Source organism: Natrix helvetica (assembly GCF_964273705.1).
Source record: "Natrix helvetica genome assembly, chromosome: Z".
Taxonomy (NCBI): Eukaryota; Metazoa; Chordata; class Lepidosauria; order Squamata; family Natricidae; genus Natrix; species Natrix helvetica.
The window spans coordinates 32,140,804-32,284,982 of record NC_138554.1 but is presented as its reverse complement, the minus strand read 5'-3'; the positions used below and the strand labels follow the sequence as shown (position 1 = coordinate 32,284,982).

The 144,179-nt window shown below is 36.8% G+C and overlaps 12 protein-coding genes and 1 pseudogene across 13 annotated transcripts; 2 read left to right on the top strand and 11 right to left on the bottom strand.

Moving 5' to 3' along the window:
- The first annotated feature begins 13,160 nt into the window (after window positions 1-13,160).
- LOC309401420 (olfactory receptor 14C36-like) lies at window positions 13,161-14,085 on the top strand (annotated as a pseudogene). Its single transcript has one exon. The product of its transcript is annotated as an olfactory receptor 14C36-like (transcript).
- An 8,047-nt stretch (window positions 14,086-22,132) lies between these two features.
- Window positions 22,133-23,086, bottom strand: LOC309401418 (olfactory receptor 14A16-like; the record flags this gene model as incomplete). The annotated part of the gene is made up of 1 exon (XM_081970485.1): window positions 22,133-23,086. The coding sequence occupies one exon, from the start codon at window positions 23,084-23,086 to the stop codon at window positions 22,133-22,135; it is 954 nt and encodes a 317-aa protein (XP_081826611.1).
- Window positions 23,087-32,271: 9,185 nt separating this feature from the next.
- On the bottom strand, window positions 32,272-33,201 carry LOC309401417 (olfactory receptor 14A16-like; the record flags this gene model as incomplete). Its single annotated transcript, XM_081970484.1, has 1 exon — window positions 32,272-33,201. One exon carries the CDS (start codon window positions 33,199-33,201, stop codon window positions 32,272-32,274), a length of 930 nt encoding a protein of 309 aa, XP_081826610.1.
- Window positions 33,202-44,591: 11,390 nt separating this feature from the next.
- On the bottom strand, window positions 44,592-45,551 carry LOC309401416 (olfactory receptor 14A16-like; the record flags this gene model as incomplete). Its single annotated transcript, XM_081970483.1, has 1 exon — window positions 44,592-45,551. One exon carries the CDS (start codon window positions 45,549-45,551, stop codon window positions 44,592-44,594), a length of 960 nt encoding a protein of 319 aa, XP_081826609.1.
- A 3,936-nt stretch (window positions 45,552-49,487) lies between these two features.
- On the bottom strand, window positions 49,488-50,411 carry LOC309401415 (olfactory receptor 14A16-like; the record flags this gene model as incomplete). Its single annotated transcript, XM_081970482.1, has 1 exon — window positions 49,488-50,411. One exon carries the CDS (start codon window positions 50,409-50,411, stop codon window positions 49,488-49,490), a length of 924 nt encoding a protein of 307 aa, XP_081826608.1.
- A 968-nt stretch (window positions 50,412-51,379) lies between these two features.
- On the bottom strand, window positions 51,380-52,339 carry LOC309401414 (olfactory receptor 14A16-like; the record flags this gene model as incomplete). Its single annotated transcript, XM_081970481.1, has 1 exon — window positions 51,380-52,339. The coding sequence occupies one exon, from the start codon at window positions 52,337-52,339 to the stop codon at window positions 51,380-51,382; it is 960 nt and encodes a 319-aa protein (XP_081826607.1).
- A 7,600-nt stretch (window positions 52,340-59,939) lies between these two features.
- On the bottom strand, window positions 59,940-75,089 carry LOC309401413 (olfactory receptor 14C36-like; the record flags this gene model as incomplete). The annotated part of the gene is made up of 2 exons (XM_081970480.1): window positions 59,940-60,547; window positions 74,768-75,089. The coding sequence occupies 2 exons, from the start codon at window positions 75,087-75,089 to the stop codon at window positions 59,940-59,942; spliced, it is 930 nt and encodes a 309-aa protein (XP_081826606.1).
- Window positions 75,090-83,311: 8,222 nt separating this feature from the next.
- Window positions 83,312-84,262, top strand: LOC309401412 (olfactory receptor 14A16-like; the record flags this gene model as incomplete). The annotated part of the gene is made up of 1 exon (XM_081970479.1): window positions 83,312-84,262. One exon carries the CDS (start codon window positions 83,312-83,314, stop codon window positions 84,260-84,262), a length of 951 nt encoding a protein of 316 aa, XP_081826605.1.
- A 6,955-nt stretch (window positions 84,263-91,217) lies between these two features.
- LOC309401411 (olfactory receptor 14A16-like) lies at window positions 91,218-133,487 on the bottom strand (the record flags this gene model as incomplete). Its single annotated transcript, XM_081970478.1, has 2 exons — window positions 91,218-91,884; window positions 133,225-133,487. 2 exons carry the CDS (start codon window positions 133,485-133,487, stop codon window positions 91,218-91,220), a joined length of 930 nt encoding a protein of 309 aa, XP_081826604.1.
- On the bottom strand, window positions 96,985-97,920 carry LOC309381748 (olfactory receptor 14A16-like; the record flags this gene model as incomplete). The annotated part of the gene is made up of 1 exon (XM_081933033.1): window positions 96,985-97,920. The coding sequence occupies one exon, from the start codon at window positions 97,918-97,920 to the stop codon at window positions 96,985-96,987; it is 936 nt and encodes a 311-aa protein (XP_081789159.1).
- On the bottom strand, window positions 107,796-108,731 carry LOC309381747 (olfactory receptor 14J1-like; the record flags this gene model as incomplete). Its single annotated transcript, XM_081933032.1, has 1 exon — window positions 107,796-108,731. One exon carries the CDS (start codon window positions 108,729-108,731, stop codon window positions 107,796-107,798), a length of 936 nt encoding a protein of 311 aa, XP_081789158.1.
- Window positions 120,397-127,048, bottom strand: LOC309381746 (olfactory receptor 14A16-like; the record flags this gene model as incomplete). Its single annotated transcript, XM_081933031.1, has 2 exons — window positions 120,397-121,004; window positions 126,955-127,048. The coding sequence occupies 2 exons, from the start codon at window positions 127,046-127,048 to the stop codon at window positions 120,397-120,399; spliced, it is 702 nt and encodes a 233-aa protein (XP_081789157.1).
- Window positions 133,488-142,854: 9,367 nt separating the features above from the next.
- LOC309401410 (olfactory receptor 14J1-like) lies at window positions 142,855-143,820 on the bottom strand (the record flags this gene model as incomplete). Its single annotated transcript, XM_081970477.1, has 1 exon — window positions 142,855-143,820. One exon carries the CDS (start codon window positions 143,818-143,820, stop codon window positions 142,855-142,857), a length of 966 nt encoding a protein of 321 aa, XP_081826603.1.
- Window positions 143,821-144,179: the final 359 nt, after the last annotated feature.

Below are 144,179 nucleotides of genomic sequence, written 5' to 3'. Positions count from 1 at the left end.
TGGAGCACTAGATAAATTTTATGCTCACTTCAGCTTCAAAACTAAATGCACAACTCTTGATAGTTTGTTTATTTGTCTTTGTTTTCATAATTAAATCTTCACTTTCATTGCATTAGTTTGTAGTGATTATTCTTGAGCAGCAAGTATTAAATCTTCAATATCTTTTTTGATGGTTCCCATCTTAAGCCATGCCAATGTCAAGTTGTTATCACATTTTCTTTCAATATTTTCCTAGTGCTGTCCATGCAAAGATTTGGTTTTTCATCCATTTGGCCTGTCATCAAAAATGTACAAATATTTTTGCTGATTCCAAAGTTTTCCAGACAGGTGTTAATCCAGCTATTGGGTAATTAGTCAAATGCCTCCTTGTAATCAATCCACACCCTATTTAAATTTGTTTTATTTATTTTGTTTGCATTTTTAGTACCATTTTATCAATGAGCAGCTGATCTTTTGTTCCTCTTGCTTTTTTTATAATTTCCTTTTTGTTCTACTGGATACAAACTGTTTTCCATGAGATGATTGAATGCTGAATTTGCCAGTATTCTTGTAAAAAGTTTGAATGTTGCATGAACAGCACTTGAAAAACATTGAAGGAAAATGTGCTAACAACTTTATATGGGCATGACAAGATGGGAATCATCAAGAAAAGTGGAAGGTTTAATATTGGCTGTTCAAGACAAGCACTTCAAATGAATGCCATGAAAGTGAAGATACAAAAATCCACTGACTATCCAAACTGCTGATTTTGCAATGAGAAAGTCGAAACTGTTTCACATTTAATAACACGAATGCATCAAAATTGTACAAACTGATTACAAAGCTAGACACAACTGAGTTGCTAAATTAATCCACTGGTCATTATGTAAAAAATATGACTTACCTCTATCCAAAAAGTCATGGTAACATAAAGTAGAAAAAGTTATCCAAAATGAGAAAATGAAGGTATGGTGGGACTTTCTAATACAGATGGATCATTATTTGGAACACAACACATCAGATATCACAGTTGTTGAAAACAAAAACATGTAATTTATTGATATTACAGTACTAAGAGACACCAGAGTTGAAGAAAAAAAACTGGAAAGAATCATGAAATATCACAACCTGGCCATCAAAAACACATGATTTTGGATGAAATATGTAGAAGAAACTTTGGAAATAGCTCAGTTATAATGGAATATGTCTAAAAGCAAATTCCAAATAATACTCCAAATACCCATTGGTTTTTGGCTTATCTTAAAAAAGCTAAAGAGTTTTTAGTAATGGTATTATATGTTTCCTCTGCTACATAGTCAAATTTATTTTTTTATATCTTATTACTTACTAGCTGAATACCCATGGTCCACTATGAAACTATGTGATCAGGCTTCATAAATCAACACTTACAGCTTGAAAATTACTGAGTAGTTATGATCACCTTCTCCTCTCCTCAGGATTGCCCCACAGAAGCCTCTCCTCTCCCACTCTCTCCCTCAGGTTTCTCTCACAGAGGCTTCTCCTCTCTTTCAAGTTTGTAGGCTTTATGGTTTCGGAGATTTCATGAGGCTGCGTGAGTGGCATTTCACACACAGAGAGAGACACATGTGTGTGTGTGTGTGTGTGTTTGTGTATGTGATGTCAAAACACCTGGTATGCCCATATATGGGAGGGAGCATATTGCTTCCATTTTGCCTTTCAGCTTCACCCTAGGAGCCTTCCAGGCAGGAAACCATTTTTGTGTTACATTTGTTCTGAAAAATAAAGGTGCTTTGACAAAGCACTTACTTATTTCCTTGGTTCAGCTGTTAAGGGAGGAGGATTGTGGCTTAGTGGCTAATACAACTGTGTAACATGTTAAAACAGCCCAGGTTCAAATCCATACCTTATACCAGTAAGGGTATGACTAGCTGATGAGCGCTAAATAGTTTGAAATAGCTTGAAATAAGAGCTAAATAGCTTGAATGCACAATCCCATCACCACCCTGCACAGATCAACTCTGTAGCCAAGACCCTCATCTCTAGAACCAAACGCCTAGCCAACAAAGACCACCTGAAAACTGAATTACACAAACTCACAAATGTATTAATCTCCAACGGATTCCAAAGAAAAACAATCACCAACCTAATCCAAAAGGAGATTCTCCCAAAAAACCAAGACACAGAACAGGACAATGGCATCGCCCTCCTCTCTTACATCAAAAGCACAACAGATAAAATCAGCAAAATTCTCCACAAGCACAATTTCAGGACAGCCTTCACCACTGACCAAAAAATAGCCAACATCTTAAGAAACCCCAAAGACAAAATCCAGCTAGAAAACCAAGGAGTCTACGAAATAACATGCAAAATCTTCCCGGAAACATATATAGGACAAACAAACAGGAGGATAAATGCACGCATCACAGAACACAAGAACGCAGTAAGAAAAAAAGAAAAAACATCCTCCCTTTTCCAGCAATTTAAAGCTACAGGACATGAAATCAAGTTTGAAGGAGCCAGGTTAATCTCCAAAACAGAACACCTCAACAAGAGAATAATTATGGAAGCCATCGAAATAGAGAAACACCCCCACAACACAAATAAAAGTGATGATACCTCCTGCCTACCAAACATCTGGAAACCAGCCCTAGTCAACAAACGAACACCACCCAACACCCAGGCTGTTACAATACAAAACAACATACTATCTTGAATGCATTTGGGTCAACATTAAAGGTTGTGGAGAAAATGACATTGCCATAGGTCTATACTACAGGCCACCAAACCAAGCAGAGGACGTAGATGAACTTTTTGCTAGTCAGCTAACTAAGGTATGTAGGAAGCACACCACAATAGTAATGGGAGATTTTAACTACCCTGACATCAACTGGGAAACAAACTCTGCACCAAGTGGAAGATCCAACAGGTTCCTAACAAACCTAGCAGACAACTTTGTTTTCCAAAAAGTAGAGAAGGGAACAAGGGGATCAGCCATATTGGACTTAATTCTCACTAACAGAGAGGAAATGATAGAAGGTGTTGAAGCCATAGGAACCCTGGGGGCAAGTGACCATGCAATATTGGAATTCAACATTATGCAAACACAAGTAGTAGAACAAAGTCAAACTAGAGTCTTGGACTTTAAGAAAGCTAATTTCAATAAAATTAGAGAGAGCTTGGGAAAAATTCTATGGATGAGAATCCTCAAGGGGAAAACAACTCAAGAAGCTTGGGAAATTTTGAAAAATGAGATTACAAAAGCCCAGTCTAGCACAATACCAATGAAGAAGAAAAATAACAGCTCCCAAAAGAAACCAGCATAGCTGCATAAAGAACTATTTGACAAACTGAAAGACAAAAAAGATAAGTATAAAAAGTGGAAGGAGGGGGACATAACTAAGGCAGAATATCAGCAAATAGCCCAAGCCTGTAAAGATGAAGTGAGGAAAGCTAAGGCTCACAATGAAGAAAGGCTTGGCACCTAAGTAAAAATTAACAAAAAAAGCTTCTTCCAACATGTTAAAAACAAGAAAAAAGTTAAGGAAACAATTGGTCCATTGCTGGGAGAAAGTGGCAAGAAGGTGACAAGCAACAGGGAGAAAGCAGAACTATTTAACTCATGTTTTGCATCTGTCTTTACACAAAGGGATAAAACAGTCCAACCCATCAAAAGCAGCACCACAAAAATCAGATTAGCAACACACATTGAAATAGGGAAGAAAATGGTAAGTGAGCACCTGTCTACCCTAGATGAGTTCAAATCACCAGGACCGGATGGATTACACCCCAGGGTTCTGAAGGAACTAGGAGACGATATCTCAGAACCACTGAATTATATCTTTCAGAGATCCTGGAACACCGGGGAACTACCAGAGGACTGGAAAAGAGCTGATGTGGTTCCCATCTTCAAAAAAGGGAAAAAAATTAGATCCAGGAAACTACAGACCTATCAGCCTGACCTCAATAACAGGAAAGATTCTGGAAAAAATAATCAAGCAACGAATTTGCAAACACCTACAAGCAAACAAAGTAATAGCCAAAAGCCAACATGGATTTGTCAAAAACAGATCATGCCAGACTAATATTATTGCATTCTTTGATAATGTGACAAAATTAGTGGACCAGAGGAATGCCGTCGATATAGTTTACTTGGAGTTCAGTAAGGCTTTTGATAAGGTAGACCATAACCTACTACTAGATAAAGTAGAAGAATGTGGGTTAGACAGCATCACCACCAGATGGATACGTAACTGGCTGACCAACTACACTCAACGTGTAGTTCTTAATGGAACTGCATCTACATGGAGGGAAGTATGCAATGGAGTACCCCAAGGCTCTGCTTTAGGCCCAGTACTCTTCAACATCCTCATCAATGATTTGGATGAGGGAATAAATTGGGAACTCTTCAAATTTGCAGATGACACCAAGCTGGCAGGAATAGCCAACACTCCAGAAGATAGGGTAAAGATACAGAAGGATCTTGACAAACTTGAACATTGGGCACTATCTAATAAAATGAAATTCAATGGTGAAAAGAGTAAGGTTCTACATTTAGGCAATAAAAATGGAATGCATAGGTACAATATAGGTGATACCTTGCTCAGCAGTAGTAACTGTGAAAGGGATCTTGGAGTCCTAGTGGACAACCATCTAAATATGAGCCAGCAGTGTGCAGTAGCTGCCAAAAAAGCCATCACAGTCCTAGGCTGCATCAACAGGGGGATAGAATCAAGATCACGTGAAGTGTTAATACCACTTTACAATGCTTTGGTAAGGCCACACTTTGAATACTGCATTCAGTTCTGGTCGCCACGATGTAAAAAAGATGTGGAGACTCTAGAAAGAGTGCAGAGAAGAGCAACAAATATGATTAGGGGACTGGAGACTAAACATATGAAGAACGGTTGCAGGAACTGGGTATGTTCAGCTTAAGAGAAAGAAGGACTAGGGGAGACATGATAGTATTGTTCCAATATCTCAGGGGTTGCCACAAAGAAGAGGGAGTCAAACTATTCTCCAAGGCACCTGAGGGTAGAACAAGAAGCAATGGGTGGAAACTAATCAAGGAGAGAAGCAACTTAGAACTGAGGAGAAATTTCCTGACAGTGAGAACAATTAATCAGTGGAACAGCTTGCCTCCAGAAGTTGTGAATGCCCCAACACTGGAAGTCTTTAAGAAGATGTTGGATAGCTATTTGTCTGAAATGGTATAGGGTTTCCTGCCTAGGCAGGGGGTTGGACTAGAAGACCTCCAAGGTACCTTCCAACTCTACTATTGTATTGTATTGTATAAAATGTGACTCAGAAATATAAACCACCGATTCATTATCTTCCATCACTGTGATTGGTCGAATCGGAAGTGTCCAGATATCTGTGATCAAAGCATCAAACCACGTTACAGAATTACATGCATCTGAAACACAAGCATATTCCGCTTCAGTAGATGAACATAAAACAAAACTCTGTTTTCTCACTTGCCAGTAAACAGGCCATCCATTCAGGAACATAATGTAACCAGAAGTGCTTTTGTGTGATTTCTTATCACTTGCCCAATCAGAATCGGCATTACAACATAATTCTGGATAATCAGTGTGTGTTGGTTCTAGCAATAACTTCATGTGTTTAGTGTGTTTCAGGTATTTCAATAAGTTCTTAATGTATGTCCAATGAAATTGTGTTGCCTTACCTACGTGTCGTGAGAAAAGATTAACACTAAGTGCAATGTCGGGTCTGGTCCAACTACTAATGTATAACAGTGAACCAATGACTGAACGATAAAGTGTTTGGTCCTCGAACTCAGGACTTGGTTCATGTGTTAAGTTGTGAAAATCTGTTTGAATGGGTGTCTTTGTTGTGTTACCATCTTTCATGTTGCAATGATGCAAAATGTGATCACGTTTCTCCTCTTGTGAAAGACTAAACCCCTTCTGTGTCTTTTCAATCTGAACACCTAAATAGGTTCTAATGTGACCTAAATATTTCAGTGTGAAGTATCTCTGCAAACTTTTAGCAAAAATCTCACTCATTTTCTTATTTGGACCAATGTAAAAAATGTCATCAACATAAACAAGAATTATCTCATATGCATTGTTAGATCTTTTTGTGAACACGCATTCATCAGTTTCGGACTTAATAAAGCACATTGAATTTAGTTTGTCAGTAAGACATAAGTACCACATTAAACCTGACTGTTTCAGACCATATAGACTTTTGTTCAGGAACCAGGTATCCCCTTCTTGCTTTTGGAATCCTGGAGGGTTTCTCACGTAGATCTCTTCATATAGATCTGCATGTAGATAAGCTGTGTCCACATCAAATTGGAAAACTTCTAAACCAAGAATAGTTCCAGTAGTTAAAGCAATTTTTACACTTTCAGTTTTGACTGTTGGTGTGTAAGAGTTTGTGTAGTCCTCAGGATAACGTTGAGCGAAACCCTGAGCTACAAGTCTGGCTTTGTATAAAGACTCACCATTCGGTTTCTTCTTGATTCTGTAGACCCATCGAGTGCCAATGACTTTCTTGTTTGCTGGAGGTTTTGCAGGTGTGAATACATGAAGTTTCTTTAAACTGTCCATTTCATCCTGCATTGCATCATACCATTTGTCTTGTTCGGAATCAGAAAGCTGTTTGATTTGTGTGAATGTCTCAGGAGGAAGAGTAATGTTGCAAATCAAAGGTAATGGCGTTTTTGTCAGTTGCCACGAATATCGTTGTGGAAGGATTACTTTTGTGACCCTTTGGAACATCTCGGAACAACAGTCCATTCTTCTTCTTCTTCGTCCTCATCCTCATGTTCGTCGCTAGCATCAGCATCCGTGGCTTGCGAAGAGGGAACATCAGTTTGTGAAGAACTGGTAGAAGGAATATCTGCCTGTAAATTGTCATCAGGCAGCGTGGCATCTGCAACACCATCTCTAGGAAAATAAACTCCAGGATCATTAGAATGAATACTGGACCAGCCAAAATCTTCCTCAAAATTTGCAGATTGTGAAATGACAATCACATGTTTAGGATCAATGAATTTGCACCATTTTGAGTTATCATTAATACCCATAAATCTCAGTCTCTTTGCTACTGGACCTCCCTTTCTCCTTTGAGTTAAGGGAGTGTTCACCATACCGTATAAACCAAAAATGTGGAGGTTCTTGAGATCAGGCTTGTGGCCATACATCATGTAGAAAGGAGTTTGATTGATTACACTGCTCCAAGTAAGGTTGACAATGTAATTTGCATATTTGATTGCTTCACCCCAGTATATGCTACTGAGATTGGCATCTTCTAGGAGACAATGCATCATGGTTTCTAGAACTCCTTGTCTTCTTTGTACGACTCCATTATGAGCCGGTGTATATGGAGCGGATGTCTGATGAAGAATTCCATTCTTACATATCCAGTCCTGGAAACGCTGAGACATGAATTCTGCACCACGGTCACTCTGGATTCTGGCGATGCGAACTTGGTATTGTGTAGAAACAAAAGCTGCAAAGTCTTTAAAGATCTGAAAGGTCTCAGATTTCTCTCTCATAGGATATACAAATCCATATCTAGAATGATTATCTACAATTGTTAGAAAGTGCTTTCTACCACCAAATGATGGTGGGAAAGGATTCACTATGTCAGTGTGTACCAAATCAAAAATGCGTGTTGACAGGCGTGTAACATTTTTGGGAATTGCAGCTGCCTTGGATTTAGCTTTCCTGCAAACTGCATAATCCAAAAACACTTTACACCCCTTTAGATCCAAACCTTTGCGAACTCCGGCATCTTTCTAAGAACACGGAAACTGGCGTGCCAGAATCTTCTGTTCCTTTTTGGAGTTTGCCTACTTGCCTGTGCTTTTGGCTTTAAGTAATAAACACCAACAATCGGCATGGTTTCAGCAACAATATCTCCATCTTTAACTATGTAACTTGCTTTATCGAGGTGGTGAACCTGGAACTTTAAATCTCTAGACAAATGACTTTGACTAAGCAAATTACTGGTTGCTGAAGGTATGTAATAAACATCAGGGATGAATGTATTGAGCTCTTCAATGTAAACAGTTCCTTTTCCCATGACCTTGCAAGTGTGATTGGAGAAGGAGTACAGTTCTCGATATTCGGGCTCTGGCTTGCCCATCTCTGTGAAAAGTTCCTTTCTGTGGGTAACATGTACAGCTGCTCCACTATCTAAAGTCCACAAAGACCTCTGTCCTACTTTGAATCAGGTTGTGGAACGTTGGTTATGGCCAATGTTGCGAGTGGAGCTTGTGGATCACACCTTGGACCACGATGACCTTGTCTTCCGCCTCTACCTCTGCCTCTGGAGTCTGTTCCTCTGGGCTGGTATGTGATGGAAGCTAGAACTCATTGGGGACAATCCCAGGTGTCATGTCCCATTCGGTTGCAGATGTAGCATTTTGGCATCCTTGGAGCGTATCCTCTTCCTCGGAAGGGATGTCTAGCTGGAGCTTTTGATGCTGTGGGTCATTGCAGATGTGGCGTAGCTAATTTGATAGCTTCCTCCTCAACTAAAAGTCTGCAGACATGATTAACTATGCGTTGGGCAATAGGCACGTAGTTAATCTTTGCAATGGCATCTTTCCATTCATAATTCAATGAGTTAATGATGATGCTAATCATTTGGATATCAATTACATGTCCACTTTCTCTCAATTCACTTCTCATTCTTTTCAGTTTGGTCAAATGTCCACCAATTTGTTCACCAGGTTTCAACTTCGAACCATGGAACTCAGACATGAGCAAACATGAAGATTCAATTGAAATGGGCCTGTAGCAATCTTCCAAAATAGCCAAAATTTGTTGGGCTGTTGCATCAGGTGGAAAGGTAACCTGCAGTTCAGTATCCATAGACATCAGCAAAATTGTACACTCCCTAGTCTCTAGGTCTCTAATTGCAGGGGTCCATGGTTGAGCTGGATTAAAAAACATACAATGTGTACCTTCTCTGCGAAGCAAGAGTGCAATCTCACTGACCCAGGCTTTATAATTCTCTCCTGACTCCTTTAATTTTGACTCACCAGTCAAAGGAGTGACAGAAAATGCCTCCTGAGGGATATGCATTTGAACATCTTGCTGTGCAGGTTGAAAAGCTGGTTGTTGAACCAGGGGGCACTGTAATTGCACCGTTGGTCTTTGTGTGGCAACATTAAATTGGTTTGCTTGAGAGGCTGGCATTTGCCTTTGCCACATTAAGTGTTGTCTTGTTCCATCTAGGGAAAATCCAACACCACCAGGGGGAGTTGAACATTTATCCTTTGGAGGCATTTGTTGTATTGCATCTTGATCATCTGGATGACTTATAGAGAGGTCTACAGGGAAATAGGTATGTATTTGTGTTACAACCCCTGGTATGCTCAAATATGGGAGGGAGCTCACTACTCCCTCTTTCTGTCATTCGGCTCATCACAGAAAACCATCCAGACAGAAACTCATATTTTTTATTTGGGAACGGAGCTGCCATCTTTCTGTAAATCTTGGTGGGAGGGGATGGGTGCTGGCTTTGTTTCAATAAGTGGAATGATTGGTTGTGTGGTTGCATCATGATTGGTAGATTGGTGCTGATTGGTGCTGGCTGTGTGTGCATTGTTATAATACAATACAATACAATGCAATGCAATGCAATGCAATACAATACAATACAATACAATACAATACAATACAATAGTAGAGTTGGAAGGGACCTTGGAGGTCTTTTAGTCCAACCCCCTGCCTAGGCAGGAAACCCTATACCATTTCAGATAAATAGCTATCCAACATCTTTTTTACATCGCCACGATGTAAAAAAGATGTGGAGACTGAATGCAGTATTCCAAGTGTGGCCTTACCAAGTCATTATAAAGTGGTATAGGTCCTAGGTCCAGACACATTGACATTCGTTATCAAACACAAAACAATTAGTTAAGCAAGGTTTTGTTAAATTGCAAAATGTTTCTACACATGATCAGATTGCTTACATGCTCAAAAAACCACTTTCAGCAGCACAACATGAATATCTGCAAAATAAGATGTGCCTTATATGATGATTTGATGACCTCAGCCCAACTAGCAAAAGAACGGGTGTCACTGCATTAATTGTTTGCTAGCCGAACTGAATAATTACTGTGCAGTCCTTATCAGCAATGATTTACTGTGCATGCTTAACACGTTTATAATACATCACACATTCCAGAGACTTCTTCCCTTTTGATCTTCTGCTTGTCTTCCAAGAAGGTGGACAACATTTGTTCTTGCCAAAATGTAACAATTAGATAGATTTGTTTTATTTCTATTTTCTTATTTTCATATTAAAAGTTTGTTTTCATTGGAACATGTTCTTGGTTTTTTTATTTTTGTTTTTCTTGAAGATATGCTGTTTGGAAAAGTCGTCGGTCTAAGACCTCATTAGCTCAGGGTGAAATTTTTCCCCTGACAGCTAGTAATTTATAAAATATTTTTTTTTTAAAATGGGTCTGCTTTAATTAATACATTATTTTCATCAACACCATATAAAATATAATTAAGCAACATATTTCTGTATGCGTGTGTGTGAAACATAATGCATTTCTTTCTACATTTTAAATTTTAAGTACAAACCTGATGGTTGAGGAGAACTTAGAGTTTTGTTTTACTACTTTAATATCCTTTCAACTTATGCAGATCCAATTGTTTGGCAATTGTAATTAACAGGTGCATCACCCACAAAGTAAACTTTTCTCTCTGTGCTCTCATCACTGGTTTGCATTAACTTTCAGAATGAATCCCAAAGGAATATAGTTTTTAGTCTCTACTGGGAACAAATTCTGACAAACATTACACTTTTATTCATAATAGTATGTGCCCATAGTTGTCACTTGATATACAAGTGTAGGGAAATCTTTTGATTGTCTGAAGGAGAAAAAGAGAGGAAAAGATGATATGTAGCAAACATGACTGCATGAATGAGCAGAACACATTGATTTGAAGGGACTGAAAGCTAGAGAAGAAATTCCATCTGGAAATAAAATGTAAGCAAAGAAAAAGTAAGATTTATTTTTTTCATAATTTCACTGATATACTGGATATTGTTCTTAAAACAGAATGCAAGTTTCTATGTACTCAGTTGTTTATAAATCATTTAAATAATATATTTATATACCATCAACACCTAATATATGTATTTCTGTAGAGTATTTCTGTAAAGTATTTCATTATCTTCTGTTGAGCCCTTGTAGAATACCTAATCTACACAGATATATCATGCCAAATAAATGCCACCAAGCAAATAACATCTCCAGATCAATGCCTATAAAATAAAGATGTATCTATGCTGGACACTGAATAATTTTGGATAGAGAAGAATATTGCGGAATGTCATGATATATTATAGTAGAATACAATTAGTAACAAGATTTTTATCCTCAATGAATCTCAGTGTTATCTCCTTCCCTTTCCACAAATTAATCAAGAGTACAAATCAAATAACAGATAAAAACAAATGAACAAACACAAGGCCTGACGTACATTCAAAACAGAAAAAACTATGATTATGTACAGATATACATTCTAGCATTTGCACCCCTATAGGCAAGTATCTAGCTACATATATAAACATATATAGAGCTTCAAAATGATAATTCTTGTTGCTTTATAGTTTTCTTTCATATTCCTTTATATTTTAATAGTTTATTTCGTTTTCTTATTATCTCCTTTCAGAATCAAAAATGACCCCATATACTGTACAATATTTAATTATTAAAGATTACTTCCCTACATATTGTGTTAGGCCAAGGAAATAACAGATTCAAGAATTTTCAGCAGTATCTCCTTAACAACATGCAATTTCTGATTTAAAAAATATTGTTAATGATTCTATTAATTATTTGCTGAGATATTCTTTAATAACATATTCATCTTATATGTTATGGCAACCGACTAAAACTCAACCCTTCCAAGACGGAGTGGCTGTGGCTTCCGGCCTCCCGGTTCAACCAGGTGCTTCCATCTCTGGCCATCGGGGGCGTCCAACTAGCCCCCATGGAACAGGTGCGCAATTTGGGCGTCCTCCTGGATGCCCGGCTGTCCATGGATAACCATGTAACAGCCGTGGCAAGGGGGGCGTTCCATCAGGTCCGCCTGATGCGCCAATTGCGCCCCTTATTGGACCGGGATGCCCTACGCACAGTCACCCATGCGCTAGTGACGTCTCGCCTGGATTACTGCAATGCTCTCTACATGGGGCTTCCCTTGAGATGCACTCGGAGACTACAGTTGGTCCAGAACGCGGCCGCGCGGGTGATTATGGGGAGGACTAGATTCTCCCCTGTAACACCTCTCCTGCGCGAGCTGCACTGGCTTCCTGTGGTCTACCGAGTGCGTTTCAAGGTTTTGATTATGATCTTTAAAGCGCTTCATGGCACAGGGCCTAGTTATATGCAGGATCGCATCCTGCCCCACACATCCCTACGACCAATTCGCTCACACAGAGAGGGACTTCTCCGGGTGCCGTCCGCCAAACAGTGCCGGGGGGCGACACCCAGGAGCAGAGCCTTCTCTGTGATGGGCCCAGCCCTGTGGAATGACCTCCCCCGTGACATCAGGATTACTTCCGATCTCCGCTCCTTCCGTGTACAGCTGAAGACCCACCTCTTTCAATTATCTGGCCTGGCTCAAGCGCAATCGTAATTTTCTCATTCCTCCTAACTGTTTTTTAAATTGTTCTTAAATATTAATTCTTAACTGCATATTGGGTTTTTACAATTGGGGTATTTTAAAGCTGATTTTTAACTGTCTAATGATGTAATTTGTTTCCTCCTCCGTGTATGTATGTATGTGTGTTGTGTATGTATGTACGTTTTTGTGCTGTTATATATCTTTTATGTTTTATGCTCCATTGTACGCCGCCCCGAGTCCTACTCGGAAAGGGAGCGGCTAATAAATCCAAATTTTATTATTATTATTATTATTATTATTATTATTATTATTATTATTATTATTATTATTATTATTATTATTATTATTATTATTATTATTATTATTATATGTGGATAAAAGCCCAGAAAATATTCTGTGATAATCCACCTCCCAATAAACATTTTATAAGTTTTCTCATGTCTCCCCCACATCACCAGAAGTGTTCATATTCAAATGCAAATGTTATTTTATAAGAGATTGTGGTTTTAATATTTATCTTTTTGTTTTCTTGCAGCAGACATATTCCCCCTTGATCATCAATTTTAAGAAATGGCAAATCAATCATTCATCTCTGAATTTCTGCTCCTTGAATTTTCAGCAATCAGAGAAATACGAATTGCACATTTCAGTTTATTTCTGACTTTATATTTAGGAACCCTAGCAGGGAATCTTCTTATCATCTCGGCTGTAGTTTTTGATTACCATCTCCACACACCCATGTACTTCTTTCTAAGGCCATCTTAGGCCTTTGGCCATCCAGGACATTGCTTCTGTCTCAGTTTTTTTCGCTAAAATCATGATCAATGTTGTGTTGAACAACAGATACATTTCTTATTCTGGATGTGTGACTCAAGTCCTTTTCTTTATCTCCTTTGTCGGTTGTGATGTTGCCCTTCTTACTGTCATGGCCTATGATCGCTATGTTGTCATTTGCAACCCTTTGCAATATGAACTGATAATGAATAGGAGAGCATGCATACAAATGATTGGAAGTGTGTGGATTGTTGGTTTCTTCTATGGTGGGTTACATACTGGGGGCACTTTTGCATCACCATTCTGTTCCAATGTTGTCAATCAGTTCTTCTGTGAAATCCCACAGTTACTGAAGCTTGCTTGCTCTGATTTATTCCTAGCTGAAATTGGAGCCCTAATTTTTAGTGCTCTAGGTGTGGTTGGCATCTTTATCTTCATTATTGCTACCTATGTGCAAATCTTCTTTGCTGTCCTGCAAATTCCTTCTGTTCAAGGGAGAAAAAAAGCATTGTCTACTTGTCTACCCCATGTCACTGTTTTCTCTGTATTTGTAACTTTTGGGAGTTTTGCTTATCTTAGATCCCCACCTCAGAAACCTTCTCAGCTGGATTTGGCAATTGCTATAATGTACTCCATTATTCCACCCATGCTAAATCCATTAATCTATAGCTTGAGAAATAAAGAAATTAAAAATGCTCTATCAAGGCTGTTACGTTTCTGAGATTCTTCTAAGAATATCTTGTTCATTTAGGTGCAGCTATGAATGTGTCATTATGTAGCCTTTATATTAGGAGACATGTCACATTTAATAAGTTGATCAATAACTGCCAATCATGTATACAACTGTCATAAAATCTTATTAATTTTCTGGAGTGGTGTGCAAGCTGAAATAAACATCTCTCTTTATCCATGTATGTATGTATGTATGTATGTGTTTGTGTGTGTGTGTGTATGTATGTGTGTGTGTATGTATGTATGTGTGTGTGTGTGTATGTATGTGTGTATGTCTCTGTGTGTGTATGTATGTATATGTATGTACGTATGTATGAATATATGTATATATATCTATATATCTATATGTGTGTGTGTGTGTGTGTATGTATATATATGTGTGTGTATATATATATATATATATATATATATATATATATATATATATATATATATATATATATATATATATATATATATATATATATATATATATATATATATATATATATATATATATATATATATATATATATATATGAATGTATTTGTGTTACAACCCGTGGTATACCCAAATATAACACAAATACATACCTATTTCCCTGGCCTAGCTGATAAGGAAGAGAGCCTGTGGCTTAGTGGCAATTACATTGGTCTAATATGTAATACAGCCCTGGTTCGATTCCCATTAAGGATATGGCTAGCTGATAAGACCTAAATAGGTTGAAATAGATCTATACTAGTCTCCCTTTATTTATTTATCAACACAAATACAACACACACACACACACACACGTGTGTGTGTGTATGTGTCTTATGTGTATATGTGTTTGTTTTTATGTATGTTTATATATGTATATAGGCAAGGGTGAGATTCAAGTTTTTTTAACCACCAGTTCCGTGGCATGGCTTGGTGGGCATGGCTTGGTGAGCATGGCTTGGTGGGCATGGCAGGTAGTCATTTGACTCAGTGGGCATGGCCAACTCAATATGAGTGATATCAAGATCCATTGATTGATTGATGTGACTGTTAGGAAATTTCTTCTTAGTTCTGGGTTGTTTCTCTTCTTGGTTAGTTTCCATCCATTGTTTCTTATTTTATCTTTTGATGCTTTGGAAAATAGTTTGACTCCCTCATCTCTGCATGAGTTTTTTAAAAATGAGACAATTATATCATGTCACCCCTAGTCCTTCTTTCCATTAGATTAAGCAGGATTGTGAATGCCCTTGTGGGGCAGGGTTTGGCATGGCTGGGGTTCATGTGCCCTGGTGACTGGTGGGGCTGGGGAAAAATGGCCATCAGTTGCATTGACGGCCATGGTGGGTGCTGGGACCTGACCACTGGAGGATTCTTACTGACCCCCTCAGGCTGTGTGATGGCCTGTGAGGTCTGTGAGGGATCCTGGGTGGCAGGGGCTCAGCCCTTGAGCTCCTGAAGGATGGGGATGCCATTGCCTAGCCCTGCTTCTCTGAAGGGACACCCAGCTGTGCTTGCCTCCTCTTTGAGGCTGCTGCCACTGTGCTTACTCTTCTTGCGCAGGCTGGGCTTTCCAGGCTTGGGGGGGGGGGGAATGAAGGATGATGATGCTTCTGTTGGAGAGGGCTGCTGCTGGCATTGTTGTTGCCATGAGGTGAGGCAAGGTGAAGCAGAGGGTGAAGTATTGGCCTGGCTGCAGGGCCCAGAGGTGCACAGGTAGAGGGCACATGGATCAATTCTGGGGCTGGGCTGGAGGTCAGAGTGGGGAGGGGAGTCCTGACTGCCCCTCAGTGACAGGTGCTCCCCACCTTCCCATCATGAGTGGGACAGTGGGCGGGAGGCTCATCCCAGGCGGAAGTGAGCCCTGTGATCGAGACCAAGGCATTGGCACAGGGGGAGGCACATGATTCAGTTCACAGACTCATGTCAACTACCCTGTCCCAGCTGCAGTGGCTGTGGATAAATAAAAAAACCAAATGGTGGGGGAAAGGCAGTTTCCAGTTGTGAGAACAGAGGTTTAATCTCATTGGTCGAATGGTCTGACAGCTCCCTATAAAAGGACTGCTGTCAGATTCAACCTTCACTGGATTGTTCTTACTTGTTGTGTTATAATGAAGACCTATTGTTATTGTTAGCCTGTGTATGCCTATCCGTTACCCAATCTAACAGCAGAGTTGTGGGGAAGGAGGCGATTAGGGCCATCCAGTTTGCCATCCAGAACATAAACATTATACATTTCCTCTACTTCTGCAATAAAATATAACTAATAATAGATAAAGTTCTCCTTTAAAGGAACAGGTTTACTACACAATTAGTATTCAGCAGCTAAATGCTGATTTGAAACAATAATAATCTATACCTAAATTTATTGTAAGCTTTCCAATATTTTATTCAAATATTAATTTAAAGCATTTATTAAATATGCCAATGATAAAATTTGGTCAGGTATTGGAAGAAATCTTGAAGATCAGCTTCCAGAATGTTCCTTATTCTGTGGATCAGTAAATTCAACATTGGTGACACAACACAGTAAAACACAGAAATCATGATATCTTTTTTTACTTTTTTATTTTTATTAAACAAACAACACACACAAAAAATCATCATCCTACATTACATCTTGTATAAAGTGTGTCAGTTGGTTACAATTAGCTTTCGTGCAGCTCTTCCACAGTCATTATTTACATTCATATCAAATGTCAAAGTTCTTAATGAGTCTTACTTTCAACATATCATAGTTCTCATTTGACTGAAATTGTTTTAGTGTCCTTTTGCCTAGAATAATCCATAGTTAAAAACACAACCACCTAATGGCATTTCATTAATTACTACAAAGTCATACAAAAGCCTTAAACCTTTATAACATATTCTAAACAAAAATTAGTTGACAAGATTTCTAAACCCTTCCCCCCCCACCAAATCACTGTTTACAATTTGTGTCCAGGTTCCTTTTGTTATGGTAGTATACACACACACACACACACACACACGACACACACACACACGTGTGTGTGTCGTGTGTGTGTGTTGAATTTGTGCTGATAAATAAATAAAGGGAGACTAGTATAGATCTATTTCAAGCTATTTAGCTCTCATCAGCTAGCCATACCATTACTGGGAATCGAACCAGGGCTGTATTGCATATTAGGCTGATGTAATTGCCATTAAGCCACAGGCTCTCTTCCTTATCAGCTAGGCCAGGGAAATAGGTATGTATTTGTGTTACAACCCCTGGTATGCCAAAATATGGGAGGGAGCTCACTACTCCCCCTTTCTGTCATTCGGCTCATCACAAAGGACCATCCAGGCAGAAAACCATATTTTTATTGTTAATGTTACCTTTTTATATTTGTGTTGTATTTGTGCTGATAAATAAATAAAGGGAGGCTAGTATAGATCTATTTCAAGCTATTTAGCTCTCATCAGCAAGCCATACCCTTACTGGGAATAGAACCAGGGCTGTATTGCATATTAGGCCGATATAATTGCCACTAAGCCACAGGCTCTCTTCCTTATCAGCTAGGTCAGGGAAATAGGTATGTATTTGTGTTACATCCCCTGGTATGCCCAAATATGGGAGGGAGCTCACTATTCCCCCTTTCTGTCATTTGGCTCATCACAAAGGACCATCCAGGCAGAAAACCATATTTTTATTTTTAATGTTACCTTTTTATATTTGTGTTGTATTTGTGCTGATAAATAAATAAAGGGAGGCTAGTATAGATCTATTTCAAGCTATTTAGCTCTCATCAGCAAGCCATACCCTTACTGGGAATAGAACCAGGGCTGTATTGCATATTAGGCCGATATAATTGCCACTAAGCCACAGGCTCTCTTCCTTATCAGCTAGGTCAGGGAAATAGGTATGTATTTGTGTTACATCCCCTGGTATGCCCAAATATGGGAGGGAGCTCACTATTCCCCCTTTCTGTCATCCAGCTCATCACAGAGGACCATCCAGGCAGAAAACCATATTTTTATTTTTAATCTTGCCTTTTTATATTTGTGTTGCATTTGTGCTGATAAATATATATAATTAACTCTATCCCTTATCCTTAGCATTCCATTGTTAATTGTTATAATTACTATTAGTTAACAAAAAATCCTTTACTGTTATATCTACTTTCTTCCCATCAAACCAACATATATGTATAACTTATTGCCCTTATCGGTTATTTATTTAACATAACAATCTGTAAGTTACTAAATTACTACTTACTAATTATAAAACTTAGTTAATTTTTTGTTATCTACTTTCATATATCCAATAGCATTACATCTTTATAAATATTCAAAGTAAGAATTAATTAATTAAATTTCTATGCCTTTTTCCCCCAAATCATTATTTGCAATTTATATCCAAATTCCTTATATTAAACCAGTACATATATATGTCATTAACTATATCTCTTATCATTTCATTGTTATTATCATTGATATTTGTTAACAAAATCATTTATTACTTATATCAAGTTTCCTTACCTCCAGCCAACATAGAAATATACCTTGTTACCATTATCAACTATTTATTTAAGCAAGCAATCTAAAAATTACTAAATTCCTACTTGCAAATCATCAAACCTAACTCTTATTATTTTTTATTATCGATTTTCATATATCAACCTATGTCCTTCCAGAAGGCATGTAGTCTTATTTCTTTTGCCATTTGTGGAAATAATTTTCTGTTTATTTCCTTGGTAAAGTTTTTATGGACATCTTTCCGCACCTTGTTGTCTGTTGGATCTCTCAGGTAATCTCGGCGCCCTTTCGCTGCTTTAATTGATTTATCTTTGATTGTCAATCCTGTTTCTGATAATTTTTTCTCTTTAAAACCATCATTTTTTTCTCTTTTTTCTTCTTTTGTGCCTTGAAATTTGGGGTAGAGCTCCGGACCATCAAATTCCCCCCTCCAAACTCCTGTTTTTTTGCTTTCAACTACTATCGTTTCAGAAATCAGTTCATTAGTTTTCTTATCTTTGTGTTTGTTTTTCTCCTCAGTTTTTGGAGCTTCATCTCCCTCTTTTTTCCTGATATAGACTCTGTCTTCTTATCAATTCTCAAGGTTACCTCCAATAACTTTTGAATTGCATCCCAATTTTTTTGCAAAATTAAAGTTTCCTGATCTGAAAATTGCTCCATGTTCCAAATTATAAATTATTGCCACTGTAGCTTTAATCTTCACAAGGGAGAGGTTCTGGTCCCCCCCTCCCAGTGCCGATAAGGCTCTCAAGAGACAGCTGTGGTAAACAGTTTGTTCCTTTAACTCTTATCACTTTTAGTTACCAAGCTTTGAAGCACGAAGACAGTGAGATCAAAGGAGAAACAGGAACAAATGCGTAGTTTCAAAAGAAAAAAAAATCTCTAGCCTGTAGCCTTCGAGCAACAGACTTCAAGTTTTTTTCCACTTTCTTGTGCTGTCTCAGATTTAGGAGGGGCAAAGTTCTTAAATTGAGTTTAATAGTAAATAATAGATGATTTTTGTTAGAGTAGTGAGGGAGGTTTTAGTCCTTGAGTTGAAAAATAAAGCAGAAAGGAGCCGAAGAAGAAAAACCGGTCCATTCACTTTAAGAAAAGGGGAGGGAAAGAGAAAAAAAAATTGTGAAGAGCATTTCAATACAAGAAGACTAACCAAAACAAATGAAAGAAGATCAGTTCCGCTGCTAACTTCTGCTTAAGGATTTAATTTAGCATGAAAAAAGAAGGTGTTTTTTTTTAGGGCAGTCTTTTTCAAAACACCAAATGTCCTCACCAGATGGACACACTTTCTCTTTCCATTTCTTCTGTTCCTTAACCTTAGCCTTCATCAGCCTAGGCTGCCTTTAGTCGCCAGCTTGAAGTCCTTCTCTTGTATCAACCAGAGACTTGGGTTGTCCCTGATATCAGCAAGACGTGGTCTTCCTGTTCACCATCTCTTCGTTTAGGTCCAATTGGACCCCCAATTGGACCCCCCAGTGACAAAAATATTAGCTGCAGTCTCAGAGCATCGAGACCGCACATCCATACCAGAGAAACATTGGCTCCTCCTCCAGAAATCATGATATCTTATGCTGTTGGAGAGCTGGATATGTTCCTCAGGCATGCAAAGTCACTATTGACCATAAATAGACAAAAGACTAGGAGATGAGGTAAACAGGTAATGGAGGACTTTTGCTTCCCTTGGGTAGATGATATTTGCAAAACTGTTCTAAAAATCTTCACACATGAAAACACAATTACAGAAAAAAATAATGAACTCTAAACAAAAAAACAAAGATTAGTGCCCATTGTTCTGCAGCATAAGAGACAGAAAAGGACACCTTGAGGAACTGGATGGCCCTAATCACCATCCAGAAGAGCTGTTTGATCCTAGAACAGGACTTCAGTATAAATAAATTTCCTGTGAAAAGTATTGCATAGAAAAGACTGTCCCCATCCATGTACTGGTCACCATTTGGATGCAGGCTTTTTTTGTTCAGTATAATCTCATAATGCAATGGATTGAAGATCCAAAGTCATGACACCCAGGAGAAAGAAATGAGACATGCTGAAAAAAACAAGGAAGAAAACTAACTGGCACCCTAATTTTTCAGGCTTTGAGTCCCTTTTGACTTGTAGAGTCATTTCACCTTCATGCTCTTACAAACCATTTGCGATTAATAAAAGATCTTATTGTGCTTCCCAGATTTTCCAGATTTGGATTCACTCTTAAACCTGTAATCTTTTGGCCATCTTCTCTGAAACTCAACCTGGATCATTCCAGGTGACTTCAAATTCCTCAAACTAAATCTACTTAGCAGCTTAAAACTACCTGTTTCTTTTTAGAATCACCAGCCAATGTGCTTCTTTCTTTTTCTCCCTAATTTTTGTAAAAACCAAAGCTGATACAATCATTTTAGCTTGCCGACTCCTAATATCTCCATTCCTCCTCTTCACATTGTTTACCAAAATGTCTTCATATTTTCAACTCTGTGTATCTCCTTTCTTTACAAGAAAAGGAAGGTGAGGGGAAAGATAATTATTCATTGGGGTCTCAGGCTTCAACTGGAAAACTAAAAAGAACAAGAGTAGCTGTTTGGGTGTAATGCGACAAATGTTACAAAGCAATGTGTAATGGTAGGTGGCCACACATTTTTTTCTGTTGATTCATAGCTATTCTATACCGTGTATCTCCATTGCATATTTTAAAAGTTTTTTTTTTAAAAAAAATCATTCTAAGTTGTTCCCATAATTTACAGCATATTTTACACAGCTGGTCCTTACTGGAAAATAACTCCAATTAAACAACAACGTCATACATATTTCTGTAAAGTTTATTATCTCAGCTGATCCTTTAAATAAATTTTTAAGTGAAATTTTGTTGTCTATATGTCTGACTACCTACCTATAGACATGCATAGCATCAGACTGATAATTCTCATCTTTTCCTAAAAGATTCATTAGATACAAATGAACTGAAATTAAAAAGATTATCAAAGAAAGATAAAAATGATCATATGTCAATTGGTAGGAACATATATGAAAAGTAATAAAAATGAGCAAATTAAAATATTGTCGGGATCTGAATACAAACTGATGGTCTAGGCTTATAACATTCTGATTTTAATTGCTATTGAAAACCAGAAAGTGCATAATTTTTGTATCAATATCAAGAAATTAAGAAATCCAGCATTAAATTTATATGAAAGAAGTGCATCTACCTACAGCAATATAATCTTATATCTTTTCCATACATGTCTACTATGTAATATAAATAATAAGATATGGATTTATTTGGAGAAAAAGTATATGAAAATTAACAGCACAGTTAGTATTCAGCCTTATTACTTTATGTAGTATCACAACGATTTAATCCTAAATGCTGATCTGAGACAATATTTTAAATAGATTAATGCTTATAGAGTGTAAGCTGCCTAGAGTTGTAAACAAATGTTTTTAAAGCAACCAAAAACAAGACTTCATAACAACATTGTAGTTTTCTCAATTTCAAAGCCTGACATGCTAATTCAATTCCATTTAATTTAACAACTGGTAACCATAGCAAAAAGTGGATCACTTTACTTTTTGTATCTAAATGGTCAAATAATTTAAAGTATTTATTAAACTACACAAACTGAGGAATTTGTGGCAGGTTCTTCAAAGAAATATTGATGATCAACTTCCTGAATGCCATTTTGAGTTCTTTGTTCCTCATACTGTAGATCAGTGGATTCATGACTGGTGGCACTACACAGTAAAACATAGAAATCAGGATATCTGATGTCGATGGTGAGCTAGATAGGGGTCTCAGGTATGCAAAATTACCACTTATCAGAAACAGACAAATGACTATGAGGTGGGGTAAGCAAGTAGAGAAGGCCTTATTTTTTCCATGGGTAGATCGGATCCTCAACACTGCTCTGAAGATCTGAACATAAGAAAAAGTAATTACAGCAAAATAGAAAAAAGCTAAACTAGAACCAAATGTTAGAGCCCATACTACTGCAACATATGAGTCAGAGCAAGAGATCTTGAGCAGCTGAGGGATTTCACAAAAGAATTGATTAAGGATTCTGGAACAGAAGTTCACTGTAAATAAGTTTCCTGTATAAAGTATTGCATAGAAAAGGCCACCAATCCACGCACTGGTTGCCATTTGGATACAGACAGTTTTGCTCAGTACAGTCTCATAATGCAGTGGATTGCAGATGGCTACATAACGATCATAGGCCATGACACCCAGGAGAAAGAAATGAGACAGCATGAAGAAAACAAGGAAAAAAACTTGGCAGAGACATCCAGAGTAAGAAATGGCTTCCGTGTTTGTCAAGGAATTTATCATTGACTTGGGAACTGTGACAGAAATGGATCCAAGGTCTTGTAAGGATAGATTGACTAAAAAAAAATACATGGGTGAATGGAGCTGATGGCTATAAACAATGACAGTGATGATGATGAGGTTTTCAATGAAGGCTACCATATAAATTATTAAAAAGAGAACAATGTGGAATATTCGTAGCTCCTCAGTATCAGGGAATCCAAGCAGAAGGAATTCACTGATTCTTGATTTATTTTCCATTCTCCTTTTTAGACTTCAGAATTAGTAACAGGAGATCAAACATAAGAACTGTTTCTCATGTATCTATGCAGTAGTCAAGAAGGAATGAAATGCTATTCAAAGAAGTTCCTTTAATATGGGAGTGCTAATTTAAAAGCATAGGTTTATCTATAAGATATTTGTCATTATCCTCAGGAGACTGATTTCTCAAAAGCCTAGTTTATTTTAGAGCTGTAAGTCCATGTAGCTATGGGAAAATGAGTTTTACTCATGCTTCTTTTTCTTTATATATTTTATTTTCTTATTTGTATAAGGAGATTAATTACTAAGAAATGAACTGAAATAAAACAGAAAAGGTTATCAGAGAACACTGTAAAAAGATAAGAATTACTATTTTGAAGCTATATATGTATGTAGACAGGTAGATCTATGTATTTGTATAATCATAAATGTTCACTCTTTTTAAAATGTACTTAAAGACTCAGCAGAGATAGTGAAATAAATAAGTAAAATGATTTTAAAAAATTCTATTTCTCTCTTCATTCCAAATGGGATTTATTCTCAGTGTCTGGCCCTTTATTTAGACTATTTGTTAGGCTTATATGGCCTCATCTCTTTTTCTGCACGTGATGCTCAGGTCCTTTTTTTATCTTCTTTGTAGGATATGATATTCCCCTTCTTATAATCATGACTATGATTTGTTACGTCATTGTTTACAACCCTTTTTAAAATTATGAATGCATAATTAATAGAAGATCTTGCAGCCAGATGTTTGGAAGTGTTTAGATTTTTGGTTATCACTATGGAATATTATATACTAATGGCACTTTAGCAACTCCTTGCTGCCCCCAATATTGTTAATCAGTTCTTCTCCAAAATACCAGTTACTTACACTCACTTGCTCTAATTTATTCCTAGCTGAAATTGGAATGCTAATTTTTTAATGTTCCAATTCAAGTTGGCGTCCTTATCTTCATTATTGTTGCATAGAGATCTTCTCTCATTCCTAACAATCCCTTCTTTTCAAGAGACAAAAAAAATGCATAGTCCAATTGCCTATTTCATATTATGGTATTCTTTATATTTTTAATCATTAATCATTTTTATCATTGTGTAGTTTGCTTCCTCTAGGTCTCTTTCTCTGATGTGTGTGTGTGTGTGTGTGTGTGTGTGCGCGCACACACACACACACGAGTGCCTGTCTTCATATTTTTCCACAATAAGGTGGGTGTTTTCAGAGGAAACAATTGAGGGTCTCTATTTCCCTTCAGTAATCTGACCTGAAACCTGACCTAAAGGAGTCCAGATAATAATCCAAAACTCTTTGGAGCTGTATAAGAACCATTTTTCCACTGTCTTCCCTAGAAAGGAAAGGTGGAAAATTGAATAAAATTGGTCAGTCAGGTTGGTTCAAATGATGGTTTCTTGAGGAGTGGGTAGTGGACCAAGTCCTCCTTAAATGGTATCAGAAACAGCCTCTTTTGCAGCAAAATGTTAATCCCCACCTGGACCCACCTGTCTAGAAGGCTTTCATTAACCAGGAGGGAAAAATATCTAATAAGCCAGTAGTTGCCTTGACAGCCTAAGGACCCTGTCTACTTCCTCAGTTATAACAGGAATCAAACTGTTCCTAGATAATCAGGCAAGTCTACTCTCCAACCATCTCCAATGGAACTGTTCTATCCTTGGACTCAAACTGAAAACAGACCCGAGTAATTTTATCTATCACTTTTTATATCAATTTTATTCAACAGATTTATTTGCATGTCTCTGTAATCCATGGGAGTTTGAGGAGTGATGGTCCAGGAGACATTCATAGTTGCAATCCTATCCAGAGCCTCAGTTGCTTTATGATTCCAGGCTGTGACAACAAGGTTGCATAGTTGCTGAAAGCAGACCATTTACATAGGTCCTGCCTCTCTGCAGAGGGGCAGCCTTTTTTTAAATAAAGTTTTTATTTTATTTTAAAACAAGCAAAAACATACATATAACATTTAAAAAATCATCAATTACATATCTATTTAGCATGTCATTTGGTCACAAACATTTGTGCATCACTGCTTTCAGTTATATATAAAATCAATAGTTTTCAACCCAAAATACATTAGTACATTGATTATCATTACAAATCATATATTCAGTTTACTCTTATAATTTCCTCCTTTTAAACAGAATTCTAAAGATTAAATACATATGTATGCTAACTATCTGTTACATCATTGTGAATCTATTTAATAATAAGATATCGTTATGGTATCATCTATCTTATTCTGGTATTTCTTGCAGTATATATATTAAAAAGGTTCACCAACATTTTATATTTGTGTATCATTACGTTCAATTACATGTAAAATCATAAAATATCTATCAAATGTATATAAATACATCTTTATCATTCTATCTCATATATTCAAACTACAATTATTATTTCTTCATTTTAAACAAAATATTCTAATTATTCAATTCACATATATACCAATATTCCATTACTTTGTTATAAATCTATAAAAGCTATATATTCAATTCATATATATATACCAATATTCCATTACATTGTTATAAATCTATAAAATCTATATAGAAGCAATATGCATTTATAGTATCTCCTATCACATTCTATTATTGCAGTTCAAAATTATGGTAGTTGTATCCATTGATAAAACAAGTCCCAAATCTTATAAAATTGTTCATCTTCTTGTTCTCTAATTTCAAATGTCAATTTACTCATTTCAGCACATCCCATTGTTTTTTGAATAACTTCCTCCTGTGGTGGTATTTTCTCATTTTTCCATTTTTTTTTTTTTTTTTGCAAATACAATTCTGGCTGCCATTAAAATATTTACAATCAAATATTTCAAGTCTTTATTGTATGTATTTGGTATAATACCCAATAAAAGAGTCTCTGGTTTAAAATCTATGCATTTCTGTGTCATTTTTTTTCCAACCACATGTGGATTTTAGTCCAGTACCTTTTAGCTTCGGTGCAAGTCCACCACATGTGGTAGTATGATCCCGGTGTCTGTATGACATTTCCAACACTTTTCCAATTTGTTTTTGGACATTCTTGCTATTCTTGTTGGGGATAGGTGCCACTTGTAAAGCATCTTATACAAATTTTCCTTATAAGCTGTTGACTTTGTCCTTTTTTTAATTTTGGGACCACAATTTCTCCCATTTCTCTAGTTCAATCCCATGTCCAAAAATTTTCCCCCAAACTATCATAGCTTCTTTAACTTGTTCTTCTTTTAGCTTAACCTCTAATAAATGTCCATATAGGTTTTTAATTACTTTTCATCAGTACCTGTCAAATTTTTTATTTCTCAGTTTTTTTATCATACAAACCTTCCATTTTACAGTCTTTATCATATCTAGATTGTATTTGCACATATGAAAACCAATTCATTTCTATTCCTTCCTGTTTCAGCTCTTGCCTGGATTTGAGTTTACCTTCTGCATTCAATATTTCACCATACTGAAAGAGAAATTAAATGGAGGGGAAATCTACCTCAGATGGCAAGATACAGAAGAAGAGAAAAAAAATATGGATTTAAAGAGAGAAATTTTATTAGCAATATCATTGATAACACTACCGACAATCAAAGATAAGCTGATTAAAGAAACAGAAGAAGGGCATCAAAATTACATGAGAGATTTTATAAGCAAAGAGTTGCTAAGAGGAGTCCATATAAAGTTGATTAAGGAGATGATTAGAGGACTGACACCACAAATGGCAGAGCATATGAGACTGTTTTGCTACTGGAAAGATACAGGTTGATAGATGGAAGAGTATAATTTAAAACTAGTTAAACTTAGTGAAATTTAGTGACAATAGATATAGTTAAATAAATAATTGATAATGATAATAATGTATACAATGTGTAGTGTTATGATGAGTAATAATTGGATATGAATATTGAATGGTACCCATGAAAGGAAGATTAGAAATCCTTTTGGATTATATATAAATATATAAAAAAGAACTAAGTTAGATACAGTTAAGTCTTGATTATTAAGGGGGAAATGTTATGATGCAGGATATAGTTAAATAAAGGAGGGATAATGATAGCAACATATATACAGGTATGGGTACAACATAAGGAAATTGGATGTAAATTGTACACAGTGATTTGGAAAGAAGGATTAGAAAACTTTGTTATTAAATATTATGGATGTTTAGCTAGAATAGGATATAAGGATTCAGTGTTATTGGAGGAGTTTAGAAATAGTAAATGAAATGACAGTATGAGGTTATGTATTAAATCTTGGTATATGTTATGATGAAGGACGTTTAAACAATTATAGTCAAATGAAAATGGAGATATGATGATGGTAACATGTATAAATATCTGACTTAAAATAATTGAGTTAATATGAATTATGTTTGTTGACAGTGGAAGAGATGCACAAAAGCCTTTTTCTAACCAACTGATACACTTTCTACTGTATATAAAGAAGGATGTGTTGTGTTTGTTTTGAAAATAAAAAATATATATTTTTTAAAAAAATCCCTAGTTTAATTGGAATTGACTGGAACAGATATAAAATTCTAGGTAAAACATTCATTTTGATAGTTGAAATTCTCTCTATCATTGATAATTGTAAATTTTGCCATTGCAAAATTTCAGACACAATCAGACACAATCTGTTGCTTAAGTTTATAATAAGTATTCTCTTTAAGAGTGCTACATCTTGCAGTTAAATATATCCCTAAATATTTAACCTTGTTTTTAACTTGGATCTCCAATGTTTATGCCAATTCTTCCTTTTGTCTCAATGTTATATTCTTTGTCAAAATTTTCGTTTTGTCTTTATTTATTTTCAAACCAGCTACATTCCCATATTCCTCTAATCTCTCAATCAATTTAGGTGCCATTTCAAGTGGATCCCCAAGAATAAAAACCAAGTCATCTGCAAATGCTTGTAGTTTATATTCTTCTTTTTTGATTTTCATTCCTTTGATTTCTTTTTCTTCTCTGATCTTTCTATTTAATACTTCTAATGTTAGGACAAAGAGTAAAGGTGATAATGGGCAGCCCTGTCTTGTACCTTTCTTTATCTCAATGGAACCCATCAATTCTCCATTTATCATTATCTTTGCTGTTTGTTCATGATATATGGTTTGAATGGCTTGTGTGAATTTCTTGCCAAAATTCATCTGTTTCAATTGTAAGAACATAAATCACCAATTCATGTTGTCCAATGATTTCTGGGCATCTAAGAAGATCAAATCCATTTGTTTTTCAGGATGCGCCTCATAATACTCCAATGTGTTCAAAATTATTCTCATATTAATTTGTCTTTTTGGTAAAAACCCATTTTGGTCAGGGTAAATAAAATCATTTAGATATTTTTAAGTCTTTCTGCTACTATCAAAGCAAATAACTTATAGTCTGAATTCAGCAAGGAGATGGGTCTATAATTCTTAATTTGTAATAGATCAGCCTCCTCTTTGGGTAGGAGTGTAATATATACCTCTGACCATGATTTGGGTATCCTACTCTCCAATATTGCCTAGTTCATATTTTCCAGTAGTGAAATGAATAACAAATCTTGAAAAGTCCTATAGAATTCTGCAGGCAGCCCATCTGGGTCTGGAGCCTCACCGTTATTTTGTTTTATAAGAGCTTCAGTTAATTCCATCATAGTTATTCTACTTTCTAGTATTGTTTCCATTCTTTTAGGTAACTGGGGAAGATTGGTTTCTTGTTAGTATTGTTTAACTCCTCCCTCTTCTAGATTTTCTTGTTCTTACAGCTTATCATAGTAATCTTGCATAATTTTCTTCTTCTCTACCATTCCATAGCAAATTTGCCCTTGATTGTTTTTTAATTGCAATATTTTCTTTGATTCTATCTCTTTTTTCAATTTGTATGCCAACTATCTGCCTGGTTTATTAGCATTTTCAAAATAGTTCTGTTTAGCTCCTCTAATTTTTTGTGCTAATTCCTGTTTTTCCAGTAAATCCATTTTGTGCTTATTTATATCAATTTTATTTTAATATCCTTTTTTTGTGGTGAATTCTGTAGCTCTTTTTCAAGGGCCTTGTAATCATTCTCTAAGCCTTTAAGAAGTTGTCTTTTCTTTATGTTTCTCTTTCTTGTATAGTCGATTATCAAACCTCTACTATAAGCCTTCATTGTATCCCAGCGGTTCTGCATCAATGTATCTTCCTTTCTATTTTCTTTAAAGAAAAAAACCCAGTTCTTTTTCCATTTTCTGTACAAAATCCTTCTCTTTTAATATCGTATTATTTAATGTCCATCTGGATCTTTTTCTTTGTCCTTTCCTTTTAATTATGATTCAGAGGGGCAGCCTTGAGGGCATGATCTCACCATGGTTTCCCCAAGGTCTGATCTCCAAATCCCCCACCAGTTCATGTTGTCACTGCTTCAACAAGAAAATCATAGCAGGAGTGTGTCCACTTCTACATCAGATCTTAGATGATCTAGGATAGGTCTATGGCTGCCATGGCGGCCATGAATTCCCAAGCCATTTTATGGATGGCATATGGAAATCACTAAGGTACTTAAGCCTGTGGAAGTCCACCACCTCCACTGAATGGCCTCTAACAGCTTAGGCAAAGAGGCTGCTATGCAACATACAGGCTGGTACAACAGTAACACTTCCAATAAATCCCTTGAGCCCAGCTTTAAAAATAGGAATTCACACCTAGAAACCTGTGCAGCATGAAGGCCAGAAGAGATTCCCAAAAGCAGTATCCATGCCTGCTGTCCTGCCCTGAGGCCTTTGCTGGTGCCATATCCTAAGCTTGTTGAACATATTTTTGAGAGGAGAGCTTTTCCTCTCTGGCATGAGCCAGGTTATAGTGATGCAGCTTGTTCCTGTCAGATGCAAAAAATCAGGCGCTGGGACAGAGCTTAAAAGTACTGCACATTTATTCCACGTAACCTATATACAAGAATTTGAATTACTAATAGTCAGTGCAAATTGGCATCAGTCAAAGGACTACAATAGGAGCTGTACTTAAATCTCTTTCAGGGACATAGGAACTGATGATAATCACCATCCAGACTTGTGATGCATGCATTTGACCCTGCCCTCAGGCTCAGTCTGGTTACTTCCTTCAGTTCCTTCCCAATGAGGCAACTAATATGGGGATCCTTGCTGTTGACTAATAATCTGATATTCATTAACAATATCTGAAGTCCTAGGCATCAAATGATGTGTGTAATTAACTGGTATATCCACACCAGCAAAATACCACAAAGGTAAAATTGTGGTGAATTAAAAATAGTATAATGTTTACAATGTTTCAAATACAGTGGTATCTTGATACTCAAATACTTTGAAGCTCATTGAATTTGGTGCTCAATGTATTCTGACATGAAATTTTGGCCCAGTACTCATCCTTTGTATGGTACTTGATAAACAAGCTAGAACTTATGCTGCCTTGCAACTCACTACACTATTCCTTATGGGAAAAATTGCTTGATTCTCATAGCTTTTGGTACTTATCATACCTCCTGGAATCAATTAATGCTGCGTATCCAGGTACCTATAAGAGATGACTATGCAGAGAGAGGACAAGCATGGACATCAATCATGAGTCCTCTAAAACCCACAAGAGAGCTAAGTCCATCCTACCTTGAGTTCCTTAAAGTCTTTTCTACCATCAATTAGTTTGGCCCTTTATAGGTTCAGATTCTTGTAAAGAGCATAAGCTTACAATAAATCTTTATAATCATTTGAACCACCTGGACTTTCTGATTTCCCTGGTCCTTGACAATACCATTGTATTCAGTGCTAAAAATTAAGATTTACTGAGAACTGTTAATATGGAAATGAGCTACAGAAACTGTCAAATCATTTTTTACTCTGAGATACAGACATTTTATACCTGGATGAAAATATTTATCATTTCATACTAATAATCTTATTAAGGAGGAAGTAGGAAAGCCTATAGTTATGAAAATGTAAATTTATAATATGAAATTCCTAATAATCCTCTAGGTAACATTCATCAGATTTTGGCTTATTTTATAAAAACTACAAATTTGTTAAAAATGGCCAGTATATAATTAGATGTATCTCCATTATGTAATGAAAATATTTTATTTAACTTATTAACTGTGCTGTTATAGTTTTTTTATGCTTGAATGAAGTATCATCACATTATACTAAGGAGGAGGAGAGGTGGAGGAAGGGGAGGAGGAAGCAGTTTAAAATCATTTTTTAAAATATTTTTGAAATGAACTACTTGCATGCATCATATCAGAGAAATAAAATCAGAGATACTCAATGGGGACTCTGAATGGTCAAGATATTACTTTCAATAAAACAGTCTAAAAATATAAATAAAAATATAGAGTTCTTATTAAATGGCCAAATCCTCTACCTTCACATTTTGGTTCCCTATCTTGTCCCTGAAAATATAAAAGCATTACTTTTTATAAGGTTTACTTTACTTATCTTGATGTATTTAGATGATCTATATTTTTATAGAAAAAAGGAAAATTCTCAAAATATTTTTTTCACATTATTATGATATAAATTATGATGTTGATTGTTTTTAAAGGAAATGTTCTATAATACTTTGCATGAATACAGACCTTTGGCTGAACAAATATTTTTTTCAACACAAGGTTGGCCATTTACCAGTACTCCTTCATAAACATTGTTTATCCAGATCAAGTCTTTTCTATATTAAATCCACAAGCTAAGTTTCTTAAGTAATTTCAAAAAGAATGTTATACATACATGAAAGCAACTTTGATTCTTGCTTTTTTTTTGCATGCAGGTACATATATTAGTTTTTTATTTGATAGTATTCCTAGATAGATATTCAGATTTAATTGATGGGAATGGTACAGTTAAAATGCATCTGTAACATAAAAAAAGCAATTAAGCAAGCCAGTATAAAATTTATATTTAGATCAATTTATATATAGGCAGGAACATTACCATTCTATACATTTCTATTATTTTTACAATAAAATATGTAATATAAGTAATACTGAATGGAAGCATTTCTCCTTTAAAGGAATAGGAGTCTGAAATTTAACAGTACAATTAGCATTCTGCTGTATTTTTTATGTTGTTTCACTAAGATTTAATGTTAGTTCCTGGTCTGAGAAAATGAAAATCCTTACCTAAATTAAGGTTTAAGGTTATAAGCTGCCGGATGTTGCATTCATAAAATAACTTAAAACATTTATTAAAATGAACAAAACTGGAAAAAAAACAGGTCAGGTAATCGAAAAAAACTTGAAGAAAAGATTCCAGAATGCCATTTTAAGTTCCTTGTTCCTCATGCTGTAGATCAAGGGATTCAAGATTGGTGGCACGACACAGTAAAATGTTGAAATCAGGATGTCTGATGTTGATGGGAAGCTGGATGTGGGTTTCAGATATGCAAAATTGCCACTTACCAGAAACAGACAAATCACTAGGAGATGAGGTAAGCAAGTAGAGAAGGCCTTTTGTTTCCCTTGGGTAGATGGGATTTGCAAAACTGCTTTAAAAATCCTCACATATGAAAACACAATTAGAACAAAAAGAATGAATGCTAAACAAGAACCCAAGATGAGTACCCACTCTTCTGCAACATAAGAGATAGAGCACGATATCTTGAGCAGTTGAGGGATTTCACAGAAGAACTGATTGATGATTTTAGAACAGAACTTCACAGAAAACAAATTTCCTGTATGGAGCATAGAATAAGACAGCCCACCCATCCAGACACTGGTTGCCATTTGGATACAGGCTTTTTTGCTCATTATAGTCTCATAATGTAATGGGTTACAAATGGCTACATAACGATCATAGGCCATGACACACAGGAGAAAGAAGTGAGACATCATAAAGAAAACAAGGAAGAAAACCTGGCAGAGACATCCGGAGTAAGAAATGGCTTCTGTGTTCATCAAAGAATTCAGCATTGATTTGGGAACTGTGACTGAGATGGAGCCAAGATCTTGCAAGGATAGATTGATTAGAAAAAAGTACATAGGTGAATGCAGCTGATGACTATAAACAATGACAGTGATGATGATGATATTTTCAATAAGTGCTACCAAATAAATTATTGAAAAAAGAACAATATGGACTATCCATAGTTCCTTAGTATCAGGGAATCCATGCAGAAGGAATTCACTGACTCCAGATTCATTTTCCATTTGGCTTTTTAGGCTTCAGAGCTTCTAAAAGGAGAGTAATCTTCACACTCTTTTCTCATGTATCTGTGGCAATATTCAATGTTTTCAAAGAATGTATTTTGATGTTAGCGTGCTAGATAAAAATAATTTTATGTAGGGGATGTTCATAATTACCCTTGGGGGGAGTGGCATTTCTCACGAGCCTAGTTTACTTCTGAAGTCATGTAGGTGTTGGGAAATGTGATTAGAGCTCTGTTCATTCTACCTTTAATCGTGTGTGTGTGTGTGTGTGTGTGTGTCAGTAAATACTTTTCCAAAGAGGCACATGAGAAAGTCCTTCTGTAGTAGAAGGCTGCTATTCCGCCCCCTGCTGTTCTGCCACCTTCTGCTGCTATGCCATTCCCTGCTGCTCCCACCACTGCACCACCTCTCCCACCACTGCTTTGCTGCCCCACCCTGCCCCCTATTCCCTCTCCACTGTCCCCCACACCTGCCTCTGGAGTAGAAAGGGACAAGTAAAGGGCCAGATATGTTCCAATGCTCATAAAGTACATGGATGTGCTTTAAGCTATAGAGCAAATATTGTACTCATCTTCCAGACTGCTTTGACTGTATCACCAGATAATTTCTGAGCTGACTCCTGTATTAAAACTAAACTATCTTTGGCAAATGCATAATTGTTTTTTCTCCCCCCCCCCCCGCTTTCCGGCTAAGTAATTCAGAGTTGCATATAAAAAGATCTGGTATAGACAGCACAAATAGCTCAGATGTAAGATAATATATAGAGAGAAATGTGAAACAAACATCCATGTAACAGTCATCTACTCTTGGCATATCTTTAAAAAAAACCTAAGAACATGTTAAAATGTTTAATATGTGGTGAAAAGTACCAAATGTATTTTGTTTATATTATAAACATATTATTATTATATACTTTATTCATTAAACATGAAACTCAGCCAACTGAACATTCAAAAATGAATTACAAATACCAGTGACTGGTGCTGATGGTTGATACGGTTTGCTGCCAGCGTCCTAGGTATCAACCAATTACCTTCTTAAAATATAAGATGTTCCGAGTAGTGCAGTATTTTGCAGTTCCGCTGGTGTTATTGCAGGAAGCTTCAATTTGTTGATGTATCTTGTAAAATTCTTGGACATGGTGCCAAATGCCCCAGTGACAATGGGTATCACTGTTACATCCTTCATCCATAGCCATGTAGTTTCGATGGCCAGATCGTGATATTTCATTATTTTTTCTAGCTCTTTTCTTCGACTCTGGTATCTCCAGGAACAGCGATATCAATAAACTGTACACTTCAGCCCTCTACAACCATGATATCTGGTGTGTATTGTCCTCCAAATGATGATTCGTTTGTATTCAAAATTCCCCCAAGATCTTCACCTTCTCATTTTTGATATTTTTTTCCATTTTATGTTCTCATGACATTCTGGATACAGGTAAATCACATTTTTTACATAATGAGCAGTGGATTAATTTAGCAACTCGGTCATGTCTAGCTTTGTAATCAGTTTGGGTGATTTTTCTGCATTCACACATTAAATGTGAAACAGTCTCGACTTCGTTATTGCAAAGTTGGCAGTTTGGGTTGTCAGTGGATTTTTGTATCTTTTCTTTCATGGCATTAGTTTGTAGTGCTTGTTCTTGAACAGGCAGTATTAAACCTTCCGTTTCTTTTTTGATAGTTTCCATCTAAAAACCATGTCCATATCAAATTGTCATCACATTTTCCTTCAATGTTTTTCAAGTGCTGTCCATGCAAAGCTTTGGTTTTCCCTCTATTTAATCTGTCATCCAGCTGTTTTTCCTTATATTCTGCCTTTGTTTCTGCTGTTTTTATGCTGTTCTCCATTTTCACAGCCTGCAGCAATTTTTATATACTTTGGTTCATATAATCATTCAAACTTCATTTTTCTTCTTCTACAGTTTGATGGATTTGTAATAGCCCTATCAGGGCAGCTTCCATCAGTAACCAAGAAAGAAACCACTCAACTCCATTTTTCAGAATAAAGAGTACTTTTACTGGTTATGAGTAGAAAGCAGCTAGCAATGCAAGATCTGAGGCAAAAGTGCGCCTCCCCCTAGTAACCCCAACCCCCAGTCCAATCCGCACACCCCACAGGTGTCATGTGGGCTGCAGCTTCAAAACCCATCATCAGGTTGGTATGTCGGACGGTTGGCCTTGGCGGCAATTCCACTATCTGCAGCATGTGCAGTAGATGGTGAGAAAATCATTCCCTTCTTCATTCACTCCTGTGCTTAAGCTTCCCCTCCCAAATAACATATTATCTCCCCTCCTCTGCATTTCAATGGCAGCCGAAAGCAAGCAGCAAAAAGAGGCTGACATCCCCCCTACCCCCTATTTTTCTTGGCAGGTACAACCTGTCGATATCACTTCATGGATGTAAGCATGGTACATATTCAAAAGTTTGCATGTGTTCAGTTATGTCACTTTCTGGGTGTTGTTCCTTCTATAGTTGTATCATTCTTTTTTGAAATCCCCTGGGTGTTGGCTCTGCCTGGTAGTAATATTTGAGGATTTGTCAATTTTCTTCGGTTGTCCAAGTTTTGCCTTTTGGTTTCAATTGCTTTGCATTTCCATGCCCTGGTTTCCTAGCAACAACCACTGAACCCTGTAGTCCCTTTTTCTTTTTTCTTTTTTTTAAACAAAGTTTTATTGGTTTTTTTAAAAAAAATAGTAAGGAAAAGGGTATTGGAGTAGGTTACAAATTTTGACAGTTACAATGTGTGAAGGGTATTCCCACCCCCCGTACTCATAGTATTCATTTAAACAAATAATTCAATATTACATAGTGATAGTTTGTCAGCATATAAATTCATATAAAAATTCAATCAATTTATATAAAACCAATTTCCTGATTCATTTTTGTGATCTGAGTTTTCTTGGTATTGCCCCTTCTCCCCCCGGCAGCAGGGCTCCGGCCCCTCCCGTGTCTTGTATGTCGGGTGTAAGATCATCAGGTATATCTAGGAGTGCTTTATTTTTTTCCATAAAGGCCTGTGCCCCTATGGTTGTGTTGATTCTAACTCTAGTATCCTCCCAGAAAATTAACATACCTTCAGGCATCAACCATCTAAACCACACCCCTTTCTGGTAAAGCTTCTTCGCTAATTGCGAATAGTTTTTTCTTTTCTCTCTGACTTTCCTAGGGATCTGTTTCAGAATGGTTATTTCTCTATCTTGATATTTCAACACTTGCCCTCTTTGTGCACTCAGAATTTCATCTCTTGTGGTCTTTCTGAGAAATTTAACATGTACCTCCCTGGGAACATTGTGTGTTCTAGCATATGCTGAGTTTACTCTATAAACCAGATCCAGTTCCCACCCCATCTGTTGTTTTTCTTTCTGTATATATTCGGCCAAGATGTTTGTCATGATGTCCCTTAAATCTTCATCATCTGCCTCCACTACATTTTGGAACCTGAGAAAAAAGGACTTTCTTTCAAATTCTGTTTTCATTTGGTGGATTTCAATCTCCTGGTTCCCCTTCTGCATCCCTCGCACTTCCCCCATCATCTCAGCCGTCCCTCCCTCCAAAAGATCCAGTCTCTGTGTATTTTTACTGGTCTGGTCTTGGTTCGCTTTCAGCTGCTCTCTCATTTCCTTTAGTTCACTTTTTATGTCCTCCTGTCCCTTTAAAATTTGTTGGAACATCTGTTGGAAGTCCGTCTCAGCAGGTTTGGGGTGGATGAATGATGATAACGTTTGTTGTCTGCTCGGACTTGAGACTGTAGATTGTGGGGGCGTAGACAGCAAAGCCTGGCTTCCCCAGGGGTGGTCTTTTAGGTGGCATTATATTGAGCAGTAAAAGTTCAGTCAATACAGAGAGGAAGTTAAGGAGGGAAACCGCCAAGAGAGTTCAGAAGGCTAGGAGTCCAAGCAGAAAGGAAATATTCTAATTACTTCTGGCAGTAGAGTAAACAAAAAATGTCCTTTGTTCCAGAGAGATGCAATTCAACAGGAGATTTGTCTGAGTGTCACAGAGGACAAAGACAGGAAGCCTGAGTCTATAGGTGGGGTCAATTTTCAATGTTTATAAAGACAACGGAAGTGTGCCATCTTGCCCTGCCAGCTTCGGGGTTTAGAGGCATAATAAAGAGTTTCCAAAGTTTCCAAAGTTTTCAGATCATCACCTCATTTATGGAGTTAAAATCCAAAATCCGCCTTTGTTATGGGCGTGAAATCATTAGTTGGCTCTCTCCCTTCCTCCTCCTCTGGGGCCGAGAGCAAAAGAATTTAAGGCCGCCTGTCCAAGGGGGGGGAATCCCCCTCCCTCCAGTCACGTCTCTCCAGCCAAGTTGAAAACGACTTTAAAAACAGCTGACAGTTTTTTCTTTCTTTTCTTGCAAACAAGCAAGGGAACATGGGGGAAGTTTCCGCCTCACCACACTGCAACTGCGTCCTTCAAATTGTGCGTTCTTCCAGCTGCCTTCTCCCGAAGACGCTGCAGCGCCTCCCCATCATGCCTCCCGGTGCTAGGGCGATGCGGGGGGCCCCCGGCTGCCGCCGACCCAGGGGATCCCCTGCTACGCCGCCCCTTCGGCAGGAGCCTCTACGGGGTGTCCTGTGCCCCCCAAGCGATGGGGGGCCCACCAGAAGAGCGCAGGGCGAGCAGAGCCTGCCCGTCGGATCAGCAGCCGGAACCGGAAGTCCCTTTTTTGACAGATGTCCAGGAGCCATAGCATCTGACATGGTCCTTGTTGACCCAGGCGATGATCGATCCAAATTGGAATTTTGTTGGATTATCCTCATCATTAGTGATGGTAGGTACCTGGGTTGGTTCTCAGTGCTAAGCCACTACTGATCAAGGATGATAATTTCATAACTGTAGGAACTGCACCAGATAGCTGTCCAGGCCCAGCCACAGCAGGAAAGAGGCCTACCTTCCTGTTTGAGGGTAGGAAGGAAGGATCTGGAATGGGGGTGGGGTGGGAGAAGAGGCCTACTTTCCTGGTTGTGGGAAGGAAGGATCAGGGGGGAGGAAAGAGGACAACCTTTCTGTTGATTGTAGGAAGGAGGATCAGGAATGGGAGGGAGGACTACCTTCCTGTTTTATTGTAATATGTTGTTCTTGTTGTTGTTGTTGTTGTTGTTGTTGTTGTTGTTATTATTATTATTATTATTATTATTATTATTATTATTATTATTATTATTATTATTATTATATTAAATTGTATCACAGCGGCCAGTTGTTTCGCCGGATTTGGCATTGATTACTAGTCAGGCCCCACCCAGAGGCCTAGGACGTCGTAACATATTTTCATAATATACAAGCAGATCCAAGCAGTGCAGCTCTTTGCATTTGACTGAGGGTGCTTTTGTCAAGTTTTAACTGTTTTAAATGTAATTCCAGTGCTTTTCGAATAGCACCCAGTGTGCCGATTACCACTGGAATTACCACTGCTGGTTTGTGCCATTATTATTATTATTGCATCAACAGAATTGTATCACAGCGGCCAGTTGTTTCGCCAGATTTGGCATTAATTACTAGTCAGGCTCCACCCAGGGGCCTAGGACATTGTAACGTATTTTCGTAATATGTGTGCCGTTCCAACCAGTGCGGCCTTTTGCATTTGACTGATGGTGATTTTGTCAATTTTTAACTGTTTTAAATGTAATTCCAGTGCTTTTTGAATAGCACCCAGTGTGCCGATTACCACTGGAATTACCACTGCTGTTTTGTGCCATAATCGTTGGATTTTGATTTTTAAGTCCTGGTATTTTGCGATTTTTTCATATTCCTTCTCAGCAACCCTGCTATCACCTGGTATTGCGATGTCTATGATTGTAACCTTTTTACAGCAACTGAGTATGTGGTCAACAGTTTCATCAGCCTCTTTGCAAAGTCTACATTTGGCATCATCAGAGAATTTTTCGATTTTGGCCTTAATGGCATTTGTGCCGATAGCTTGTTCTTGCGCAGCCAGGATTAGTGACTCTGTTTCTTTCTTTAATGTACCTGCTGTTAACCATAACCAAGTTTTTTCACTGTCCACTTTATCTTTTATTTTTTCCAGAAATTGACCATGTAAAGCTTTGTTCTGCCAACTCTCCATTCTTGATTTTATCACATCTTTTCTGTATTCTTGTTTCATCTGTTGGGCCTTCAGTAGATTTTTGTTCTTTACTTTGATTAATAGATGTTCTTGACTTTCTTTTAAATAATCAGCCAGTGCATGTTTTTCTTCTTCAACTATTTGCTTCACTTGTAGTAATCCTCTGCCACCTGATTTTTGGGGCAGGTATAATCTTTCAGTGTCCCCGCATGGATGTAAACTGTAGTGCATTGTCATTAGTTTCCTGGTTTTTCGGTCCAAAATGTCCAAATCAGCTTGTGTCCAGTTAACTATACCAGCTGTGTATCTTATAATTGGTATTGCCCATGTATTTATGGCCTTGATTGTATTTCCACCATTTAATTTAGATTTCAAAATTTTCCTAACTCTGTTGGTGGACTCTCTCCTGACAATAGTTTTTACTTGTCCATGTTTGATGTTATCCAACTGCAAAATGCCTAAGTATTTGTAGGCTTCATTTTCGTTGCATTTAATTAGTTGGCCATTGGGCATTTCAATTCCCTCACATGTAGTGATTTTTCCCCTTTTTATGGATACAGTGGCACATTTTTTCATGCCAAACTGCATTGAAATATCAGTGCTGAATACTCGAACTGTGTTTGTCAGTGATTGGATTTCTATTTCTGACTTTCCATAGAGTTTGAAATCATCCATATATAATAAATGTGAAATTTTTTCAGCTTCTTTGGCTGTTTGGTAGCCTAATTTCATTTTTTTAAAGATTACTGATAGTGGGATCATCGCGATGATGAAGAGAAGAGGTGAAAGTGAATCACCCTCGAAAATTCCTCACTTGATATTAACCATTCTGTAGTTCTCATTCCCTACTGCCAACTTGGTTCTCCATTGTTTCATCACCTTTTCAATGACGGATGTAATATTTTTACTAATGCCAGTTGTTTCTAAGCATTTTATGATCCAACTATGTGGCAATGTCGAATGCTTTTTTATAATCAATCCAGACCATATTCACGTTCGTTTTTCTTTTCTTACAATTTTCTAATATCATTTTATCAATTAGGAGCTGATCTTTTGTGCCCCTACTCCTTCTTTTGTTGCCTTTTTGCTCTACTGGCAAGATGTTATTTGTTTCCAAATAATCCATAATGTTATCTGCAATAATGCCTGTGAGTAATTTAAAGGTTTTTGGCAAGCATGTTATTGGTCTGTAGTTTTCAGTTATTGTTCCTTTAGTTGCATCTTTCTGAATCAAGTATGTTTTTCCAGTTGTGAATCATTCATCAATTTGACCATTTTGTAAAATTTCATTCAGTTGCATGGCCAACATTGCATGTAAACTGGTCAGATATTTGAGCCAGAAACCATGTAATTGGTCCTTTCCAGGTGATGTCCAATTCTTTACTTTTTTTACTCAATTTTTGACCATCTCAGCTGTTATTTCTAATACTTGCATTTGTTTATTACCAATGCTTTCCTCAAAGTCATGTATCCACTTTGCTTCCTTATTGTAGTCCTTTGAATTCTCCCACAAACCTTTCTAGAATTCAGTTGTGGCCAGCTTTTCTGGTTTTTCACTTTTGGTGTCACCATTCACATTAAGACTTTGATAAAAACGCCGTTGGTCTGATCGAAATTGTTGATTTTGTTTGTATTGGATGATTCGTGCCTCATATCTCTCAATTTTTCTAGGTGTTGCTGTTATCTGCTGTTTTACAATCTCTACGGTTTCATTGATGTTTCTTGTATCCAATCTATATCTTCTGATTAGCTGATCTATGATTTTTTTTGTTTTTAAGCTGTTGCTCATGCATGTTCTTTAAGTTGCTAGCATCTGCCCTTAATTTTTTGACTTTTTGTTCTACTCGGATTTTCCACTTTGGCTTTGATGTTTTGTTTTGTTTTTGGGATAAATGATGGTGGTGGTGATGATGATGATGATGATGATTATTATTATAGTATTATTTGTAGTTTTGTTTATTCAAATACCATGATCATATTCTAGTTAATACCACCATGGTATACTGTGGTTATAGAGGAGGGGCAGGAGGAGGAGGAGGAGGAGAAGGAGGAGGAGGCAGAATTTAGCAATGGAAAATCACTTTTAGTAATTTTTGTAAGAAATATCTTATGCATCATGATGTCACCAGATGTTAAACTAGGGACATCTCATAGGGGACTCTGAAATGTCAAGATAATGCTTGAAACAAATGTACAAATGTATGGGATTTTGAAGTATATACTGCAGAGCATATCAATCTTTCTATCATTATTGATATAATATAAAGCTATCATGCTTTATAGATTAGCCTATAGGTCATATCAAAGCACAAGGCTCAAATACATATAGACAACAAAATCTTATACAAACAATTTAAAATGTCTATTGGTATATTCTAACTCTATGTCCTACTGAGAAAAATATAGTAGATAGTTGCACTAGCTGATACCCTAATTTGGGGGGATTGGCCCTTTCTCTCACCTTTCTCTCTTGTCAACTTTTAACAAGCTATTTCTGATTAATCAAAAGGTCTGATTTCACCTCCTGATTTTGCAAGGATTGCGATCACTCTTAAACCTGCCATCTTTTGGTAATCTTTGAATCCAACATGAAACACTCCAAATGATTTCTGGTTCTCTCAAACCCAACCTCATTAGCAGCTTAAAATTACATATTCTGATTCAGAATCACCAGCCAAAATCCCCCCCCCCCTGTAATTTCTAAATTTACAAGAACCAATGCTTTTGATCATTTCTCCTCTTTCCATTGATGTTTGAAAAATGTTTGTTTTGTTTTCTGACAACTTGACATATTCCCTTTATTTACAAGAACATACAATCTAGAGGAATATTATGGTTATCTATTATGCTCTCAGTGTCAGGCCTGCAGCCATGTTCCTTTTGGATCTTTGGCCTGCCACACTTCTATTCTACTATGCTGTTTTGATAGAAGAGGAAACACATTATGAGGTGAAAAAAATCTTAGACTCCAGGCTGTTTAGGAGTTGCTTACAATATTTAGGGCATTGGAAGGGGTACCCTTTGTCCAAAGCTACTTGGATGAAAAGATGAAATCTAAAAGCTGATAAGTTAGTAAAACAATTCCATGATAAGTTTCCCGATAAACCAAAGGGTCCCCCTGGGTGGTGGTGGTGGGGAGTTGGTTAATTCTGTTATGTTAGCCCCTACATTATTCTCTTTTCAGGAAATGTTTTTCTTCTGAAGAGAGGCCACCTGTCAGGCCTGCAGCCATGTTCCTTTTGGATCTTTGGCCTGCCATACGTCTATTCTACTATGCTGTTTCTATAGTGGGGAAATGGGAGGGGCGATATAATGGAGTAGAATGTTATGTAGCCAAAATAAAATTACTTTCTAGATGGCCAAGGTCATCCTTTGTCTTGGTACCTCTGCACCTGACTGGAACTAGATGGGTGGAACACCACCATGGCAGTGGAAGGTTGTGCCATGTGATGGACTTGTGGGTGTGGGGGCAAGATCATGAACTTGCCCCCAAGATTTATATTTTCATAATTTGATAAGCTAAACATTATTCTTTGGACAGAATGAAAATAACAGTGAGATATGTAGAAATTTATATATATGTGTGTGTGTGTGTATATGTGTGTGTAAGCACATCATAGATTTCTGTTTAGTGTTTCCTACCTCTTATGAGACTTTAAATAAATTTTAAAAAGAGTGAAATTTTATGATCACACACACACACATTTGCATTCAGATACCAATCTATCTATTTACCTACATTGGTTTCAGAGTGCTAACTCTCATCTTTTTATAAAGAGCTTCATAAGAAGAAACTCATAATAAAATAGAAAAGAATATCAAAAAATAGAAAAGAATATCAAAAAAGTATCATATGCTAATCATGGTGGGGAAACATAATTGAAAAAAAAAAGCAATTGAAAATGATCAGGTCAAAATATTGTGGACTTTACAAATATACTCTGATAGTCTTGGTGGTTAACACAACATATTTAAACCTTGACTCAAAAGAAGAAAATGTAGATAATCAATGCGCAGAACCAAGAGATATTAGAACACAAGACAGAGAACTGAAAAAGATCACAAAGTATCAAGATTTTAAAATAATAGTTGAAAACTATTGCATAAACCAATCATGGGGGTGTCAGAAAATGTACATTTTGACAAACTTTCCATCTGTCAATTGCAAAAAACCACCTTATTTAAAGCCACCTTACATATACTACACTGATACATTATGACGAGGGGTGGGTTGGGATTAAGACCAGTTCATATAAAACTGCATTATATCCACACACAAAAATAGCTTAAATATGTTCCTATGATGAATGTATAATATAAAACCCAGTACTTCAATTTCAGGGAAACACAAATAGAACTGCTATACATTAGGTAAAATATTTCATTTCTTACTGACACCAAACTTTAGCAGCAGAAACGAAAATATTTTATCAAGTTTCTGTTAACTTCATACTTTCCTGTTAGATATGTTGCATTCAACCATAAAGCATTTTTATAAAAACAGAATGTTAAACATATAAAGAAAGCAAATTTACTTCTCATTTTCTGTGCATGCTTGAGCATGTTCTCTCTTTTTATTTTATTTTTTCCTCATAATGTTTTTAGACAGGCATAAACTATTTGTTTTTTTGTTTACAAATAATTCAAGAAGATAAACATATCCAACACACCCACCATCTCCTATTTTCCCCATAATAATAATCATGGCAGGTTGACAGGAAAGAGATTTAGTGGTCCAATGTCACCCAGGTGGCTTTTATGGCCAAGCCAGGATGTGAACTCACAATCTTCTGTTTTCTAGCCTGAACAAAAAAGAATGAATGAATGAAACAGAAAATTGTATATTTCCTAAAAGAAAAACAAGTAAGAAACCCATTGTAAAATTTATAAAGCATGATGTATATTTTCATACATTTATACTAAATATTTTTTGCAAATATATATAATAATTAATAGATACATTTCATCTTTAAAGAAACAGGTATGAAAGAGTTCAACAGCACAGACAACATTCACCTGCATTTCTTTAAGTTGTACTATAGAGATCTAATCCTAGATATTGGTCTGTGACAATACATATCTTTAACTAGATAAAGTTTTATTAGTTGCAAGTTGCTCACATTTGTATACCAATGTTCTAAACAAAAATCAAGGCTTCATAAAATAATTGTAGTTTTATCAATTTCACAAGGAAAAAGCATGACATATTGAATCAGTTCCATTTAATGTATTAGTTGGATTTACTTAAGAAAAGTTTTGTTTAATATTTGTATAATAACCCACAAAATGGCCAAACAATTTACATAATTTATTAAACTACACAAAACTGAAAAATTGGGGGCAACATTTTGGAAAAAATATTGAGGATCAGTTTCCAGATTGCCATTTTGAGTTCCTTGTTCCTCATGCTGTAGATCAATGGATTCATGATTGGTGGCACCACACAGTAAAACATAGAAACCAGGATGTCTGATGTTGATGGGGAGCTGGATATGGGTTTCAGGTATGCAAAGGTACCACTTACCATAAAAATACAAATGACTAGGAGATGAGGTAAGCAAGTAGAGAAGGCTTTCTGCTTTCCTTGGATAGATGGGATTTGAAAAACTGCTTTAAGAATCCTTACATATGAAAACACAATTAGAACAAAAAGAATGAATGCTAAAGAAGAACCTAGAATGATTAGCCACTCTTCTGCAACATAAGAGGTAGAACAAGATATCTTGAGCAGATGAGGGATTTCACAGAAGAACTGATTGATAATTTTAGAACAGAACTTCACAGAAAACAAATTTCCTGTATATAGCGTAGAATAAGACAGCCCACCCATCCAGACACTGGTTGCCATTTGGATACAGGCTTTTTTGCTCATTATAGTCTCATAATGTAATGGGTTACAAATGGCTACATAACGATCATAGGCCATGACACACAGGAGAAAGAAGTGAGACATCATAAAGAAAACAAGGAAGAAAACCTGGCAGAGACATCCGGAGTAAGAAATGGCTTCTGTGTTCATCAAAGAATTCAGCATTGATTTGGGAACTGTGACTGAGATGGAGCCAAGATCTTGCAAGGATAGATTGATTAGAAAAAAGTACATAGGTGAATGCAGCTGATGACTATAAACAATGACAGTGATGATGATGATATTTTCAATAAGTGCTACCAAATAAATTATTAAAAAAAGAACAATATGGACTATCCATAGTTCCTTAGTATCAGGGAATCCATGCAGAAGGAATTCACTGACTCCAGATTCATTTTCCATTTGGCTTTTTAGGCTTCAGAGCTTCTAAAGGGAGAGCAATCTTCACACTCTTTTCTCATGTATCTGTGGCAATATTCAATGTTTTCAAAGAATGTATTTTGATTTTAGAGTGCTAGGTAAAAATAATTTTATGTAGGGGATGTTCATAATTATCCTTGGGGGTAGGAGCATTTCTCATGAGCCTAGTTTACTTCTGAAGTCATGTAGGAAATGTGATTAGAGCTTTGTTCATTCTGCTTTTAATCTGGGAGTGGGTGTCAGTAAATAATTTATCAAAGAGGCACATGGGAAAGTCAGACTGTTGTGGAAAGCTGCTATTCTGCCCCCTACTGTTCTGCCACCTTCTGCTTTTATGCCACTCCCTGCTGCTGCGACCACTGCACCGCCTCTTCCACCACTGCTTTGCTGCCCCACCCTGCCCCCTATTCCCTCTCCACTGTCCCCCACACCCACCTCTGTAGTAGACAGGGACAGGAAAAGGGGCAGATGTGGTCCAAGGGTCATAAAGTACATTGATGTGATATAAGCTATAGAGCAAATATTATACTCATCTTCCAGACTGCTTTGACTGTATCACCGGATTATTTCTGGGCTGACTCCCATATTAAAACTAAAATATCTTTGATAAAGACATTTTTTTTCCTCCCCCCCCCCCACAGGGCTAAATACTTCAGAGTTGCATATAAATAGATCTGGTATAGACTGCACAAATAGCTCAGAAATAAGAGAATATAGGGAGCAATGTCAAATAATAATCCAGGTAACAATCATCCTATCTTGCCATATCTTAAAAAAACCCTAAGAACATATTAAGAATGTTTAATATGTTTAAATGTACAATTATTAATCAAATATATTTTGTTATGTTATGTTATGTTATATTTATTGTATTGTATTGTATTGTATTGTATTGTATTGTATTGTATTGTATTGTATTATATTACATTACATTACATTACATTATATTATAAAGTATTATTTGCAGTTTTGTTCATTCAAATACCATGATGGTATTAGAGTTAATACCACCATGGTATACTGAGGTTATAGAGGAGGAGGAGGAGGAGGAGGAGGCAGATTTTAGCAATGGAAAATCACTTTTAGTAATTTTTATAGCAAATATCTTATGCATTATGATCTCACCAGATGTTAAACTAAGGACATCTCACAGGGGACTCTGAAATGTCAAGATAATGCTTGAAACAAATGTACAAAAGTAAGGAATTTTGAAGTGTATATTGCAGAGCATATGAATCTTTCTATCATTATTGATATAATATAATAGCTTTATTGACCAGCCTATAGGCCATATCAAAGCACAGGGTTCAGACACATATTAACAAATAAAATCTTATACAAACAATTTAAAATGTCTATTGGTATATTCTAACTCTATGCCCTACTGAGAAAAATATAATAGATAGTTGCACTAGCTGGCACCCTCATTTTCAGGGTGTGACCCTTTTTTGAGCATAACACTGTGAATGTGGTTTCACCTCTCTCTGGCTTCAACTTTATACAAGCTATTTCTGATTAATCAAAAGGTCTGATTTTGTCTACTGCTTTTGCAAGGATTGGGATCACTCTTAAATCTGCAATCTTTTGGCAATCTTTGAATTCAGCATGAAACACTCCAAATGATTTCTGTGTCTCTCAAACCCAACCCCATTAGCATCTTAAAATGACATATTCCATTTCAGAATCACCAGCCAAAATTCCCCTCTCCCCCCGTTAATTCCAAATGTATTAGAACCAATGTTTTTGATCCATTTCTCCTCTTTCCATTGATGTTTGAAAAATGTCTGTTTTGTTTTCTGTCAACTTGGTATATATCCTTTCTTTACAAGAACATACAAGCTAGAGGAATATTATGGTTATCTATTATGTACTCAGGCTTCCATGTTAAGTCAAACAAACAGAGTATCCCTTTCATGTACATGTGTCAAGATGCTACAGAGCAATGAGCAACAGCACAGAGTCATACATTATTTCCTGATGATTTAAAAGTATATTGCATAATTTATCTTCATTGCATATTAAAATATTAAAATTATTTTGAATATTAAACAGTTTTTCTTACTGACCCTATGACTCCAGTTTATCCAAAATTTTATAATGAAAAGAAGATATTCATTCTGAATTGCTATCAATACAGGCACTTAAAGCAAAGATGCTGAGAATAAAGATGGGAAATTAATTCAAAGGAAAACGTGAAAATGAAATGTATGAAGAGAAAAGAATAAGATTTATATTTTCATAATTTGATAAGCTAAACATTGTTCTTTGAACAGAATGGAAATAACTATGAGATTTGTAGAAATTTTGAATTATATATTTTTGTACCATAAGCACAGTATAGAGTTCTGCTCAGTGTTTCCTATCTCTTCTGAGACTTTAAATGAATTTTTAAAAAGAGTGACATTTTATGATTACACACATATACATTTGCATTCTGATATCCATCTATCTATTTACTTACATTGGTTTCAGAATGGTAACTCTCAGCTTTTTATATAGAGATTCATTAGAAGAAAATGAATTGATAATAAAATAGAAAATAATATCAAAAAATTATAACAAGGTTTCATGTGCTAATCATGGTGGGGCAACATAATTGAAAAAGCAATTGAAAATAATCAGGTTAAAATATTGTGGGATTTACAAATATACACTGATAGTCTTGGTGGTTAATACATCAGATTTAAACCTACGCTCAAAAGAAGAAATGGATATGCAGAACCAAGGGATATTAGAACACAAGACAGAGAACTGGAAAAGATCACAAAGTATCGAGATCTTAAAATAGTAGTTGAAAACTATTGCATAAACTAACCATGGGGGTCTCAGAAAATGTATATTTTCACATTTCCATCTGTCCATTGCAAAAAAAAAAAAAAAACTATCTTGTTTGGATCCACAAATATACTACACTGATAAATCGACTATCCAGGTTCTTGGTAAGAACTTGATGCAAACAAAGGGCAACACCAGCTGAAAAACTGGCAGCTATGATTTTACATTATTAGGCTTATAGAAATATAGTATCACTACCTTTTAAAGTAGTGTTCATCTTCAATAGATACAATCATGCTAAGCATGGCAAACTCTGGATATTTCATAGGAAGATGACAGAAAGGTCTGGGGATTTATCATTTATGTGTGTTCCAGATTTCCCTTCCCCTTTCTTTAGTTTAATTGCAGGAAAGGGGGGAATCTACACACACACACACACACACACACACACACACACACACTCACACACACTCTCTCTCACACACACACACAGTTAAAAAACTGAATTATATCCACCCAAAAATTTAGTGATCCAATATCACCCAACTGGCTTTTATGGCCAAGGCAGGATGTGAACTCACAATCTTCTGCTTTCTAACCTAAACCAAAAAGAATGAATGAATGAAAAAGAAAATTGTATCTTTCCTAAAAGAAAAACAAGTAAGAAACCCATTGTAAAATGTATAAAGCATGATGTATATTTTCAAACATTTATACTATATTTTTCCAAATATATATAATAATTAATAGATGCATTTCATCTTTAAAGAAACAGAGGTATGAAAGAGTTCAACAGCCAAGACAACATTCACCTGCATTTCCTTAAGTTGTACTACAGAGATCTAATCCTAGATATTGGTCTGTGACAATACATATCTTTAACTAGATAAAGTTTTATTGATTGCAAGTTGCTCACATTTGTATACCAATGTTCTAAACAAAAATCAAGGCTTCATAAAAGAATTGTAGTTTTATCAATTTCACAAGGAGAAAGCATAACATATTGAATCAGTTCCATTTAATGTATTAGTTGGATTTACTTAAGAAGAGATTTGTTTAACATTTGTATAATAACCCACAAAACGGCCAAACAATTTGCAGAATTTATTAAACTACACAAAACTGAAAAATTGGGGGCAATGTTTAGGAAAAAATATTGAGGATCAGTTTCCAGATTGCCATTTTGAGTTCCTTGTTTCTCATGCTGTAGATCAATGGATTCATGATTGGTGGCACCACACAATAAAACATAGAAACCAGGATGTCTGATGTTGATGGGGAGCTGGATATGGGTTTCAGATATGCAAAGGTACCACTTACCATAAAAATACAAATGACTAGAAGATGAGGTAAGCAGGTAGAGAAGGCTTTCTGCTTCCCTTGGATAGATGGGATTTGAAAAACTGCTTTGAAAATCCTCACATATGAAAACACAATTAGAACAAAAAGAATGAATGCTAAACAAGAACCTAGAACGAGTATCCATTCTTCTGCAGCATAAGAGTCAGAGCAAGATATTTTGAACAACTGAGGGATTTCACAAAAAAACTGATTGATGATTTTAGAACAGAACTTCACAGAAAACAAATTTCCTGTATGGAGCATAGAATAAGACAACCCACCCATCCAGACACTGGTTGCCATTTGGATACAAGCTTTTTTGTTCATTATAGTCTCATAATGCAGTGGATTACAGATGGCTACATAACGATCATAGGCCATGACACACAGGAGAAAGAAGTGAGATAGAATGAAGAAAACAAGGAAGAAAACTTGGCAGAGACAACCAGAGTAAGAAATCCCTTCTGTGTTCATCAAAGAATTAGTAATTGACTTCGGAACTGTGACAGAGATTGAGCCAAAATCTTGCAAGGATAGATTGACTAGAAAAAAATACATGGGTGAATGCAGCTGACGGCTATAAACAATGACAGTGATGATGATGAGGTTTTCAATGAGGGCTGCTAAATAAATTATTAAAAAAACAATGATATGGATTATCCTTAGCTCCTCAGTATCAGGGAATCCATGCAGAAGGAATTCATTGATTCTAGATTTATTTTCCATTCAGTTTTTTAGACACCAGAGTTTGTAATAGAAGGTAAAATCTTAGGTACTTTTCTCATGTACCTGTGGCAGTATTCAAGATGAAGTGAAATGCTCTTCAATTTCTTTGAATATAAGAATGCTAAATAAAACAATTTGTTTAATTATGTAATATTCCTCAGAGCACTCATTTCTCAGGAGCTTACTTTAGCAGTCTTATGTCTATGTAGGTGTGGGAAAATGTGGTTAGATTTGTTTGTACTTCCTTTAATCTATAGAACAAATAATGTCTTGATTGTTGCATACAAGTTATATACTTTCACTTCCAGAAGTAAAGCTACTTTAACAAATGCATAATTGTCTTTTGTTTGTTTTTCATTGGCTAAATACTTCAGTTTTGCATGTAAGATACTCTAGTAGAAACTGTGCAAACAGCTCAATATAAACAAGATATTATATTATAAGAGTTTAAAAAGAAATTCCAAGTAATATTCCAGGAAACACCTATGTAATCTTAATTTAGATTAAAAAAACTAAACAATTATTGGTGATGCGTAATAAATAGTTACCTATACCTCCACTACATAATCAAATGTATTTTCTTTAGTATGTGTCGCTTATAGTTGTAACTGTATTTGAATGAAGGACTACCTTGGTATACCATGTGTGTAGACTAGGAAGGAGGAGGAGGAGGAGAATAAAATGTATAAAATAGAGTTGAGGAGTCAAAAGTTTAAAAAAAACACTTTGCATTTCCAAAACACTGGGAATAAACAAATACATTAGAACACTATCTTTTTATAATTATTGTGTTTTATTAGGATATTTAATATTTTCCCACTTCAGAAGATTGGCAATATTTCAAGTTTCAACCTTATATTAGTTTTCAATCTTTCTGGAACATGGTTTTGCCTAAATTTTGGTGATATCCTATTTAAAATATCTTTAATCTACCTAAAATGCAGTGTATGCTTAAGTCAATGCAAAACTCACTGTGACATGGAAACATTAAAATAGGTTTCTATAGCAGAACATGCTGAAAGAAATAATTTTGTGAGGGCAACTGTTAGATCTTTGTTTCTCATGCTATAGATTACAGGATTCAGCAGAGGTGGGACAAAGGTATATATCATAGTCAGTACCAAATTCAAACTAGATGGGATATTAGAAGGTGGTTTTAAATAGGCAAACCACCCAGTGGTTATCAATATGGTAAATACAGTGAGATGTGGAAGGCAGGTTGCAAAGGCTTTTTGCCTTCCATGAACAGAAGGGATTCTTAGCACTGTTGTAAAGATCAGCACATATGTTATGATGATGAAAACAAAGCAAGCTCCCTCTATCATAATATTGATTGCCAGTATAGTAGATTCATGTTGGTATGAATCAGAGCAAGATAGCTTGAGTAATTGTGGGATTTCACAGTAGAACTGATCAACAACATTGGAGCAAAAGGGAACTTCAAATGTGCCTGTAGTATGCATTGCTCCATTGAAAATTCCCATCAGCCAAGCACAAAGCACCATTTGTGCACAAGCTTGTCTATTCATCACCATCCCATAGTGCAGCGGATGGCAAATGGCAACATAACGATCATATGCCATGACTGTGAGCAGGAAGAAATCAGATTCAACAAAGGATACAAAGCAGAAAACTTGGCCCACACATCCAGAGTAAGAAATGTTTCTAGAGTTCATAAAAGAATTGGCCATGGATTTGGGAATAATAGTAGAAACAGAGCCAAGGTCCTGAATGGCCAAGTTCATCAGGAAGAAATACATGGGAGTGTGAAGATAATGATCAAAAATAACAGCAGAAATAATCATAAGATTCCCTAAAACAATTGCCAGATACAGTATCAGGAACAGAAGAAAATGTAGAATCTGTAATTCCCAGACTGCTGAAAACTGAAGGAGCAGAAAATTGGAAGGAGATGACATATTATCCATTTTATTAAGAGGTATAGAATCTAGAAGAAAAGGAAAATTAAATTAGGCAATTCCAAGCTTCCAAGAGGATTTTTAGAGAGTTATTTGGGCACACAAGTACTGTCTAGTATGTATTAAAGTAACTTTTTGTTTGTTTCTTTATTAGCTAGAAGTGACTCTTATAACAACATCTTCTTTATTTCCTCCCAAGCCTCTCTGCACAGACCCCCAAATTATAGCCTGTTCTTATGTAAAAATATTTATTCTCAATTTCAGACAAGAAACGCAGCAGTGGATTTTGATTAGCCTTTCCATTCTGAGATAATTAAATTTTCAGGTGAATAATTTGGAAATAGACATAGAAACTCACTTATGTGAAATACGTAAAAAAGATTATTTCAATCTGTCACCAGAAAACATCAGCAATAACTCAGCAACCAGCACACAATTTACAACATTTTGCAAAGAAAATTAACATTGTCTGAAAAATTACTAAATTAAAATTCACTTAGTTAACAGATCTTAAAGACATGATCAGTTTGAAATATTTCCAGCTGACCACAGAAAATCTCTTCATAAAGAAATACACTGGTATCTTATTTCCATGTGAAATAAATATATGTTGAAGGTTCATGTGATAGAATGTGGACATAACATGTTGGTAGTGGTTAACACAATTATTTTAAAAGAAAAGAAATACAAAAAGAAAGGAAAGGAAAGGAAAGGAAAGGAAAGGAAAGGAAAGGAAAGGAAAGGAAAGGAAAGGAAAGGAAAGGAAAGGAAAGGAAAGGAAAAAAGCTCTATCCTTATGGAAAGCTTGGGGTGGCTTTTTATTATTGATGAATAAATAATATGAATGAATATGAATATTCATTCAAATTAATACATATACATGCACTTATATATGTGTGTGTACACACACAGGTGTGTGTGTGTGAATACACAATTCAGACAGAAATTTCAGCAATTTTTCAGGGGATATGGCTAGAGAACTTCTTAAAATTTCTCAGTAGGAATACAAACTTCATTTTTTTTTTCTTAATTTAAATTCTTCATGGGACAATATAAAAATGGAAAGAAATACTCATATGCAGTCTTTGTCTGTGAATCATGTCTTCATTGATATGAATTGTATCTCAAGATATATTTAATATATTATTAAAGCTACTTCAGTGCTATGGATTCCAGAATCCTGTTTTGGTCATTGGCAGGTGTCAGAAAAGGATGCAAGGTGACAAAAAAATCTCTCTTCATCTTAACATTATTGACCAAGTCGTCTTAATCTCACAAAGCCCACCATCAATATGAATTGAAGGCATGTAGATATAAAATATAGGAAGATTGTCAAAAATTCATGTATCAAACAGAGATGATTGAAAATGGTCTTGTGAAATTGTAAAATCAACTAGTGTAGCGAGAAGTATTCCACACTCACTTTAAGTACCTTCAAAGGGAAAAATTCTCCTGTTTTCCAGATGAATATCATAGAAATCATATTGGCTGGGCTAGTTAATTATAGTGAAGAAAGGTTTATTTTAAAAATGATAAATAGTATATATACATCTAACTTTCTTAATTTATTGTGGCTTGACACACGTATGAAACTAAGCCAAGTTCACACTCTCCACTTTATAGACTAGGATCATGCATGAAGGAGACCAAGGCAATAGGTCAAATTAGATCATTATGGATTTTTTAATGCAATTTTTATCACAGTAGTCCTTTAATTCTGTTTATGAGCTTGAAACTTGTAATTGAAAAAAGACTTGTAATAGTAAAAATGTAACTTTTTTATTAACAAGGTTAAAATTTTCTATTTATCTTCTGATCTAATCCACAAAAGATGAAGTCATAATAAATATACCAATGTTTATTATAGTAAACTGAGATAAACACTAACCCAAGAACAGTGAATATGAAATGTGAAATAGCTATAGTAAAACCAATGCACAAAATAAATGCATGCAGATAAAATAATTGATGATGGGTAATCAAAACTCCAATGCAAGAGATAGAACACACATAAAGCAGTTGATTACTAGAATAGAACTGATTAGCATTTTAATCTCCCCAAAGTGCTTTGTCAAATAACAGAAGTATAACTCTTGTCTCTAAAACCTTTAAAGCAGAGGTAACTTTTAAGATTCATGCTAGATTCATGCAGCAACCTTCCACAGCTACCATGTGATCATAGAAAAAATGCAATTGGTTTAAAGAATTGTAGAGAGAGGCTACATAAATCCTTCAGTGTACTCCGAAGCATATTTTAAAGACTTTATAAATAAACTCATATTGATGATATCCAATTTCATCTCATCTACTGAAAGTAATCCAAATTGTTATTGAAAAGAAAAATATGGACAAGATTTTTTAAGATTGTATCAAGTTTTCTAAATGCTTCCCCCCCCCCCCCACAGTCAATTCAACAAAATGATCATAGTAGTCTAGATTTGGATTACTGCAAACTTTTTAAGAATAGATCCCTACTAGTGAGTTCTTACATGCTGCTTCATGTTTTACACATGCTTTCAAAATTTATTGCTATTGTCAGTTTAAGTAATAGATTCTACAAGGGAAAAAAAGGGAAACTATCCTTTGCATTAACATTTTGCTTTACAAGCACTAATAAAGTGAAAATATGCTGAAAAAGATAGAGGAACAAGGAAAGAGCAAGTATGAAGCAAATAAGGGATTTCACTCTTGTATACATACTTGCTACTTGCTACTTTTTCACATGTCTTTTAATTGCAATACTTCAACAAATTCTGAATTTATATTTGAACTGGACTTATCATTTTAAGAACATAAAAATGATTTGCTGTTTGATATTGTTACATTATAAGGACAGTAGAGGTGGTGTGTATTTCCGGTTGCCTGACCTTAATAATTTAAAAATTCATGCCTATCTGCAATAATTTTGTAATTAGCATATTTTGAAATGTCCATAGATTGTATCCTGCCGTCAGATAGTCTCTTAGAAACCAATTGAATTATGATAAAATATTACCATCTTTTGATTACATATGAAAGCCCAGCTCTACTGCTGCTGTTTAATCTCTCTATGTTGATAAAATTGACAAATATATTGAAATTTCAAATGTTAAAGTTGTCTAAAAAGTTGAGAAATGGCTTTAAAATGCAAAGTATACAAAGAAGAACATACCTTATCATTTAGCAGCTTTTTGAGGAATTTACTATGAATTTTCTCTTCAGGTTTGAAATACATGATATTATGAATGACGTTTAAATAAGCTTTCTCCTTTCTTTCTTTTTTGTTGCTGTTGTGTCTACTAAGAGGAAATAAATGTTCTTCTCATCACAAGAAAAATATTCTGTTTTTATCAACATAGATTTATTGTCTGTCATTCAATGCAAACCAAGATTATAATTTGCAGAATATAGCTGCACCATGGAACTGAGTGAAGTTGGAATCCAAAAACGATCAAATGTATCTGTATCAGGACTTTATTTTCTCAAGGCAGAACAAGTCAATCCAATTAACATGTCCTAACTCAAATGCTCATTAGTCTCTTTGGCTCTACTTTCAAAAACTACTTTTTGTTGTTAAGTAAAAGATCAGCTGGTAGGAGGAACATAACAGGAAATGCTGGATTAATTAACAAACATACCTACTAATATCCACCAACTCCACAAAAAGCCTTAGCAATAAGTGCCTTCATTGTGAGTATGATAGGCTTGAGTGTAATTTATAACAGCAAAAGTATAGTTTGGTCAGGCCAAAAAACATTTATGCCCACATAAAATGACATTTTGTAGATAAGTAATCCTGACAAGTCTTAGGCAGGAATTGCAAGGAGTTAGATATTTTTGCTCCATTCTTTCATTCTTTGCTTCTGTATATAGTATACTCCAGTGACGTGTGGTGAGGTTTATGGCTGGTGAGGCAGCAATTTTTTTAGACTTGTGGACTTCAACTCCCAGAATTCCACAGCCAGGCATGCTCAGTTCTGATTTAAAGCAACAGCATTTGTTTTCCTTCTTTCTTTTTCTTTTTCTTCTCCTTCCCATCTTTCCTCCCTCTCTCCCTCCATCCCCCCTCTCTCTCTCACACACACACACACACACACACACACACACACACACACGTTGAATTGTAGTGTTTAATTCCATGTAGCTGTTTACAGTGCAAAGGAGGAGTTATTTTTGCCTTGTCTAATCAGCTTTTCTCTTGCATTTTCTTTGATAAAAGGGACGGAAAGATGGTCTTTGGGTTCCCTCTTTGAATGAGAGAATCTGTTTTAGTCAGAATGTTCAAATGTAATAAAATGATCTTCCTGTCTCGATCTGTTTCATTGGAAAAGATGCCCGCCTGAGGAAAGAGCCTTTCACGCCTCTGAAAGCCAGCCCGGGGTAGGATCCCTCCAGGATGGGCACAAGTTCAGCTTCCAGAGCAGATGGTGTGGGCACTGGGGGGGCTTCTCCGAGCTCCCACCTTACCAAAGTGTGTCCCTGTTTTTGCAGAAAGCAAAAGAATGGAGAAGAAACGGGGAAGCTTCGGGTGTGAAATGTGGCCACGTTCACCAGCAAAGGGCAAAACTCTCTTCCATGGCCTCATTTCACACCCAAAGCTTCCCCGTTTCTTCTCCATTATTTTGCTTTCCACAAAAACAGGTACACACTTTGGGAAGGCAGGAGTCCGGAGGAGCCCACCGGTGCCCGCACCGCCCGCTCTGGAAGCCAAACTGCCAGCTGGGACTCCCCAGCTCAGCTGCTTCCTGGGCTGGCGGTGCCTGCCAGACGGGGCAACAGGAGCTGTGAGGGAGTGTCGTGCTTGGCGGAAAGGCTCCCAGAGCTCTGAGCATCCACCTGCCATTCCCCCAACCATGCCCTCTGGTCAGGGTCAAGCAAGGCCGGTTCAGCTCTGGGGAGGCCAGCCACCCTGTGAAGAGTCCAGCCTGGCCTCTCTGCCACCCTCTGCCCCGGTATTCGGCAACAGCACCGCCCGCCAGAGCTGTGTGGCATCTGGGGCGCACTTGTCAGGCGAGGGCAGCGCAGGTGGGGTGTGGACGGAATGGAGGAAGCCTCTTCCCCCCCCACTTCCCCCGCCCAAAAGAACAAAGGGAACCTCTGTCACTGTCCAGGCAACCTGGCCGGTCTCTCTCACGGCGGCTCTCTGGCGCTGACCCTGGGAGGAGCTGGCAGGGGCTGCAAGTGCTGCAGGCTTGACTTGAGCTGGAGGCGATGCCCCTCCAGCCAGGTAAGGTGGGCTGCCCTCCCTGCCTCTCCTACCCCCTTCCCTCTCTCACTCAAACAAACTCTCAAACACACACTCTCACACACACACACAGCTTCTCTGAAGAAGCCCCGCCCAAAAGTGCACCCTCTACTAGGAGGCAGGAAAACTGGGTGCCTCCCCTACATCAGGAATTTTTAGGCTTTTAACCCTTGCTTAACTTAAGGGTTAAAAGCCTAAAAATTCCTGACATAGGAGCGGCACTCAGTTCTCCTGCCTCATAGTAGAGGGTGCTTTTTAGAGGCTTTTTTTAAACAGTTAAGCAGTCATCCATGGTGAGGCAGGTTCAGACAGCAACTAGTTCAGTCTGACCTCAGCTCTTGCCTTTTTCCCTTTACATTTTTTTTCTTTTCATGATGACAGTGGTGAGGCTATGCCTCCCCTGCCTCCCCTGACTGCATGTCACTGGTGTACTTTAGTCAACATTAATAGCTATGAATTGACTTATTATTAATGTCAGGCGAACTAATTAGCCCAAATCAATAATTACCTATTTAGGAGTACTGAAACTATTTTAATTGATATTGGCTCTAATAAGTTATATAGGTATCTCATTTTTGTTTCTTAATGAAGTTACCCTGAAATATACACTGTGTGACAAATGCATGCAAAAAAAAATATACAATGTCAATGACAAAAAACAGAAAACTGCATGTAAAAATAAAAGACTTCCTGATAATTTACTTATTTCTAAACATGCAGAAAACTTCTATGTTCTCTGTTATCTTTAGTTGATTGTGTCTTTCTTTGGTTGTATTTAAATCATTAACAAATTATTCTATAATTTTCGTCCAAAGGCAGCAAAATGTCTGTCTCTTCTGTTATTTTCAAGCTACTGTAAATACAGCAAAGCGGCAGAAATCTAAAAGGAATCAAAAGTTGATACCTTCCCCTTTTTTCACAATTATACTTTAGAGGAACAACTATGGCTGGTTGAAGTTAATTGATACTGTGTTTTCAATATTAATATTTTAGGTTTGTTTCTTTTTGTATTTTTTAAAATGTATCTCTATTTTTGTTGATCTGGGAATATAAATAAATAAAAAGAATACTGTATTAGATACACATTAACAACTGTTTTTTTTTCCTGCCACAAGCCTTCATTTGAGGTATGACTTCTAGATAATCACATAGATATCTCTATAATCCCTTGCCCTTTGAGCACTTGCTTTTATAAAATTAGAATACCTTGAAAAGGGAAGGAAGGCATAGAGGAATACTAAATTTAGTATTTAGTCAATAAAGCCATTCTCAAATCATAACCACTACTGGTCAAGTCCATTGTAGTGTTTTGGTCAAAGGGACCTTCAAGGACAGGGACTCTTGATTTGGTAATACAGGAAACAGACCAGGGCAAGAATGAGACAGGTAGGAACTGAATTATGTCAAATTGCACTTGTTAAACATTATGGAGCAATATTATACTATATTCAAAGCACAAAAATATAATAGCCTCTATATATTATGGGCTATGCCATATTTATTGTGAATTGGGATCTGTTTAATGAAGGGTTAACTAGACCTCTTGTCATATACATGTTGATCTTCCAAGTGCAGAATATATATTTTAATCCATTATATTTTCAAGAAATAATTCATGACTCTGATCAATAAGATTGATGGACCAACTTTAGCTTTGGACAATTGTGGAACAAACATTAGATATGAAGTTAAAGAAAACCAGAATAGGGAAAGGTCTAATGAATATACTAGATATACTCATATACTAATAGTAACAAAGTAATACATTACAGAAGTGATAAAAATAAAAATCATATGGATATATTTATTACATAAGGGTATCAATTGTCAGGGGGGGGGGGGGAGAAAATGTACAAGTAGCAGACTATTGTATATGGAAAAAGTATTAAGGCCCAGGAAGGTTCAAGTGAAGCTTCCACACAAAATTATTTTATGAAGCAATGTGATTTCCTCTCATCTAAGAGTAAAATAAGTGTTTGCATTCATAGCTTCACTGTGTTCCAAAAGTTTCAGTGCAGATAATACACATGAATAGAAACCACAATTGAAATTCCACTTATCCAACATCTAGAAGTGTTAGAACAAGTTCCTGAATGTGTGCAGTGCCTCATGCAGAAGACTCTTAAAGATTTTGCAAATGACAAAAACTGAAATGACAAGCAGAGATATCCATGATGGGGAAAAGAAAAGTTAAGACACCAATTTTGACGATATGATATATGACTATATTATGCATTTTTAATATGTATTATAAACATCATAAGCATCATTTTCACTGAGATACTTTTGATGATATAAAATGTTTTATTGAGACATATATATATCTATTTACCTTCATAAAAAGAATTATTATATCTTTATGTGATAAAATTGGAATTAAGCGAGCTAGGATAAATTCTCCAAATCTAACAGTTTCCACAAAGCAATTTTGATCTCTTTGTTTCTCACACTATAGATGAATGGATTCAATATAGGTGGAATTATGGTATAGATCACAGCAAATGCTATATCAAAATTAGAGGAAGTTTTAGTGGGAGGCCTTTCATAGGCGAGAATTAAACTAAAAATAAAAATGGAAACAACTATGAGGTGAGGAAGACAAGTGGATAATGCTTTTTTAGAAACCTGCTTAGAAGGGATTCTAAGAACTGTCATAAGGATTTCTCTGTAACTTTCAGTGATGAAAATAAAGCATATTAACCCAATGCAACAACCTAATATAAGAAATGCAACCTCAATTAGATATAAATCAGAACAGGACAGTTTCAATAATTGTGGGATTTCACAGAAGAATTGATTGATATAATTGGAATAAAAGCTTAGGCTAAATGTTCCTGAAGTGTGTAATGTTGCATACAATATGCCACTAACCCATGCACTGATTGCCATCTGAATGCAGGCTCTCTTGTGCATAATTCTTTCATACCGGAGTGGATTACAGATGGCCACATAGCGATCATATGCCATTACTGTTAGAAGGGCAAGATCTGATCCTGCAAAGAACACATAGAAGAACACTTGAGCAACACATCCAGAATAAGAAATGGATGTGTTGTTCAAGAGAGAATTTGCCATAGATTTGGGAACTGTAACAGAGATGGAACCAAGATCCAACATGGCCAAATTCATTAAGAAAAAATACATGGGTGAATGCAGATGGTAATCAAGAGTCACTGCAATAATGATTGAAAGATTCCCAGATATTGCCACCAAGTAAAAAATTAGAAACACAAAGAAATGCATGATCTGCAATTCACGGATCTCTGAGAAAGTCAAGAGGAGAAATTTATCTGTGGAGGTGCAATTAAACATGTTTTCTTGAAGCTCAGTTGTATGCTTCCTGTTGAAGTAACAGAAAAGAGAAATGTTTAATGAAGAGATTGTGATTAAAATTAATCAAGATTAATTTAATCAAAAGTATTCCAAGCACTTATTTCTATATTTAGTGAGAAGACAATGGGAATATATTTTACATCTATTCACATCTTTTTGCAGTTTTTTATTTATTAAAGTTCTGATTTATTTAGCCTACTGCTAAAATTTCAGCTATGTAAGTATATGCTGTATGCATGATGTTTCCTTTACTGAAAATGAGAATATAACAAAATTCTGGGTTTATCTATTACACTCTAAATGGAAATTTGGGGGAAAGCTTCCTTCAGGAGAAATGTAAAGATCACTATTGATAAAAAAATATAAGCCTTTATAATGTTATAAGCATATAACATGATGTTAATGTTTTAGAACAAAGAAATATAGTGAAGGGAAAACAAGAGCAAAGAAGAATAATATCTACAGGTACTACAGATTTGAAAAAAAAGAAGAAGAAAAGAAACAGTGAGGTATTCAATTATTCATATTTTTATTTCAAAATATTTTTTAAACAATTATATTACTTGGGTATGTAGCCATTTGTGTAAAATTGTATACCACACTGCCAAAATTAGTCTTCTACCATTCCATGACTCCAATTAATTACCTTATTTGTAGTGTTGTTTAGAATTTTTTATTAGTCTTTAAAGTGTTAGCAGAGACAGTTAGCATTTAAAGTTAATTTTGGAGCTGTAAATGTGAATCTGACACATTTCATCATAAAATTAAAACTCGAATTAGAATCTCGAATTATACTTTCTTGGTCATCCTGAGAGAAGCTGGAAACATTTTATTATTTAGAAGGTTATGTTGTTGAACTGTTTTCTATAATATTATCGCTTTGTATAAAGTATAAAATGGCACAATATAAAATTGTTTATGTATATATGTGTGTATATCTGTCTTAGTTTGTTCTTTGATGTTACAATCAAAGTGTACATTTTGCTAATTTTAGTTCAAACTAAATGTAATGAACGTTGACACTCATACTTTCTGACCATTTTTTAAAAATTAATATATAGTACAAAATGTGTGAGTAATCATCAAGCTACAAGCAACAAAATGGAAAATTCAAATACATGGTCATAGATGAAATACTACAATACTAAGTTATCTCCCGGGTTATTGAAAACTATTTAGATTCTATAAATAATGACTAAATTGCCAGAAACAGCTATGCACAGACTGTGTAACTCATGCTTTTTTTTGTACAAAATTATCTCATATGAAATTAAATGCACACTCTAATTTTTTTACAGAATAATAGAACATTTCTTTTTAATGTGGTTATAATCTATTTTTCCTCTGAAACTACAAGACAATGTTTGCACCTGAATGCAAAGGAATTCTAGGATTGAAAAGAGATAAAATTCAATTATCAACGTATTGATAAATTATCCTATTAGACAGATGATAGAATGATGAATGGAAAAAAAAGAATAATTATGAGTATCATCAACCTCCTTGACTCTAATAGAAAAGAACCAACTGCATTTTACATACATTATTAAACAAATGTTAAACAAATCTGTTTATGCTGAATTCCAAAACAATAGAAATAATATACTTTAAAGAGCAAAGAAATGACTTTTTAGAAGTTCTAATATGAGTAAAATATTTTAGTGTAAATCCTTAAATTGTTTATTTTACCTTTATATCCATAACAAAGATAAATGTAATAGGGGATGCATTTTACTTTAATATTTATATTCTTCTTTATCTTGAGTGTGGATAATGCTAAGGCTTTATCTATTAAAATCATGAAGATACACATAATACATATTCACACATTCCTATCTCCTAATACATTTTATAATTATGTTTTCTAAGCAGAAGTGGCATTCACTAAGATTTTCTGAATCCTTTGTAAAACTTTTTTTTTCAATAGAAAGTTCATTTTTACCTCTGGTTGCTTTTTAATTACTTGTATAATTTATCTCCATTATTTTTCTTTGAGAGAGCCAGTCTAATGTAGTGGTCAAGCTAGGAGATCTGGTTCTATCTTAGGCACAAAGCTAGCTACGTACACCCCTTTCTTTGATTGCTATTTAAAAAGTTGTATATATAAAGATAGCAATTTAAACTTTGTTATTAAGCTCCTAAGAGACCAGCACACAATAATTACAATGATATGTTTTCCCCTTGTACAGGAGAATTATCTACAGAGAGAAAAAAATCTACAGGGGTAATTTGTCATTGCTATTATATATATCAGAAGTATTTGATTATATTAAAATTTCATTGGCAAATCATTTAAGTGATATAAAGATAGGAAATACTGGTATAACAAACAATTGACTGAAATTATTTATTTTCGTTATTAGATTTATATTCTATTTATCAAATGATTTTGATGAATCTTCCTTCAGAATGACTGATCAACCATTTGATAAACTTTTGTAGTTAATGATAAACTCAATTCTGTTTTTTTTAAATGACTGACTGTAAATTGAGTTAATCAAATCACCAAATTATTTCCGATCCTCTTCAATGTCTCTAGCACAAAATTTGAAATATACTTTTGCATGCCTATGGAAAAGTCTTCCTCCAGCATCTGCTGGTACTGAAGAATTGCAAACGGAGCCTGTGAAGCAAGTACCTCCTCTTAACATTCCTCAGCCCTTTGAAACCTGCACAAACTTGATTTTTTCTGATCTTTACTATGAGAGATAATCAGGAGGATCTGAACAGAGGTAAAGTGCTTCAAATAAACAATCCAGCTTGTGCAGGATTCCTTTCCTAATGTTGTTCCCTATTTTGCTTTAATGTCAGTATCAGACACATTTTTATTAATCATTTTATCATATATTTCTTATATGGAGAGATGCATTTTCCTTTTTATACATATTTCATTACACACACACACACACACACACACACACACCAAAAAGACATCTGTTTGAAACAATTCAGACAGAAAGGGGGAAAGCAGAGAAGTGACAAATCCATTCAAATACAAACTCTAAATTTGGTTTTGGATTTGAAATAGAAACCAAACATTCCGAAGCAATTACTTCATTCAAAAGTCTTCCAACTAATATGTCTTAAGCAACTCCAATTAATGAGAGGTGGAATGCAACAATGGAGAAAGATCGAGAAAAAAGCACTATTTTCTGACTAACAACTGATAATCTTGCCTGTGCGCAAAGTTCTAATTAACCAACTGCCATAAATCAGAACTTGGAAAAGCAGGAGGCGAAAGAAACATACCAGTGTTTGGCTGTATACAAGTGTGTTCCAATTGATATATTTTGAGCAGCTGTGGCCAATGAGAGGTGGAGAGTGGCAAGGGGGAAAATAACAACAAAGTCAAGAGCTGGGAAAATACGAAGTTTTTTTTCTTTTTTTCTGCAAAAGATCAAGATGGCTCCAGCTTCTCTTCTGTTTTCATATTAGTTGAATTAGCTAAATTTAAGATGGACCAGACCTTTGAAATAAAATCTAACTGTATAACTAACTGCAATTTTGGAACTGGGCATTAAGGAAGAACAAAAGATGGCTCCCATTGTTCTTCTCCACAGCAGCTGAATTAGATAAATTTAAGTTGGACCAGAACTCTGAAATAAGAACTGTATAATTAACTGTAACTTTGGAACTAGACATTATGGAAAGGTGGGAATTTGAAGAACTACATGAAATTATAAAAAAAATATATATGCATACATCATTAAAATCAAGCCTAACTAGAATTCTGAATTCAGAGAAGCAGGTTTTTAAAGAAGAAGGGAAGGAAGAAGGGGGGAGAGATAATGAAGGGGTAGAAACGGTTGGAAATAAAAAGCAGACAAAAAAAAAACCTCCATTGGGTTTGGCAATGGGAAAATTGCGAAGAACGGATGTGTCCCAACAAAAGGAAATACAAAGCAGACAAAAGATGTTTCGGAGGTTGACAGTGACATAAGGAAAATTGAAGAAGGAGGTTATGCCCCAATGAAGGGAAATATAAACAATTTCCTTGACAGTGGTTTTGGAAAAAGTGAAGAGGGTGGATGTGTCAAAGCAAAAAAAAAGGGAGAAGACAGGATTAGAGAAGTGGGACAAAAGGCTAACTAGGAAAAAAATCAGACAACTAGAAATTGTTATATGGGAAAATACAAAGCTGAAATAAAGGGTTTTGTCAGGCCTGTAGTTATGGTTTTTTAGGATCTTTGGCCTGCCACACTTTCTATTATTTTCCTATGCTGTTTCATTAGTGTAGTAGTTGGGAGGGGGAAATAGAAAGGAGTAGATTTGTGGAATGTGTTGTTGTCATTATTTCTAGAAGCCCAAGGTCATCTTTTGTCTCTGCACCTTGACACCTGACCGGAAGCAGAGGGCTGGAGATGCCAGCGTGGAAGAAGAAGATTGGACCATGTGATGGATTTATGGGTGTGGGCATAAGATCATGAACTTTCAACTGGGTGGAATCCCAGGAAGCTGGTCAGAATTGGGATTTTTCACAGATGTGCCAACATGTCTGTTTTATTAAATTGGAACTTTAAGGATAACTCTGCCTTGGACTCTGATTTATTTCTGCATGATATTTGGAACACTGACAGGTTTATTCCTAAATATGACAATAAAATTAAGTTGCTAACTGATTGATTATGATAATGGAAAGATAATTAAATAAAAGTTAAAATACATGGAATATGGACAAATAATAAATTGATATGGTGAGATTGTAAAGCAGAGGTTTGTGATTCACTTTTATACATGATAATTAAACTGAGTTGCTAATTGATTGAATATGACAATAGAAGGACAATTAAGCATGAGTCAAAATACAAAAAAACATGGACATATATAGAACTTCTAAGTGAGATGTGTACCACTTGTTATTCTATATAGTAGATTAAGGGAATTGTAATGAACATTGAACAGTAAGGATTGCCATATATGGACAATTAAGGGTAACTTAAACCAAAATATAGAATACATACCTATTTCCCTGGCTCAGCTGATAAAGGAGGAGAGCCTGTGGCATAGTGGCTAAGACTCCTGCCTAATATGTAATACAGCCCAGGTTCAAATCCCAGTAAGGGTATGGCTAGCTGATGAGAGCTAAATAGCTCGAAATGGATCTATACCAGTCTCCCTTTTTTTATTTATCAGCACAAATACAACACAAATATAAAAAGGCAACATTAAAACTAAAAATATGGTTTTCTGCCTGGATGGTTTTCTGTGATGAGCCAAAGGACAGAAGGAGGGAGTAGTGAGCTTCCTCCCATATTTGGGCATACCAGGGGTTGTAACATACATACATACATACATACATACATACATACATACATACATACATACATTACATATATATATATATATATATATATATATATATATATATATATATATATATATATATATACATACATACATACATACATACATACATACATACATACATACATACATACATACATATATATATATATATATATATATATATATATGCTGGTTTTGTTGTATTCGGGTCTTTTCCTGTGTAAGGTTGAGATACTGATACTGACATCTCAGTATCTATATATTGAAAAGGAATTTTAAATAACATAAATATACAATGGACCTCACTCAGAATCTGTAATACGCCAAGTAAATGAGATGAAGAGTGCAAAGTAGAGGAGAGAGGTAAAGGGAGGAGAGAGGGATAGGACAGAGGACAAGGGGCAGAAGAAGAGGAGAGAAAGAAGGAGTGGAAAGGGGAGAGAGGAAACGGAGAGAGGAAGGAGAAGTAGAGAAGAGAAGGGCAACAGAGGGAAGAAAGGAGGTAGGGAGGTGGAGGAGAGAGAGAGAAGAAAGTGATGGATACAATACAAATATGGTCTATGAAGAGCAGAAGAGCCCATAATTGTTTTTGGGAGTTGAATTGATGTAAACATTTAATAATACAATACAATGTTTACTATGTAATACAGTGGTTATATGTTATGAAAATGAAAAAAATTAAAAACCTATATATATAATTTGTGGAATTTAGAATTCATTGTTATGGTATGTATTCCTGCATGTGATTCTGTTCATCCTCTTACCCCTGTCAGTGAATACAACAAACATCAAAAACATTTTAGAAAATACTTATTTTTTATATATTTGAGAAAAATATAAATGGCTTTTAAATTTTAGTTTTTATTTATACACATACAGAGAGATAAATTTTAATTAATCTGTTGGGAAAATGACATCAAAGTATAACACATATATTTTCTCATCTGTTTACTTGAGAAATGTTCAAATTTTTATAGATCAGTTTCAGTAAATATTTACAAAACATAGATGAAAGTTTTTATCTCCTTTAATTATTGTCTTTAAATATATCATTGTAAAAAAGATATCTTAAACAGAAATACAATTAATTTTTTCTAAATAGAAGTTTACTGAACAAAGTACATAAATCCTTGGAAATACATTGCTTTCCAATTATTATAATGGAAGTTAATTATCCAGTTTCCCAAGTATTTGTGAACTCTTCTTTAAAAATTAGCATAATTTATTCCTTTAGGGATAATTTTATATCTTTCAATTAATTAGATATTATACATTTCAAAGTTATGTTATGAAGATATTTTATCTTAAGTTGAGTTTATTTTCATTTATTTATTTATTTATTTATTACTTGAACTTATTAGTCGCCCCCTCTCCCCACAGGGACTCGGGGCGACGTACAAAAGTATTATATAGCGTACAGAGGAGGTAAGAATAAATAAATAAGTTACAATACCTAAAAAAGTTAAAACCCCAGTGAAATTAAGCCTTAAAAACTAAAATTACCAATTAAAAATGCCCTGGGCTGGAGAGGTTGTAGTATTATGCCAGGTCAGCTAGTCGAAACAGGTAGGTTTTCAGCTTCATACGGAAGGAGCGAAGGTCGGTTGTTGTCCTGATGTCTGGGGGGAGGTCATTCCAAAGGGTGGGGCCCACTACAGAGAAGGCCCTACTCCTGGGCGTCGCCCTCTGGCACTCTCTGGAGGACGGCACCCAGAGTAGTCCCTCTCTGTGTGAGCGGACGGGTCGCAGGGATGTATGGGGCAGGACGCGATCCCGCAGGTAACTAGGCCCTGTGCCATGGAGCGCTTTGAAGGTGGTAACCAGTACCTTGAAGCGCACCCGGTTTATTTATTCAATTAAATTCAGTTTCTATAATTGTTGCAAGTTAATGAAAGGTACGTTACAGTATATCATTCTATTCAATATGTTATTTTTATAGAATATTTTGAATTTTATGTTATTACAGCCCATCTGTCTTATACACACTGAAGTGGCAGAGATCTAGAAAGAAAGAAATTCTATATTGATGTTTCTCTAGACTCAGTTTACAGATAAAATTAACTTTCTATATTATATTACATGAAATGAAATGAAATGCTGATCACAAACTATAACATTGTGAATTAGCACCAGAAGTAATTTATGTCAAGGACAGAAGATTATAATTCCAGTTTGTTATAGTAAAATTATATTTTTCAGCATCTTGAAGCTGAAATTTGGAAAAAAAAATGCTATTGTTTGATCATATCTTGACTGTGTGTGCATCAGTTGGGATAAAGATTGATCCCTACACCACCAATCCTTCCTGTGTGAAAAAAAATCATGATGATGTTGACAAACAGTTATAAAAAAATTAAACTTATTTTATATATGATGACTTTGGCAGAGAATGATCTTGTTCTTTTTAAAAAATGTAACATTTACAATACAATACAATACAATAGTAGAGTTGGAAGGGACCTTGGAGGTCTTCTAGTCCAACCCCCTGCCTAGGCAGGAAACCCTATACCGTTTCAGACAAATAGCTATCCAACATCTTCTTAAAGACTTCCAGTGTTGGGGCATTCACAACTTCTGGAGGCAAGCTGTTCCACTGATTAATTGTTCTCACTGTCAGGAAATTCCTCCTCAGTTCTAAATTGCTTCTCTCCTTGATTAGTTTCCACCCATTGCTTCTTGTTCTACCCTCAGGTGCTTTGGAGAATAGTTTGACTCCCTCTTCTTTGTGGCAACCTCTGAGATATTGGAATAATGCTATCATGTCTCCCCTAGTCCTTCTTTCTCTTAAGCTAAACATACCCAGTTCCTGCAACCGTTCTTCATATGTTTTAGTCTCCAGTCCCCTAATCATCTTTGTTGCTCTTCTCTGCACTCTTTCTAGAGTCTCCACATCTTTTTTACATCGTGGCGACCAGAACTGAATGCAGTATTCCAAGTGTGGCCTTACCAAGGCATTATAAAGTGGTATTAACACTTCACGTGATCTTGATTCTATCCCTCTGTTGATGCAGCCTAGAACTGTGTTGGCTTTTTTGGCAGCTGCTGCACACTGCTGGCTCATATTTAAATGGTTGTCCACTAGGACTCCAAGATCCCTTTCACAGTTACTACTACTGAGTATGGTATCACCTATACTGTACCTGTGCATTCCGTTTTTGTTGCCTAAATGTAGAACCTTACTCTTTTCACCATTGAATTTCATTTTATTAGATAGTGCCCAATGTTCAAGTTTGTCAAGATCCTTCTGTATCTTAAGCCTATCTTCTGGAGTGTTGGCTATTCCTGCCAGCTTGGTATCATCTGCAAATTTGATGAGTTCCCCATTTATTCCCTCATCCAAATCATTGATGAAGATGTTGAAGAGTACTGGGCCTAAAACAGAGCCTTGGGGTACTCCACTGCATACTTCCCTCCATGTAGATGCAGTTCCATTGAGAACTACACGTTGAGTGCGGTTGGTCAGCCAGTTACCAATCCATCTGGTGGTGATGCTGTCTAACCCACATTCTTCTACTTTATCTAGTAGTAGGTTATGGTCTACCTTATCAAAAGCCTTACTGAAGTCCAAGTAAACTATATCAACGGCATTCCTCTGGTCCACTAATTTTGTCACATTATCAAAGAATGCAATAAGATTAGTCTGGCATGATCTGTTTTTGACAAATCCATGTTGGCTTTTGGCTATTACTTTGTTTGCTTCTAGGTGTTCGCAAATTCGTTGCTTGATTATTTTTTCCAGAATCTTTCCTGGTATTGAGGTTAGGCTGATAGGTCTGTAGTTTCCTGGATCTAATTTTTTCCCTTTTTTGAAGATGGGAACCACATCAGCTCTTTTCCAGTCCTCTGGTAGTTCCCCGGTGTTCCAGGATCTCTGAAAGATATAATTCAGTGGTTCTGAGATCTCGTCTGCTAGTTCCTTCAGAACTCTGGGGTGTAATCCATCCGGTCCTGGTGATTTGAACTCATCTAGGGTAGACAGGTGCTCACTTACCATTTTCTTCCCTATTTCAATTTGTGTTCCTAATTTTGTGGTGCTGCTTTTGATAGGTTGGACTGTTTTATCCCTTTGTGTAAAGACAGATGCAAAACATGAGTTAAATAGTTCTGCTTTCTCCCTGTTGCTTGTCACCTTCTTGCCACTTTCTCCTAGCAATGGACCAATTGTTTCCTTAACTTTTTTCTTGTTTTTAACATGTTGGAAGAAGCTTTTTTTGTTAATTTTTACTTTTGTGGCAAGCCTTTCTTCATTGTGAGCCTTAGCTTTCCTCACTTCATCTTTACAGGCTCGGGCTATTTGCTGATATTCTGCCTTAGTTATGTCCCCCTCCTTCCACTTTTTATACTTACTTTTTTTGTCTTTCAGTTTGTCAGATAGTTGTTTATGCAGCCATGCTGGTTTCTTTTGGGAGCTGTTGTTTTTCTTCTTCATTGGTATTGTGTTAGACTGGGCTTTTCTAATCTCATTTTTCAAAATTTCCCAAGCTTCTTGAGTTGTTTTCCCCTCGAGGATTCTCATCCATGGAATTTTTCCCAAGCTCTCTCTAAGTTTATTGAAATTAGCTTTCTTAAAGTCCAAGACTCTAGTTTGACTTTGTTCTACTACTTGTGTTTGGATAATGTTGAATTCCAATATTGCATGGTCACTTGCCCCCAGGGTTCCTATGGCTTCAACACCTTCTATCATTTCCTCTCTGTTAGTGAGAATTAAGTCCAGTATGGCTGATCCCCTTGTTTCCTTCTCTACTTTTTGGAAAACAAAGTTGTCTGCTAGGTTTGTTAGGAACCTGTTGGATCTTCCACTTGGTGCAGAGTTTGTTTCCCAGTTGATGTCAGGGTAGTTAAAATCTCCCATTACTATTGTGGTGTGCTTCCTACATACCTTAGTTAGCTGACTAGCAAAAAGTTCATCTTCTTCCTCTGCTTGGTTGGGTGGCCTGTAGTATAGACCTATGGCAATGTCATTTCCCCCACAACCTTTAATATTGACCCAAATGCATTCAAGATAGTTCTCATTATTGTTGTGCTCTATTTCTGTAGAGACATAGTTATTTCTTATATATAGTGCAACTCCACCTCCTCTTTTATTTGGTCTATTTCTTTTAAATAATTTAAATCCTTCTAGCTGTATGTTCCATTTGTCAGTTTCATCCCACCAAGTTTCTGTAATGGCAATAATATCATATCTGCCCTCTTTTACTTGAATTTCTAATTCTCCCTGTTTATTCCTCATACTCTGTGCATTGGTATATAGACATTTGAGTCCATTTTGATTGACCTTGTGTTTACTGTCTACATAACCTGTATTATGCCTGACTGCCCCTATTTTCTTGCCACTTGTGTGATTCATGCACATGGTATGACAATCACTATTACATGCTTGGTTTTGCTTGACAGCAGGAGTGATAATCTTACCCACACACACATCTATGTTACATGCATTTATAACCCTATGAATTTTAGTTTGCTGGGGACAGAGATATTCTGTATCTATTAATTCTCTGTCCCCGCTCTTCAGTTTAAATGTTTATCAAGAAAATCTGTGAATTTAATGCCAAGTAACTCAGTTCCTTTCTTGGATGGGTGCAACCCATCTCTTTTGTACAGTTTTTCATTGGACCAGCTACAGGCTTCATGACTAATAAAACCAAAGCCTTCCCTTTTACACCACTCCTTTAGCCAAACATTAAACTCTGCTACACGCTGGCCCTTCCCTTTTTGTTCCTTATATACAGGTAAAACCTCTGAAAAGATAAGCCTACAACCTATACTATTAAGTTCATACCCCAAGTTCTGGAAATCATTCTGCACAGAAAGTACATCTTTCTGGGATAGATCATTAGTGCCAAGATGTATAATAGCATCAACGTCACAGTCCTTACTTGCATTCTTGACTATCTTAAGAATACGCCTCTTGTCTCTGCTGGCAGTAGCACCTGGCAGACACCTGACCTCTTTTAAAACCTCCTTATCCTCTCCTAAATTAACATCTCTTACGATTGAATCACCAACCAGAAGGTGACTTCTCTTTTTACATACCTTGATCTTCTTCTGCGACTGATGTGTGATACCTGGTTCCCCTTTTCGCCTTTCCGAAGAAAGTTCTTCGTTTTGGACCACGATCCCCTGCTTATTTGAGTCATCATTATCACAACTGCCTTGACCTATCTCTTTAGTGTCCCCATTAAGGTCAGCAAGGGCACTATATCTGTTTTGCTGGGTCACAGCAAAAGCTTTGGGTTTATGGTTCACAGCTCTCAACCTGCCAGATCCCACAGTTGTCCAGACAGCTCTTCTCCTGCAAGATCTTTGTGGCAGAGGGGGCTGATAGTGTGGCTTCACCATAGAGTGGAATGGCTGACGTAGACACCTAGTTTCTGCTTGGAGAGCACAGATTACAGATTCTAGATAGGTAATCTGCCTATGTAGACTCGTAATTTGTTTACAAAGGGGACAGTATCCAAATTTGAAAAGAGTACTGCGAAAGACAGGTGCAAAACAGCTATTACATTGAACTAAGCCAGTCATTTTGAAATAAATAAAATCACAATCTCAAACACACTAATCCAGAATGTATTATTGCTATTTTGGTTTATAGATATATGATTCGCGCGCCGTTAGGTGCGCGGGCCCCCACCTCAGTGTCTTTGTCTTGTGACTCACCCCCCCTTCTCTCCAGCAGCTCCAATCCTAGCTTCAGGAAGGTTCAAATGATATGGAGTTTAAGGGCCCCCACCTCAGTGTCTTTGTCTTGTGACTCTCCCCCCCTTCTCTCCAGCAGCTCCAATCCTAGCTTCAGGAAGGTTCAAATGATATGGAGTTTAAGGGCCCCCACCTCAGTGTCTTTGTCTTGTGACTCTCCCCCCCCTTCTCTCCAGCAGCTCCAATCCTAGCTTCAGGAAGGTTCAAATGATTTAGTACAGGTGAGCCCTGTTGTATTTTATTATGTAGTGTTTTGCTCTCAAACCTGTGGTCCTGGGTAAATGTTTCAGAAGACAAATAAAAAGCTCTATACATGTTATTTCTGGGAGAGAAGCAATAGGAAGCTCATCTCATTGATGATAAAGCAGTCAAATGGAGAATAGCAATGATATTGTAATTATTGATATATTAATGTGGGTGTTGGAGCTTTGGAGTGATGACTTCAATACACCAGGGTCTCCAATTTGAGGGTCATCATTATATCTTATCTAAAAAACCCTTCAAGTTAAGACTATAAATTAACTATTCATGACATCTTTGTGACACCTTTTGGCCCTGTTCAATTGTTTGTGATTTGCAGAATCAAGTATCTGCAAGTATGACAACTTTTTTTCAGAACTGATTTGCCATTGCCTCTTTGCTGAGGCTGAAAGTGACTTAGCCCAAGGTCACCCATCTGGCTTAGGCCTAAAATAGGACTAATGCCTCTGGTCTCCTGTTTTCTAATCTGATGCCTTAACCATTTCAGAAAATTGGTGTACATCCATACATTAAATTTGTACAGTTTGTATTATTGTATAAAGATTGAATCCTGACATTTCTATATAACCTTGTTTGTGGAATGTTTGGAAATGTTGGCATGTTCTTGAGTGAAGATGCAGTGATTTCTATATTCTTTGATACCAGTATCAAACTTTGCTGTAAGCCTCCAATTGCTTTGGTTCTTTAAAAATGGTAGATTTTTTTTCATAAAATCCCTTGATGTGTGTGTTTGTGTCTGTGTGTGTGTGTGTGTGTTTTTTGGAGAGGCAGAGGAGGAGAAGATCAACAAAGAGATTTAAAAAAAACAATAACCTTTTTTGTCCATCCTTACCTCAAGAAATAGCAATACAAACCACACAAAATGGATCAATTACATAGTGAAAACATATATTCTTTATATAGGCAAAATAATCTGCTTTTTCCTGGTGCAGATGCTTGTTTTATTTTAACAGGAAATCCTGCACAAATCAAAATGTAATTTATTGGTTTAACTAAATCTAAACTAAATATGACTTTTTAGTGGACAGGAAAAGAAGCCTTCTTAGAAGGAATATATTTCCTTAGTGCTGTTTTGATTTGTTTATTTCTCAAGCTGTAGATGATTGGGTTCATCAATGGTGGAACCACAGAATAGATTGCAGAAGCTACCAAATTAAGACTATGTGATGAGTTTGAGATAGGCTTCAGATAGGCAAATGACGTTGTAAAAAGAAATAAGGAGACTGCAAGGAAATGTGGTGAACAAGTGGAAATGGTTTTCTTCTTTCCCTGAATGGAGGGGATTCTTGTCACTGCTCTGAAGATTTGTGCATATGAAAAAATTATAAAACAAAAGCTTATAAATGATAAACATGCACCAGTGAGGTGGACCACACTTTCAATAACATAACTACCAGAACAAGATATTTTAAGTAACTGTGGGATTTCACAGAAAAATTGATCAATGATTTTTGAACAGAAAGTCATTGTAAAGGTGCCAACAGTGTGCAACAGTGCATACAAAAGGGCAGCAATCCATGAAATGATTGCCATATGGATACATGTCTCTTTATTCATCACAGTTTCATAATATAAAGGACTACAGATGGCAACATACCGATCATATGCCATTACAGTGAGGAAAGCAAAATCACTTGCCATGAAAAAGATCAGGAAAAATACTTGGCTGACACATTCAGAATAAGAAATCCATTGTGTATTGAAAAGTGAATTGAATATAGATTTAGGAATAGTGACAGAAACAAACCCTATGTCTGCAAGAGATAAATTCATCAGAAAGAAATACATGGGTTTATGGAGGTGGCATTCAAAACCTATGGCAATAATGATAAGACTGTTTCCCACCAGAACTCCTAAATATATGGCAAGAGAAATCACACTGTATATAATCTGAAGATCCTGTATTTCAGAAAACCCAAGAAGTAGAAATGCATTCACTCTGGTTGTGTTGGACATTCCACCTTAATATTCACTGTGGATAAAAGAAAAAAAAGATTAAATAATTGCAGAAATGTCTTTATTTGTTCTCTATATAAATGGATGTATTCTACATTGTAGTTAATTTTCTTCTTTGGCTACAAAAAAGACACAATCTAAGTGGATTTACAAACCAGAACTATATTGCATAGGAAGCTGCAACCAGTCAGCAGAAGTTACAGATGAATGAATCAAAGCTAATGGGTCCAATAACATAGTAGACAGATAATTGGATAAATCCAACAAACACAGCACTAGTAACAGCCATTTTTCTAACAACCAGAATCCTATAACTGAAGGCTTTTAACCCTGTAGTCTCAGAGCCCTTCCCAAGGCTGAGGTTAATACACAAAATAGGGTATTATAAAGTTAATACTTTTAAGCAATTTATTCACAAATATATCTTATGGAACTCTTCGTGGGATCTGGGATTGAGCAGGGAATTTTACTTGAGTAAATGCAAATGCATTATTCATTATTATTCATCCAAATCTCCTAGGTAAACATGCAGAAGATGGATAAAGCAGATCAGTTCTCAGCTGAATGTTGATGAGGGCTTATACATTAAGTATTTCATGTATAATAAATATGTTCTCTGCCAACAAACAAAATGCATTACCTAATATGAAAAATATTACAAGATTTCATTCAATTACTTGAAATATGGAAGTATACATTCAAATGAATGTCAAGATAAAATTTTGAAATACAAATGTGGCATGTATTCTTGTCATATGTCTTATCTTCGCAGCTCCTGGGTCAGTTTTGGACAAATATTGAGGATATTGTTTCTTGGGGTTTCTCAAATTAATATTTCTAAACTCTAGAATTATATTCTTAAAAATAGTTTAATAATAGGCCAATTGTTAATAGACAACTCTTATAGCTATGTAATGTGGAAAATAGGGAAAAATACACAAATATCTATTATTTTTCTCTGAAAAATGGTAGTTGCATTGTATACATATGTAAACATGACATTGGCTAGAACAAGTAGGTTAGAAAATATCAATGTTACCTCAAATTTAAAGTATAACCTTTTTTGGGGGTGATGATTTGATTTGATTCTTGATCATTTTCTGGTTCTTTATGAAACTTTTTATTTGTTGCCAGTAATAAAAACAACAAAAACTAAATATATAGTTGTTATGGGTTGCAATTGTTTCTGTGGCACTATAGATATGCACATATAGTACTTGCTAAAAGTATTCTAAAAGGAAACATTTGACAATATTGAGTTAGCAGTAAATTATACAATGATCAATAGGTATGTTGAGAACACTAGTGGAAACACCAACATATCTTCTGGAATATATGCTGAGACTATGGAGAAATTGTCATAGTCACATAGCCTGGTCACACAGTGAAGAGCTAGGATCCTGGTAGTGAAGAGTTAGATCCCTCCCTCCTTCTTTCCCTCCCTTCCTCTCTCCCTCTCACAAACTTAACACATGTTGTTCACACATATTCCAGAAACGTTAGTTTTCTTTCTTAGCAAACAATGTTTAATTTGCTTAGAACCAGTGGTGGGATTGCACCACTTTGGGAGAACCGGTTGTTAACTTTCTGAGCAGTGTGGTGAACTGGTTGTTGGAAAAAATCGTTAGGGCAGAGAACCGGTTGTTAAATTATTTGAATCCCACCACTGTCTGTAATTATTTTGGTTCCTTTCCTTTTGAACATATTCTCTGCATATTTCCTTTTTCCCAATAGACATTAATCCATATGGTTTAAAATAATTGGAAATATTGCCAAGTTAGGATTTATATTAATAGATTTATACACATACATCAGCTCAGAAGAACTGAGAAGTTTAAGTATAAAATTCAGATTCTTAAAGGCTGGCTTAAGTATAAACTATCATTAATCGGAATACATTTTTCATACACCATTAAAAACATTTACAGCTTATAATGTAATTTGTACTTATAAAACATCACATTATTCATGCTACAGAAATGATTGAAGGAAAGAATAGTGGAAAGGGAGAAGAAGATAATGATGTATTCAGAAAGGCAGAAGAAGGAAGAAATGGTAAATTATTAAGGAGAAGAAGAAGACTTGGATTTCCAACTTACAAAAATGTTTTTCACATCTCTTTTGCCCTGTCTCTTTCTTTACTTAGCAGTTTATAATATCAATTTGTTTTCCATTTTCCATTATGTACATCAAGTGGTACATAAATTAACAAATATCTACCTGACCTTCTAATGCAGTAGAGTTATAGGTTTTGTTCACTGATACTGACATTTCTACTCCCTAGAGCTCAGACCAATCCAGCAGAAATTGATGATAACTAATTACCTTACAATGGGGATAAGGGAAAAACCACTTTGCAATTATAGTTTTTTTTGGTGTCTTTAACTGAACTAACTATAAAGGGGTCATATACTAGAAATGATAGAGGGGAAATACTCATTGGTATAAAGGAGCCTCTACAAAAGTTGCCACCAAATTGGGGAAATAATCTATTAAACTGTTTTGCATTGCATTCAATTAAAGTATATATCAGCATGTAATATTTTGTCTTGAATTTGTGTTAAAAATTGGAATGTGTTTCTTAAGTGCACCATTTAAAGGCCATGCTGAAAATCTGTTCTGTTTGAAAAATTGGCAAATTGACTTGACTAGAAGTTGGAAAGTCTTTCATAATTTCCCCCTCCTATGTCCTTTTTTCCTCAAAAATAGATATCACTACATGAGTAATCCTATGTAATTAGGATTGTACTACATGTAGAACAAAGTATAATTAGATGGAAGAACATAGATCAGAAGTGTAAAAGGGGTACTACAATAGCTGGATTAAAAAAAAAACTTTTCCTTGCAATACTTGGAAATGATACTGTGATTTAAAGTCTCAAATCTATAATTTTCAGAAAAATTACTGTGAAAAATTCTACATTCTTTGTGTGAATATGGAAGCAGCTTATGATATTATTTGTGTGTGTGGATATATACTAGGAAACATAATGCACTTATAGGAGACATAATTGTACTTATATTTTTCCAGATAGACCGCTTTCTCAATAGTAATTATATGTGCATGTACTTGAATACCAGCATTTCAAAAATGAACTTGTATATGCATTTCATTCTGAATCATATATGGACTTTATTATGAAGATTCTGTGAAGATACATTATGGTCCTTAGTAAAAACGAGAATGCAATGGGACAAATGCAATGATTGATAAAAAGATCAAGCTTTTGGATAAGTAGAAATTAATTCTTCCTTTAAGAAATTGAAAAGATATAATTGTCCTCCTTCTAAATTGTCCATTTCTTTAAAAAGGAATGCTAATACACTATATTGCCAAAAGTATTCACTCACCCATCCAAATAATCAGAATCGGCTGTTCCAATCACTTCCATGGCCACAAGTGTATAAAATCAAGCACCTAGGCATGGAGACTGTTTTTGCAAACATTTGTGAAAGTATGGGTTGCTCTCAAGAGCTCAGTGAATTCCAGCATGGAACTGTGATAGGATGCCACTTGTGCAACAGATCCAGTCGTGAAATTTCCTCGCTCCTAAATATTCCACAGTTGACTGTCAGCTGTATTATAAGAACGTGGCAGTGTTTGGGAATGACAACAACTCAGCCACAAAGTGGTAGGCCACATAAATTCGTCCAACATCAGTGTGTGACCTCACAAATGCACTTCTGGAAGAATGGTCAAAAATTCCCATAAACACACTCCTAAACCTTGTGGACAGCCTTCCCAGAAGAGTTGAAGCTACTATAGCTGCAAAGGGTGGACCGATGTCATATTAAACCCAATGGATTAGGAATGGGATGTCACTTACAGTAAGTTCATATGCGAGTAAAGGCAGGTGAGCGAATACTTTTGGCAATATAGTGTATCTGTAAATGCCCATTTAATGTTTATTTTCTCCCCAAATGACATGATTTGACATGATTTTTTTATTCCTTATGCTATAAATAAATTAATAAACTGTATGTACCACTTAACTAGCCAAAAAGTCATAATAGCTTACAAAACAGAAAACCACCTTTGCGAACAAAAATATCAGCATCAATAGGCTAACAAAGCTGATATACTTAAAAGGAAGCCATTTAAAAAGCAACATTGATAATGAATCAGTATAACTACATAGAGTTTCTAAGTTGGGCAGTATAATTATTTAATTGGTTGGTTTACACAATCAGCCAGATGATTAAACTGAATCTGTCATTTTTATCCACATATTGAGTCCTTTCCAAGGACCTGGGATTGGTATTGCTATGGGAAAAGATGAGTTTTATTTGTAAATGCAAATGAAGAGGTTGTCAGAAGGATTTCTATAAGAAGGCTTCCCCCCATCAACTCTACAGGTAGTTGCCTGGTTCCAAATTCATTCAATTAGAGATGCAACTTAGACATATTTTTTATTCTTTATGTTATGAACCACATATGTCTTAGAAATAAATAGTAAATAAGGGGATCTCTTTTTGGTTTTCACTTCAACTCAGTTCTGTTATCCCAACTTGAAAGGCTTTTAGACTGTCATCTCTTGCATTCTACTGGGAAAAAAACCCTATCTTTTCCTTTCCAACCATATGCAATTTTTGCCTTTAAACATTTTCTGTAATTATTATTAATAGGATGGGTTATCTGTATACACTTGTTCTGTGCTGAATACATATTCTGCAAATGAACTTAAATATCATAATTAGGATTACTTCAACATATTTTTCAATGAGTTTACACTTAAGTCTGCAACTTGTCAGATTTTGATCAAAAGGCAGATGATTCAGCCACTGAAATTCTGCAGTTGACATCCTTATATAATTTAGGAAAAAAGTACCCAAAATGGAGTGTGCTCTTTTTAAAAACAAAATGCCATGTATTTAGCTAACCAGCTATCTAAGAATGTACTATTTACTAGCTAGCTATTCCATTCTAAAGCAAGTTTTTACGTAGTCATATTTCTTTTCTTTTTTAATAGTTTAATACTTCTCATTTCAGAGTCTGTTTTCAAAATCAATCTATAGCATTACATTATACTGCCAGCAAAAAATATGTATATTTATATAATCACATAATTTAATGACATAATTTAAGCAGTCAATAAAAACCATTCTCCTTAACCTCAAACTAAAAAAAAAAAAACCCTTCCTCAATCGCAGATCAATCTAGCTGGGTGCCTTTAGGCCACTCATGTTCTCTCAACCCAATTCACCTCATAGGGTTGTTATTGTGAGGAGAATAGGATGCAGAAGGAGTATTAGCTAGGTTCACCATCTTGAGTTATTTATGAAAAGAATAGTAAAGGCAGGATTTAAAAAAAGCTAAATAAATATTTTTTTCCAGGAGTAATCATCATAACTTGTATCAGAAGCCAGATTGACATAAAATTCCACATTTTCCAAGCTAATTAATGATGCACATTGGGAGTATGCATTACATACATACTTAAATTTGGATCATAAATAACATATTTTTTAAAAAGATCAATTTTACTTGAAACACTTTGGAATTTCCTCCTATATGTTGTATAATTGAATCCATAGTGCATGACTGTAGAAGGAAATCCATAGATTATTAGAACTTTCTAAGCTTTGTGGCATGTGTGTGTATGTTATGTGAAATATATACATATGATTTAAAAAGATACAGAATATGCAGTGTGTGTGTGTGCGTGTGCGTGCGCGCGCATGCATGTGTGTTTGTATACTGTGTTTCCCTGAAAATAAGACAGGGTCTTATTTTCTTTTGACCCCTGAAATAAGCACTTTGCCTTATTTTGGGGAAGGTTTTAGTATTTTTGAGGTGCAGGAGGCAGTGGGCATATATATATATATATATATATATATATATATATATATATATATATATATATATATATATATATATATATATATATATATATATATACATACATACATACATACATACATACATACATACATACACACACACACACACACACACACACACACACACACACACACACACATATGCAAATATACATATATATGATATAATTTATGCTTGTTCTTCCACTCTGCCAATAGTTCTTGTAAAAAATTGATCTATTTCTAGTATGCATATATGCCCTCGGTATAAATTATTATCTTGATTATTTTAGAATTGCTGTACTTTAAATTTCTTAAATAAGACTTCCCAAGCAGCTGATATGCTTAAACACAATACAGTTCCCCGATGACAATTATTCTGTGCTCTAGAGAAATTCAGCTTGCTATTTAAATGTGAAAATATATTACAAACAATTAAGCTACCGGATAAACATGAGATTTACAACTGTCTATTCTTCAAGGTCAAGAGAAGTATAAAAGAGATTATATTAATTTCTTTTTAAAAAAAACAACAGGTCTAATTGTCACTTTATCAAAGTGCAATTTACCCTTTGTTTTCTTATTTCTTATTTTTCTTATTTTTGAGAAATGCATATATGCACAGTATATATACATATTGTGAGAAACATGAACCGAAATAATATACATTTTCTTTCTGCCATCTCTTTCTTTAGAAATCACAAATTTTCATTTCCTAACAATGAAAAAAACATATGAAACAGACAAATGAATCAGATCTTAGATGCGTTTTGTTACTGGATTGCATTGGACTGGGCTGGAAAAGTATTCATGCAGAGAATCAGTAAGTTATTCCTAAGTCTCCCCCACTCCCATTTAATTAGCTGCTTCTTTAGGTTGCTTTGATATTTTATGTTTCTTCATGGAATGTTAGGAAGCCAAGAAAGGTTCTATTTTGTTCTCATGAAAATTCAGTGAAGCAGGCTAGCCTGTGGGATCATGACAGGCCAAACTGACTGAACTCCACAATCAAGTAGGATCATCTTTGCACACTTAGTCTATTGACTGGCTACAATTGCAAGTTGGGCTTTAGTTCTTGATGCTCATCTAATATTGATCATAATAATTTGATAATGATGATGATACCAACCTATCAAACCATTGGTGCTTAAAATATTAATATGTTTATGCAAAAATTCAAATGTAACAATATATCACTTATTTTCCTCAAACTGGAAGAATTTCTGTCCAAAATGCCGTAGAGAATTATTTTTACCCATTCACAACCAGATAAAAGTATTGGGGCTAACCTGATTTCAGGGCCAAGCTGTGCCATCATGGGGGAGCATTGTATGAGAGGTATTGGCTTTTTCAAAGCAATTATCTGTCCAGAGCCATTATCCTTTGTATAGAATTTTATTGGTCAGATATTACTTCAAACATTCCTTCCATCTTAATTAGTATAGAATAAATCCTCAATAGCTGCAAGAGGATGACTATTAGTCTAAGAAATAAAGATCTCCAGCTATTTAGAGTTGATTTTAAAAAGTGGTTTGGAGCACATAGGAACAAATATCTTTAAATGTTCTTAATTTGATGGTTGAAACTATATATTTCATCACTAATTTCTAATCAGTGATTCTGACAGAGATATAATTTAGGTTCTTCCAATAGACAGTTCCACTAGAATGGGAAAAACTTTTAATTAATTTATTGCCTTCAGTCATTGTTAGCTCTTAGCAACCACAGTTTTTTTCCCCCCAGTGATAATCTGTCCCTAACTTTCAAATCTTCCTATAGTAGTGATTAAAGAGATTTCTCTAATAAGAAAAACACTAAGGATGTGAAGCCTTTCTTTCAGGACCATTTTGGTATTCATATTGATGGTGTTTCACCTTATTTACTTAAAGTGTTTTGCCTTGGGGGTAGATATTGCTAAAGTTCCATACATAGTTTGTCAACATTCCAGTTGTGGCCCCATAGGAAGCCAAAATGTCATCTCTAAAATTCTATGATTATGATTGCATGGCTTTATTTTTTTAAAAAAGCAGTAATGAAATTTGAGGGCTTTTGAGAGATAACCTACTTCCATTTCTACTTTCATCACCGCCAAAATTCCCTGAAATGTTTCAGTGTCATTCTGCGGAAGTTACTTTTCTAGTCAATATTCAGTGGAGATATTTTGGTGGGAACAAGAAGGGGAGCATAACAATTGAGTTCGGAGAAAGTGGGAAGAATGATTTCTTCCCACTATATCTAGAAAGGCTAAACAATGAGTGGGAAATATGGAACTCCCTTGACTCTCCAAATGATCCTATGAGCACATTTTAGTTGTAATACTATAGTAAGTTATTTTAAGCTACTGAACCCATTTTCAATCTGTTTATTTCTCTAGGCACTGTGAAACTATTGCTGTGCACAAAATGTTTCAGAACACATCTGTATCTACATTTTTACTTCTAGAATTCTCAAAGACTTGGGAACTGCAGATTCTTCATTTCACTGTCTTTCTGTTATTATATTTAATAATTGTTACAGGAAACCTTTTAATCATCTCTGCAGTAACATTTGACCAACATCTTCATACACCATTGTATTTCTTCCTGATGAACTTGGCTGTACAGGATATGTGCTCTATTTCAGTTATTCTTCCCAAATCCATGGTCAATTCCCTCCTGAACACCAGAGATATTTCTTATTTTGGATGTGTTGCTCAGGTTCTTTTCTTTTTCTTTTTTATAGCATCAGATTTTTTCCTTCTCACAGTCATGGCATATGACCGGTATATTGCCATCTGTAATCCACTGCACTATGTAATGGTGATGAACAAGCAAGCTTGCACCAGAATGGTTGCTACGGTATGGCTTGCTGGCCTTGCTTATGGGGTTTTACATACCAGTGGAACTTTTGTGATCCCTTTCTGCTCTAATGTGGTAAATCAATTCTTCTGTGAGATCCCCCAGTTACTTAAACTTGCCTGCTCTGACTTATATTTAATTGAAATTGGAGTTGTAGTTGTAAGTGTTGCCATTGGGGTAGGTTGCTGCTGCTTCATTATTGTGACTTATGTACATATCTTCATGACACTCCTTCAAATTCCTTCCATGCAGGGAAGGCGAAAAGCATTTGAAACCTGTCTTCCCCACATCATTGTATTTTCCATGTTTTTATTTACAGGAAGTATTGCTTATTTGCGACCAATCTCTGACACTCCATCATATCTAGACTTGATTTTTACAATGATATATTCAATGCTTCCTCCTCTGCTGAATCCAATTATTTACAGCATGAGAAACAAGGCAATTAAAAAAGCTCTCTCAAAACTATTCAGAGTAAAACACTGTTCTCTGAATACATTATCCAGATTGGATTAGTCATACATCATATGCTTGACTAGTCATATATTATATGTACAACTAATGTATGATGTATGTATTAGTCATGCATCATACATCATTTAATTTGAAGTAGTACATAGCCAGATCTTTATCATTGAAATTGATAAACCTGACATTTTTAAACTTTTAATGTTTTTTAAAATTATTAAGTTTATGATCTGAAAGCAATCATTGATAGAGAGTAGCAGCAAGGATGGTGCTGTAGAATATTATTGTATTTGGATTATGCTTTAGAATATCTTTGTATTTTGAAGCAAAGGCACTAACTGTGAAAAACAGTTAGTTTCAGATGGTCCTGAAACTCAAGTCTTGATGCCCAGCTTTCATTAGGCTTTCTAATTTTAAGAGACGGTACTATGTGTTACTCTGATTCAGAAAATATATATTGTAAGGTTTCTGCCCCCAAATTGTATCCACTAACAATGGATACACTCTCATTTCAGAATAGAAACCCATTAAACTGTTTGACTTTAAATGCTTTATATTGCAATAGAATTATCCACTGATCTTTTTTATGTTTGATCTGCATTTGTTGGTTTTGAAAGAAATAATCATGGGTATCAAAAATGAGAACTAGGGAGATCCATTATGATGTGATGATACAAACTTTGTTCTTTTGTACAAGAATCATGATATTGTATGCAGGTACTTAAGAGACTGAACATAAGCTAGCATACAAGTTTATTTAATTTTTTTTTACATTGTCACAGTTTGTGCTAGATAAGCTGCGGAAATATATTTTATAGACTTTAGTATAAAGAATTATTCTTATATTGTAATAGTAGGTTCCTTAATGCAGAGTTAGCTGAGAATATTTTATGGAGATGATATTTGAAAAATATATAAAAATCATAATGAAAAATTACTTCACATCCTGTGTTTAATTATAAGTGCTAGGAATTATTCTGAGAATCACCTTCCATCTTGCCAGAGGTTTTCTAAGAGATTTTAGGATAGAACCCTTATTTCTTAGAACCAAGAAGCAGTAGACCATAAAATATATTGGATAATGACAAGTATGCAATTGAAAAAAAACAACATATGGAGATGCTTGAAAATGAGGTCCTGGTCTGAAGGCAAAGTTTTGTGCATTTTTCCTGGCAACAAAGGCAGTAGAAAAATCCAGAAATTTGCAATCTCATAGACAAAAAGCCAACAAAATGACAGAAGAAGAGTGTACACAGAGTGACTATCTAACTTGGTATTTACAGCCTTTACTACTTTCCCCCCTTTCATTTAATAATGTCATATTATCAGATACTGCTTGGGCAGGTCCCTGCATTTTTCGGCAAACTTTTTCAAAAGTAGTTTGCCATTGTCTACTTCCTAGAGCTGAGAGAGAGACTGGTTCAAGGTCACTCAATCGGCTTTTTGACTAAGACAGGACTACAACTAGAGGTGGGTTGCTCCTGGTTTGGCCTGGATCAGGTGAACTGGTAATAGCAGTTGCAGGATGCTTCATCCACCTGCCTGGATGCTTCTGTGCATGCACAAGAATGCAAGCATGTGCATGTGCAAGAGTGAACCAGTAGTAAAAAAAATGGAAACCCATCACTGACTAGAACTCCTGATCTCCCCATTTCTAGCCTGATGTCTGAACGACTACACCACAGTGTTCCTTTCTTCATTGTACACAGTAGTAATTATTTGTACCCACAACTCCGATCGCATTTTAAGCCCAAGCCTGAAGATGGCAAGTGAGATCTTGCTGAAACATTGCCAAGAAAATTTCAATCCTACACGGGAAAAGACCCAAATACAACAAAACCAGCATATAAAACTCTGTGTGTGTGTGTGTGTGTGTGTGTGTGTTGTATTTGTGCTGATAAATAAATAAAGGGAGACTAGTATAGATCCATTTCAAGCTATTTAGCTCTCATCAGCTAGCCATACCCTTAGCCACATAAAAAGGCAACATTAAAAATAAAAATATGGTTTTTATATAGATAGATACACACACACACACACACACACACGTGTGTGTGTGTGTGTGTGTGTTGTATTTGTACTGATAAATAAATAAAGGGAGACTAGTATAGATCTATTTCAAGCTAATTAGCTCTCATCAGCTAGCCATACCCTTACTGGGATTTGAACCTGGGCTGTATTACATCTTAGGCAGGAGTCTTAGCCACTAAGCCACAGGCTCGCCTCCTTATCAGTTACCAGGGAAATAGGTATGTACAGCTTGTGGTGACTGACAATGGGCCCCAGTTCACATCGGCACCCTTCCAGTTGCTTTTAGGCCAGCATGGTATACGACACACCCTGACGGCCCTGTTCCACCCAGCCGGAAATGGCCTGGCAGAATGAACTGTCCAGTCGGCTAAGGAGGCATTGGACTGCCTGGAGCTAGGGAATTGGCACGACAAACTGTCCCAATACCTCCTGGCACAGCATACATAACCCCGTGCCCAATCACCAAGCCAAGTCCCACAGAATGGCTTGTAGGTCATCGGCTCTGGACAACCCTGGACCAGCTACACCCTGGTTATGCAGCAGAGAAAAGCCCCCTCACAGGCAATTCCACACAGGTCTTTAATGTGGGAGACCCAGTCTACGCCCAAAACTATGGGGCTAAACCAGTGATGGTGAACTTTTTTGGCTCGCGTGCCACAAGGGGGGAGCGCAGGGGGATCGAGTGCGGGCGTGCCGCACCCATAATGCAACACGTGACCCCCCAGTGTGCATGCGTGCACAATGCGCGACACCCCCCATTTTTACATGCTTTTTTCGCCCTCCCCAGGCTCCAGGGGCTTTATAGGAGCCTGGGGAGGGCGAAAAGAGCCTCCCCCGACCCTCCCGAGGCCCTCTGGAGGATTCAGGGACCGTCCAGAGGCTTCCGTGAAGCCTTCGGAGTGCTTAAAACCACCCTCTGAACAAACCGGAAGTGACTTCCGGGTTGGTTGGAGGGTGGTTTTAAGTGCTCCGAAGGCATCAGGGAAGCCTCGGACGGTCCCTGAAGCCTTCGGAGTGCTTAAAACCACCCTCCGAACAAACCAGAAGTGACTTCCGGGTTGCTCGGAGGGTCGTTTTAAGCGCTCTGAAGGCATCAGGGAAGCCTCGGACGGTCCCTGAAGCCTTCGGAGCGCTTAAAACCACCCTCCGAACAAACCAGAAGTGACTTCCGGGTTGCTTGGAGAGTCGTTTTAAGCGTTCTGAAGGCATCAGGGAAGCCTCGGACAGTCCCTGAACCCTTTGGAATGCTTAAAACCACCCACCGAGCAAACCGGAAGTGACTTCCGGGTTGCTCGGAGGGTCGTTTTAAATGCTCCGAAGGCATTGGGGAAGCCTCGGACGGTCCCTGAAGTCTTCGGAATGCTTAAAACGAGCAGGGGCTTTATAGGAGCCTGGGGAGGGCGAAAAGAGCCTCCCCCGACCCTCCCGAGGCCCTCTGGAGGATTCAGGGACCGTCCAGAGGCTTCCGTGAAGCCTTCGGAGTGCTTAAAACCACCCTCTGAACAAACCGGTGATGGGCGAATGTGGTGCTGACACATCAACCAGCTCAGATGGTGAGCCACCAGCACAGCAGACCAACACCCAGTGCAGCCCCAATCCTGCCCCGGGGAACTAATATCGACAGAGGTTGTTCCAGCACAGGGAGAGCTGCATGCAACACCCCCCACCAATGTGTTCTTGTTGCCAGGCTTACCTGAGAATCTAGTCAGTCCTGTGGCGGTCAAGTTTCCTGCCGACTCAGCTGTGCAGTCTCCTGATGTTCCACAGGACTCTCCACCAACGGCTCCTCCTTTGGCCACCGCCCCTGAACTAAGGCGATCTGGGTGGAGCCGACGTCGGCTGGCATATTTGGCTGACTATGCATATGCTAACTGGGAGGAGAGGGGTGTTAAGTCCTCGAGGCTATGATGCCATTGACTATCATTGCCGGCCCCTGATTGGTTGAGACCTGAGCAGCCAGCTGGCGGGAGAATGCAGCCATTCTATTGGTTCAGTGTCTGACAGCTCTAGTATAAAAAGGGCTGTCAGCTGTCAAATGTTGCTGTTTGCCAGGTCGAGATTTGCCTTATATTTTGCCGTGTTATATTGTGAATAAAGGTTGTGTAGCTTCAACCTGCCTTGCCTCAGTTCCTGTCTGCCTCGTTCTCCCTACAGAACACATAAATACATACATAAATACAGTGTTTCCCCGAAAATAAGTCAGGGTCTTATATTTTTTGACCCACTAAACATGGCCTTGGACTTATTAAAGTGGGAGGGCTTGCCTGCAGCCACAATGACCTAAGTTCTCCTTGCACAGATGCAGAGAAGGCTTCAGGTAGAGCATTTGGGGGATGTGCGTCTGTGCTGAGATCCCAAGGAAAGAACGATTGGCAGGAAAAGGGGAGGGATTTTGCCTCCGCTCCTTCCGGCAAAAACTGAAGACCCACCTGTTCCGATTAGCAGGCCTGGCATAATTCAACTGTCCCTCCTGGCAAATGTATTATATCTGGTTATTTTAGGGGCTTTTTAATTTACTGTATTTGTTTTTAGGGGTTTGAATTTATTTTATATCTGCTTTGTACAGTTCTTTTAACTACATTTTAACTTCCTCCATGTCAATTGTCAACTGTACATATTTAATTTAATTTTATTGTATCCTGTTATATTTTGTATGAACTGTACACCGCCCCGAGTCCCTTGCGGGAGAGGGGGCGGTCTAGAAGCATTAAATATTATTATTATTATTATTATTATTATTATTATTATTATTATTATTATTATTATTATTATTATCCTGTTCTGAATTTGTTGTGAGCTTCAGAACAGGGTAAGAGGAAGGAAAATCTCCCCTCCCCATTTTCAAGCCATTCGCAAAAATGCCTCATTCCGAGCCTTCAATCCTGCAATCCTTGAATATGCTGAAGGCTCGAAATGGAACATTTTTGGAAACCATTTGAAAATATGGAGGGGGATATTCCTGCCTCTCCCAGTTCTGAAGGTCACAGATTGAAAACAGGATAAAAGACAAAATCCTCCCTCCCACATGTCTTCAATCCTGCAATCCTGGATAATGTGAAGGCTTGGAATGTGGCTTTTTTCAAACCTCTTGAAAATGGGGAGGGAGGATTTTGTCTCTTATCCTGTTCTCAGTCTGTGCTGATGTTCAGAACAGTGGGAGAGGCAGGAATATTTCCCTCCCCATTTTCAAGCCATTTGCAAAAACGCCCCATTTTGTGCCTTCAATGTGAATATGCAGGTGAGAAGCGAACTCTTGTAGGCATTAAAATCCATACACTTGGAATATCAGAAGAAGCCCTGCGAAGAGACTCTGCTGCCGAAGTGCAGGAAATCCCCCCCCCCAACCTGCAGATCGTCCTTTCAAAGAGGAGTTTCACTAGGACAAAGAGGTGGCTAAAGGTGGCGTTTGTGTAGCCTTCATCCTGGTGAAACTCCTCTTTGAAAGGACGATCTGCAGGTGGGGGGGGGATTTCTTCCACTTCGGCAGCAGCATCTCCTCGCATGGCTTCTTCTGATGTCCCAGATGGATTGATTTCCATGCCTTCTGTTCCGTGGATGGAATTGCAAACTGTGACTGTCACCGTTAGGCAAGGAGGGCATGAGGCATTTGGGTTGTGTTGCTTGGCCTCTGGTTTCTTTTGCAGCCACAATTGGCTGCCAAAGTGACCCGCATTTGCTGGGGCAGAGGCCTGAGCAGCACCCGCAAATCAGCTGTTTTGTGAATGGAGTGGCCCAGCGGATCCGATTAAGGGACCAAGAAGCCCTGAGGTGACCGGGGAAGGGAAGGGCTGCCCCCTGTTCTGGCTAAACCCATCCCTTCACTAGGGCTTATTTTCAGGGGAGGGTTTATATTTTTGCCCACCGCGAAAATCTGGCATGGCTTTAATTTCAGGAAATGTCATATTTTGGGGAAAACACGGTACATACATACATACATACATACACACACACACACACACACACACACACACAAACACAACTTTATCAATAATATTTAAGATAGAAAATTATATGGTAGTAAATGTTAGATGTTCCAGAAAACAGAAACAACATTCAGATGTGCTGGATACATGGGGAAAAAAGCCCTCAAAAGGATTGAAAAGAAATCTAGAGTATAATACAGAAATCTTAGAAACTAAATTTGAAAGGAAACCATATTTTTTCTCACTAAGAATTTTTTTAGAAAAATGCATCAAGAAATATAATATTTTAATAAGATATATCCTTACAATAGCAAGCATAAAATTTTGTTCACTGTTGGAATTCCAACAATATCAATCTTTCTATTAGAAAGTTCTAATAATCTATGGATTTCCTTCTACAGTCATGCACTATGGATTCAGCTATACAGTATAGAGATCAATCCAAAGCACATTGAAAATGTTTCCTCAAATGGGAACGTAACATTTGCAACCAAATCATCAAGCTCAGAGCTCAAACCAACAATATAACTACCAACCCAAGCTACTAATATTCAAAGACATTTTATAGTTGATTATATATAAGGCACTTGTTTGGAACAATTGAAAACAGCTATATCTTTTCTACGTTTCTGATATTTTTTATGTTCAGCTACATGATCCCAGGAAAATGTGCAATTGTTTGAAGAATTGCTGACCAGTGTTTCTTGATTGCCTCATATATTCTGAAATATTCTAAAAATGAATCAATAAAAAATAGAAAGCACAATGTGACAATGTAGTGTATCCCTACATTGAAATGTAGGAATACACATTGAAGAGTGTGTTCCTACATTTATTTTCTTACTTGTGAAGTAATAGGTAGAAGAGAAAAAATAAGGTTTTATTTGTTTTATTAAAAAAATGAAAAGTAATATTCAATTTGCTTTATTGTCAAATTTTATTATTATAACTTTCCAACTTAATATAACAAGCTGTGACATTGTGGGATGGCATTTACCTAATCCTATGCTTCAGTTTTATATTCTAAATGTGCTCCTAATATTTCCCATTTATATAAGTGACCTCAGAGCAAAAATTCTTGACAGAGCAATATTAATGTCATTGTTTCTCAAGCTATAGATTAATGGATTCATCATGGGTGGAATAATGGAATACATTACTGTAATGGCAAAATCAGAGTGTTGCGGTTTCTCTGATATAGGATGCAGATAAGCAAAGCAGCCAGTAAACAAAAAAATGGCAAAGACGATTATATGTGGCAGGCAAGTAGAGAAAGCCTTTTTTCTTCCTTGGACAGAAGGAATTCTTAGGACAGCAAGGAAGATCTCCACATAAGTAACAACAATGAAGACAAAACAACCAAATGCTAATGTAATGCTAAATGCTACAACTCTAATTTCAGTTGTATATAAATCTGAACATGCAATCTTCAGTAAATGTGGGATTTCACAATAAAACTGATTGATAATATTAGAGCAGAAAGGGGTAAGAAAAGTCCCAGTGGTGTTTAATATAGCATTGAACAAGCTGGCAATCCACACGCTGCCAACCATTTGGGTGCAGGCCTTCCTGTTCATTATCATTTCATATTGTAAAGGATTGCAGATAGCAACATACCGATCAAATGCCATGACAGTAAGAAGAGAAATATCAGAGTCTACAAAGAATAAAAATAAAAGAACTTGAGTTACACACTCAGAATAAGAAATTGATCGTCTGTTCATAAATGAATTGAAAATGGATTTGGGAATAATAACTGAAACTGAACCAATGTTCTGCAGGGCTAAATTCATTAGGAAGAGGTACATTGGTGTGTGAAGGTGAGAATCAAAAATGATTGCAGAGATAATCACGAAGTTCCCAGTTAGTGTAATTAAATACAAAATCAAAAATACAGAGGCATAAATAATCTGAAATTCCCGAATGTTTGATAATTCCAGGAGAAGAAATATAGATGTGTTGTTATCCATTTTTGGTCACAAAGATCACAACCTTAAAAGAAAAGAAAAAAGCACTGTTAAGATAATTTCCATTCATTTTCATTTGGAGAAGTTTTGTATGATTTCCATGAAGATCAAAATACATGTTGATCTTTCCAGTTTGGATAATTGTTTGTAAGCATAAATATTACATCCATATTACTTTAATTTTCTTGTATTAATTTAATGTTCCAGGGTACGGTATCAGTTGTGACTCTTCAGTAAGGAAACATGCAATCAAAATAATCATAGGCTAGAATTTTTTTAAATCACATTTATACATAAGTGAAATGAATTTACAAGACATTAAAATAACAGTGAGACAGAAAAATGGAAGAAATATTTCTTACGGTTGGTTGAACAGTCAACCAGAAACCTATTGAATCCTTCCAAGGACGTGGGATGATGATGATGACAACAATAAGGATGATGGTGATGATAATTGATGGCACATTGTATCTCTTGCATTTGATTTGTATTTAAATTGCCTTCTGATCGATCATTGTTAAAATGTATACACCTCAATACATGTAAGCAGCTTTCTTTTTTCTGCCTGTCATCTCAAAAAGTAAATATATATTCTTTTGCTATAATACATAGCAAAAATAAAAGGTGGAAAAATTGAGAAAGACACAGGAATAAATGGATAAATATCTTTAGAATATGAAGGATGGAAAAACAGCAAAATGGAGGAGATCATTGCTTACTTTCTTCATTAATTCTCATTTTAGATTTATTGTGTATTTATCTGTTACTTGAACTTCTTTTATTTCTCGCATGAAACTTTAAAGATTTTTCTGATAGCTTTACCAAGTCTTCTTTAGCTTTGCAGAAACATATTTAGTCCCCAGGAGTCATGCACTGCTCATGAGAGGAACCTCTAAGGTCTTCTCACTTCCCCTTGACTTTTTATTTTGTTTCCCTAATTAACTTAATAAACTAAAAAAAAACCACAAGAACCCATATAATTTAGGAATAGTTATGCCTGTCTAAAGATTAAATTGGAGATTTTTTGAATTGAAAGTTAAACATATCTTTATTATGTATATATTTTTCATATACCACAGGAACTATTGTTTAATGACATGTATGTTTGGAGAAAGAAAAATGAAATCAGTCCATTAAAGTTCTCCATAATCTGAAAGTCACTTATCTCCTTAGCAGAGTAAATTTCCAGTACACTATAATGTAAATTGCTTGAAAATATAACTCCAAACTGTGAGGTGTCTATACAATCTTACCATAAGCAAATAGAGATGGATCTTCTCCAGAGCGTGCTTTAATGCCCTTACATTAGATCTACTGGCATGAAGATTTCATGGGGCTCTTTATTTGCAAAGACTTAGGCCTTGTACATCTAGGGAGTAGAAACACCCACTCATACAGTGTTCTTTTTATGATGTCCCAAGATTTGCACTTCTCTCCCAATCATTTCCAAATTTGAGAGTCATACTGATAAAACTATATGTTTATTACTTTTTAAGGTATTCTAACTCATGATTCAAGTGTCAGGTGGCCAATACCTACATCAAATTATATAACTGTGCAAAAATATAATTAGACATGTTCTTTTATTGTTGTATCATTTCCCTCCAGTAATAAATTGTTATATTAAATAACATGGACAAGCCTCTTTTCAGTGAACACAATACAACTATAATGATATTGGCCTTTTAAAAGATTAACAAATTAACTAAAACTTGTTAAGTTTATTTTAATTATTATATGAGTAATCTTCAATTAAATTCATAGTCAGAAATTGGTAAAAAAAATATCATTCAAGTCCTAAACAATGATTTAGGAATTATTAAGGCAAGATTTCAGGATATAAGCAATTTAAAAAAGGATATTTTTTTGTAAAATTAAATTGTTCAAGTCTGATAAATTCAAAATGTCCAAATATTATGGGTGTGATTTAGCTATTGCTCAGGGCACTAATTACAACTGGTTCAATAATTATTTTCTTTTGAATTGAATAATATTTTTGTCCGAATAATTTTGGAATTTCCAGTTTACATTTTCTTTTCTTTTTAAATATATTTTTATTGTTTTTATATTTAAAATAGTGCAGCGCAGCGAAGCCATTATGGCCATACAAACACGGTATATACACATAATCTCATCCATCTGTTGTCAATCTACTTAGTACATTATCCATCTTTCTATCCAATCATATTATTTACAATTTGTTCCAGTCTTGTCACCTTGTCTTATACCAATAATAAAATCTGTTCCAAACTTCATAATATTCCAAATCTCCTTTATTTTTTTAATTGTAGAGTAAGCCTATCTGCTTCCACACAGGCCAATATTTTTCTAGTTATGTTTAACTCTGTTGGGATAATTTATTTTTTCCAATACTGCAGGTAGTATTTGTGCTGCAGTCAATACATGGATAACTAAATAAAGCACATCCTTCTTATACCCCTTTGGTATTATGCCTAGGAGGAAAAGTTCTGGTTTGAACAGAATTTGCTCTCCCACCATTTGTTCCAGCCATAATTGTACCATTCTTCAATATATTTTTGCCTCGTTGCATGTCCACCACATGTGGAAAAAATGCCTGGTGTTTTTTTGCACTTCCAACAATTTGGACCCAAACCTTTAAACATTTTGGAGAGCCATGCTGTGGGAAGATGCAGTTTACATTTTCTGATGTACATATTTCCTGACTGTTATCGGAAACTGACAATGACATGTGTTGCATTGGACCTAGGAAGAAGTGAAATAATGAACTGTTCGGTCATTGAAATATCTTTTAACTTTCTTGAGATATAATCAGATTAGACGAGGGTGTCAAACTCAATTTCACTGAGGTCTGCATCAGGGTTGTGTTTGATCTCAGGAGGCTAGGGTGTGGGTGGCCTGGGTGATCGTGGCTAGTTCTATATCATTCATGTTGTAGGGGCACATCTCTCCCGAGCTCCATTTTCCATGGCAAGGCACTGCGGGATGGTCCTTCACTGTTTCCAGAGGATACTGAGAGCCCGTGCACCCTGTGGGCTGGATCTGGATTGCAGGCCTTGTGTTTGACATCCCTGGATTAGATTATAATATATGTTGTTTGACTGACATGTATCAAGGATATTCAGTGTTAGACATTAGAAATATATGTGGGTCAGTATTAATGTAATTTATGCAGAGACCAGGAGAAAGAGCTTGACTTTTGGAATAACAATGTACAGACATCTGGATTCTAAGGAGAGGAAAGTAGTTTTGATACCCTTCATCATGTATGTAGCCTCTATGGGAAAAACAAACTAACTAGATCATTATATAAAATACAGAAAATCTTGTAATCTATTTCAGTTCATTCCCATTTTTGTTTTCCTTGAAGAAAACCTCATGAGAGACATGATTTCATTTCCATAAATATCTTAAATAAACTTCCTAAATAAAAATAATGAGTTATGAGCTGTAGGGGCAGAGGGGAGGAAAGCTAGGATCATACACACAGAGTGAAAAGACAGTGCTGTTTATTGAAAATAGTGCAGAGTATATTTATAAGACTTGAGGTGTATAAATATTTTTATACATAAACATTTGTGTTTCTCTCTGCATGTGTATGTCTACTAAATATAAATATGTATGCTAATGCTTTATTTAATTTAAGGATTAGAATTTAATTAAATAACTTAATTATTACTATTGACAACTACTACTTCTGCACACACACACATCAATGAGCTTATGACTGAACTACTAGTAGTAGTACTATTACTATTGCTACTAGTAGTAGTACTACTACTACAAAAGGACAAAGATTGAATAATATTTCTGTCCAAATAATTTTGGGATTTTGAGTTTACTTTTTCTCAGATGCTTATTTCCCAATCTATTACTGGAAACTGAAAATGACATTCTTTGTACTGGACATAGAAAGAAGCATTATGAAGTTAATGATTTATGTAGAAAGCTTGAGTTTCAGAATAATAATGTGCAGCTATCTGGGTCCAAAAAGGAAAAACTGTTTCTATACTTGCTCATGTATATAGGTCCTATTGAATTCACACAGAATATACACAGAATTGAACACATATGCACAGAGATAATAAGTGAAAAATCCTGTTTATTACTATACATAGTACAAAATATATTTGTAAGAATTTATCTGTACAAATCTACATATGTAATGTATATAAAACCATTTATCTGGGTGTGTGTATGCACGTGTGCTTGCGTGCATGTATGTATGTGGTAAATAAGTATAACATCAATATTGAGAATTTAATTAACATTCTAACAGTTGGTTTATGATACAAAAAAGGTTCACTGCTAATTTCTTCCTCCATATTACTTACCAATAGTCTTAGGAATGTTAACAATCTCTCCATTATTACCAGCACCTAAGACAAATGGAAATTGTTCTACCACCATCTAGAATTGAGGGTCACATGTCTTTCTACTGGCTGTTCTTTGGCTCTTCTTTCACTTCAGTGACCTTAGGGATCTTCTTGCTCCTTCTCATTGGCAATTGATCTTTTGGCTTCTATATCAACCAGCCATGGCTTCCTCTGCTGTAACCTTTGTCCATTCACTTCTCATTCCAACAGCTTCTCTTGTCACATTTAGAAGACTCCCATCCTCTTTCTTTGTTTACCTGCTGTAGCTTATTTTATCATTTTCTTTGGAAATGCCAGCTGCATGCCAGCTTATAGGGATTCTAATTTAAACTTTGCTTCACATTTTCTTTAAATGTCTATCTGGACAGCTGAATAACCTCCAACCTTGACAGTTGCATATAACATTGTTTCAATATGAAGAAACTTCAATCACCTCAAAACATTAAACTATGAGACAGGCTTCATTTTATACTGAACTCTCCATATCTCTGCTCCTAATTCTTGATGATTAAAATATGGGTCCTCAGACCAAAAAGTCTTGAAAGAGCAATTTTGATTTCTTTATTTCTAAAGCTGTATATTAATGGATTTAACATAGGTGGAACAATAGAATACATGATGGTAATTGCAAAATCAGACTGTGATGGGGTATCAGATGGAGTTCTCAGGTAAGCAAATGAAGAAGTAAATATAAATAAGGAGAAAACTGTGAGATGTGGGAAACAAGTGGAGAAGGCTTTTTTTCTTCCCTGAACAGAAGGGATTTTTGAAACAGCAGTAAAGATCTCTATGTAAGTAACAAAGATAAAAACAAAACAACCAAATGCTAATGTAAAACTGAATATTATGCCAGCAATTTCAATTACAAATGCATCTGAGCAGGCAAGCTTAAGTAACTGAGGGATTTCACAGTAAAACTGATTAATTGCATTAGAACAGAAATGAGTAATAAAAGTTCCAATTGTGTTTAATACAGCATTGAGAAAGCTAGCAATCCACACACTGCCAATCATTTTGATGCAAGCCTTCCTGTTCATTATCATCTCATATCTTAAAGGATTGCAAATGGCAACAAATCGATCATATGCCATGACAGTAAGAAGAGAAATATCACAATCTATTAAGAAGACAAACAAGAGGACTTGGGCAACACATCCAGAATATGAAATATGCCGTGCATTAATAATGGAATTGATAACAGATTTGGGAACAATGAGTGAAACAGAACCAATGTCTTGTAGGGCTAAGTTCATTAGAAAGAAGTACATGGGGCTGTGAAGGTGGGAGTCAATAGCAATTGCAGCGATAATGAGGATGTTCCCTATAATGGTCATTAAATACAGAATCAGAAATATAGCTGTGTACATAACCTGTAGTTCCCTAATCGTTGAGAATTCCAGTAGAAGAAATACAGATGTGTCATTATCCATTGTTTTGTCACAAACATCAGAAACCTATAGTAGAAGAGAGTGATTGTTTAAAATGTTTCTCTTGAGAACATTTGAATAGCAAATTCCATACGTTCAGGGAATATTTAACAAAACATGCTTTTCCAAAAACCTATAAACAGTCCCAAACATATGCATCTTTGTTTTACTGCTTAGTTGTCTTACACTAATTTAAAGTCTAGGGTTTTGGAGTCTATTAATTTTATCAAATAGTATTCATGTCTCATGTCAGCACTTATAACTCTGAATTCAGCAACATTGGAGAAATTCATTTATATAATAAGTAAGATAACTAAAAATGAAAAGCTGTAGGAACAAATTATTTCTCACCTGGTTATGTATAGCTTAATGAAGTTAATAAATAACATCATCTTAATAATCTTTAACATTTCTCCATAAACAGTTTTGAAAAGACTTCAGAGAAAGAAAATGGTGTTTTTTATTTCCCTGCATTTGATTCACAGGATAATGAAACATTTATAAAATATGTAAATTCAGATTTAATAAAATCCATATCACACTGGAGTTCCTAATATATAAAACAGAAAATATCTCTAAAGAGAATAAATATATAATGTATGTAATCTAATAATACAGACAGACAGACAGACAGCCATAGAATATGTATATATGAAGAAGGAAAGGAGACAAAGGGGGAAAGAAATCAGCTTACTTTCCCATTCTAATTTGATTTTCAGTTATTAGGTATTCATTTTTATATGTTCCTGGAAACTCTTATATGTACTTTCCCCCATAAATATCTCTTTTAAATAATTTTCTGAATCAGGATAGTTTTATCAGGTCTTCTGTGACTAATCAGAGTTTAACTCCCCAGGGATCTTGCCCAACTGATTAAAATAACCCCCATGGGCATTTTTCCTTCACTCTTCACTTTTCATTTTTCATTGTTTTTCCTAATTAATATAATACAGTAGAATCAATATAATTCTGGAAATTGTTCTTCAAGTTATAGTTAGGATTTAGCCAGTTCAGTCAGGAGACTATTGTATCTTCCTGAAGGCTAAGCAATTGCCTGCCATTTTATTTAATATTTAAATGACAGCATCATAGAAGCACGGATATCTAAACAGTAGGATTTATTACAACTTTTGCTGAAACACACACACACACACACACACACACATCTATTTACATGGATATTCTAGGAAACAGTGAAGATGGGTGAACCCTTCTCTTTGCCTACAAGCTTCCCCGCCCCCTCCAATTTGGAAATTCCTTTAGTTTTTTTTTCTTTTGATATTACCCAAAATCTTGAGTATTCTCTCTACTTTCTATTCAGTTGGAAATTGAAATTACTCTATTCCAACCTGCCAACAGAAGCCAATTTTCCTAAGAAAATTCTATTATAGGTAGTGTCCACTTGTCACTGATTTCTTTATGCTCTTTTTGAAGTTATGATGGCCATGGAATGAAAGCTCTATGACCTTATGGATGCTTTAAAAAAACAGACCATCATATATGTTTATCCTGCCCCTCAGTTATATGACGGTTTTTGGGTGGGTCAGTTTTACTAACAGTAGAGATGGGTTGCTCCCAGTTCGACCCGGATTGGGTGAACTGGTAGTATCAGTGGCAGGAGTGTACACCGCCCCGAGTCCCTTTTGGGAGAGGGGGCAGTCTATAAATATGAATAAAAGTAAAGTAAAGTAAAGGAGGCTCCGCCCACCTGCCTGGACGCTTCTGTGCATGTGCAGAAGCATCACATGCAAGAGAGGGATCACCTAAACCAGCATTAAAAAAAATTGGCAACCCGCCACTGACTACCAGTCACAGGTTTTCATAGTCATGTGACCATGATTTTCAATATTTTTCTGTCATTGTGTAAAACATACATCAGCTGACAAAATTGGCATTTGAAATAAAAGAAAACAAAATTGTCAGTGAAATATTCATTTTTATAAAACTGAAATGCTGAGAAAAAATAGCAATTGTAATATGTGCCACCTCACTAAGTCTCCTTTTAATTCATTCTATGTTTTAACATTAATTATTCTGAAACAACATACATTTTTTATTAGCCACTGTAATTCTCCTTTGCTTTCAATTTTAAAACCAGTCTTTATCATCAACAGCTCTGGAACTTATGCACTCATATTTGTGACCAACATCTTAATCTTCTGTTTATTAATCTTAGAAACAGTCATTCTTCCAAATTCCATCACTTTTTATTAGATGATTCATAAAATGTATAGGATAGCAATAGCACTTAGACTTACAGTATATACCACTTTATAGCCCTCAGTAAGTGGTTTACAGAGCCAGCATATTGCCCCCAACAATTTGGGTCCTCATTTTACCCACCTCGGAAGGATGGAAGGCTGAGTCAACCTTGAGCCTGGTGAGATTTAAACTGCCAAATTGCAGGCAGCCGGCAGTCAGCAGAAGTAGCCTGCAGTACTGCACTCTAACTACTGAGCCACCATGCCTCTAAAACCAAAATTACTAAAACCAAATTCTCAGTATCAAAAACACTTTATAGCTCTCTTTTTTAATCAGCCACTTAAGGAGCCCCTTAATTTTGTCAACTTGTTTATTATATTATCTCTATCTAATATTTCTAAAATTAAAATACAAAACAAAGATGATTAAGGGAAACCTATATTGCACAATATTAAGATAGATTACCATTAATGATGATATTAGCTTTCTTTAATATACAAGTATAAGTATAATATTTATTGTCATTGTACTTAAATACAACAAAATTGGTTTTAACCTCACTGGTGCAAAATTATAGCAGAAACGGGGGGAAAAAACTAGCATGTGCATGGAGTGATTGTGGTTGTATTTAAAAGTCTGACAGCCCAAGGATAGAAACTATCTTTATACCTATTTGTTCGGCAGGCTATACTTTGATGTCTTCTGCCCAATGGTAGAAGTGCAAAGAGATGCTGACTAGGATGTGAATCATCTCTGAGTATCTTCCTTACTCTGCTAAAGCAGTGAGATCTGGCAATGTCATCCAGTGGTCTCAGAAGGCAACTAATGGTTTCTTGTGCCAAATTGATCACTCTCTGTAGTGCCTTCCTGTCCACAGCTGTTAAACCAGCATACCATACTGTAATGCAATTACGTATACTGTAAATGAATAAAATCCCTTGTAAAGAAAAATCAGCCAAATACTTGAAGGCCTTTTATATGGCTTTAAAAATAGGACTATGTCACCAAGAACATGAGCTGGAATATTTCGTAAAGTCTGTAAGATGATTATACTGACTGGCTATAATATTAGTTCAATTGCCAATTTCAGGTTGCATTTTCTCTATGGGATGGGTTTGGATTTGAGTCTGGTGAGGGTGATTGGTGGTGGCATCCTTTGTTGTTCTGGGTCTGATGTCGGTTTTCATGGCTGGGACTCATTTGTTGACGAGGGCTAGTTTCCAGATGTCTGGTAGGCGGGAGGTATCATCACGTTTATTCATGTTGTGGGGGTGTTTCTCTATTTCGATGGCTTCCATAATTATTCTCTTGCTGAAGTGTTCAGTTTTGGAAATTAATTTGGTTCCTTCAAAATCAATTTCATGTCCTGTAGCTTTAAGGTGCTGGAAAAGGGAGGAAGTTTTTTTTCTTTTTTTCTTACTGTGTTCTTGTGTTATGTGATGTGTACATTTGTTCTCCTGTTCGTTTGTCCTGTGTATGTTGCAGGGCAGATTTTGCATGGTATTTCGTAGACTCCTTGGTTTTCTAGCTGGATTTTGTCTTTGGGGTTTCTTAAGATGTTGGGTATTTTTTGGTCAGTGTTGAATACCACTGTCTTGATATTGTGTTTGTGAAGAACTTTGCTGATTTTATCTGTGGTGCCTTTGATGTAAGGGAGGAGGGCGATGCCATTGTCCTGTTCTGTGTCTCGGTTCTTGGGGGGGGGGTGTTTCCTTTTGGAATAGGTTGGTAATTGTTTTTCTTTGGAATCCGTTGGAGATTAATATGTTTGTGAGAGTGTGTAATTCAGTTTTCAAGTGGTCTTTTCAGCTAGGCATTTGGTTCTGGAGATGAGGGTCTTGCCTACGGAGTTGATCTGTGCAGGGTGGTGACGGGCTTGTGCCTTTAAGATGGGATTGTGCATTTAAGTAGCAGTTGGTGTGTGTTTTTTTTCTGGTGCCATTGGGTTTTTTGTAGATTAGGACGTCCAGAAAGGGAAGTTGGTTATTAGCTTCTATTTCCATAGTAAATTGTATTTTGGGGAGTAGGCTGTTGAGATGTGTGAGGAAGTTGTCTAGTTTTTCCTTCCTGTGTGGTCAAACTACGAAAGTGTCATCTACATATCTAAGCCAGAGTTTGTTTTTGTGTACAGATTTATCTAAGGCGTTGTTTTCAAATTTTCCAAGTATAGGTTTGCGATGACGGGTGAGAGGGGTGATCCCATAGGTGCTCCTTCTATCTGTTTGTATCTTTGTCCATTGTGGATGAAGTCCATGTTGATTAGGCAGTGGTTGCTCAGATCTAGGATGTGCTTAGGGGGGTTGTATTTGTTTTGGATCGCTGTCAAGGCTTCTTTAATAGGCACTTGGGTGAAGAGGGATATGACATTGAAGCTCACGAGTAGGTCACTGGGTGGTAAGTTTTGTTTCTTTATTGTTTCTATGAAGTGGAGTGAGTTTTGTACATGTGAGATGATGGATTCTGTGTAGGGATGAAGTTGTTTGGCAAGAAATTTGGCAAGATTCTGTAGAGGTGAGCTGACTATGGTTCTGAGTGGTGTTCCCTCTTTGTGTATCTTGGGGAGGGCATAGAGCTTGAAGCATCTGGATGATTTCTCTTGGGTGATAATAATAATAATTTAATAATTTTTATTTGATTAGCCGCAACCCTCTCCCGAAGGACTCGGGGTGGCGTACAATCAAAACAAATAAAAATACACATAAGACAAACATATATACAAAAAGAACAGAGACATATACATATGTGCATGGAGGAGAGTTGACTTATAAGTGAAAGACAATTAAAAACACAATTTAAAATCCCCTTAAATAAAATTACTAAATTAAAAAACCCATCAGGAGCGATACGAAGTTATGGTTGAGCCAGGCCAGCTATTTGGAAAAGGTGGGTCTTGAGCTTGACACGGAAGGAGCGGAGGTCAGTAGTGGTCCTAATATCCGGGGGGAGGTCATTCCACAGGGCTGGGCCCGCCACAGAGAAGGCTCTGCTCCTAGGCGCCACCCCATGGCACTGTCTGGTGGACGGCACCTGGAGAAGTCCCTCTCTGTGCGAGCGGATGGGTCGTAGGGATGTATGGGGCAGAATACGATCCCGCAGGTAACTAGGTCCTGAGCCATGATGATTCTTTGCAGGATCTCTTCACTGATGGGAGAGGCTTTTATTTTGCATTTGGTGATTTTTTTCAGGTAGGTCGTGCGGTCTGTGTTTAGACATTTGTAAGTGGGGTCTTGGAGTAGGTTGGATAGTTTGGTTTGGTAGTCAGATGTGTTCATCACCACAGTGGCATTACCTTTATCTGCTGCGAGAATGATTATGTTGTTGACTTTTCTCAAGTTGGTGAGTGCTTTTTGTTCTTCTTTATGTAAGTTGCTTCTGGGTGGATTGCTGGAGCAGAGGATGTTGGTGACTTCAAGTCTGATTTTATTGGCTTCATCTGGGTTGGTTTTGGTTAGGGTAGCTTCAACTCCGCATGTTTTTAGTGGGGATGTGTTTGGGGGCAACTGCAAAGTTGAATCCTTTGGAAAGGACATTGGTTTCAGCTGTGGTGAGAGTTCTGTCTGATATATCATGTACTGTTTGTTTCATGGATATTAGGACCACTACTGACCTCCGCTCCTTCCGTGTCAAGCTCAAGACCCACCTTTTCCAAATAGCTGGCCTGGCTCAACCATAACTTCGTAACGCTCCTGATGGGTTTTTTAATTTAGTAATTTTATTTAAGGGGATTTTAAATTGTGTTTTTAATTGTCTTTCACTTATAAGTCAACTCTCCTCCATGCACATATGTATATATCTCTGTTCTTTTTGTATATATGTTTGTCTTATGTGTATTTTTATCCGTTTTGATTGTACGCCGCCTCGAGTCCTTCGGGAGAGGGTTGCGGCTAATCAAATAAAATTATTATTATTATTATTATTATTATTATTATTATTATTATTATTATTATTATTATTATTATTATTATTATTATTATTATTATTATTATGAGTTGATGTGGAAGAGGATTGGGCTTCTGGTGTTTTTCTAGTCTGTGGAGTTTGTTGGTGTGTGTGTCTATCTTGTGGGAGGTTTCTGTTTTGGCTGTCCAGAGGGCTAGTTGTTTGGATTTGTCTAGTAGGATTTTTTTTCCTGTGGAGTTTGTTTCTGATTAGGTCTAATTCAGTTCTTTTCAGGATCCTTTGGGCTGCTGAGGTTTTAGAATGGAATTTTAATTGGAAGCATGTAGGGATCATGTTTTTGTCTTGGCAGTTGCGTAGGAATGTGAGGTCACATAAGATGGTGGCTCTTTGGAGTTCAAGTTTCTCATAGGTCCTCCTTAGCAGGAAGGTTTCCTCCCCATAGAGGTAAGATATTTGTTTTTGTAGATTTTCATGGGTACAGGTATGCAGGTCTTGGCATATTCGGGTCTTTTCCCATGTAAGATTGAGAGTATCTTGGCAATGTTTTGACAAGGTCCCACTCTCCATCTTCAGACTGGTGCCTTTGGTTTCATGTTTGTGCAAGCAAAGTGTGATTGGAGCTGCCATCTTTCTATAAACAACAAAGGGCGCAACCACCAATCACCCTCACCAGGCTCAAACCCAAACCCATCCCATAGACAAAATGCAACCACCATCCAGAAGCCAAACCATGGCGGCATCACCAATTGCTGCACCCCCCCCTCTGACCCCCACACAAAGCAAACTGACACATGCCGTGAACACATAGCCAGACCACAAACTTGGAGCCAAACCAAAGCCCGGGATGTTACATCACAGCCATCTGCTCAGGACATTACATCACAGAACTCTGGAGGTTACAATGCAAAGGCTCAGGATGTTACAACGCAGCCAACCTCCCAGGATGTTGCAGCACAGGACTCAGGATATCAGTACACTAGAGCTCAAGATGTCTTTGCACAGCCCATTACCCAGGTTGTTACAACACAAAAGACTAATGAGCACACAGCTAGTATCTCAGCCACACAGGATGTTACGAAAAAGCCAATTAATCTGCATACATCAACTCCATCAACTAATCAAGATGTAACAACAGAGACAACCAACCTGCTTACAGCAACAAAGCCAGCACTCCATCCCCCACCAATATTTATAGAAAGACGGCAACTCTGATCATGCTTTGTTCTCACAAGCATGAAGCTGAAGGCACTAGCCTGAAAATGGTGAATGTGACCTTGTCGAAACATCGCCAAGATACTCTCAATCTTACACGGGAAAAGACCTGAATACGCCAAGACCTGCATATATATACATACATACGTACATACATACATACTTACATACATACACACACATGCACACACATGCATACACACACATATGATATTAACATATATGTTTATGTGTGTATGTGTATGGTATATGCATGCACAGTGTGTTTGTGTTTGTGTGTATATACATACATACACACACACACACACACATACATACATACGTACATATCTGTGTATACATCCACAGGCTCATGATTGAAAAAGAAAATGTAAACAAAGTCTGAATATATTTGTCCAAAAAGTTTTAGGATTTTCAGTTTATGTTTTCTGAAGTTCATATTTTCTGATCTGTTATTATGAGCTGAAGATGGCATACTTTGCATAGGACATGGGAAGAAAAATCTTTAATTCTATTAAGTTCCATTGAAGTCTCTTTTAAACTTTTTGCAATAAAATCAGATTCAGAGGTGGTGTTCAGCCAGTTTGCACCAGTTTGTGTGAAGCAGTAGCAGAAATTTGCTGTTGGTCACCAAACTGATAGTGACTGCTGGTGGGCCACACCCCCGAACTGGTCACCTGATTGATGCTCACTAACCATGCCCACCCGCTTGATGCTCTCTGACCCCACCCACCAACTCAACGCTCACTCACTTTGCTCGCCTGCTCGATGTTTGCTTGCCCTGCCTGCCATTTCCCAGCTCCAGTCTTGATCTGGATCTGGGGCCAGCCACCACAGCTGGGAAGTGACTGACAAAGAAGCCTCCCAGGTTCTGCCTCTTTGAGAGCTGCTTTGTGGCTGTGGTGGCTGGCTGCAGGCCACTGAAACTACAGAGGTCACTGAAAAACCTGCTGCCATTGCTGCCCTGTTCTTTGCATATGAGCATCCCATTGCCTGCTGCATTTCTCCACTAGACTTGCAAAGAAACGGGATGTGCATGTGTGAAGAACAGGGTGGCAATGGCAGTGGCTTTTTCAGTGTCCTCTGGTATTTTTCAGTGGCCTGCAGCCAGCCACCACAGCCACAAAATGGCTCTCAAAGAGGTGATGTCTGGGAGGCTTCTTTGCCAGCCATTTCCCAGCAACAGCAGCTGGCTGGGGGGGGCACCAAAAACTATCACTTGCCTTCCAGAGTCTGGAGAAGCCACTGTGGGAGTAAGATAAGCAGCCCAAACAAAGAGGCGGAAGGAAAGATATGGCAGGGACCACTAAAAAGGGGAAATGGGGTGGTGCATACAACTAGCAAAGTGGAGGTGGGATGGCGTGCAGGTAGATAGGTTGAAATTCAAAAAAAATCCTACCTTTTTGTGGCCATGGCTTGGTGGTGGGGTCATGTGACTGAGTGGTCATGGTCATGAGTGATGTCAAGTTGGCCATGCCCACTCAGTCACATGACCTCCCACCTTGCCATACCCACAGAAAAAGGTAGGAAAATTTTTGAAACCCACCACTGATCAGGTTAGATTATAATATTACTTTGACTGATATTTATCAGGGATAAATGCTATTAGATTTTAAAAATAAATATGGCTCAGTTTCATTAATTTCTATATAGAAGAATATAAAGAATTTGAATTTCATTATAATAAAGAGTAGCCATTCAGATCCAAGGGGGGAAAAGTGATTTATTGTATAATTAATCATGTGTGAAGCTTCTATTAAAAAAACAAATTCCCCAAAATAACTAAAATGAATTCACTAAGTTGGAACAATATGAATTATCAGATTATAGAAATGAACATAGCCAGATATATACATACAAAGCCAGCAAGTGAAGTCATTGTTGTTTATTACTATATAAACTTAGCACAAGTTTATTCATGAGACTTTACATATGCAAATAATTCTATACATCAATCAACCTCCCTCCCTCCCTCTCCCCCTCTCCCTCTCTCCCTCTCCCTCTCTCTCTCCATCTCCATGTATGTGTTTGTCTGTGTGTATAGTAACCAAATATAAATATGTATACCAATATCAAACAGTATAAAACTTAGAATTTAATTAAATCACTTAAAATCTGATTACTTTGTTTGTAATAATAATAAAAAGCTTCATTGCTTGTTTCTTCCTCCATATTTACAGATTTAAATCTGTTAATCAACAGATCTTTCAACAGATTTAGTAATGCTCATAGCTTCTTTTCTTAATACTCACTGGACCACTTAGCCAGCACCAGAGACATGTGAAACCAGTTCTACCATCATCTATAATGCAAGACTACATATTCTTCTTCTAGCTGTTTTCTGCAGACTCCTCTTTTGCTTCGGTGACCTTAGGGACCTTCATCCTTCTTGTCATGTCCATGGATCCTTTGGATTCTGGAACTCCAGCCATGGCTTCCACTGCCTTGGCAGTTGCGTGTAACATTCTTTCAGTTTCAGGAGAATTCAATCTCTCCTCCCCCCCCCCCCCCGAGAAACTATGAAATAGGATTCACATTATGCTAAATTCTTTAGATGTCTGGTCCTAATTCTTGCTAATTAAAATGAAAGTCCTCAGGTAAAAATGCTTTGAAAGAGCAATTTTGATGTCTTTGTTTCTCAAGCTGTATATTAATGGATTTAACATGGGTGGAATAATAGAATACATGATGGTAACTGCAAAATCAAAGTGTGATGGGGTATCAGATGGAGTCTTCAGGTAAGCAAATGAAGAAGTAAACAAAAATAAGGAGAAAACTGTGAGGTGTGGGAAGCAAGTGGAGAAGGCCTTTTTCCTTCCCTGAACGGAAGGGATTTTTGAAACAGCAATAAATATTTGTATGTAAGAAATAACGAGGAAGGCAAAACAACCAAACGCCAAGGTAAAACTAAATATTACAACTCCACTTTCAATTAAATAAAAATCTGAACAGGCAAGCTTAAGTAACTGTGGAATATCACAGAAAAACTGATTGATCATGTTGGAACAAAAATGTGTAGTAAAAGTTACAATTGTATTTAAGACAGAATTGAGAAAACTGGCAATCCACACACTGCCAATCATTTTGGTGCAAGCCTTCCTGTTCATTATCATCTCATATCTTAAAGGATTGCAAATGGCAACAAATCGATCATATGCCATGACAGTAAGAAGAGAAATATCACAATTTACAAAGAAGACAAAGAAGAAGACTTGAGCAATACATCCAGAATAAGAAATATGCCGTGCATTAATAATGGAATTGATAACAGATTTGGGAACAATGAGTGAAACAGAACCAATGTCTTGTAGGGCTAAATTCATTAAAAAGAAGTACATGGGGGTGTGAAGGCGGGAATCAAAAGCAATTGCAGAGATAATGAGGATGTTCCCTATTAGGGTCATTAAATATAGAATCAGAAATATAGCCGTGTACATAACCTGTAGTTCCCTAATCGGTGAGAATTCCAATAGAAGAAATACAGATGTGTCATTATCCATTGTTTTGTCACAAACATCAGAAACCTAGAGAATGGTAATTGGTTAAAGACATTTAAATACCAAATCCTGTCTTTATGTGAAGATTAAACTAAAATTAGTATTTCCAAATACTAACACGCAGTTCAAATTTTAGTATTGTTTTTTTAAAATTTACATGAAGTGTTGAGTCAAATACTTTTATCCAAGAGTAATCATGTCTCGTGTCAGCATTTATAGTTTAGAATTCAAAGACAGTGGAGAACCTCATTTTTAATTCTTTTAAGTAAGAATTACTTAGCAAGCAAGTTTACTGCAAAGATATCCATAGCTGTAGAATGGAAATGAAGGCAATATTTCAGAGAAGAAACTAAATCTAACAATTTTGAATCTTTAGCTATTGATAATTTGCTTTGGACTCTTGATTGTGTACTACCTGAATGAGGGTCTTTCTTCCACCATCTCCTTCTCAACAGCCACCTTGCAAAGAGATATAATGTGCTCCCCTTCAGTTCCATTTGAATTATATCTTGAAAAGAATTTGCGCTACAATCTATAATTTTCTTCAAAAACAAAAGAACAAGAATTGGTGAAAGAAAAATTTTCAAATGTATCCTAAATGGGAGATTTAGATTTGAAGAGACATGACTTGAATGTTTATAAATTCTATCATATTCAGAATTTAATGTGTGTGTGTGTAGGAACAAATTATTTTTCCCAGATTGTGGGAAACTGCATGAAATTAATTAATCACATCAACTTAATCATTAATAATCAAACAGATTTATAAAAATCTGTAAAACTCAGGTTTAACATAATCCATATCCCATTTATTTACATGAATTTGACTTTTCTACAATTTGAATACCATAATTCATCAGTTGAAAGAGATGTAAGAACATATTAAAATCTGAATAGGTTCTGTTGCCAGCAGCTTCCAAATTATAAGAGAAGTGGAAATATTTGAATTGAGAGTGGGAAAGAGGGAGCCTTCACAATCCCCAAATGTGAAAATCTCTCATCCCATTCCAACAGTTTTTTTCTGGTTGTCACATCAAAAATTTAAATATGTAGCTTTTTTTAGCAGGAATGTATAAAGAAAATGCTGAATGAATAGATTTATAGAGAGCAGTACTGTAGAATATGAATATATGAAGAAGAAGAAAAGGTGATAAAATGGAAAATAAATCAGCTTACTTTCCTAATCTGATTTTCACTTATTAGATACTCATTTTCCTGTTCCTGGAAGATTCCTTCTTTGAACTGATCATTGTATATCTACTTTGCACCTATAAATATTGGCTTTAAATAGTTTTCTGCATTAGTATAGTTAAATCACGTCTTCTGTTCATAATCATTATTTAATTCCCGGGGGGTCCTGAACAGCTCATTAGAACAACCTCTAAGGTCATTTTTCCCTTCTTCACATTTCTTTTTGCTTTGCTTTTCCTAATTAACATAATAAGCTCTAGAACAATGTAATTCAGAAGTTTGTTATTCAAGTAAATAAACCTAGCATTTAGCCAATAGTTCAGGAGACTACTGTATCTTTTTTTAAATTTTCTTTCTAGGGAACATATTTCCAGAAGCACTACTAGATACTGACTAGGACATAGATATACAGCAGAGATGGTATTCAGTCAGTCCTGACAGGTTCTGGAGAACCGGTAGCAAAAATGTTGACAGTGGGGAGGGAATGGGGATTTTGTAGTATCCTTCTGCTGCAATGCCCACAAAGCTGCACACACAGAACCAGTAGCAAAAATATTTGAATCTTACTACTACAGATATATTGAAGATGGAATCAGGCATATTTTTTTAAACAAAATTTTATTGGTTTTTAAAACAAAATATTCAAGGAAAGGGGTAATGGATGAAGTACAAATTTTGACAGTTACATTATGCAGGAAATAGCCCTCCCCCCCATTCTCATAACTTTCATTTACTAATACATTAGGAATCAGGCATATTTGAACAGCTCAATCATCAAAAACTATTTCTATCCCCTTCCATTGGAATCAAACTGGACTTAAACATATCTATATTGTCTTACATATACCAAAGAAAGTCACTGTTAGACATAAAGTCACACTTTTAAAGTTCCACTACATAGCAATATTTGAGGAAAGACAGTTGGAATATACTCACTGTACCATGATGCTGAACCTATGGCACCTGAACTTCACCCTCCCCATGCTCCAGAGGCTTTCTTGAAGTCCCGGGAGGGCGAAAAATGGCCCAACTGGAAAACTTCCGGTTGACCTGTTGGGCCTGTTTTTTGCCCACCCCAGGTTCTGGAAGCTTTCCTGAAGCACAGGGAGGGCAAAAAGTGGCCCAATGGGCAAACCAGAAGTTCCTTCCTGAACTTCTGGTTGGGCTGTTGGGCCATTCTTCACCCTCCCAGGCTTCATGAAAGTACCTGGACTCTGAGGAGGGTGAAAACTCTCCCCATGAGAGTGCATATGTGTGGGAGGTTGTGCATGCATGCACTGGTGGGTGAGTACATATGTGCATGCAAATAGCGCATGCACACACAATTTTGACATACCTTTAGAAAAAGGTTAGCCATCACTGATCTAACACAATGGAATTGACAGAAAACGTCAAGTAAAACTAGTTCTCAGATAGCCCTTTGAGACCCTCTGCAATGATGGACTTTAAAAGTGAACCCTGAATCACACATTAATAAGAGGTAATTGTGCAGCTTACACAACAGTACTACAATATTGACAGTATTGATCAGAACTGCATACAGTACTGCATTCTATACCAGCTATAATTTCTAGATGGTCTTCAAGAGAAGCTCCATTTAGAACACATTGCAAAGTCAAAGTTGAAGGAAATCACCAAGGCACAATTGAGAGAGAGCAAGTCCGACAGGTCCAGGAATACAAACAATTTAATTTATAAAGAAAAATATATATGTACAAATATGAATATATGAAAATCCCTCTCTATACATAACTGTCTCCCAAATCCAGGAGGATCATCACATTTTGATCTTATCTGTTGCATCTTATTGATAGATAAAGATATCATATCACTACATCCAAAGCCAAAGCCATCCATTTTGCCAAGGTTGAGCTGAATGTGTTTCCTTACCATACATAATCTCAAGCCTCTAAACATTGGGACACCATCAAAACAGCATCACCTACCTGGTCTGGAGTTTAAATGTATAACTAGGAATCATCAGCATACCTCATCACAAGAAGACAAACAACCCAAGTCAATGAATTTATGTAGATATTAAAAAGGTGTTATGAAAGCACTGAGCCCTGATGTAACCCAGATTTTAGGGCCCTCAGGTTACATCACTTTCCCCCAAAAAATATTGGCCTTGGAAGAAAGACAATAGCAAAAAGGTGACCTCACTGCCAGTACAAAATTGTCCAGAACAAAAAATATTACAGTCAATTATAGCAAAAGCCACCAATGGGTGCAGTACCACCTCCTCCAAGACACACGGTATTATCTCTTAATACAAAGAAGCATTAAATTATTTAGACCCAGCCACATGATACCTCTCAGAAGGCTCTGACCAATCAAGAGAAACATGGTTTCAGGACAAACTTTGTTTTGTTATTACCTAGCCTTATCTTGTAAAACAAAAGTCTCCTCAAGCACTGAGAGGAAAAATAAAAATAAGTTTTCCAGGTTCCTGTGCTTTTTCGGGTTATATTAAGTCTAGGTCAATTCTGGTTAGTTAAGATTAAAGCAATCTTTGAAAATTTTGATTATAAAAAGATTGCTTCAGATTCAAGGGAGATTTTCATATCAACAATGGCTCAGGCTCCTCTACAGAGCAAAATCATGGTCCTAGACTAAGTCAGTAGGCACTTCTTCTAGGTCTTGTGAACACTGGAAATAGAAGGTTCATAGTACATTTTTGTTTAATAAGGAAAATGGCATATATAGGTAGACAGCCCTGTAGAAATGTTTTGGGGGCATTAAATAAATCCCTTTAGTCAAAGCTATTGATTAGCAAATACTAATGATAAATTAACCCCTAAATTACCACCTTGGTAATTGGCATTAATTTTAAAATTATAAGTGATTTCAAAGAGAAGACTAGGATAGTAGAAATAACTACTACAGCCTAATTCAAAGCAAAGGTAGAGAAGGAAGAGATCCAAGAGGGAAAATGAGATTTTCACCAGCCATTCAGGTTTAATAGGAGAAGTAGAGCATAAAAAAAAGGTTGTGAAGAATATAGATAAAACATGAGGAAAAATCGAGCGGAAAAGTATTCTCAAGTCAGAGGTTAATATTAGGGAAATCCAGAATATACAGTAGATTCTCCTTTACAACCATGATTTGTCTACAATTATTCTGGGGAAAAAATCCTATTATTATTTTTTTTTTGTGTATGCACAGTATGACATAAACATTTGAAAACTAAAACTCGACAAACATATTTACTTTTTTTCCTTTACTTTTATTCATATTTATAGACCGCCCCCTCTCCCAAAAGGGACTCGGGGCGGTGTACAGTCAATACATAAAAAGAATACATAGATAAATCAATACTTAGATATTTAAATACATAAATAATTAAATGCTTAGATGGATATACAAAAGTACAGACATAGGATTTTTATATATTGTTTATTGTTTTATTGTTACATTTTTTTATTTAAGAATAAAAAGTTAACATCCATTCTTTAGTTTTCTAGTACTAAAACAAGGATTTAAACTAATAGGACTATGAAACTAGATAACAGAATTCACATTAAACCTCTCTTTCACACGGTTTGCAATTACATTATTCATTTTCTAATTCCCAGAGAGAAAATTTTTGAAAGAGCAATTTTGATATCCTTGTTTCTCATGCTGTAGATTAATGGGTTCAACATGGGTGGAATAATGGGCTTCCGGTTCCAGCTGCGGTTCGCGATGGGCATGCCTTGCTCGCCCCGCACGCTCCTGGTGGGCTCCCCTTTGATCGGGGGGGCACAGGAAGCCTTGTAGGGGCTCCTGCCAAGGGGGCAGCTTAGCAGGGGACCCCCTGTGTCGGCAGTGGCCGGGGGGCTCCCCGCATCACCCTAGGCATCGGGAGGCAAAAGGGGAGGCGCTGCGGTGTCTTCACATTGAGGCAGCTGGACGAAACTGAAGATTTGAAGGACACAGTTGCAATGCGGTGAGATGGAGATTCCCCCCGTTCCCTTTTATGAGTGAAGGAAAATAAAAAGACTGTCAGCTCTTTAGAAAAACTTTCAACTTGTTCCTGGGAAGTGTGATTGGAGGGAGGGGGATTCCCCCCCCCTTGGACAAGCGGCTTTAAACTGTTTTGCTCCCTGCCCCCAGTGGAGGAGGAGGGGGGAGCCTTGGAATGAAATCACGCTCATAGCAAACAGCAGATTTATTTTACTGCAATTGTGAAAATGAGGTGATGATCTGTTTCTTTCTGAAAACTTTGAAAACTTTTGGTTTGTTGCCTTCTGATCCCGGAGCTGGCTGGGCAAGATGGCATGACATCATCATGGCATCATTTATTTATATTTGATGCTTCTAGACCGCCCCCTCTCCCAAAAGGGACTCAGGGCGGTGTACAGTCCATACAGAATATAACAAAATACAATAAAAAAGTTAAATATGTACAGTTGGCATGGAGGAGGTTAAAATACAATTAAAAGAACTGTACAAAGCTAATATAAATTTAAGTTTTAAACCCCTAAAATAGACACAATAAATTAAAAAAAACCTAAAATAACCAGATGATAATACATTTGCCAGGAGGGACAGTTGTAATTATGCCAGGCCTGCTAATCGGAACAGGTGGGTCTTCAATTTTTGCCGGAAGGAGCGGAGGTCAGAAGTGGTTCTAATGTCGGGGGGGAGGTCATTCCAGAGGGTTGGGCCCATCACAGAGAAGGCCCTACTCCTTGGTGTCGCCCGTTGGCATTGCCTAGTGGACGGCACCAGGAGAAGTCCCTCCCTGTGTGAGCGAATTGGCCGCAGGGATGTATGTGGGAGGATGCGATCCCGCAAATCATGAACTTTGAAATTTGACTCCACCCACAGAAACTGCTGGCATTTTGTCTTTGTCTCTGTGACACTCAGAGAAATCTCTTGTTACACTTTACCCTGGACTTGGAACAAAGGATTTTATTGCTTTATTGCTTGGAATTAGAATTGAGAAAAGGTTTGCCTGGACTTCCTGCCTCGCTTGGCTATCCACCTTTCTAATTGTTTCTTCTCTGTACTGACATTGCCATCTCTGAGCTTTGCTTACTACAATGCCACCTAAAAGACCACCACCTGGGAAACAGGGTTTTGCTGGCTCCGTCCCAGCATCTTGACAGGGAAACAGGGGATATTTCCATGGCTTGATGGGTACCCAGGGGATATTTGGTATAAGGAATTCTTACCTGCCACTGACCTATGCTAGATGATTGGTGACATGTATTATAAATGTTAGATAAATAGATAAATTTGTAAGAACAAAAACAAGTTTTTAAAAATGATTTGCATTTGAAGGCAAACTTGGATGTAGATTCTATATCACTTTTATTCATATTTTTCAAAAAGAGAGATATTTCCATCTAAATTAAACCAATAAAAAAATTCTTACATCTAAACATCTTGATGGACAGACACCATTCTCATTAGTAACTAAAGTAAGGTTACTCATGTAAGATTATAAAAGTGCAAAACCTTGGGAGTGAAATTTACATTATTTTTATTTTTTATCCCATTTCTATTTTTATTATTTTTTATTATTATTTTATCCCATTTTTGCTTTTCAAATATCCTCAGAGCAAACATTTTTGAAAGAGCAACTTCGATGTCCTGGTTTCTCATGCTGTAGATTAATGGGTTCAACATGGGTGGAATAAGGGAATAGGTTATTGTAACTGTGAAATCAAAGTGTGATGGTTTGTCAGGTCGAGGGATCAGGTAAGCAAATAAAGAGGCAACAAAAAATATGGAGAAAACTGTGATGTGGGGGCAAAAAGTAGAGGAGGCCTTACCAATGTGAAATGTTTAAATAGGAAATTAAATAAAATACATTTTTAACTAAAGCAGGAAGAATTCTCTCATGTTAAGACTGAAAGCAAGTGAGAAATCTAAGAATCTCAGCAGTGAGTGTTCATCTTGAGGTCTGACCATCAGAATTAATAAAGAGAAGTGCATATATTCTCCTTGGCTTTTCTTGCTCTCAAATTACAAGGAATACTTAAGTATTTTTTTCAAAGAGTACAAGAAAACAAAAGAAGCCCTAACTAAAGCACTCCAAATTTAAAGAATGGAGAAGAAAGAATTAGGTAGCTAGTTGGTTCTTCATGCCACTAAAAGCCTCCTTTCTTAATGAAAGAAAGATAATCTTCTCCAAATGATCTGCTCTTCTCAGATATACCTTAGAAACAGATTAGACATTCTGAAGATGGGTTTCAAATTTGAATCTCAATATTTCATCTATAACAATAATATATTTCTTATATTTTATCTGGTTTAATGCATTGAATAAAATGGCAAAAGATGAGAGGTTAAATCTGAGAAGACATGTTTGATGTATTTCACAAATGAGTAAAACAAAAACAGCAAAACACACAACAACCAGTTGCTTATTCCATGGATCATCTCTATAGGACAGAGAACTCATTCCACATAAGGTCAATTGTTGTCATTCTATGTAGAGACAGTTTTGGAAGTGGAATGTTGGTTGTCTTATCTACAAACATGTGAATTTTAATAAGTCTTAGGAAAGGCTGGAAGAAAAACCAAGAATGACATTTTGAAGAAAAAGATAAATGAATTAAAAGAAAACTTTAGAAAAAGGGAATGAGAATGATAGAAAAACAAAACAGAAAAGATATTTGCACCCTTTGCTGATGCACACCCTTCTGTCTAAATTTTATATCAGCAGGTGTAGATTTTCATCTATTATTCCTCTTTTAGAACATGCCATTATGTGTGATGTTTCAACCATTGCTACTATATTTAAATGGTTTTCTGAATTAAAATATTAATTGGTCCTCAAATGGTATTTCAGAGACTTGTTCAATTCTCAGGAGTCCTACATAGATAATGAGATTTTTTTAAAAAAAAAAAAAGTCTAAGAGGTTGGTTTTTTTTTAATTCATCTGCATGTTTGCTTTTCTTTTTCTAATAGACATAAGATGGTAACAATGACTCACATATAGAATTCAGAAGATTTTTGTGCCTTTCTGAAATTTGTATGCTAGATTCAATGGTACATTCTTGAGATAATTGAGTTAATCATATCTCTATTACATATATAGCAATAGAGAGGACCATTGGCTTGAAAAGTAAAATAATCAATCAATGATAAAATTGAACACCCCTCACTCAACGGACTGTGGTGGGAAAAATTGAAGGAGGAAGAATATTTGGAATGCATGCTGCTTTGGTTTACTTATAAAAATAATGATGGAATATAAATAAAGAAATAAATGATTTTTCTGGAGGATGGTGTTTTGCTTTGTGGTGTCAGCTTCCAATTTTTTAAAAAAGTTTAAACATATTTAGAAGAATATATAAATACAGGAGTAGATAAATTGCAAAGCAACTCGCAAAGTATGTACAGACATATACTGATTTTCTGGGTAGTACAAATGGGGACCCCTGGCCTCAGATAATTGGTAGAGCATATAGATCAGTCATTAAATCACAATTCTCTGTCTTCTTTTTTAATACTGCAAATCCATCCTTCTCAGAGGACCCTTTTTGCAAATTCAAAGAGCCTATCAAAATAATCTATATGAACAGTTTGGAAAAGTTATCACATGAGCTCATTTAAATAATTGGAAAATACAGTACAAAATAATTATATAGAAGGATCCAATATTTTTATTTTCATAAAGCATTGTCACCAAAAATAGTTGTTTTTAATTCTAAGGTACTTCTAACATACTGCCATTAAATTCCTTTTGCTCTCAATCATCAAAAATGAATACTTCCAAAAATTTTCAAGATCTTAATTCTAACAGTTAAAATCTATAGGATCATTAGGACATATAATCCATTCCAACACCACAAATGTGCAAGGCTTTCAAAAGTCCCTTACATTATTTTCTAATCTATTAAAACAATAATCTTCCTTTCCCTGTTCACCATTCTCATCTTTCCCAACCATCCAGGGGCCAAAATCCCTGAAAGTGACCAGCCTACCTGCTAGGCTGTTGTAAGAGTTCGCCAGGTTGGTAGCCCCCATAAAGGAGGCAGTCAATGTGGTGCCTTCAGAGTCTTCCTGGGCCAGCAACAGCCCCTTCAGCTCCAGCAATGCCCTGTGGCAATGGCTTCCTGGCACTTCTTCTCCTTGTAGCACTGAGCTCCTTGGCTTTTGAAATCCATCATTCTTGGATCAGCTGCTCGGGCTTGGCAGCTAGAGAAGAAGCACCAGATTTCAAAAGCCAAGGAGCTCAGTGCTGTAAGGAGAAAAAGTGCTGGGAAGCCATTGGCAAGAGGCCTGGGAGGAGGTGAGGAGGCACATTCAGCCAGCATTCAGAGGTAAGTAGGAAACAGCAGGAAATGGGGGAAATAACAGGAAATGGTGGGAAATAACAGGAAATAGTGTGGATCAGCAGCCTGCCTCCCAGAGAGAGAGGCAAGTAAGAAACAGTGGAAAATGGCATGGGCAAAGGAAAGGCCACACATGGCTGGGCACTCTTGGTGCAAGGAGGAGGCTCAGTGCAATGGGGCTGTTTTGTTTGCCGCTGATGGAGCCACCAACCAACTGATCAACTTGATCAAAGTTGAGCACATGTAGGGGAGACTGCGGAGTTAGTTTGGCCAGGCAAATTATCCCCCCATTCTATCAAAATGGATCCTGGGCACTGTGCTGCAATGTAGTGGTGGTGGATGGGGAAAGCTCTGTGGCATGGTGTTGCGTGGTGTGGCACTGCAATTGTTAAATGGGAAATGTAGCAACCAGCATGAGGGAAGGAGGAGAAGAGAGGAAAAGTGACCTCCTCCTTACTTCACTCTGGCTGCTCCATTGCCCATTTTGGCATTGCAGTGCCATGCCATGGAGCTTTCCCCATCCACCACCATCCAGATGCCCTAACTTTTCCCAAGCATTTCTTTGCCTACCTGATTTCCAGCTTCATTGCATTTTTTGCCATCATGTGCAAAGAAAGAAAAGTTTGTGGGTTTAAAATTTACTCAATAAATTCCAACTGAGATTTTTTTTTTTTCATGAGAAGTTGGAATTGATTGATTCAACTTTTTTTTTTACTCCCACAAGCTTTCATTTTCCTGTACATGTATGTGAGAAATGCAATGGAGCTGGAAATCAGGTAGGCAAAGAAATACTTGGGGAATTTGGAGAAAACAAGCACATCTGGATGGTGGTGGGTGGGGAAAACTCTTCTGCCCACAAAAACCTTGTCTTTCACAGCTGAGAGGCAGATCAAGAGCTGCCTGTAAGAAGCCAGTCATCCCAGGAATCAGGAAGACCTTTCTCTCTTGCCCCACTCCTCTCTACCTGCCACGATCCCAAATTGCATCCAAAAAGGGGGCAGGGGGCTAAGTGAGGAGCAGGAAGCCCTGTCATGCTTGGCAATGGGGGAAGAGGAGAAGAAATGGCAAGAGGAGGTCTGTCATGCTCCACGTGCCCCAATGAAAGGCAGCCCAGCCACTTCCCTTTCCCATGGAAAGGCAGGCAAGCAGGCTGGGCCACGGGAACCATATGGGAAGCAGCTGGGCAAGAAGTGAAGGAAGACTCACCAGGCAGAGATCGTCTGGGCCACATGGTCAAGCAAATGAGGAAAACAGCAGCTATGCCTTGGGCATAACTCTAGGGACTGAGTGGGGCAGGCGGGGTGGCTGGGGCCTGCCAGTGGTGAGATTAGCCACTTGTTTGAACTGCACAAAATCTTAGCAACCGGTTTACCTGAACCAATCTGAACAAGTTGAAGCCCACCTCTGCTTAAATCCCTCTTATCTGACAGTTCCCTTGGTAGTAATTCTTCATCCTGTTCTTCCAGGCCATTCCCTATACTCTCTATATATACATGATAATGAAATATACTTTACACAAAGTATAAGTTTGTACATAATTTAAAGAAAGAAAGAAAGAATGAATGAATGAAAAAAAGAAAGAAAGACACTTTGTTCCAACTCTTTTAATTACTAAAGAAAATTATATTATTTTAAAATGATTTGCAAAATAAGATCATTTGAACCAATTAAATAATCAAAATTCATTTAGAACCAATTTCTTCAGTTGACAAACAAAATTAGACTAGATTCAATTCTATCCCTTTAGTTTAACTTATATAATAAATGACAATCTGTTTTATGGACTAACATTATCAATGCATAATATTCAAGGTTGAAAGATGAAGTATTCAAATGATAGGTATTATGTATCCTTTTCTTACATTTGTGAAGTTAACTATTATAAGCCATCATTGAATAACCATCTATTAAAGTAATTATTACATGAGCAGTTTTTGGAGAAACATTCTTCAAATCCTACAAATTAAATAGAATCAAAAATTTTAATATATACTATATCTTCCATCTTAAACATAAGAAATGAAACTTGCTTGGAAGCTAAATATCTTGAATCCAGGAGTCAAAATATCTAAAATAATCTTCTTAATATAAAACAAAAAAAAATGTGGAAAATATGTGGAAAAGAGTGTGAAAAATATGTGAAAGTGTGAAAAAGAAGGTGGGAATTCATGTTAACAATAAAATTCATATGCAATATTTGTAATTACATCTTAAATGCCTTCACCAGAATTCTTGAAAGAGAAACCTTAATATCCTTGTTTCTCATGCTATAGATTACTGGATTCAACATAGGTGGAATAACGCAGTACATTATTGTAACAATGATATCAAAGTTTGATGGTTTGTCAGACTGAGGCCTCAGATAAGCGATTGATGCTGTAAATAAAAATAAAGAAAAAACTATAAGGTGAGGGAAGCAAGTGGAGAAGGCCTTTTTTCTTCCCTGATCAGAAGGGATTTTTGAAACAGTGGCAAAGATCTGAATGTAAGTAACAATGATAAAAGCAAAACAACCAAATACTATTGCAAAAATAAATCCTACAATTCCAGTTTCAATTATATATGAATCTGAGCAGGCAAGTTTAAGTAGAGGTGGGATTTCACAGTAAAACTGATTGACCATATTAGAGCAAAAAGGAGTAATGAAAGTTCCCATCGTGTTTAATAAAGCATTGAGAAAGTTGACAATCCAAACACTAATAATTATCTTGGTACAAACCTTCCTATTCATTATCATCTGATATTGTAAAGGATTGCAAATGGCAACATACCGATCAAATGCCATGACAGTAAGAAGGGAAATATCAGAGTCTATAAAGAATACAAACAAAAACACTTGGATTATACATTCATGATAAGAAATACTATTGATGTTCATTACTGAATTGAAAACAGCTTTGGGGACAATGACTGAAACAGAACCAATGTCCTGAAAGGCTAAATTTGTCAGAAAGAAGTACATGGGGATGTGAAGACAGGAGTCCAAAACAACTGCAGAAATAATGAGTAAGTTTCCTGCTAATGTAATCAAATATAAGAACAAAAGTACCATTGCATACAGAAGCTGTAGTTCCCATATATTTGAAAATTCCAAGAGAAAAAACACTGTAGTATCATTATTCATTTCTGGCCACAGATATGAAAACCTAGAAATAAAGGGAGAACTGTTAATATATTTCCTATACATTTCCATTTAATTTAATTTATCTATCTATCTATGGATAAATTATGTAAGTATGTAATTGTTTATGTCATGTATCAAATATCAACATCATTTCCCATCTAGGGGCATGAACCTAGTATGTGAAATCATCATAGAATTTGAGAGGATGATAATAATTGTAACAACAGCAATATTTTTCTGCATTGTTCAGCAGTATTATAATATGACAATTTGCATTATATTAATTACTATGCTACTGAACATAATAATGAGTTGATTTTGGAATTTGACAGATTCAGAGGTACAATAGGTATAGGGGGATGAAAGCAAAAGGTGGATGGATAAGAGCTCAGATTAAGAGCATGGGAGCAAGAATGATGAAAAGAAGGTGGTAAACAATGAACTTACTTTCCAATAAATTCCACTCAGCAGTATTTTTAATTTCAGTGTTTCATGAAGAAATTAGCCGTTTTGTTCATTAAGCACCAGTATTCTTTCTTTGAAAGCTGCATGTCTCATATGCAGCTTTTCCTCATCAATGAGGGATTTAAAAGGATTTCCTATGTATGAAGCAAATTTCACCAAGTCTGCTTTCGATTCTCAGAGACTTCTTCCATTCCCCTGAGTCCATCATACCTAATTAGAAATAGATCCTCATTTTGTTTTGTTTTGTTTTTACCGGAACTATACTTTGTAGTAAGAAGAAAGTGATTAAAAAGTTGGAACTAAATAATCTTGGGGATCTTTCTTCTTATCCTGTAACTGATAACATATTATCAGTGAATACTCAGTGAAGAATTATTTGCCCTCATTCATGATCATCTTAAATCAATATTATTTTTATATTGTAATCCTAGAACATAGAATTCAGAGCCAGCCATAGCAATCTTTAGTTTCAGGTGTTTAGAATAGAATAGAATGTAAAAAGAAAAAAAGATGTGGATCCTCTCACAAAAGGAAAACCATAGAAATATGATGACGTTATGAAGCAATGAAGGAACAGAATAATATTGAATGCTTTTGTTTTTAATGGAATATTTTACTTTATATGAACTTGAGACAGGAAGACCAAAGTAATGTGAAATATTTTAAGCTAGTTGTAAACAAGTACAATTGTAATGTTAAGCATTATTTTCCCAATTATTCCCTCTTTTTGTAAATTTTGTACAGATAGTCCTCGATTTCCAACAGTTCATTTAGTGACCATTTGAAGTTATAATGACACTGAAAAAACATATGACCATTTTTCACACTTATGACTGTTATAGTGTTGAAAGAAATGTCCTTCTGGGTTCAGCTCCAAGTGGGGAAAAAGACACTGGAGACATGGAGGCTACTTGGAAATATGGTTTTAATGGTAGACAGGACCACATGGCTTGAGTCCTGAAGAGAAAGGGTGATAATAATAATAATAATAATAATAATAATAATAATAATAATAATAATAATAATAATAATAATAATTATTATTTATTTCTTAGCCGCACCCTCTCCCTAAGGACTCGGGGCGGCGTACAACAAAACATAGGAAATAAATATATCGACATACATATAACAAAACATATACCAAGACATATATACGACATATACAAGGAGGAGGTGAACTGATAGATAAAAACAAGTAAAAACACAATGTTTAAAAACCCCTAAATAAATTGAATGCAATTAAAATACCCCAAATAAAAAACCCGTCAGGAGCGATATAGTTGGATCAAAGTTGAGCCAGGCCAGCAACTTGAAAAAGGTGGGTCTTGAGCTTTACACGAAAGGAGCAGAGGTCAGAGGTATTCCTAATATCCGGGGGGAGGTCATTCCACAGGGCTGGGCCCGCCACAGAGAAGGCTCTACTCCTAGGCGCCGCCCCTCGACACTGTCTGGTGGACGGCACCTGGAGGAGGCCCTCTCTGTGTGAGCGGATTGGTCGCAGGGATGTATGGGGCAGAATACGATCCCGCAAGTAACTAGGTCCTAAGCCATGGAGCGCTTTAAAGATTGTTATCAAAACCTTGAAACGCACCCGATAGACCACAGGAAGCCAGTGCAGCTCGCGCAGGAATGGTGTCACATGGGAGTACCTAGTACTCCCCATAATTACCTGCGCGGCTGCGTTCTGGACCAACTGTAGCCTCCGGGTGCATTTCAAGGGAAGCCCCATGTAGAGAGCGTTACAGTAGTCCAAGCGAGATGTCACCAGCGCATGAGTGACTGTGCGTAAGGCGTCCCGGTCCAGTAGGGGGCGCAATTGGCGCACCAGGCGAACCTGGTGGAACGCCCCCCTTGCCACGGCTGTCACATGGTCATCCATGGACAGCCGGGCATCCAGGAGGACGCCCAAATTGCGCGCCCGCTCCACGGGGGCAAGTTGAATGCCCCCGATGGCCAATGATGGAATTAATTGGCTGAACCGGGGAGCCGGTACCCACAGCCACTCCATCTTGGAGGGGTTGAGTTTGAGTCGGTTGTCATCCATCCAGATCCGTACGGCTTCCACACACTGGGACATCACTTCAATGGCCTTGTTGGGGTGGTTCGGGGTGGAAAAGTACAGCTGAGTATCATCAGCGTACAGATGGTATCCCACCCAGAAACCATGGATGATCTCACCCAGCGGCTTCATATATGTGTTGAACAGGAGTGGCGAGAGGACCGACCCCTGTGGCATCCCACAAGTAAGGGGGCGTAGGGTCGACCTCTCCTCCCCTGCCAACACACGCTGCGTCCGGCCAGAAAGGTAGGAGCCGAACCACCGCAAAACGGTGCCCCGGACCCCCAACCCCTCCAGCCGGCGCAGCAGGATACCATGGTCGATGGTATCAAAAGCCGCCGAGAGGTCTAATAGGACCAGGATAGAGGAACAACCTCTATCTCTGGCCCTCCAGAGATCATCCACCAACGCGACCAAGGCCGTCTCCGTGCTGTGACCGGGCGGAAGCCGGACTGGCGCGGGTCTAGATAATCATTTTCCTCCAGATGCCGTGGAAACTGGTAGGCCACCACACTCTCTACAACCTTCGCCAAAAAGGGAAGGTTGGAGACAGGACGATAATTGGCCAGCTCCAAAGGATCCAGGGAAGGCTTCTTGAGCAAGGGTCTCACCACCGCCTCTTTCAAGGCGGCCGGGAGAGACCCCTCGCTCAGCGAGGCGTTCACTAGGTCCAGGAGCCAGTCTCGTGTAACCTCCCAGGATGCCAGTACAAGCCAGGAGGGGCACGGGTCCAATAAACATGTGGTGGGTCGCAGTCGTCCACGCATTCTGTCCAAATCCTCGATGGCAACCAAGTCAAACTCCTCCCAGGTCGATTCCTCAAGACTCGCCACGGACGTCTCCATTGGACCACTAACAGGGACCCAATCCTTCCGAATTTGAGCGATTTTATCCTGCAGATATTTCCCAAATTCCTCTGCTCTGCCCTGTAGAGGGGCCTCCCGCGGCCTCTGAAACAAGAGGGAGCGGGACATCCGAAACAGGGCGGCAGGGCGGTTCTCTGCGGATGCAATGAGAGTGGCACAATATTGGCGTTTGGCCACTCTCAATGCCACAAGGTACGTCCTTAAATGGGCTCGTGCCTGTGTTTGATCAAGTTCGGAACGAGAGGATCTCCAACGACTCTCTAGATGTCTCTTGCGGCATTTCATCACCCTCAGGGTGGATCGTTGACGCCGGAGAGGCCGCAAAGGCGCCACCCGGTTCAAGGCCCCGGAAGTCGCATTATTCCACGCGACCACCAGGTCCTCTACCCGGGGGCGGGTCAAGGTTACAGGAGGTGGCCCAAGCTCCGTCTGGAACCTATCTGGTTCCATCAGGCGCCTGGGGCGGAACCATCTAGTGCTTTCCAGTTCCACCTCCCCGCAGCGGGAGGTAGCACCAGGGAAGTCAAGACGAAGGAGTGAGTGATCTGACCATGACAGGGGAGTGATGGTTAAGTCCCCTCCTCCCAGATCACTCAACCACTGGCCAGAGACAAAAACGAGGTCCAGAGTGTGTCCTCCCTCGTGTGTCGGGCCCTGAATAATTTGAGTCAGGTCCATGGCTGTCATGGAAGCCATGAACTCCCGATCCCCCTCTGATGCTTCTCCCATCGATGGCAGGTTAAAATCCCCCATCACTAAAAGTTTGGGGGTCTCAACCGCCACCGATGCGATCAGCTCGAGGAGTTCAGGCAGGGCCGCTGATGTATAGCGAGGAGCCAGGTATACTATCAGCAGGCCCAACTGTCTCCCAGGGCCCCATTTCACAACAAGGGATTCACATCCGGACGTCTGTGGCGCAGTAGACTCCCTCAGCTCTAAGTCCTCCCGAATAATTACTGCCACCCCACCGCCCCTTCCCTGGGCCCGGGGCTGATGAAATGCTCGGTAGCCTGGTGGGCACATTTCCACGAGGGGAAGACCTCCCTCGTGGCCCAACCAGGTCTCCGTTATTCCCGCGAGGTACGGCTCCCCCTCTAAAATTAGATCGTGAATGAGGGTGGCCTTGTTAACAACGGACCTCGCATTGCATAACAACAGCCTCAGGCCCTGGGTCTGTAACTCTTGACCACCTAGACCGCGGGGATTGGTACAAGCGACCGGGTGTAACCAGCAACCACGGTCTCCCAACCGACTATAAGTTCTTAATCTGTCCTCGTATCTGCCCCTCCCTGCGACCGTTGGAATTAAAGAGCCCTGTATAGGAATGATATCCTCCCCCTCCTCCTCCCTTCCGCTCCTTCTGCTCACGACCACACCTGGAGGCCCAGCTCTCACATCGCTCCTGATCTGACCCACCCGCCCCCGCCCCCCCACCCTGGAGCCCCCTAAAAAGGATAGAAAACATTTCATTAAAAATCCCCTAAGTTTGCGTTTCCTCCACCTCTCTGGGTTCACAAACCCGTCATCAAGGTGGGCCCCGGAGGGGGCAAAGGGCCATGCCTGCGAGAGGGGGGATTCCCGCAGCTGGAGCAAGTCCGACCTCGAATACGTAATGGTAAAAAGCTATGACAAAGTCAGGGTGCTGTTGATGTTAAAATCAATAAGCCAGGATCTAATGGGAGGAAAGAAATGTCCATGATCACAACTAGGTGGGAAGATCTTATGTTGGCCAGGTGATCGGTTGGAAGATGGATGGTAAATAAATAGATGGAGGCCTGGGTGCGGTCCATTATGGGCGGAAGAGGGCAGATAGTTTGTAGTAGCTAGTTGTTATAAAATAGCAGATGGCGAGGGTGGGAGGGGGAGAGGTAGTAGGAGTAGCCCGGCAGGTGAAATGCCATAAGTCATAAATAGCAGGAAGTCAGCAGGATACCAGATGTTAAGCGGGCAGATTATAGTCATCAGGGGCACCTGGGCACAAGCCATGGCAGGTAGTTTGCAAAAGGACAGTAGATCTTAGTCTGCCAGGTGGGGGGGGCAATAGATCTTAGTCTGCCAGGTGGGGGGGGGCTCCTGCCTGTTTCCAGGACAGGCCCTGTTCTGCCCCTACTGCAGAAGCCCTGTTCTGCCCCTCTTCCCCTTTCTGCCTGGTTCCAGCACACAGCACAGCTTCCACAGCTTCCAGCAGTTAGTCCTGGCTTCAACCTGCCTCCCCTCCTGGTCTGGGCGCCGTTCCAGCCGACTTACGGCCCTCTCGAAGGCCTCTCGAAGGCCTTCCGTCAGCATCCTGCATCACGGGCCTCTCTCCGTCCTCGCGCTGCCCTCTGGTGGCCACCGCCATAATCGGTCTCCAATTCCAACTGCAATCTCCATGTCAGCCAGTGCTTTCTTAATCTCCCTCTGGCTATTCGCCATCCTGACGGACCAAATTAGGTCTCAAAGAAAACCAGGGTGGTCATTGAGGCTCAATCCCGGCCCAAAAGGTGGAAAAAGGGCCGGCAGCAACCCCTCCTTTGTCAAAGAGCTCCGGAGCATTTTTGGAGCTCAGAAGTCAGCTGCCATTCCCCGGAAGCTCCTCCTCCTTCCATGATCACATGCTTCAATGATCACATGCTTCAATGTTGGTGGAGAAGAAGAGAAACAAAGGGAAGGGGCTTGCTAGGCTTTTTATAACCTGTTCAGTCCCACCTCTCTATTTCATGTTCCTGTGTAAGAAATGTATTCTGATTGGTTGTCAGACTCACATGGGCCCATGCAGGGGCAACTCTCTAGGCTGAGTCCAGGTTTGGTTGAATTCTCAGAGTTCTCAGATGCCATGTGATCAGTTGAGTAAAGGCTTATATTATCATGCCTTCATTCCATCCCCCTGGAGCTGATGGGGAGAACTCTTTATTATGTAAAGTGGACTAGCTTGGCCTTCTTAATGGCCCATTGGCAAAGTGGGGATGGGCAGGAAGCTGCAGGAATTTACTTTGTGTTTAAAATGTGTTTCTCCTTTTTTCACATCCAAGAAAATATAATATTCTGCCTTTTCAATATTTCCTAGGATATTTCATTTTTCTGGGAGAGGGCTGGGTGATAACTTTCCACAGTAGCATCTCCATTACATTCAGATGCTTGACAACTGACTCACATTTATGACAGTTGCAGTGTCTTGGAGTCATGTGATTCCTTCCTTGTCTTACTGACCAGCAAAGTCAATGAGGAAATCAGATTCACTTAACAATCATGTTACTAATTTAAGAATTGCAGTGATTCACTTAAAAAATGTAGTGAGAAATGTAAAATGGGGCAACATGCATTTTGGGCTCAATTGTGGTCATAAGCTGAAGACCATCTATATAGCTTACTATAAAGGATATTGCTTTATCTTTTCTCTGATATTAAACAAACAAGTTATATCCAAAAATATTAGGAACTAAAGACAGTTGTGACCATAATGGTCTGCCCATTTCAGTTGTAAGTCATAATAGCCGTTATGTCATTAAACTTTGAAATATTTTTACTGTATATTTAAGCAAGCCAATGGCTTATATGTGTGAAGTTTTTTTCAAAAATTGGAAGAAAGTGCCAGTTTTGGGCAAATTTGTCATAAAACATGGTCACATGGTTATTGGATGCTGTAAATGTCCATTTAGGCAACTGTGTTTCCAATGCCCAAAGTACAGTCATGTGACCACAGTGGGTGACCATCAGAACATTGGATGCAGATCATAAGTCCCATATTTTGACTCTGGTCATAGGTTGTGGAATAGCTATATGCATGGGATTTGCTCAAAAACAAAGAGATTGCCTTTGATCACCAAATTTTGAGATTGTCACCTTTGCACTAATCAGGTGATCCCAAGGACACAGATAAACTTCCAAGAAATCTCAACAACTCTTAAAAGAGTGCAAATGAACAGTAGTCTGCAAGGAATATAAATCCTTCCATTCCTCACCATCCAGCCAGAGCTGAAGAAGCTTCTTGGATGAGAAGTGAAACCTTTTAAAGAAAAACAAGAAAGTCCAGTTGCCTCTTAGAAAAAAAAAATGGAGGGATCTTTGGGACTATCACCTTGACATTTTTAATACACAGAAAAACACAGCCTGAGTGAGATCCATTCCTTGGATGATGGAAATGTACATGATCTTGACTTTAGAGAAGCAAACAATTTACTGAATACTTTTTTTTCACATTTTTTTTATTTTTAAACATAAAAGACAACATTAAATTTTTTTTCATCCATTACATACAGCATGTCGTTTGGTTACAAGTGTTTTTGCATCCGTATTTTCGATTACATATACAATCACAGTTTTTCCATCCAATATAACCAAAAACCTCATTTTCATTGTACAGCATATGTTCAATTACGGTTAATATTTCTTTCTTTTCAATAAGCTTAATTCTCTTACATTCTTGATTGTCTGCTTAACAACAACGTACCTTTATGCAATCATTGTCTCATTTTAAATATTTTTACAGTATAAAAGAATTTACCAAGTGTTTATGTTTATATATCTATCACTACTTTCAACAGGATATCTTTATAGTATGTACTTAGAGTTATATATTATATTACAAATCTTCTATCAAATGTACATTAGTTCATTTATTATCTTTATCCTTCATTTTATAACAAAAAATTCTAAATTATTAATATATATGTCAGTGTTTCATTGTATTTTTGTTAGTCTAACAAGATTATTATATTTTTGCTTTTCTCCTTCAATTAAAACATTGTATCGTTATTAGTCTATTTAACAACATTATTGTATTCTCACTTTTCTCCTTCAATTAAAACATAAGTAAAACATTTTTCATGTCCAGGTTCTTTTTTCCAGCCACTGATAAAACAAATGATGAGGGAATAAATGGGGAACTCATCAAATTTGCAGATGACACCAAGCTGGCAGGAATAGTCAACACTCCAGAAGATAGGCTTAAGATACAGAAGGATCTTGACAAACTTGAACATTGGGCACTATCTAATAAAATGAAATCCAATGGTGAAAAGAGTAAGGTTCTATATTTAGGCAACAAAAACAGAATGCACAGGTACAGTATAGATGATACCTTGCTCAGTAGCCAGCAGTGTGCAGCAGCTGCCACAAAAGCCAACACAGTTCTAGGCTGCATCAACAGAGGGATAGAATCAAGATCACAGGAAGTGTCAATACCACTTTATAATGCCTTGATAAGGCCACACTTGGAATACTGCATTCAGTTCTGGTCGCCACGATGTAAAAAAGATGTGGAGACTCTAGAAAGAGTGCAGAGAAGAGCAACAAAGATGATTAGGGGACTAGAGACTAAAACATATGAAGAATGGTTGCAGGAACTGGGTATGTTTAGCTTAAGAGAAAGAAGGACTAGGGGAGACATGATAGCAGTGTTGCAATATCTCAGGGGTTGCCACAAAGAAGAGGGAGTCAAACTATTCTCCAAGGCACCTGAGGGTAGAACAAGAAGCAATGGGTGGAAACTAATCAAGGAGAGAAGCAACTTAGAACTGAGGAGAAATTTCCTGACAATTAGAACAATTAATCAGTGGAACAGCTTGCCTCCAGAAGTTGTGAATGCCCCAACACTGGAAGTCTTTAAGAAGATGTTGGATAGCCATCTGTCTGAAATGGTATAGGGTTTCCTGCCTAGGCAGGGGGTTGGACTAGAAGACCTCCAAGGTCCCTTCCAACTCTACTATTGTATTGTATACATCCCATATCTTATAAAATTGCTCGTCTTCTTGTTCTCTAATTTCAAATGTCAATTTGCTCATTTCAGCGCACTCCATTATCTTTTGAATAACTTCTTCCTGTTTTGGTATCATTTCGTTTTTCCAGTTTTTTGCAAATGCAATTCTAGCTGCTGTTAAAACGTTTAGAATCAAATATTTTTTGTTGTAAATTTCTGGTATGATTCCCAGTAAAAAGATCTCTGATTGAGGTCTATGTGTTTATGTATCATTTTCTCCAACCACATGTGGATTTTAGTCCAGTATCTTTTAGCTTCAATACAAGTCCACCACATGTGGTAGTATAAACCCAGTATCTGATGACATTTCCAACACTTTTTCAATTTATTCTTGGACATTCTTGCAATTCTCGTTGGGGATAGATGCCACCTGTAAAACATCTTATACAAATTTTCTCTATATGCAGTTGACATTGTCATTTTATAATTTTGAGACCACAGTTTCTGCCATTTTTCTAAATCTATCCCATATCCAAAATTTTTCCCCCAAGCTATCATAGTTTCTTTAACTTGTTCCTCTTGTAATTTAGTCTCTAATAAATATCCATATAGTTTTTTAATTACTTTTTCATCAGTACCTATTAAAATTTTATCTAACTCAGTCATTTCATTGTAAAGACCTATTGATTTTCTATCTTCATTATATCTAAATTGTATCTGTAAATATGAATAACAATTCATTTCTATTCCTTCTTGTTTCAACTCTTGAATAGATTTGAGTTCACCCTCTGTATTCAATATTTCAACATATCTTGCTGTTTATTACTTGTTATATATTATTGGATATGAAAATGCTTCAATAGTTGATATCCAGGCTGGAGTTTTTAAGTAGTGTAATCTTTTAATCTTTTCCCAGTTTAATAACAAGGCCTCCCTTATATAATGTCTTCTAAAATAACCATGTGCTTTAGTTCTCTTATACCATAAAAAAGCATGTCATCCCAACAATAAATCATGACCCTCTACATTCAATAATCTGGAATTTTTTAGTGTTACCACTCCTTAATCCACATCAGGTTTGCTGCTTGATAATATAACTCCCAGTCAGGTAGGCCCAGTCCTCCTCTTATTCTAGCATCTTGTAGCGATTTAAGTTTTATTCTTGCTTTTTTTTTTCCTTGCCAAGACTATTTTATGTGGGTCTTCAAAAAAGTCCTTTCCCAATCTAATTGGAATTGTCTGGAACAGATATAAAATTCTGGGTAAAATGTTCATTTTAATTGTAGAGATACTTCCTAACATTGATAGTTGCAGGTTTTGCCATTTCATCAAATCAGTTTCTTGTTCTAACTTATTGTTGAGAATTTTCCCTCAATATCAGTTGTGAATTTTTTTGCACAGTTTTGAAAACCATCATATCAAAAATAGACATATTTGTACATACAAGAACAAGACTTCTTTTGAATTTAGAGGCCAGCAATGCACATATGTATGCTGTGTGGTTAACAGAAGCCTGTTTTTGTATTATTTCTCTACTTGTTTATTTAACAAGAGGAAAAAACAATAGGGCCCAGTTATTCAAGGCACTGTTTATCTCCAAGCTTCTGCACATTTAGCAAAATCTAAAAGAGTGGGATAATTTCATATCCCTTCATTTAAACCATGCCCTCTATTGGACCTTGGAATGATGCTTTATTTATTGTGGTAATTTCCCCATGCAACATCATCTGTCCAGAATTCATATGGTTCCACATCAAAGACAATCCAAAAACATTGAAAAGTTGTTTATTTTTTCCAGTCCTATTGATAGGGTGGTTGTTGAGCTCCTGTAAGATTTGGTGCTGTTCTTTTTGTTTTTCCTTTCTAGTTGCACGTCATGTGTTATTTTATTTTATTATTCTGAGGTTTTCTCTTCAAATGGAAATTACTTTGCAAAATTTTGCATCATTACATTTCCTGTGTAGAAATACACAGCTGAGATTAAACTTTTTCAGATTCAATGAACATACACATGAACAGCATAGAAAGAATATTTCTTAGTATACAGGAGCTAGACATTGATAATTTAATTGATATATTTTATTATTTACACACACAGAGATAAACACACATACAATTTTTGGTAGAATATTCTGATAAAACTAGGAAATCACTTTCAAAAAAAATCAGCAAGTTGTATTTGAAACTACCAAGGTTTGTATAAATTCCACAAGGCATTTTGAAACTCTTTATTTCTCATGCTGTAAATAAATGGATTCAGGAGCGGAGGAAGAATTGCATATACCACCACAAAAATTAATTCCAGATCAGATGAAGTATTACTAGGTGGTCTTATATAAACAAAGAGTCCAGTGAACAACATCAAAGAGAAAACACTGAGGTGAGGGAGGCAAGTGCGGATGGCCTTTTTCTGTCCATGTACAGAAGGGATTTTGAGCACTGCAATGAAAATCCACACATATGTTGCAACAACAAAAATAAAACATCCAAATATTATGATACCACAAAAGGCAATTAATCCAACTTCAACAAGATATGAATCAGAGCAAGAGATTTTAAGCAATTTTGGAATTTCACAGAAAAACTGATCAACCTTATTGGAACAGAACCTTACTGAAAATGTGCCACTTGTGTGCAACACTGCATAAAGCAGACTAACAACCCATACAATGAGTATCATCTGAATACAGGCTTCTTTGTTCATGATTGTTTCATATTGCAGTGGATTGCAAATTGCAACATGACGATCATGAGCCATTACTGTTAAAAGGAAGTATTCAGAGGCTTCAAAAAACAGAAAGAAAAAAACTTGAGCAACACATTCAGAATAAGAAATAAACCTGCTATTCATGAGTGAATTAGTCATAGATTTGGGTACAATGACTGAAATGGAACCAATATCCATCAGAGCCAAATTCATTAAAAAGAAATACATTGGAGAATGCAAATGATGGTTCATAATGACTACAGTGACAATGAAAAAATTCCCTGCAATGGACACTATATATATTGTTAGAAATAGAAAAAAGTGCAAAATCTGTAATTTATAGACTTGAGAAAATTCCAGGAGCAGGAATTCAGTAGGATTGGTAAGATTTGGCATACTGTGTGAAAATTCAAAGTGTGTAATTATCTGTGGGAGAAAAAAATAAACTAATTATTTTCAAATAATTAATAGGTAGAGATGATTTTCATTGTTGGAAACTGTTATACAAATATATTCGGCTCATTTCAATCTTTAAAACGGAAGAATAGAGATGGATAGGGATCATATATTTTCTTCATTTTATAAGTCAACAGTAATATTTTTAAGTCTATTAAAATTTCAAAAGGCAGTAATTTAACTATAATAAACTATTAAAATGTTTCTATTATTGGTGTTATCATTCTGTCCTCCCATCACAAGCATGAAATATAGATAAGGTATCCAACAGAATAACTGAACTTATTATCCAATTCTCTCAGGTCTAGTTTTTCCACAGTTAGCTATTTTTTCCTGATTCAAAATGAAAACTCCCAATAGCCAATCTCTTAAAATGGTATTGTCTAGCTACTGTAATAAAATTTATTTTTAAGAATACTGTTCTATGTTATTCTGCTCAAACTCCTTTTGTTTAGCTTGTAGTTGAAAACTTGAGAGTGGAAAAGAGCTATGGAAAAGATGGAGAGCAATATGAGACATGACTGTGTACATACTTAAATTTTAAAATGGAGACACTATAAAATTGAAGTGTTACTATCACAGGCAGAAAAATAATTAATTGCAGACTGGAAGAGCAATTAAAGTTACAAATTGGTTTACTTTTTTGACCACATAGTATTCTCTCTCTTAGAAAGTTAGTGGTAGTGTGTGGAAGGGTGAGATGGTTATGAAAGCCAAGTTTGTAGTACTTTAAAATGTCATAAATAAAGGGGGGGAGTGATTCACAAGAAGAAATATCTCTCTCTGTATTGTTTGTTCACTTCCTCTCCCACATAACTTTCTCACAACACGTAAAAACCATTTGCAGCATTTAAAAAGGAATTATTGCAAACCAGATGTGAAATTATTTAATCCTTTCCAGAATTATTTCCAGTGAAAAATAATTGTGAAAGGCTAAATTTCTATAATTCCTCTGGTTTAGATATTTGGAGATTATTTAGTCTTTCTACCCAGCACTTCTACCTCCATCTCTAGGAAGATAGAAAGAAGATCATCAGAATTTAATAAACATTTTTGACCCTGATGCATAGCACACAGCTGCTATCCTACAGTCTTGCATGCATAGCACACAGCTGCTATCCTATAGTCTTTTATATGAGAAAATATCTTCTGAAATCAATAGATCAAGCCAATGAAACTGATACAAGAGATGACCAGAAGCAGTATTACATGGAAAACAAAACAGAGTTTCATCTGTTCAGGTTTTTTGGTATACGGTCAAATTTTCAGATATGGATGGAGGGAAGGAGGAAGAAAATTCCAAAGTAAGGAGCTTGTCATACTCTCAATTATTATTGCATATAAAATTGGGTAAAGAAAAGTGTTCAAGAGAGAAAGAGACATAAAGTATATACAGCAATTTTTCAAAAATCTTACCAGTTTTTGCATCAAATTCCTGATTTTTCTAGAAACATGAAGGATGAGACAGTAACTATATGTAACACTTTTTGCAGCAATTCAAAAACAGTTATTTGATTGACAGAGGATTTATAAATACAATTCACAGCATTACTCTTTGCAATATAAATGTGCAGAATTATATTATATATAATGTGCAGAATAGACCCATGCAAGCAGTTTTTCAATGGTTATCATAAGATAGAATATACTTTAGCAATAGTAAGAAAATCTTCTTTACTTCCTTTATTGCCACTTCAGGTGGAGACGGAAAAGGAGAGTAGAAGAAAGAAAAATAAAAAGTATACTGTGGATGAGAGAGATTTGCTCAAAATTAATAATAAATGTACTATAACATGTTTTTCTTAATATGATTTCATATTTATCTCTTAATTGAAGCATCAAAATTCCTCCATTGAAAATGGGCATAAATAATACTGTGTATATAATTTCTTTCAAGCAAAACAGGAAGCAGTCATCTCTCTCACACACACACACACACACACACACAGAGAGAGAGAGAGAGAGAGAGAGAGAGAGAGAGAGAGAGAGAGAGTCCTTTTTAGACTTGCTCAGTTCCCCAATAGTCCTGCATAGCTGCTATCAAAAAGTATTGGTCTCTGCCATTTCAGATCACACAGATTTGGTTCTTATTGAAGGTAATCAGCTGATAAACATGGGAGCATGTATATTTAATGAGACTTTTCCCACTGAGTATAATTGATTGGTTACTATCATTAGATCATGATGTGTTATCATTCTTTCCAAATGAATTCACCTAAATAAAATATTTTTTTCAGTTAATTGGATTGTAGAAATCTTTTCCTATACTAAAATCATTTCCTTATTTTGGGAACGATGTTAATTTCAACAGTTTCCATTGTGCCAGCATAGCATTCCCTATGAAGAGGGGGAAAGGCGAATTACAATAAATTCTCATAATTACAAAACTAGTTCCTCTTTCAATATAGAAAAACTGCAGGAAAAAGAAAACCTGACACAATTGAAGGATCCAGGATATAACCCAAATGTTTTATGGCAAACTTACATTCATTCCTCATTCCATCAACAATGTCTTCCTTAACAAGACAGACTTCTGCAGTACATTGTCATTAGCAACATGCTATTACTTTACTAAGTTGTTTAGCTATTTCTTCTCCTCCTCCTCCTCCTTCTCATTATTGTTATTAAAATGGCATTAACCCATTCGTAATAAATTAATCAATCTCAACATATTTTAAAGTATGGCTTTCTATTTCATTCTATGGGTGAAATAGAATGAGTGATTTCACTCTATTTGCTTAGTTCTTTAACCATGAAATCTACAATGACACATGGCCTTTCTGTACCTTTTTTGAATTTATGATCTGACAAATGAATTTATGATCTGACAGATGATCATATCACTGATATTCTGTCAGATTATAAGTGATTGTCTTGCAGGATATTATTTGCTCAATTTTTAGAAATCCATGATTGCACCAATTCTTCAATGATCTTTAAACTCTTCAGTCATCTTTAAACAATGCACATAGGAAAGCACTACCATTAGATTTATGTCAATTCTTCTTCAATTATGGAAAATAAACAGTTTTTATATATTTTAAGTAAAGGGAAATACAATTTGTTTTTTTTGGCAATACATCAGATTGTGTATTACCGTATTTTTCGCCCTATAAGAGGCACTTTTTTACTCCAAAAAAGAGGGTGAAAATCTGAGTGCGTCTTATAAGCCGAATGTAGCCACCTTGGTCCACTGTTCCCTCTAAGGTGCACGGCAACAAAACACCGCGCAGCAGTTTCCAACTGCAGCGTGGTGTTTTGTACTGTCCCAGGCGCCGGAGGCTGGGGAGGTCCTTTGCAGACAGCTAGAACTGGCCGCCCGCAAAGGACCTCCCCGGACTTGTTTTGGTGAGCGCGGGGTGACTGACTCTAGTTCAGCAAAGCAAGCCCGGTGAGATCCTTTGTGGGCGGCCAATCCTAGCTGCTTGCGCCCGGCGCTGCGGCTAAAATAAACCCTCAAAGCCCCTGCCGCTACTGGAATATCTGCTGCCGCCTCCTCCTCCTCTAACAGCACCACATTTGCTGCCCGACGCTGCGGCAGATTTCCTGACAGTGAGAAGTGAAGCCGCCAAAGCTCCCGCCAAAACTCCCACCGCCGACGAGCCCCTGCCAGAATAACAGCTGCCTCCTCCTCCACCACCACATTTGGAGTGAAGCCGCCAAAGCTCCCGCTGGCGCCCCCGCCCATGGCAGCGGCGGCGGCGCGTCCCCCTCCACTCGGAGCATCTGAGCTGGGCACCGCGTTACCCTGCTGCCTCCTCCTCCTCCGCCGTGATTTTGAGAAGCCATGAGGCTTTTTTCCCCCTGCTGCCCTACACCGCCTTCCCGCCCATGGCAGCGGCAGCAGCGCCTCCCCCTCTGTTCAGAGCATCTGAGCTGAGCCCCGTTACCCCTGCCCCCTCCTCCTCTGCAGTGCTTTTGAGGAGCCATGAGCTGCGGGAGCCAGTAGGAAGGCGGCGTAGGGCAGCAGGGGAAAAAAAGCCTCATGGCTTCTCAAAAGCATGGCGGAGGAGGAGGGGGCAGCAGGGTAACGCGGTGCCCAGCTCAGATGCTCCGAGTGGAGGGGCATGCGCCGCCGCCACTGCCATGGGCAGGAGCCAGTAGGAAGGCAGTGGAGGGCAGCAGGGAGAAAAAAGCCTCATGGCTTCTCAGAAGCACGGTGGAGGAGGAGGGGGCAGCAGGGTAACGCGGTGCCCAGCTCAGATGCTCCGAGTGGAGGGGGACACGCCGCCGCCGCTGCCATGGGAGGGGGTGCCAGCGGGAGCTTTGGCGGCTTCACTCCAAATGTGGTGGTGGAGGAGGAGGAGGAGGCAGCTGTTATTCTGGCAGGGGCTCATCGTTGGCATCTTCAGCAGCAGCCCTGCCCCCTGTGAAAAAAACCGAAGATGGAGCAGATCCATGCAGATGACGTCGCCGCAACATGACTGGAGGAGGAATTCTGGGAGTTGAAGTCCACAAGTCTTAAAGCTGTCAAGTTTGAAGACCCTGGGTCTTTTTTCTAAAGGGTTAGGGGTGCAAGGGTCTTGCAACTTGACAGTTTTAAGACTTGCATGCTTCAATGCCAGAGTTCCTGAGCCAACATGACTGGAGGAGGAATTCTGGGAGTTGAAGTACACAAGTCTTAAAGCTGTCAAGTTTGAAGACCCCTTGGGTTTTTTTTTCCTAAAGGGTTAGGGATGCAAGGATCTTGTAACTTGACAGTTTTAAGACTTGCATGCTTCAATGCCAGAGTTCCTGACCCAACATTTTGGTTACTAAGCAGGAGCATTGTTAAGTGATACTATATAACACTTTTAATTAAGCGGGTACCTTGAATAAATATAACTTTGAGTTTCAAATAATACTGATTTTGTTGTTGTCTTAGGTGACACCTGTGAAAAAAATTCAGGTGCTGCTCAGGCATAAAAATGTGCTGCTCAAATACTATACTTTTCTGCTCACACTGAAAAAAAATTAGAGGGAACATTGCCTGGGTCATCTAAAAATGGGGGACATAAAATTGTTCTTAAACTGCTGTTAACTTTATACAGTTAATATAAAATATTTTACTACAGTATTTGGTTCGGAATCTTTTTTTTCTAGATTTTCCTCCTTTAAAATTGGGTGCGTCTTATATTCCGGAGCGTCTTATAGGGCGAAAAATATGGTAGGTTTTAATTATTTGTGCTAATTTGGGGAAAATGGGATAAAGAGGTATTGTTGGAAAGACATTTAAAGATTTCAAAAATATCTGCATTTTCTGCTCTGCTTATTGCAATCTCATTATTATTATAATGACAGAGCTTAGCTATAAAAGTGCTAAAAACCTCATGGTTTTTGAGAAAGATGTCTCTATTTACTAAAGATAAGTTGCTGTATAAGAAAACTGAAAGAAAATGTTTGCTAGCTACAATGACTGATCATTCCAGTTTGCTAGTTACAATGGTTGATCATTCTAGCTACAATGGCTGATCAAAACTTTAGTCTAGCCCACATGCCTTGAAATGGAAAACATCCTCTTGCACACCTGAATCTAGCAGGACACTTGGAAATATAGCCTAATTTTCAAGACATATACATCAGAATAAATCATATAAAGCTTCCCTTCTTATTTCACTGACTTGAAGTATTATTTGCTGATTGAATTGTCTTGTCAAAGATATTTAAGTACAATGGCAGAAGTGACTCCCAGAGGGAAGTGCAGTCAACAATTTTTTTGTTTAAGATGAAGAGTAACTAATGTTTCATTCAATATGCATTTCATCTCTTCCTCTGGATACTGTAGTATTCAGAGCATTCTTAGATTTTCAGTGGCTTTATTCCCAATTCTACATGCATGGATTTCTTACAACTGGAGTTGTATACTTTACCTTTCCAGTGATCTGACTTTTTAAAACAAACATTTTGCAGCTCAGCTTTAAGTTAAATAAAATATATATTTAACAATCAAACATGTTTTAGGAGAAATCATTTTTTTCATTGTATATGTGTATTTCAATATATTACTCACTTTAAAAAACAGAATGTAAACAGAATTGTTATTTAAGCTAAGATGATTTTATTGTTCTTTTATTACTGGATGATTAGTTTCTTTTTGTATAAAACTAACATATTGAGTTTCACAATGGAGATGAATGAGAAAAAGTTGGTACACATTCTTTAGGATAAGCATTAATTGTTTATTTTTTAACACAGTAGCAGGGACAATGACTATGAAATATCAAATAAATTGATAAACAATGTTTGAATATTTTCTGAAAACCCTGCTTTGTTTTTTGTCTAAAGTTGAAACACTGAAACAAACAAAATAAACCCTAGTGGGAGAGTATTCTTCTCCTATATTACTCCCTTTGTCAAAGGATCGTCCAAACTGATGGTTTTTTTTAAAGAAAGTTTTTATTTTTAGACAGACATAGACAAACAAAAGATAAAACATAAAGCCATCTTCAATTACATACAGTGTGTCAATTGGTTACAAGGTTTTTGTGCATCCTTTCCATAGTCATCACTTACAATTTATATGAAATTTCATATTATTAAATCAAATATATTTGTATACATTATCATTGTTGTACCTCATTTATTTGACTATCACTATTAGTCCTTCATTTTAAACGAGACATTATAGTTATTTGATTAATTTATATTATAACAGTTCATTACATCATCCTATATCTATTCAATAATCATATACCTTTGTGCTGTTACCTGCATTATTCTATTATTCTTATAAAAATTCTCCAAAATTTCTCATTTCCATGTTTTTTTTTAATCTAACCACTGGTAAAATAAATCCCATACCTTATAAAATTGTTCATCTTCTTGTTCTCTAATTTTAAATGTCAATTTACTCATTTCAGCACCTTCCATTATTTTCTGAAAAACTTCTTCCTGCGTTGGTGTTTTCTCATTTTTCCAATTTTTTGCAAATATAATTCTAGCTGCCGTTAACACATTTACAATCAAATATTTCAAATCTCTATTGTATATTTCCAGTAATATTCCCAATAAAAAAATCTCAGGTTTAAAGTCTATATGTTTCTGAGTCATTTTTTCCAACCAAGTGTGGATTTTAATCCAATATCTTTTAGCTTCTACACATGTCCACCATATATGGTAATATGAACATGGTATCTGATGACATTTCCAACATTTTTCTGATTTTTCCTTGAACATTCTTGCTATTCTCACTGGGGGTAAGTGCCACCTGTAAAACATCTCATACAAGTTTTCTTTATATGCTGTTGACATTGTCATTTTATAATTTTGTGACCATAATTTTTGCCATTTCTCTAAATCAATTCCATGACCAAAATCCCCCCCCAAGTAATCATAGATTCTTTAACTTGTTCTTCTTCTTACTCAACCTCTAGTAAGTATCCATACAGTTTTTAATCACCTTTTCATCAGTACCTATCAAAATTTTATCTAACTCAGTCATTTCAATATGGAAACCTTCCATTTTAAGATCTTTATCATGTCTAGAATGTATTTGCACATATGGAAACCAGTTCATCTTTATACCTTCCTGTTCCAGTTGTTGCATAGATTTAAGTTCAATAAATCTATGCATTCAATATTTTACCATATAGAGGGGGCGGTCTAGAAATCAAATCAAATAAATAAATAAAATAAATAGAAAAAATAAAATAAAATAGAAAATAACTTGCCTGACAAAACAAATTTTTCTTCTCTTCTCCTGTCTTTGCCTTTCCTTTCTTTTTCCTTCCTTCCCTTCCTTTCTTTTTTTTTTTTTGCATTTTTTAAAATTTTATTTACAAACATGTAAAATACACATACACAAAACTTAGATGTACACCACATTTACACAATACAATACGAATAGGAGCTTCCTGTTCTTTTCTTTCTAATAGCAATTGCCAATCAATATCGCTCACCTTATATTGTTTCCCCTTCTATTATATTTCATTTGTATTTCACCATTCTTAACCCTCTTATCTTATTCCTCTGTCTGCTATATTGGCTGATTACCTCTAGTAAGTTTAAACTACTTGGATATATATATATATATATATATATATATATATATATATATATATATATATATATATGTGTGTGTGTGTGTGTGTGTGTGTGTGTGTGTGTGTGTGTGTGTGTGTGTGTGTGTGTGTGTGTGTGTGTGTGTGTGTGTGTGTGTGTGTGTGTGTGTGTGTGTGTGTGTGTGTGTGTGTGTGTGTGTGTGTGTGTGTGTGTGTGTGTGTGTGTGTGTGTGTGTGTGTGTGTGTGTGTGTGTGTGTGTGTGTGTTAATTCTCCTTAACTACTATTTTTGGGCTTTGTTGTCTTCCTTCATTGATCCTTGTTTCCTTCCCCCATCCACCTATACCATTTACCCCATATCTGGTAGTATTCTGTTTCTTCTTTTCCCTGGATTTCTTTTGTTAATTTGTCCATTTCAGCACAGTCCATAACCTTTCTTATTATTTCATCTTCGCTTGGAATTAATTTGTTTTTCCATTTCTGGGCAAAGGCAATCCTTGCTACCGTAATTATATGTAATATTAAACACTGAATTTCTTTTTTATATTTCCCAGTGATTATTCCTAATAAAAAAAACCTTCAGGTTTCCATTCTATTTTAGCACCTATTATTACCTCTAGCCACTTTTTGATCCTTTTCCAAAAAAAATTAGCCTCCTCACAGGTCCACCATAAGTGGTAGTATGTTCCATGTATTGATTCACATTTCCAGCATTTTGGGGAGGTATTTGTTGAGATTTTAGCTAACTTTGTTGGTGCCAAGTGCCATCTGTAAAACATTTTGAACTGATTTTCCTTGTATGCAACTGATAGTGTCATTTTTAAGTTTGTCCCCAAAATTTTTCCCATTTATCCAATTCAATATTATAGCCAAAGTTCTGTGCCCATTTTATCATTTGTTCTTTCACGATTTCTTCTTCCATTTTATGCTTCGGGAGAAATTTATATATTTTCCCTATCATCTTTCTATCCGAGCTATGAATTATTTTATCGTTCTGTTTCGATGTCATATATTTTAGTATCATTATTGTGTTTGGTTTTGATTTGCAAGTAGGTTAGCCAGTCAACTTTCATGTTTTGTTCTGCCAATTCTCCATCCAAATTTTATAGATATGAATAAAATGCTAAGATACAGAGGCATAATTGACGGACAGGGAAATTTAAAAACAATTGAAGAATATTTTTGCATTTTTTAATTACGCAGAATTAATATTGAGTTTATTGGTGTCCAGACTATACTGGTTATGCCAACCAACCAAACAATAGGCATATTTCAAAATAAACTATGAACTCTATAATGTAGGAAGAAGTCTCTTTGGAAAACAAAATCTTACAATTCCAATAATTTTAAAATAAACCTGGGAAAAGTATGGAAAAGTTGCCTAAGGTTTAAGAACTTGCACAAGGCACTTTGAAGCTCTTTATTTCTAATGCTGTAGATGAATGGATTCATCATCGGAGGAAAAATCACATATATTATGGCAAAAGCTAAGTCTAAATAAGATGAACTATTGCTGGGAGGTCTAACATAGACAAAGAAAGCAATACAAATGAGCACTGAGACTACAATTAAGTGTGGCAGGCAAGTAGAGAGAGCCTTTTGCCGTCCCTGTGCAGAAGGGATCTGAAGTACAGCGCTGAAGATCCATACATAACTTATAATGATGAAGATAAAGCATCCAACCCCTAGGCTAGAACCCACTACAAGAAGAACAACTTCAACTAGGTATAGATCAGAGCAAGAAAGTTTCAGTAGTTTAGGGATTTCACAGAAAAATTGGTCAACTTTATTTGAACAGAAAGTTATTGAAAATGTACTGCTTGTGTGCAATAGGGCATAAAGGACACTGGATATCCACACAATGGCTACCATTTTAATACAGGTTCTGCTATTCATTATTGTTTCATATTGTAATGGATTGCAAATAGCAACATGACGGTCATGTGCCATTACTGTTAAGAGAAAGATCTCAGATGCGTCAAAGAAAAAGAAAAAGAAAACTTGAATGGCACATTCAAAATAAGAAATGAAACTGTAGTCCATGAATGAGTTGAACATGGATTTGGGTACAATGGATGATATGGAACCAATATCAATAATTGCCAAGTTCATTAAGAAGAAGTACATTGGTCTGTGTAGGTGATGGTCAACAGCAATTGAAATGATGGTCAAAAGATTCCCCAGCAGAGTGATCAGGTACACTGCTAGAAACAGGACGAAATATAAGATCTGAAGCTCTCGAACTTGAGAAAATTTCAGAAGCAGAAACCCAGAATCAGAAGTAAGATTTAACATTCTGTTCTCTCTGTAGGAAGAAGAGGAGAAAAGTATTTAATAAAAAATGATTTCTTTGATAATACAGTACTCTTAAATTGAATCATTTACTTTATGTTAACTAACAAGCTAAACAAATCAGGCAAAGACAACAGTTGATGTTTAAATCAGTTTTAGCTTTTTGCTAAAAGTACAGTTTTTCAAACACTAAATTTCCACTGTAAATGTATATGGCTATAATGTTTGCATATGGGATATTTCTGATCAAGTTGACAATTGATTAATGTGTCGTTAAAACATATTTAAAAAATCATTCTTAAAGCCCCAATATTCTTTAAATGGATTCAAAACATTAATTCATTTGGTTCAAAGTTTCAAGG